This window comes from Bos indicus x Bos taurus, chromosome 3 (genome assembly GCF_003369695.1).
Source record: "Bos indicus x Bos taurus breed Angus x Brahman F1 hybrid chromosome 3, Bos_hybrid_MaternalHap_v2.0, whole genome shotgun sequence".
In the NCBI taxonomy this organism is placed as follows: Eukaryota; Metazoa; Chordata; class Mammalia; order Artiodactyla; family Bovidae; genus Bos; species Bos indicus x Bos taurus.
This window is the reverse complement of record NC_040078.1, coordinates 16,880,919-17,025,097: the sequence shown is the minus strand read 5'-3', so window position 1 is coordinate 17,025,097 and position 144,179 is coordinate 16,880,919. Positions and strand designations below refer to the sequence as shown.

Below are 144,179 nucleotides of genomic sequence, written 5' to 3'. Positions count from 1 at the left end.
GTTGCTTCATTTGCTATTATTTTCTCCCATTCTGAAGGCTGCCTTTTCACCTTGCTAATAGTTTCCTTTGTTGTGCAGAAGCTTTTAAGCTTAATTAAGTCCCATTTGTTTATTTTTGCTTTTATTTCCAATATTCTGGGAGGTGGGTCATAGAGGATCCTGCTGTGATGTATGTCAGAGAGTGTTCTGCCTATGTTCTCCTCTAGGAGTTTTATAGTTTCTGGTCTTACGTTGACATCTTTAATCCATTTTGAGTTTATTTTTGTGTATGGTGTTAGAAAGTGTTCTAGTTTCATTCTTTTACAAGTGGTTGACCAGTTTTCCCAGCACCACTTGTTAAAGAGATTGTCTTTAATCCATTTTATATTTTTGCCTCCTTTGTCAAAGATAAGGTGTCCATATGTGCGTGAATTTATCTCTGGGCTTTCTATTTTGTTCCATTGATCAATAAGAGACACTGCTTCTTAAGCAATGTATAGCAGTGCTGCTCTAGCTAGTATCTAGCAGTGAACAAAGGGGTCAAATCTTGCTTTCAAAACAATTGCAGGGAATACTGATAGATAAACAAACAAACATGTATTTTAAAATGACTGAATTCCTTGTAAGGACTATGAAGAAAAACGAAGCATAGGTAAAAGGAGAAAAATTGATGAGAATTACTAATTAGATATAAGAGTTATGGTAGCCCCATAAATAACTTTTATGATGCAGTATGCATAAATGTAAAAGTGAATCAAAATGCACGGGTCATTGAGAGGGGAGGATGGAGGGATTGTGGTTACTGTCTACGCTGCCTGGAGAAGAAATCATCTTCCGATAAATCTCTCTTAAATCCATCGATGCTTCTCCAGTCTAACGCCCCATCATCTCTCACTTGAAGCCCGTTTTAACCTTGGCCCCTCCTCCCTTTTAAGGCACACCCATGATTCTCACAAAGTGTTGTCCTTTAACTTTGTTCCTCAACTTATCAGTTCCCTCTGCCTGAACTACTTTATCCATCTGTCTTGCTCCTTACATTTCAAAGATTAACAACTAGTTTCTTTTCAAACCTCAGATATCTGAGCATTCCATTCTTTGCAAAGTCGTCCTTAACACTGAAATGATTCCAACTGACACATTTAGATTTTGTGTGTCCAATTCCTTTTCCCATTCCTTCCTTGTGCTTGAATAACTGTTTCCCATTTGTGAACTGTATCTCCCTTACCCTCTTGATTTGGGTAGATTTTTAATAAAGTGTTTCCTCTCCACCAAAAGAAGAAGGAGACAACAGAAGATGAGACGGTTGGATGGCATCACCGACTCAATGGATATGAATTTGAGCAAACTCCAGGAGACAGTGAAGGACAGGGAAGCCTGGAGTGCCACAATCCGTGAGTTTGCAAAGAGCTGGACACGACTTAGCCACTAAACAACAAGGGTAAGCATATTTACCAGGCTAAAGAGTTCCTTACACCTCTGAAGTCAGTGAATTTTCCAAGAAAAGGCATAAGGTCTATGAACACGTAGTCAAAATAGTTTGTGATATACTAACAAAATGATGAGGGAAATCTTCTAAAAAGGAGCCAATAATAGGAAATAGAATGAAAAGATGGAGAGCAAGTGACAGAGTGCTGATAACAGTGATCAGTCTGTGGACCCAGCTTCTCTTGAAGCCAGTCAGCCCTCAGAATCTCTGATTTTATATGAGCAAAAGACAGAAACTAAGACACAGATGTGTAACAGGTTTTAAAACTTATTTTAAAATTAAACTTGCTAACTAATGCTGCTCTCCCCATATCTTCACCAACAAAACACATAAGACATTCATTTGTAACTCTGCCTACTTATTCCTCCCTAGACTGCTGGGCTACAGTCTGTGGGGTTGCAAAGAGTCAGACACAACTGAGTGACTGAGCACACACACTGATAAGGAGGGAGAAGGAGGATGTTGCTAGTTTGCTGTGACAGTCCCAGAGTTCACTATTCTATCTATTGCACTCTATCATTTGGAAAATAATTATCAGAATCTGAGCCAAAATATAACAATCTTTATCATATTTTCCATGTCACTTTATATCATAACCCTGAGCTGGACACCTTTGAGTCTGTGTTAAGGTTTTTTTTACTTTTTTTTTCTCCTTTTTATTTCAGTGGAATTGTTTCTTCCCCTTCTGTTGATTCCTATAATCACACATTACAGGGCTGCATGTTATTCTCTCTTAACTATAATAATAGTTAGGAAAGTCTCAATAATCGGTGGGGATTTCCAATCAATTTATGACCTGTATCATAAGAGAAAATTTCTGATTATTTAGACCACGACAAACAAAATAACCCTCAGGAATCTAGTGGCTTTCACTCATCCATGGTTACTGCTATTGTTCAGTCACTCAGTCATGTCCGGCTCTTTGCTACCCCATGGACTGCACCACACCAGGCTCCCCTGTCCTTCACTATCTCCCAGAGTTTGCTCAATCTCATATCCATTGAGTTGATGATGCCATTCAACCATCTCATCCTCTGTTGCCCGCTTCTGCTCCTACCCTCAATCTTTCCCAGCATCAGGGTCTTTTCCAATGAGTCGGCTCTCACATCAAGTGCCCAAAGTATTGGTGCTTCAACTTCAGCATCAGCCTTTCCAATGAATATTCAGGGTTGATTTATTTTTGGATAGACTTGTTTGAGCTCCATGAAGTCCAAGAGACTCTCAAGAGTCTTCTCTTCCACCACAATTTGAAAGCATCAGTTCTTCGGCACACAGCCTTCTTTATGGTCCAACTCTCACCTCCATACACTGCTGCCGGAAAAACCATCACTTTGACTAGATGGACCTTTGTCAACAAAGTGATGCGATGCTTTTGTAAGCAACAATCATCTATATTACACGTATACTTGCTTCAAGTACCCAAAGTAGGCAGTGGTTTCTTCTCACAGATATGAATGAAATGGGCTAGATCATCAAAGTGTTTCCAAAAGAAAGACCATCAGAAATGGCAACTGGGATATTTTTTCATCCATTTTGAGTTAATTTTTGTGTACAATGTAAGATAGAGACCTAGTTTCATCTTTGTATGTGACTACCTATTTTTCCCAATATATTTTTTGATGTGGCCATTCTATTCATATCACATTCTAAATTAATTGATCATTGATGTGTGCTTTTATTACTATTCTCTATTCTGTTCCATTGATTTATGTCTATTTTTATATCAATACCATACTGCTTTGACTACTATAGCTTTGAAATGTAATTTTAAGTCAAAGAGCATGAAGCATCAAGTGTCGTTTGGTTTTCTAGAAGATATGTTTGCTATTTGGGCATTTTATGCTTCTGTATACATAAGAGGGTTGTTTCACTTCTGTGAATAATGCCACTGATATTTTGATAGGGATTTCATTGAATCTGTGGATTGCTTTGGGTACTATGGTCATTTTAACAATAACAATTCTTTCAGTCCATGAGCACAAAATATCAATTCGCTTCTTTTGCCTTTCTCAGTTTCTTTTATCAGTGAATTACAGTTTGCATTGTAAAGAACTCTCACTTTTCTTTACTAAATTTACTCCTATGTATTTTATCCTCTTTTGATGCAATTATAATTTTAATATCTAAAGCTCAGGCACATTTTCTGCTGATCTTATCTTTTTTATTGAATAGCTGTTAGAGAGACCACCGCTGATTAAGAAAGTTTGATCAGATATTGGTCATGTGATTATATGCAGCTTTCTTCAAAATATACACTTTAATAAGTGCCTCCTTTATTAAGGTATAGCTTCAAATCTCCATGTGATATATATATAATGTATATTTAGCAAGTTAGGTAGGTAATTAAAAAATCAAACACTAGTGTTTGATTTTCTTCACTTTGGTAAGATAAATGCAAAATTTCTATTAATTCAATCAAGTTATTTGCTTAATTTCTACTTAGGAAAGTTCTAATTCTACTTAGGAAAGTCATAAATAAAGGGGTTTTTGGTTTTGCTTGCTTTTTTCGTGGTTTTACTTTTTTTAATGCCCTAAGATGACCATAATGTATTCTCATTCCTTCCTACAATTGAATTCTTCTAAAACTATTTGACTGGCCAAAAAGCTCCCTCTGGCTTTTCCATAGCATCTCATGGGAAAATCCAAGTGAGCGTTTCGGCGAACCCAATACTACAGTTGACCACAACGACAAAAGAGAATAAAGTATTATCCTTGAGCGAATTATTTTACATAGATTGTCAGCTTCTCATGAAGATTCTCTGATTTTACATCTCATGAAATGGGTAGAGGATAAACACAGACTGCCAGAGATAGAACATACTGCGTGCTACTCAAGAAGGAAAGTGTTAGTCATTCAGTTGTGTCCAACTCTTTGAGACCCCATGGACTGTAGTTTACCAGGCTCCTCTGTCCATGGAATTCTCCAGACAAGAAAACTGGAATGAGTTGCCATTCCCTTCTCCAGGGGATTGCCCCAACACAGGGATAAAGCCCAGGTGTCTCCAACTGCAGGCAGATTCTTTACCATCTAAGCCACCAAAGTAGGACCAAAGAAAGAAAAGTCAAGTTATAATTTCATAATTCAAGATTATGTACACCATACTACAGATATCATAAAGAGCTTGACAACTTTAACCATCCATATTACATGTGAAGACCACATGTTTGAAACAAAACAATCAAGGAAATAATTCTCTAAACACAATATCAAACTATACAGCAAGAAAGATTTTTGGCAGATTATTCAGTACCATTACTAGCACTGTAGAGTTGCTACTACTGTCACAGTGATTACAACTACTAGCTAGCTCCACGACATTGAGCCTCTAATACAAACTGCAAGGATAATTAGCATTCATACAGTTTACCATGTAATATTCAAAATACTTTTGAAAGTATATGACATGGTTAATTCAATTTTACATATAAAATAATCATGCATTAAAAAATTAAATAGTTTATACAGTGTCACACTGTTTAAATGCACTGGGAAAAGGTCAGCTTTCATTCCAATTCCAAAGAAGGGCTGTACCAAAAAATGTTCAAACTACCATACTGTACTGTAAATGTGCTCATTGTGCATGCTAGTAAGGTTCTGTTCAAAAACCTTTAAGCGGGGCTTCAGCAGTACTTGAGCCAAGAACTTCCAGATGTACAAGTTGGGTTTAGAAAAGGCAGAAGAACCAGAGATCAAATTGCCAAAATTCCTTGGATCATAGAGAAAGCAAAGGAATTCCAGAAAAACATCTATTTATGCTTCATTGACTACACTAAAACCTTTGACTGTGTGGATCACAACAAACTGTGGGAAATTCCTAAAGAAATGGGAATACCAGACCATCTTATCTGTCTCCTAAGAAACCTGAATGCAGATCAAGAAGCAACAGTTAGAACCTTACATGGAACAACAGATTGGTACCAAATTGGGAAAGGAGTACATCAAGGCTGTATATTGTCACTCTGTTTATTTAATGTATATGCAAAGTACATCATGTGAAATGCTGGACTGGATGAATCACAAGCTGGATTCAAGATTGCCAGGAGAAATATCAACAACCTCAGATATGCAGATGATACCACGAAGAGGAACTAAAGAGCCTCTTGGGGGTGAAAGAGGAGAGTGAAAAGTCTGGCTTAAAACTCAACATTCTAAAAACTAAGATCATGGCATCCAGTCCCATCACTTCATGGCAAACAGATTGGGGAAAAGTGGAAACAGTTGCAGATTTTATTTTCTTGGGCTCCAAAATGACTGGGATGGTGACTGCAGTTAAAAGTAATGAAATTTTACCCACCTCCTGGAGTAATGGGACGGAGAAGGCAATGGCACCCCACTCCAGTACTCTTGCCTGGAAAATCCCATGGATGGAGGAGCCTGGTAGGCTACAGTCCATGGGGTAGCGAAGAGTCGGACACAACTGAGCGACTTCACTTTCACTTTTCACTTTCATGCATTGGAGAAGGAAATGGCAACCCACTCCAGTGTTCTTGCCTGGAGAATCCCAGGGACGGGGGAGCCTGGCAGGCTGCCGTCTATGAGGTCGCAGAGTCGGACACGACTGAAGCGACTTAGCAGCAGCAGAGTAATGGGGGAAAAAATTAAAATAAACAAGTGGGACCTAGTTAAGCTTAAAAGCTTTTGCACAGCAAAGGAAGCTACAAACAAGGTGAAAAGACAACCCTCAGAATGGGAGAAAATAATAACAAAGAAAACAACGGCTAAAGAATTAATTTCCAAAATATACAAGCAGCTCATACAACTCAATACCAGAAAAGCAAACAACCCATCAAAAAGTAGGTGAGAGAGAAATAGGCAGGAATGCCAGGGGTCTCCAAACGGAGGAAATAGCCTGCAAGCGTCAGACATTTTTATCTCTCTTAAGCGGCAGGAGGAAACAAACTAGCGATATTTTTTTCCTTCCCTATACAAATTTAAAAAAAGGTTTCTCTTAAAATACTGTGTTGCCATAATGACACCTGGTTTCACCCGAAGTTAACTATTCTCAAACCTTGAGTTAACCAATGCATTTTTCTTATGGAAATGTTTGTCTTAAACTATGTTAATGTACTCTGCATTTACCCCAGACTCTGTTTTCAAGTCGGTTCTGCCTAATAGCTCAGAACTTACTTGACAAACCATTATGTTATACTCAGATATTGTTCCCCTAATCTGTGTAAATGAAACTATTTGTATGGTAATCTGCCCTTCTACAAGATTCAAGTCAATTGTTTTATGGCCCCAGATGACTCATCTGGTGCCAAGATTATCCCAAAATACATAAGATGTATTTTGGCCTGGTGCCATTCTGAGTTTTAAGACATTCCTTTCTTTCATTAACAGACTGCTAGTGACTATATAGCATCCAGCTGAAGACTAGCAGGGGGGTACTCTTTCTGCCCCCTTCTGATGCCTATGTCAGAAGCTTTCTCTATCTCCTTTATACTTTAATAAAACTTTATTACACAAAAGCTCTGAGTAATCAAGCCTCGTTTCTGGCCCCGGATTGAATTCTTCTCCTCCAGAGGCCAAGAATCCTGGCATCTTTTCATGGTTCAGCAACAACCTTTCACAGGAAAGGGACCTGAAGAGACATTTCTCCAAAGAAGACATACAGATGGTTAACAAGCACTTGAAAAGAGGTTCAACATCACTAGTTATTAGAGAAATGCAAATCAAAACTACAACAAGATACCACCTCACACCAGTCAGAATGGCCGTCATCAAAAAGTCTACAAACCATAAATGCTGGAGAGGGTGTGGAGAAAAGGGAAGACTCTTGCATTGCTGGTGGGAATGTAAACTGATACAGCCATTATGGAAGACAGTATGGAGACTCCTTAAAAAGCTAGGAATAAATAAAAAACACCATATGACCCACCAATCCCACTCCTAGGCATATACCCTGAGGAAATCAAAACTTAAAAAGACACATGTACCCCAATGTTCACTGCAGCACTATTTACAAGAGCTAGAACATGGAAGCAATCTAGATGTCCATCAACATGAATGGATAAAGAAGCTGTGGTACATGTATGCAGTGGAATATGACTCGGCCATAAAAAGGAACACATGTGAATCTGTTCTGATGAGGTGGATGAAACTAGAGCCTATTATACAGAGTGAAGTAAGTCAGAAGGAGAAACATAAATATCGTATACTGACGCATATGTATGGAATCTAGAAAGATGGTACTGATGAATTAATTTTCAGGGCAGCAATGGAGAAGGAGACATAGAGAACAGACCTATGGACACGGTGGGAGGAGAGGAGGGAGAAGGGGAGATGTGTGGAGAGAGTAACATAGAACTTTACAATACCATATGTAAAACAAATAGCCAATGGGAATTTGCTGTGTGACTCGGGGAACTCAAACAGAGGCTCTGCGACAGGCTGAAGGGTACGATGGGGAGGGAGATGGGAGGGAGGCCCTGGAGGGAGGGGACATGGATGTACCTATGGCTGATTCTTGTTGATGTATGACAGAAAACCACAAAATTCTGTAAAGCAATTATCCTTCAGTTAAAAATTTAAAAAATAAAAGTAATGAAATTTTACATAAATTAAAAGACACTTGCTCCTTGGAAGGAAAGCTATGACAAACCCAGACAGCATATCAAAGAGCAGAGACATCACTTTGCTGACAGAGGTCCCTACAGTCAAAGCTATGGCTTTTCCACTGGTCACATGTGGCAAGTTGGACCGTAAGAGTGAGTGTAAGTGTTGGACAGTAAAGAAGGCTGAGACCAAACAATTGATGCTTTCGAATTGTGATGCTGAAGAAGATTTGAGAGTCCGTCAGACTGCAAGGGGATCAAGCCAGTCAGTCCTAAAGGAAATCAGCAGTGAATACTCGTGGGAATGACTGAAGCTGAAGCTGAAGTTCCAATATTTTAGCCTCCTGATATGGAGATCAGACTCACTGAAAAAGTCCCTGATGCTGGGAAAGATGCTGCAAAAGGAGAAGAGGGAAGCAAAGGATGAGGTGGTTAGATAGCAGCACCAACTCAATGGACATGAATTTGAACAAACTCTAGGAGAAAGTGAAGGAAAGGGAGGCCTCAGTTCAGTTCAGTTAAGTCTCTCAGTCGTGTCTGACTCTTTGCAACCCCATGAATCGCAGCACGCCAGGCCTCCCTGTCCATCACCAACTCCCAGAGTTCACCCAGACTCACGTCCATCGAGTCAGTGATGCCATCCAATCATCTCATCCTCTGTTGTCCCTTCTCCTCCTGCCCCCAATCCCTCCCAGCATCAGAGTCTTTTCCAATAAGTCAACTCTTCGCATGAGGTGACCAAAGTACTGGAGTTTCAGCTTCAGCATCATTCCTTCCAAAGAAATCCCAGGGCTGATCTCCTTTAGGACGGACTGGTTGGATCTCCTTGCAGTCCAAGGGACTCTCAAGAGTCTTCCCCAACACCACAGTTCAAAAGCATCAATTCTTCGGTGCTCAGCTTTCTTCACAGTCCAACTCTCACATCCATACATGACCACTGGAAAAACCATAGCCTTGACTAGACGGACCTTTGTTGGTAAAGTAATGTCTCTGCTTTTCAATATGCTATCTAGATTGGTCATAACTTTCCTTCCAAGGAGTAAGTGTCTTTTAATTTCATGGCTGCAGTCACCATCTGCAGTGATTTTGGAGCCCAGAAAAATAAAGTCTGACACTGTTTCCACTGTTTCCCCATCTATTTCCCATGAAGTGATGGGACCAGATGCCATGATCTTAGCTTTCTGAATGTTGAGCTTTAAGCCAACTTTTTCACTCTCCTCTTTCACTTTCATCAAGAGGCTTTTTAGTTCCTCCTCATTTTCTGCCATAAGGGTGGTGTCATTGACATATCTGAGGTTATTGATATTTCTCCCGGCAATCTTGATTTCAGCTTGTGCTTCTTCCAGCCCAGTGTTTCTCATGACGTACTCTGCATATAAGTTAAATAAGCAGGGTGACAATATACAGCCTTGATGTACTCCTTTTCCTATTTGGAACCAGTCTGTTGTTCCATGTCCAGTTCTAACTGTTGCTTCCTGACCTGCATATAGATTTCTCAAGAGGGAGGTCGGGTGGTCTGGTATTCCCATCTCTTTCAGAATTTTCCACAGTTTCTTGTGATCCACACAGTCAAAGGCTTTGGCATAGTCAATAAAGCAGAAATAGATGTTTTTCTGGAACTCTCTTGCTTTTTCCATGATCCAGCGGATGTTGGCAATTTGATCTCTGGTTCCTCTGCCTTTTCTAAAACCAGCTTGAAGGGACGCCTAGAGAGCTCCAATCCATGAGGTCGCAAAGAGTTGGACATGACTTAGTGACTGAACAAAACCACAGTGTCACACAGTAACTAATTTGTTTTAGATTTAAAAGTAAGACCAAGACTTTTTCAAACTCTCACATTCAGCAAATTGTAATATGCAGGAAATATTTTCAATGAGAAATAAGTGATGCCAGGTACTCACTAATGGATTTAATTATGATCCTAATACCATAATCAGTGAAGGACTAGGAAGCCTGGGAGTGCTGCAGTCAATGGAGTCACAAAGAGTCAGACATGACTTAGTGATTAAACAACAACAAACTGTATTTTAATAAGCTTTCTTCAACTTTACCCTGACTAATATGCTTGGAAATAGGAGTAAGCATGTATCTGTATGTGTTCAGGAGTCTGGTGTCTCAGTGGGATCCCAAGCTGATAGAGGATGTCTGGCATGACTCAATTTTATGCCTAATCCCTCACACTGTTCCCATCACAAGAATAGTCATTAAAATATATGCTCTAATTATCATAGAGCAAAACACCCAGAACCCGTGATTTATTGTCATTGTTGTATTAGTTCCTCATTAAAATGTAGAATTGTAAAGTGTATAGTAATGAAAAGGTATTGTGGAGAATGCTGAGGGATTATTTTTACTACTTCATTAATTCAGAGGTTCCTCGTGTTAAACCGCAGTGTAAAATGATCAGCAGTACCTGTCCATCAGATCAACAGATTTTCTTTTGTTTATTTTTGCCTTTCAATCAAGTACTAATAAGGAAGAACTAGGACTTTACCAAAAGGGCCTAAACAGTCCCCACAGTTTGTCTAAACTACAGACAATTTTAAAACTAATTTGTATTGGAGTATAGTGGCTTTACAATGTTGTGTTGGTGTCTGCTGTACGGCAAAGTCAATCAGCTATATATATATATATATATATATATATATATATATACACACACTCATTTTTAGACTCTTTTCCAATATAGGGCATTACAGAGAGAGGAGCCTGGCAGACTACAGTCATCAGGTCACAAAGAGTTGGACACAACTGAGTGACTAAGCACAGCACAGAGAATACTGAGTAGAGCCCTGTGTTATATAGCAGACCCTTATCAGGAGGGATTGGGGGCAGGAGGAGAAGGGGACGACAGAGGATGAGATGGCTGGATGGCATCAGCGACTCGATGGACATGCATTTGAGTGAACTCCAGGAGTTGGTGATGGACAGGGAGGCCTGGCGTGCTGCGATTCATGGGGTCGCAAAGAGTGGGACACGACTGAGTGACTGAACTGAACTGAACTGAACTGATCAGTTATCTACTTTGTATATAATAATGTGTGTCAATCCCAATCTCCCAATTTATCCCAGACATTTTTTCTTGATCTCCTAATTCTCTGAGCATCTACTTTAGAAAGTGTACCAGTTGCTTCTCTACCATGATGATATGTGGACCTATTTCTAAGTTGGACCTATGTCATTGTTCTTACCTAATGTATCCTGTTTAATTATCATAAATATTCACCAACTTTTATAAACAGTTGTTGAATCAACTTACGAAAATTTTCAAAAAACCCAGTATGTTGCTTGGTCAAGAAATACAAATCTACTAGGCATATTGAAGCTGTATTAAAACTCAGTTAATTCTCCACCATTGAAATCATTCATGGGACATAACAAATTTAATCACAAGTTCTTTTAATGTTCTTTAACTAGAATTAATTGAACATGCCCCTCTTTTCTCAGCAAACAACAAGTTCATTATCTGATGAATAGACACATCATAAATGAAATCTGTTAAAATGACTTAATCATTGATATACCATCATCACTTCTAAAACATTCTAAGTTTTTTAAGACATAAATTACCACTTGTGCTTTATAAAATACTCAGTTTAATTTATGATTGTATCAGGATATTTCTACTTTATATCATTTATGGGATAAAATTTATATCATTATCCTAAAAACTAATTAGTCCATTTTGACATATTTTTGGAAATATTCAAAATTGTTTAGTAGAAAAGTTTGTCTTGAAACACCTGTAGACATTTTCCTATTTAGTAAAATATTTTTAAGGAGTATTTAGCCCTTAAGAGGAATATTAGTCATAATATCCTTCCCCCTTTTCCTTCTCACCGACAAAATAACAAAAATATTTAAATTACTGATATTTTTGAAAATAAAATAAATGTCTTTGTGATATAAGTAAAAGTAACTGCAATAAAAAGACGGTGATGGGGACTTCCTCTGTGGCCCAGTGGCTAAGAATCTGCCTGTCAATGCGGGGTACGTGGGTTGGATCCCTGGTCTGGGAAGATCCCACATGCCGCTGAGCATCTAAGCCTGTGCACCACGACCACTGACCCAGAGCTCTAGAGCCTGTGAGTTGCAACTACTGGAGCCTGTGCACCTAGAGCCTGTGCTCCACAACAAGAAATAGCCCCTGCTCAACAAAAATAGACAGAAGCCAAGCACAGCAATGAAGACCCAGCACAGACAAAAATAATTTTAAAAATTTTAAACAATTGTTTAAAGATACAGAGAAATTGAAAATATACTTACAACACATGACAAAAACATGAATTTTTTGAGGAGAAGAATTTATAGGACTCCAAATAAAGAATACAAGTCGATGTATTAGACATGAGAAACTTAACTTTGTTTATAAGAAGATTAAATTTTATACTTTGTTTCATCTAGGGAAGTCCGGTGACTCAGAAACAGTAGAAATGGGTGGAGATTGTAATGTGGTGGGGCGGGCAGACAGCCAATATTGCAAGGCCTTTGGCAAGACCCTCACCCCAGGGCTTCCCTGGTGGCTCAGCTGGTAAAGAATCTGCCTGCAGTGCGGGAGACCTGGGTTCAGGACTCCCAACTTTAGTAGTCTGGCCTGTAGAATTCCATGGACTGTATAGTCCATGGAGTCACAAAGAGTCGAACACAACTGAGCTTCAGTAGCCCAGGGGTTAGAGGTCATGCTCCACCAATGGGCAACCTGGGAGCAGTCCTGGCAAGAATGCAGTGACAGTCAGACAGAGGCCTTCTCCATGCACTATCCAGGCCCTCAGGCCTCAGGGCAGGTGGGTGAGATGGAGGCCCAGGACAGTTTGAGGACTGTGTCCCACAGAGCTCCGGGGCCCTCAGCCCAGGTGCCTACCAGCCAGGTCCAGGCCTCAGAGCAGCCACAAACCTCTCCTCCGTCTCTGCCTCCATGACACATAGGCACCAGCAATCCACTTGGGCAGTGGTCCCCAGATACCTCGGAAGCTGGAGGATATGACATTGACCAATAAAAAAGAGCTTCACCAGCTTCTGTCTTTCCATTCACATTTCCATAGTTGGTCCAGTGTTGATCAGTTGTCCACCCCTAGGAGGTGACAGGGAGGTTAGGGTTGGTGTACAAGAATCTTACACATCATTACTTGAGGCTTGCCTCAATAGTTGGGGCCTCTCTCAAAGAGGGTAATTGTGAACTGGGGATTAATCTGATCGGTATTTGCTACAAGTTATTCTCTCCAGTTTAAATGAAGAGTCTGAGGGCTTGTCCCTTTTCAACAAGAGTCCTCTCTGTTTTCTTTTGGGGCCATTGACATAAAGAGTTTCAGTTTTCTGAGGACAAAAATCACACAACATAAGATTCAGGGCACAGAGCACAAGATGCTGTCAGCCTCACACTCTTCTTCTCTCTAATGACAAATGCATGGAACAGCCTATGAATACCATCAATATGCAGGGATAATTCCTCTGCTGAGGAACAATCTAATTGATGAAGGTGGGGCTCTCTTGCCAGCTCTGGTTGGAGAGGTGCCCTGATCGAGTCCCTACAGGAAATGAGGGCTGGGAGTAGAGAGCTAGAGATTGATTTCCCAGGAAGTAGAGATGGCCCCACATTCTATTGCCTCCATAAACAACTGCATCATTTAGATGGTTGGGATTGTGTGAATGAGGGTGTTTGGAGGTGGATATGTGTTGAACTCACATAGTGTGACTGTGAATCTGCCTGTCTGTGTATTTTCTCAGGAGATATTTCCTCTTAAACAATAAACCTGTCAATTTTCTTTTTGCAAAAAGTCTCATCACCACTGCACACTGTCTTTGCATTCCCGCTTATGCATTCAACATAGCCCAGGTTCAGTTCATGCACCCTTTAGTCAGCTGAGAGGGTGCAAGGATCTGTGTTCTCAGCTGTTGACCTCCTAAGTAAAAGGCAAACTGAGAACCTAGGGGTCCCAATGTGGCTGCTCTGGACCCCTGACCTGCACTTATCACTCAGTCATGAGAATCTTAGTCATGGAGCAAGGGGATCCCTGCATCTTTGTCTGTGCCTGGAGGTATTAGCAGCTCCAGAGGTCCAGATCCTTCCCATCCTTATACAGTGGTGTAGCTAGACCCCAAATTGTTGAGGCAGCATATACTCCTTACCCTCATATAGAGGGTCTCTGATCCAAGGGCCCCGAGTAGCAGTTGGAAGAAGTGATGGCACTCCTAAGAGTTTCAACAACCATTTGTAACTTAAAAGCCTTCATGTAGCTAAAAACAAATCCAGCTACACTGTTACAGATGCAGGGAGCAAACAGTAAAGACAGAACAATTATAGTTATTAAAATTAAGATAATTTTCCATTAGTTAATGTGGAAATTAGTCAATGTCTCCCAATGTGGCCTTAGGAGTATCCATAGCCTGAATCATCTTGTTCCTGAGTTTAGTAAAGTGGGTAACATTCGTGCTCATATCAGGTATACATGTACAACATTGGGTTTGAATAATGGCACAAGTCCCTCCTTGTGCAGCTGGTTAGAATATCAAAGGCCAATCTTTGTATTTTGTGTTTTGTAAAAAAAAAAAAAAAAAGGTGTTTTGTAAAACCACCTTTCTAATTTGTATTTGTTCAGCATTAAGGGCTGAAATAGCTTTTTGAGAATCTTGTAAAGCCTGTTGAGTAGAGTTAATCAGAGCATCAACTTGTAGCATAAGGTCTAGAGTTCCCAGAGAGGGAACAAATATTGCAGCCAAATAATCATACCAGTGAAATACAGACCTTGTCCAGTGAGCTCTAAGGTGTGGCAAATTAGGCTTCTCTGGTTCTGAAGGTTCTCTGGAGGTTCTGAAAATATGAAGCCATGAGTACAAGCTTGACCTAGGAGCTTGTGGTGGTTTAGTTGCTGAGTCATGTCTGATTCTTGCAACCCCATGGACTGTAGCCTGCGAGGCTCCTCTGTCCATGGGATTTTCTAGGCAAGAGTACTGGATTGGTTTGCCATTTCCTTCCCCAGAGGATCTTCCCGACCCAGGGATGGAACCCAGGTCTCCTGCACTGCAGGCAGATTCTTTACCAACTGAGCTACCAGGGAGACCTAGGGTGCATCTCCCTATCCATCTGGAGGGAAGCCACATCCATAGATAAGAGCCACATATCCAGTAGGTGCCATTTGGAGCAAGCCAGTGTAACTTAGGGATCTAGTCCCAGTCAGTGTCTGGCCAGTCAAAAGGAGGACCTCAACTGGGATTATAAGACACAGGAATGAATACATTGCTTCTTGAGGCAAAAATCCCAGTTGTTTCCAGCCATTATAACTAAGTTGCTGGCTAACTTCTGGGGATGGCTCCATTTGTTCCCAGCATAAGGGGGCAGTAGACATTGGGTGTCCCTTTTCAGGAGTTAGCCATATAACCTCATCCCATTTTTGATAAACATCTAGTAAAAAAACCACCGGACCTAGACCCATTTGTCTTCTTCTGTGCAGCAAAACAAGCATTAAACCAAGACAAAGTATAATCAAGGTTAAAAATCACATTATGTCCATAGTTCAGGTACCAAGTGTTACACCAGTCCATCTTAGGATTGTTAGATGTCTTCAGATTGAGAAGAGGCATCACATACGATTGCTGTTGATGAAAGTAGATGCAGACTCGGAGAAAGTCCTTTCCCTGAAGCGGAGAAGCCCACTGTGGGAAGCCTGCCGCTGGTGAGGAGGGGGAGCACTCCACAGACCCAGCAATTAGATCAATTGTGGAATGCAGCTTATCTGTGAGCCCAGGACAGGAAGCCATTGTCTTGAAAAAGTCAAACAGCAGACTCAGGATTTTTGGAGTCAGCAGAAGTAGGAGCACATAGGTTATCGGGCCCACTGAAAAGTGAAAACTAAAAGCATAGAGAATAAAGACATAAAAATGGCATCGCTTAGTCTGGGATCAGGATGCACCCACAAATCAATTCCTGGCACCTTGACAGCTGTGGGAGAGGAAAGAATAACCTGATAAGGGCCTTTCCAAAAGGGGCTCAAGAGATTGCCCCCCACCCCAGATATCCTGTTGCCACACTCAAGTTTTGTGAATGTGACCAGGAATGAGGCTGGGTCAACCTGCTCCTCTTCCAGGCTGTCACTGTCTCCATGCATCTCTGCTTACAACCTTGCCTTCCTCCTTTTCCTGCTGCTTCCTCTCTACTTCCTTCTTCATTCCTCTCCTCTAATCACTGTTCCTTTCTTTCCTCCTTGAACCTCCACCTACCCTAGAGTTCTCCAATGTGGGCTCATTGGAGGAAAGATCATGGGTTTGTGGCCACCGTCTCCAATCACAGCTCTCAAATCAGGCAGAATTAGAGCTAGAGAGGACCTGGGGATGGGTCCAGCCCACCCATTTACAGTCAAAGGGGAAGGATCCAACCTGGGCACACTGGAGGAAGGATCATGGTGTATGGCCGCCAATCAGTCCATTGTTTAACTAACCAACCCATCCCTCCCAGGGAAGACCTGGTATGGGGCTGAAGGTGTGTTGAGCCCTGGGGGAGGGAAGGATGAAAATTCCACATAACAGTGTCATGTTGCCTGTGGTGACCTGAGTTACCTGGCAGATACTTAATGCTCATAGCAACATCTTAAGTTTCCCAGACTCTTAGAGAGGACAAAAGCAAACACATCCATTTCATTTAGCCATTATGATGTGACAATGATCGTCCAAAATAAATACATGGTAGCTGCCGGGTTTGCACCGAGACTTGGAAAACTGGGAGGGATGGGACCTAGGAAGATGTAAGGAAAGGACAGAGGATGGGGCAGGACAGGAGTCAGGAGAGAAAGGGACAGGCTGCCTGGATGGAGCAGTGGGTTCTGAGAGGAGCAGTGGCCCCAGAACCTGCTGCCCTGAGCCTGGTCAATTCCAGGAGACCAGGTCAACAGGGCTGTGAAAGCAAGTGTGTGAAGAAGCCCAGCGGCCCCTTCACAGTCTCTAGACTCCTGCGGCAATGGAGGGTCTCTAGGAATGCCTCGACATGGACCTCTCACATGGAAGCACCTTCAGCACATCAGCCTCGGGGAGCTGTGGAAGCTGAGATGAGCTCCGGGAGACAGCCCAGGCAGGGACCCCAGAACACATGTGCTGTGATTCATCCACCCTGGGAGCATCCTGTGCACAAATAAACAGTGAGGGCAAACGTGAGCAGAAGCCTCAAGTCCTGAAAGATCAGAAGGAGAGAGTTCATGTCTCACCCACCACCTCACGTGCCCTACAAGGACGTTGTCTCCAGTGTCAAGTGGCAATGAGAGCTTTATGCCCACCAGGATATGGTCATCATAGTTCAACATGCAATAGAAAACATAGTCTGCAGTGTGCAGTACCCCAGATGTGCTGACCAGAGTCCAGGCTTCCATATTAGTCTGTGACAAAAGCAACAAAGAGCAGCTCCTATGGGAAAAATAAGTTTTGAAGAGCAAAGCAAGAAAAGGTGGTTATAAACAGAGCACAGTGCAAGTCCAAGGACTCAATCTCTCTATCATATCATTAAAATATGAAAGGAACAAACCAAAGCTCTGCCCATATTTCCTTTTTCCTGATTCCATGTTCATCTTCCTCAGTCTCCAAGCAGGCGGTTTAACTCTAAAAGTTCCAGGAATTCTCTCCCATCAGATCCGTCTGAATGTTGTTTCCTACCTCTGTCCCCTTCTTCATCACTGCAGCAAATGCTGTCCACAAGGCACTCTATAGAAACATAACCATAAGCAACAGGTGATTAGAATGAGTGATCCACCCACTTCTCCTGCTCCAGTTGAGGCCCTGCTGGCTCTCAAGCAAGACCTTGATCTTTCTCCCAGGGTCCTGGAGAGACACCCCACTATGGATAGTAGATGGCAGTCATCTGTGCTCTGTGCAGTCAGAGCCCTTCAATAAGACACTGATCTCAGTTGCAAACCTAAAGATAGAGATGCTGAAAAAGTCAGTTTTCAACTTCTCACTTCTACAAGCCGATCAGAGCTCTCACCTTCTTTCTAATCAACCTGAAATTATAACAGTCACATCTGGCTAGTGGCTACCACACTGCAATGTACAACAACCACTATATATACACTACACACACACACATATTTCTATATGCGTGTGTGCTTAGTCACTGAGTTGTATTCGACTCTTTGCCACCCCGTGGACTGTAGCACGCCAGGCCCTACTATCATGGAATTCTCCAGGCAAGAATATTGGAGTGGATAGCCATTTCTTCCTGCAGGGGATCTTCCTGATACAGGCTAGAACCCAGGGCTCCTGCATTGCAGTTGAATTCTTTATCATCTCAGCCACCCGGGAAGATTGATTGGATCTTAAGATCAGCACCAAATATTCTACCATTTCTGATAGATTATAGCAGAACAGATTTTGGAGTACCAGGGGACTTTGGTACAAGGGAGGGTGTAGGGCTTCCCAGGTGGCTCAGTGGTAAAGAATTTGCCTGCCAATGCAGGAGGTATGGGTTTGATCCCTGGGTTGGGAATATCTCCTGGAGAAAGAAATGGCAACCCACTCCAGTATTCTTGCCTGGAGAATCCCCATGGGCAGAGGAGTCTGGCAGGCTGCAGTCCATGGGGTCGCAAGAGTCAGACATGATTGAGTGACTAAACCACCACCACTATCCCTCACATGATTATTCCCTCTGCATTATCTGGGCATGTCAAGACAGCTGTTTATTGATAGATTAACCTCTGACCCATGAAAACATTTAGCCTGAGGGACTAAGAGGGATATGGCCCTCTACTGGTTTCCATGGTAACCAATGGTGACCAATGAGCCAATCTGCTGTTTATTCCCCCTTTAACTGGTAGACTCCCTATCCCCCCAGAGTGAAGAAGATTGGTGCTGCTGTGATCTGCCTGTTACCTGCTATCCACAGTGGGTGTCTCTCCCGGACCCTTTTTCTTCAGACATGTAAGACATCCCATCTATTAAACCATTGATATCTCTGTCCTTGACCCTGGGATCTTTCTTTGGTCTCAAGTCCAGCCACGTACAGGGCTTGCAGGCCTGTGAAGTGTAGCTCAACAGCTTCTGCAGAACGTCTGGATGGACTGATTTGATGATTTATTTGTAGGTATTTCCTGGGCTCATGCACACATCCCAGGTACTCAGGAGCCTTTGGGGACACTGAATCAGTTATGTCAACACCCAGATCTTAGAGGAATTCCCAGCAGGTGTTCCACATGAGGAGACAGGTAATGGACATATGGCCCAGTGCACCTGTGATAAACATAATCAGAGAGCAGATGCAGAAGGGAGGGCGGGACACTTCATCTCTTCGTGAGCCCATCCTTCCCACCACTGTCTCTGAAAAATCCATGGAGGGCAAGGACAAAGTGTGTTTAGAAAGGAAATGACCCCTACACTAAAAACTACAAACCGTACTGAAAGAATGAAACAAGGCACAAGTAATTGGAATGCTCATAGACTGGAGACTTAGTATTGTTGACATTTCTACACTACCTAAAGCTAAGTATAACTTCACTGCAATACCAATCAAAATACTAATATCATTTTCATAGAAATGGAAAAGACAAATCCAAAACATATATGGAACCACTCTGTGTGCTAGTCTCTCAGTTGTGTCCAACTCTTTGTGACGCCATGGACTGTATCTCATCGGGCTCCTCTGTCCATGAAATTTTCCAGGCAAGAATACTGGAGTGGGTTGCTATTCTCTTCTCCAGGGGATCTTCCTGATTCAGGTATCGAACCCAGGTCTCACACATTGCAGGCAGATTCTTTACCATCTGAGCCACCAGAGAGTCTGTGGCTCAGATGGTAACCACTAAGGTTTCCAAATACACAAAGTAATCTCGAGAACAAAGATCAGAGTTTCTCACTTCCTGATTTCAAAGCACATTACAAGAGGAATCAAAGCTGTATGCTATTGACGTAGAAACAGATACATAACCCTAACGACCAGAATAAAGAGCCTTCAAGTAAATTCATGGAAACCCGTTCAAATGAAATTCACCGAAGTTCTAAGACAACAAATTAGGGAATGGGTAGTCTCTTCAAAAGTCAGTAGGACGAAAATATAATGTACAGAAAAATTGCAGACCATATATCAGATAAGGAGGTCATACTCAAATAATAACCACAGCTCAAATGTAAAACAAATGAAAATTTTTAAAGAGTAAATAAATGAGTTGAGGAATGTGCAAAGACTTAGACATTTCAGAAACAAGACATACAAATGGCTAACAGACACAGGAAAAGGTTCCCAACCTCACTAATCATCAGGGTAATGCAAACCAGCACCTCATGCCTGTTAGGTTGTATATGATAAAGACAAAAAAATTAAGAAGTTAAGGCCATGATGTGAGGAGCTGGAACCTTGGGACTCTACTAGTGGGAATGTAAATTTTGCAGCTATTTTGTGGAAAACAGTACAAAGGTCCCTTATAAAAGTATAAGCAGAATACCATATGATTCATCAAACAAAGTTCTGGATATATATACAAAGGACCTTACATCAGTATCACAAAGAGATATCTGCAGTCCTAAGTTCACTGCATCATTTTCCTCAACTGCCTAGATACATAACCAACTTCACATAACAAATAAGTGTCCTGTGCCTGAGATAAAGGTAGCTAACTGGGAGATACTTAATTCTCAAAACAACTGCATAAGTCTCTTAGTCCGTTAGAGTGGAAGAAAACAATGTTAGAATTAAAGTAACATGTCCACATTCTCTTAGTCTGAAATGATGCAACAAAGGTTCTATAGATCGAGAAGCCTCATACAAGCACAGCACCTCATACGTACACAGCACAGCCTCATACATACACACCTCATATATATACACAGCACTTACCTCAACCTTGGAAGGACTGGGAGGAATGAGACCTGAGAATGTTTGAAGAAAAGTCAGAGGGTGGGCAACTGGGGTGTGGGGAGCAGGGGCAGGGCTGTCTGGATGGAGCACTGGGTTCTAAGAGGAGCAGTGACCCTGGGTCCTGCTGCTCTGAATCTCTGACCTGGGTCTGGTCAGTCCGAGGAGACCAGGTCAGCAAGGCTGTGAGAGCAAGTGTGTAAAGAAAGCCAGCGTCCCCTTCACAGTCTCTAGAGTCTGCAGCCATGCTGGTCTCTAGGGGCAGCTTGACATGGACCGCTCTCATGTGGAGGCACCTTCAGCATACCAGCCTTGGGGAGGTGTGGAAGTTGAGGTGAGCTCCAGGAGACTGAGCCCAGGCAGGCACCCCAGAGCAGTGCCTTTTACTCATCCAACCCTGAGAGCACCCTTTACACAAATAAACTGTAACGACAAACATGAAAGGAAGCCACAAGTCCTGAAGCTGCAAAGAGAGAGAGTTCACATCTCACCCGTCACCTAACTCTCACTCCAAGAACTTGGTCTCCAGTGTTAAGTGATTATGAGACTTTGGTGCCCACTAGGATATGGCTCTCAGAGGATAATTTAAAGATGAAGCCAAAGTCTCTTGTGCATAATACCCTGCAGGTACTAGCCAGAAGTTAAGTGTTCGTATTTGGCAATGAAAAGATAAGCAAACAGTAGTCTTGTGAGAAAGGACATTTCTAAATTTCAAAGCAAGAAGAGATGAGTACAAGCACAGTACAATAAAGCACATGGACACACAGCTCCACTATATTAAAACGTGAAAAGAACAAATCAAAATTCTATGCATAGTTGCTTCTTCTTTCTCAATTTATATTCACCTTCCTTCATCTCCAAAGAAGCAGCTATAACCTGAGTGGTCCTCTAAATCCCACCTGAGAGTTCTCTTCCACACCACTGCTGCAATGCTCTCCACAACCCATTCTGTAGAAACACAACAAAGAGCAACAATATAGTTATTACACATGTTGACCCACTCATCTCAAGGAGAAAGGTTCCCAGACCACCCTTGTGCTTTGTGGAGTCAGAGACTTTCAACAAGACGTTGATCACAGTTGTAAAATTTCTCATTAGAGAGAGATGCTGCGAGAATCACCTTTCAATCTTACACTTCTACAGGCCCAATATAGCTCCTACCTTCAAGCTTACCAACCTGAAATTCCAACACTTATGGACACACTTGAAATATGGCTAGTGTGACTAGGCCATTGCAAAGGTTTTTTTTTTTTTTTAATTTATTTATTTTAATTGGAGGCTAATTACTTTACAATATTGTATTGGTTTTGCCATACATCAACATGAATCCACCACGGGTGTACACGTGTTCCCCATCCTGAACCCCCCTCCCCACACCATCCCTCTGGGTCATCCCAGTGCGCCAGCCCCAAGGTTTTGTGTGTTTTTAAAAATATAACAAGTTTATTATTGTTTGAATTCTGTTATTTACAGATAAGCAGATCTGACTAGTGGCCACTATACTGGAAAGTTCAACTCTATAAGCTGGAAAGATAAGGAAAACATGACTAACTGCCTGTCCCTTGGTGGTTCTTTATTGCAGAATGTTTAATGGTCTGATGTGATCATTCATATATAGGTATATCTGGGGCTCTTGGACTCAGGCCAGGCATTGGGAGAGTCCTTGTGGACATTCAGTAGTAAGGTGGACACTCAGACCAATAGAAAATTCCCAGTCAGAGGCTCACTTATAGGCAGACGTGAAGGGCATGGCCCAGGGCACCTGTACTATATGTAACCAGAGAGTAGGTACAGCAGGGAGGGAGGGGCTTTCAGTCTCTTCATGAGCCTGTCCTTCTTATCCCTGACTCTAGAGGACCCAGGCAAGGCAGGGGAAAAGGCTCCTTAGGAAGTGAAAGATTTGTGCACTGAAAACCACAGGACATTGTTGAAAGAAAGAAGAGATAAGTAATCAGAGTGACATACCACATTCATAGACTGGAATATTTCGTGTTGTTGACCTTCCTCTACTGCTAAAAGTGATGTACATTTACATTGTAACCACTCCCAAAGTCCCATGCCATTCTTATAGAAATGGAAAAAAAATTCAAAAATATTAATACTTATGGAACCCAAAAGAAACCCAAAGAGAAAAAACAATCTTGAGAGCAAAGAACAACAATGGTGACTCAGGCTTCGTGAATTCAAAACACAGAAGAAAGCCACAGCAGTCAACACCGTGCTGTAGCAGCAACACAACAGGCAGAGACTAGTGAACCGTAAGAAGGGACTCAAACAAATTCACATGTGTGTGGCCAAATGATCTTTGCCAAGGTTCTAAAATTACCAAGTGAAAAAAGGATAATCTCCCGAACAATCAACATAATAAAAAGGGAACCTGTAGAACGAGAGGGTGTATCTGCAAACTTTGTACCTGAATAAGGGGCCAATACCCAGAATACCAAAGCAGCTAACAACTCAACTTCAAAACAACAGCAGGCAAATCACTGAGTTTATAAAATGTGTAGAAAGTTTCGATAGACGTTTCTTCATAGAAGACAGAGAAGTGATCAATATGTATAGGAAAAGTGCTCAGCATCACTAAGTATCAGAGAAATGGAAACCAAGTAAACAGGAGATATCACCTTTCAGGATGTGTTTAAAAAAAAAAAAAAGAATAACAGTTGTTGGCAAGGATGCAGACAAGTGGAACTTTTGTACCATGTTGGTAGGAATATAAAATGGCATAGCCATTATGGAAAGCAGTTTGGGGGTCCCTGAAAAAATTATTAAGAGAACGACCATAAGATCCAGCAATGACTCATTAGAGTTTATGTCCAAAGGAAATAAAACTATAATGTCCAGGAGGTATCTACAATCTCATGTCTATAGCCACACTGTACATAACAAATAGAAAAACTGACCAGTGTCCAGAAGCAGATGAATCAATAAAGAAAATGTGGAGTACAGGTACAGTGGAATGTAATTCAGTCTTTAAAATAGAAGGAAATCCTGTCACTGGCAACAATATGGATGAAGCTGGATGACATTAGTAAGAGTGAAATAAGCCAGTCTCAGGATGAAAAAAATACTGCATGATTTCCTTTAACTGAGGTATCTAAAGCAAAACTCAGAGATCAGAGAGTAGAAGGGTGGTTCCAACAGCTGGGAGGAGGTTGACGTGGAGAGTGCATGTTCAATGGTTATAAAATTTTAGTTGCAACATGGAAAAGTTCTAGAGACGTGCTCTACAACACAGTGCGTGGAGTTAGCAGGACTGAATGGACACATCAAAGCTTAAGAGGCAAAGCTGGAGTGAACTTTCTCCATCTACACCTGGAGGCTCCTCCTTTCTCAGATTCCTCTAGAACTGGGTATGGCATGTAGGCACCACCAGGGGCTCCCTGCAGAAGGAAGGAGGCCCCCAGAACTAGGTGTCTCAGGTGAGGGGGAAGGATTCATTCTGAAGTTCTAATAGGAAAGTTTGAATGAGGCAAGTGGCAGAGTGATGAATCATGACCAATCAAAATGCCGTAAGACCTACTAAGAGGTGAGATTTACTATCAAATGAAGCTGTGACTGACCCAATAAGGGGCATTCTGAAATGGAGTTTCTTGTTCATTAAGAATTTTGTAGGACTTCCTGGTGGCTCAGTGATTAAGAATCTGCCTGCCAGTGCAGGAGATTTGGGCTTCATCCCTGATCCGGGAAGATTTCACATGCCACAGACCAACTAAGCCTATGCCCCACAACTACTGAGCTCTAGAGCCCAGGACCAGCACCTACTGAGTCCACATGCCAAAACTACTGAAGCCCAAGAGCCCTAGAACCCGTGCTCTGCAAGGAGGAAGCCACCACAGTGAGAAGCCTACTCACCACAACTAGAGGGGAGGCCTCGCTCTCCACAAGCGGAGAAAAGCCTGTGCAGCAAAAAAGACCCAGCTAATACATAAAAATTAAAAATAATCCTGTAAACATTTCCCTGGGGAGTGATGGGATTTGTCTTCCAGGTTAAGAATGTTCACTTGGTATAAAATCAATCTATACAGTGAATGTATCTACTTTAATTTTTATATACGTACTCATTCATGGTGCAAAGGTGATGGGCATTTTTGGGGGGAAGTTGATACCATTAACAGTGATGTTTAAGGGTGACATAAATCAAGGAAATCACAATACAAAAAATTCATACACACACAAAGAATCATACTGTTCATTACACATAGAGACACACCCAGTCCCATAGACACAAAACTACACTGCTAACCATAATACAGTTTCTTCCTGGAACTACAGAAGGCCGTATTACTTTACTACTTGTATTACTTTCTATCAACAGGGCCCCTATACGCATTTCCAGCAGGAATTACGAATCAGTTTTACCTCTACATTAAAACCGCCTGAAAGCCCCAACTTTCTCATCTATAAAGCATTTCCTCCCCAGGCAAATGGTTCTAGAATGCATACGCTGAAAGGGCCACCTGCAAGTACAGAAGACAAGAACGATGAGGATTAAATCACAGTGATGTGCAGTCTTTGCTTCATTTGGTGTCAGTACGAAACCTGATGAGGGAACAGTGGTGGAGTCCAGGGGACCCAGCAAGATCAGAGCACACAGACTCAGGATGAAAGACAAGGCCTTGTCCCGGAGGATGGGATTTCCCAGTCCATTTAGGTTGGAAACTACATAGTTCTTTTCCTAGAGGAAAAGTTGCTCCAGGAGACAAAACTCTGTACTCTCCAGAGTATGAGGAATGCTAACAGTTTTAATCCTTAAGGACAGGCATCATGAGTTGGTAGTAAGTCTCTTACTCCACACATTTCCAATCAAGGGAATCATCTATATCTGGAACGAACACCCACGAATACACATAATTAATTCTATTAAAAAAGAAATGAACCAATATTTCTATCTCAGACCAGGAAAAAACAAACAAACAGCTTCCCAGCAGCTTGCCTTGGAGACGCGTGGAATCTTCTCTGTCCTGTCACAAGGCGGGTGACTGGCAGGTCCTCAGTGGAAGCTAGAGGGACACAGAGAAGCTGTTAGAACACCGGTGAGGCTGCTCAGGAGCCATGCAGGGGGCTTTCTCTGTGTGTGGGCATGGCCTGGTGTGCATGGATGTGGGAGGTTAATAAGCATGGGCTGAACTTGTCTTCATCCATCCTCTTCAGAGGAGGAAGGAACATGAAGGAGAGGAGGAAAGAAATGAAAACAGAGCTTTGATTTTCTAGCTAAGAGGAACCTAATCAAAAGGAATTATTCAATCTAAAAAAGGAAAACTCTAAAAGGCATTCTCCTTTTCCATGACAGAGACCAAAAACTCCTCCTGCCTGTTTTGAGCTCCTGCTAAATTGTCACTGTCTCTTGATTTTTCCCAGATCACTCTTCCTCCAGGATCCACAGTTGCTGCTACTCTACTCATCATGTTTTCTATGAGACTTTGTACTTGATTAAAAGCAAACTCTATTAGAGGAGTGAATTCAGTCCTGGGCAAAGTATGCTTGTCTTCAAGAAAATCAAATATACAAGGTTGATAATACTGAATTCTTACCATTTAAATATAGCCACTATCAATAAAACCATATTTCTCTATCAATATGTATTTTCTATACAGTGTATGCATGTCCACTGGGTCAGTGTCTGCCCATAATCATAGGGGTCATGAGTTTAGTGGGACAGTTGATTATACAAAGCACAGAGTAAGCACTGATGGTCTCTAAATCATCTAGGTAGGAGATGATCAGCAAGAGTCATGGTCACCAGGCTAACAATCAAGTTTACTTTGAGTTCTTAGTTGCCACTATCCCTTGTGTGTGTGCTGCAAGAAATATTTCCTGAGGAAATATGCAGGCAGGAAGATTCACAATCACGCTATGTGAATTCAACACATGTCCACCTCCAAACACCCTCATTCACACAATCCCAACCTTCTAACTGATGCAGTTGCATCTGGAGACACTAGAACATGGCCAGCGCATTTTCCTGGGAGATCAATCTCCTGCTCTGTATCCCCAGCCCTCACTGCCTGTAGGGACCCAGGGTCAGGGTGCCTGTCCAACCAGAGCTGGCAAGAGAGCCCCACCTTCATCAACTGGATTTTTCCTCAGCAGAGGGATGACCCTTTAGTACTGATGATATTCATAGGCTGTTCTGTGCACCTGTGAATAGAAAGAAGAAAAGAGTGTGAGGGCGTCAACCTCTTGTGTTCTCTGCACTAAGTCTTCTCTTATCCTACTTTTGCCCTCTGAAAACTCTATATGTCAATGGCCTCAAAAGAAAACAGAAAACTTTCCTACCCCTGTTGAAAAGACTGGACTATTTCATGTAAGATCTCACTGTTTCAATTTGACCAACAATTACAAAAGTCTTTTTCAAGGAGGAAAAATTTCTGCAGAGATTAAGTACCTTCTGTTACACAAAAGTAACTGATGCTGTCTTTTTTACTGTCTCTTGCAGGGGCAGTCTTTTCTTAAAATTGATTATTTAATTTTATTTGGAGGATAATTACTTAACAATATTGTGGTGGGTTTTGCCATACATTGACGTGAATCAGCCACAGGTACACATGTGTCCCCCAGACCTGACCCCCCTCCCACTCCCCTCGCCACCTGTCTCTCTCAGTCATCCCAAAGCACCAGCCTGCAGTGCCCCTGCTTCACCCATCAAACTTCCCCTGGTCATCTGTTTTACATAAGGTAATACACATGTTTCAGTGCTATTCTCTCAAATCATCCCACCCTAACTAAAACCTAACTAAACCTATACCTAGTCTAAAATGCATTCTCATAACAACCTATATAAATGGTGTAAATTAGCATTTAGCTGCAGAAAATATCTATCAGCCATAATCATACACTATTTTTTATCAGAAAATACTGTAATTTTATACTATAATAGTGTCTCTTCAATATAGAAATAGTTGTTAGTAGTCCAGTGGCATGTTTGGTAGAAATCTCATTAGTAACTTGGACATTACAATCCAAGCTTTATTAAATTTTGCCCATAACACATTATTTTACTTTTAGACACTTAGTACCTACTAACTATCTCTTCTCACTCTCCCTTGTCCTACATACTAGGAACCACTAATCTATTTTTGTCTCTGCACTCTGGGCTGTGCTCAGGCACGTCTGACTCTTTTCGAACCTTTGAACTGTAGTCCACCAGGCTCTTCCATCCATGGGATTTTCCAAACAAGAACACTGGAGTGAGTTGCCATTTCCTACTCCAGGGGATCTTTTCAACCCAGGAATCAAACTTACATCTCCTGTGTCTCCTGCATTGCAAGTGGATTCTTTACCATTGAGCTATCACATCAGGGAAGCCCTGTCTCTGCAGGGCTTTTGGATAATCCCTGTTGATATTCTTCAAGTGTGTTCATCTTTACTGCGGTATCTAACCTGTTTTTAGTATCATCAAATACTAAAAACAGTGTTTCACAGTGTCTTCCTTATAGCTATGTTTTCATCTTTCTATTTTTCCTTTAATTACTTGAATCCTATAACACACAAATATGCAAAGTACTTTTTGGTACTTTTATCCTTTCAGTTCAGTTCAGTTGCTCAGTCGTGTCCGACTCTTTGTGACCCCATGAACCATAGCACACCAGGCTTCCCTGTCCATCACCAACTCCTAGCTGCTGCTGCTGCTGCTGCTGCTAAGTCGATTCAGTCGTGTCCGACTCTGTGTGACCCCATAGACAGCAGCCACCAGGCTCCCCCATCCCTGGGATTCTCCAGGCAAGAACACTGGAGTGGGTTGCCATTTCCTCCTCCAATGCATGAAAGTGAAAAGTGAAAGTGAAGTCGCTCAGTCGTGTCCGACTCTTATCGACCCCATGGACTGCAGCCTACCAGGCTCCTCCGTCCATGGGATTTTCCAGGCAAGAGTACTGTACTGGGGTGCCATTGCCTTCTCCCACCAACTCCTAGACTCCTAGAGTCCTCCCAAACCCATGTCCGTTGAGTTGGTGATGCCATCCAACCATCTCATCCTCCGTAGTCCCCTTCTCTTCCTGCCCTCAATCTTCCCCAGCATCAGGGTCTTTTCCAATAAGTCAGCTCTTCGCATCAGGTGGCCAAAGTATTGGAGTTTCAGCTTCAACATCAGTCATACCAATGAACACCCAGGACTGATCTCCTTTAGGATGGACTGGTTGGATCTCCTTGCAGTCCAGGGGACTCTCAAGAGTCTTCTCCAACACCACAGTTCAAAAGCATCAATTCTTCAGTGCTCAGCTTTCTTTATAGTCCAACTCTCACATCCATACATAACCAGTGGAAAAACCATGGCCTTGACTAGACGGACCTTTGTTGACAAAGTATTGTCTCTGCTTTTTAATATGCTGTCCAGGTTGGTCATAACTTTCCTTCCAAGGAGCAAGCGTCTTTTAATTTCATGGCTGCAGTCAACATCTGCAGTTATTTTGGAGCCCAGAAAAATAGTCTGACACTGATTCCACTGTTTCCCCATCTATTTCCCATGAAGTAATGGGACCAGGTGCCATGATCTTAGTTTTCTGAATGTTGAGCTTTAAGCAAACTTTTTCACTCTCCTCTTTCACTTTCATCAAGGGGATACCTCTTTACTTTCTGCCATAAGGGTGGTATCATCTGCATATCTGACGTTATTGATATTTCTCCCCACAATCTTGATTCCAGCTTGTACTTCTTCCAGCCCAGCGTTTCTCATGATGTACTCTGCATATAAGTTAAATAAGCAGGGTGACAAGGTACAGCCTTGACATACTCCTTTTCCTATTTGGAACCAGTCTGTTGCTCCATGTCCAGTTCAAACTGTTGCTTCCTGACCTGCATATAGGTTTCTCAAGAGGCAGGTCAAGTGGTCTGGTATTCCCATCTCTTTCAGAATTTTCCACAGTTTATTGTGATCCACACAGTCAAAGGCTTTGGCATAGTCAATAAAGCAGAAATAGATGTTTTTCATGAACTCTCTTGCTTTTTCCGTGATCCAGCGGATGTTGGCAATTTGATCTCTGGTTCCTCTGCCTTTTCTAAAACCAGCTTGAACATAGGGAAGTTCATGGCTTGGAGAATTTTGAGCATTACTTTACTAGCGTGTGAGATGAATGCAGTTGTGTGGTAGTTTGAGCATTCTTTGGCATTGCCTTTCTTTGGGATTGGAATTAAAACTGCCCTTTTCCAGTCCTGTGGCCACTGCTGAGTGTTCCAAATTTGCTGGCATATTGATGCAGCACTTTCATAGCATCATCTTTCAGGATTTGAAATAGCTCAACTGGAATTCCATCACCTCCACTAGCTTTGTTCATAGTGATGCTTCCTAAGGCCCACTTGACTTCACATTCCAGGATATCTGGCTCTAGGTGAGTGATCACACCATCATGATTATCTGGGTCATGAAGATCTTTTTTGTACAGTTCATAGTTCTCCTACTGACCATTATTCAGCTAATGAGTCACATTTTCCTGATTCTTGGCATGTCTAGAAATTTTCTTAATTGGATGTTGTGCTGGTGTAGTCACTAAGTCATGTCCGACTCCTACGACCCCACGGAGCAGGTTACTATGCTCTCCTCCAGGGGATCTTCCTGATTCAGGGATCAAACCTGCCTCTCCTGCATTGCAGGCAGATTCTATGGAACTCTGCATTCAGACAGGTATATCTTTTCTTTTCTCCTTTGCTTTTCGTTTCTCTTCTTTCTCAGCTAGTTGTAAGGTGTCCTCAGACAACGATTTTGCCTTTTTGCATTTCTTTTTCTTGGGGATGGTTTTGATCACTGCCTCCTGTAAAGTGTTGTAAACTTCTGTCCATAGTTCTTCAGGCACTCTGTCTATCAGATCTAGTCCCTTGAATCTATTTGTCACATCCATTGTATAATCGTAAGGGATTTGATTTAGGTCATACCTGAATGGCCTAGTGGTTTTCCCTACTTTCTGTAATTTAGGTCTGAATTTTGCAATAAGGAGTTCATGATCTGAGCCACAGTCAGCTCCTGGTCTTGTTTTTGCTGACTGTATAGAGCTTCTCCATCTTTGGTTGCAAAGAATACAATCAATCTGATTTCAATATTGATCATCTGATTATGTCCATGTGTAGAGTTGTCTCCTGTGTTGTTGGAAGAGGCTGTTTGGTATGACCGGGGCATTCTCTTGGCAAAAATCTGTTACCCTTTGCCCTGCTTCATTGTGTATTTCAAGGTCAAACTTTCCTGTTACTCCAGGCATCTCTTGACTTCCTGTTTTGCATTCCAGTCCCCTAAGACAAAACGGACACCTTTTTTTTTTTTTTTTTTTTTGGTTTTAGATCTAGAAGGTCTTGTAGGTCTTTATAGAACTGTTCAACTTCAGCTTCTTTGGCATTAGTGGTTGGGGCATAGACTTGTATTACTGTGATACTGAATGTTTTTCCTTGGAAACAAACTGAGATCAGTCTGTCATCTTTGACATTTCACCCAAGTACTGCATCTTGGACTCTTTTGTTGACTATAAGGCCTACCCCATTTCTTCTAAGAGATTCTTGCCCGGCGTAGTAGGTATAGTGTCATCTGAATTGAACTCACCCATTCCGGTCCATTTAAATCACTGATTCCTAAAATGTTGATGTTCACTCTTGCCATCTCTTATTTGCCCACTTCCAATTTACCTTGATTCATGGACCTAACATTCCAGGTTCCTATGCAATACTGCTCTATACAGCATCAGATTTTACTTCCACCACCAGACACATTCACAACTGTGTGTTGTTTCTGATTTGGCTCAGCCTCTTCTTTCCTTCTGGAGCTATTTCTTTGCTCTTCTCTAGTAGCTATTGGGAACCTACTGACCTGGGGAATTCTTCTTTCAGTGTTATATCTTTTTCCTTTTCATACTGTTCATGGGGTTCTCAAGGCAAGAACGCTGAAGTGGTTTGCCATTCCCTTCTCCAGCAGACCACGTTTTGTCAGAACTCTCCACCATGACCTGTCCTTCTTGGCTGGCCCTACATGGCTTTGTTCATAGTTTCATTGAGTTAGACAAGGCTGTGATCCATGTGAGCAGTTTGGTTACTTTTCTGTGAATGCAGTTTTCATTCTGTCTGGCCTCTGATAGATGAGAATAAAAGGCTTGTGGAAGCTTCCTGAAGGGAGGGACTGGCTCTGGGGAAAACTGGGTCTTACTCTGGTGAGCTTCCCTGGTGGCTCAGAGGTTAAAGTATCTGCCTTCAATGTGGGAGACCTGGGTTCGATCCCTGGGTCGGGAAGATGGAGAAGGAAATGGTAACCCACTCCAGTATTCTTGGCCTGGAAAATCCCATGGATGGAGCAGCCTAGTAGGCTACAGTCCATGGGGTCGCAAAGAGTCGGACATGACTAAGTGACTTCACTTTCACTTTCACTTTCACTCTGATGAGCAAGGCTATACTCAGTAGATCTTTAATCCAATTTTCTGCTGATGGGTTTTAGAAGGCAATTAAATTATTCTCACATCAGGTTGATTTTTCTCTAGGCTTGAAAGAAAATGAAAGTGAAGTCGCTCAGTCTTGTCTGACTCTTTGTGACCCCATGGACTGTAGCTTATCAGGCTCCTCCGTCCACAGGATTTTCCAGGCAAGAGTGCTGGAGTGGATTGCCATTTCCTTCTCCAGGGAACCTTCCAGACCCAGGAATCGAACCCGGGTCTCCTGCATTGCAGGCAGACGCTTTACCGTCTGAGCCTCCAGGGAAGCTCAATTAATTTAATTAAGTAATTTTTTTATTAAAGGATAATCACTTTGCAGAATTTTGCTGTTCTCTGTCAAACCTCAACATTAATCAGCCATAGGTATACATATATCCCCTCCATTTTGATATATATCCTCCCTGTTTTACTTTCCTGTGCCATAGAGCTAATTCCTGTTGACTATCTATTTTACATATGGTAATGTAAGTTTCCATGTTACTCTTTCCATACATCTCTCCTCCCCTCTCCCCATGTCCATAAGTCTATTCTCTATGTCTGTTTCTCCATCGTTGCCCTGTAATTCTTCAGTACCATTTTTCTAGATTCCATATACATGTGTTAGAATACAGTATTTATCTTTCTCTTTCTGACTCACTTTACTCTGTATAACAGGTTCTAGGTTCATCCACCTCATTAGAACTGACTCAAGTGCATTCTTTTTTGTGGCTAAGTAATATTCCATTGTGTATATATACCACAACTTCTTTATCCATTCATCTGTCGAAGGACATTTAGGTTGCTTCCATGTTCTAGCTATTGTAAATAGTGCTGCAATGAACAATGGGATACGTGTGTCTCCTTCAATTTTGGTTTCCTCGGTATATGCCTAGGAGTGGGATTGCTGGGTCATATGGTGGTTTTATTCCTAGTTTTTTAAGGAATCTCCATACCATCTTCCATACTGGCTGTATCAATTTACATTCCCACCAACAGTGCAAGCGTGTTCCCTTTTCTCCACACCCTTTCCAGCATTTATTATTTGTAGACTTTTTGATGAGGGCCATTCTGACCAGTGTGAGGTGATATCTCATTGTAGTTTTGATTTGCATTTCTCTAATAATGAGTGATGTAGACCATTTTTTCATGTGTTTGTTAGCCATCTGTATGTCTGATGCTGGGAGGGATTGGGGGCAAGAGGAGAAGGGGACGACAGAAGATGAGATGGCTGGATGGCATCACTGACTCGATGGACGTGAGTCTCAGTGAACTCCGGAAGTTGGTGATGGACAGGGAGGCCTGGCGTGCTGCGATTCATGGGGTCGCAAAGAGTTGGACATGACTGAGCAACTGATCTGATCTGATGTCTTCTTTGGAGAAAATGTCTGTTTGGGTCTTTTGCCTTTTTTCATTGGGTTTTTGCTTTTATGTTATTGATTTATATGAGCTGCTTATGTATTTTGGAAACTAATCCTTTGTCAGTTGTTTCATTTGCTATTGTTTTCTCCCATTCTGAGAGTTGTCTTTTCACCTTGCTTTTAGTTTCCTTTGCTGTGCAAAAGCTTTTAAGTTTAATCAGGTCCCACTTACATTTGTTTTTATTTCCATTACTCTAGGAGGTGGATCATAGAGGATCTTGCTTTGATTTATGTCATTGAGTGTTCTGCCTGTTTTCCTCTAAGAGTTTTATAGTTTCTGGTCTTATATTTAGGCCTTTAATCCATTTTGAGTTTATCTTTGTGTATGGTGTTAGGAAGTGTTCTAATTTCATTCTTTTTACATGTAGTGGTCCAGTTTTCCCAGCACCATTTATTGAAGAGACTGTCTTTGCCCCATTGTATATTCTTGCTTCCTTTGTCAAAAATAAAGTACCTATAGGCTGCATGGGTTTATTTCTAGGCTTTCTATCTTGTTCCATTTAGGCTTATTTTTAAGCTTTGCTATTTTGAGTGTAAAATAGATTTTTCTATTTTTCTATGGAGAAAATTTAGGCTTATTATGACCAGTAATCTTACTTCTAGGCTAGACAAATTAGGCTTACTACTGTCTTTGATTTACTACTAAAATATTAATCTCCTGGGAACCTTACTCAATGTCCAAGGTTATTGAGAGCTGACCCTCTAGTGGTTGTTTGGATCTTGAATATCTCTGCACCTTATGTAATCTCTGAGAATTATCCTGCTTATACCATCATGCTATCATTTTTTCCTTGTCTCATAAACTTTCATTGTACACATATGCAATTTAGTATTCTGCAAAGACTCAGTGCAATTGCTATGCTGAGTTTTGGTGCTCTTTTTCTATATAGGTTCCTCTTATGTTGAATTATGCCTTGCAACTTATAGCTATCTCCACACACCTAAACTTTAATCTCTGTATGCTTTGTGCCCATGCTCAGTCACTTCAGCCATGTCTAACTCTTTGTGACCCTATGGACCGGAGCCTGCCAGACTCCAGAATCCGTGGGATTCTCCAGGCAAGAATACAGGTGTGGGTTGTCATGCCCTCCTCCAGGGAATCTTCCCAACCCAGGGATCGAGTCCACATCTCCTGCATCTCCTGCAGTGTAGGCGGATTCTTTACCTACATGCTTAACTCAGTGATATTACTGTGCTCTACCTGGGATTTCTGTCTCTGCACTGTGATCCGTAATATGTCTCTAGGCAATTTTATTTCTCACATTACATTTTCCCACTTTGGGGGACCACAGTCCTATGCTGTCAATTATTGTATGTCTATTTTTGTTTGTGTTTTTTCTTCTGTTCTCTAATTGTTCATGGTTGAGGTTACATCTGGACATTTCACTTGATTATTGCAGAAGCACAAGTCTAGTTCATAAATTTTGATTAGTGTATTAATACAAAAATCAGCTCCCTCATTCTTTCTCTCTTGCAGTTATAATTAAAAATAGTTCCTTGAACTTTACATTTTATTGATAATCATGTGGTTTGATGATAAGTTTTGGATCCATGTGTTTTATTTGTTTTATATATTGCTTGAAAGTAGTTATTATGTACACATAGAAGAGAGCTAATAAAATGCAAAGCAAAATGAATCCTATGAAGTGTTCCATATTTAATGTCCTTTCTGAACTTGATTTATATTGTTAAAATCAATTAATTTTTACTTTTAATAAAAAGTAAGTCCATCAATTGACAGAAAAAAATTTACTTTGTTTTATTTATATTGTATACAATTTTAATGAAGAAAGCAAAAATGCTCTGTGAGATATAAAATAAATGTAAAAACATGAACTCTGAAATTAGGCCGCTTGAGTACAAATCTTTACTTTACCATTTACTTGGTCTGTAACCAAAGAATGGTTAGTTCCTCATGGAGAAAAGAGGTGCCTGCATCTACATCCATGCCTGGAGTTATTAGCAGCTCCAGAGGTCCAGATCCTTCCCATCATTATAAGGTAGCCTCAGTGGTCACAGAACCCAGGGCACCTCTGGGTGGATTAACAGTCAACTTTGGCACAGTTATTCGTGTGAAAGGGACATTGGGACTCGCATCCTCCTGGTCTGCTTACACATTCTGAGAGTTATGTGGCCTCATGTAGATAATATAGGTCATATCTGTGACTAGGGAGATATTTCATTGTATTGGGTGGCATGACCATAAGCTTTACATTGATTAAACTCTGTAGCACACTCTCAAGGAAAGGTGTCAAATAGATCTCACAGTGGAACTTGTTAGTTGAAAAGTATATATGGCACAGTCATTGAAAACTATAAATATTCAGAGCTCATCCCTCTGCTGAGGAACAATCTAGCTAATGAAGGTGGGGCTCTTTTGCCAGCTCTGGTTGGAGAGGTGTCCTGATCCTGGATCCCTACAAGGGGTGATGACTGGAGTACAGAGCAAGAGATTGATTTTCCAGGAAAAAGCACTGGCCATGTTCTAGTGTCTCCAGAAGCAACTGCATCATTTAGACGGTTGGGATTGTGTGAATGAGGGTGTTTGGAGGTGGTCGCATGTTGAATCCACAGAGTGTGATTGTGAACCTTCCCATGTGTGTATTTCTTCAGGAGGTGTTTCCTCCTAGACAATAAACCCGTCAGTTATCTTTGCAAAATTTATTACCACCACTGTACACTGTGTGCACATTCCCTCTTAAGCCTTCAGTATAGCTCTTCCCCAGGTGCGGTTTATGTTCCCTTTCATCAGCCGGAGATGGTGAAGAGATCTAAGTTATCAGCTCTTGATCTCCTAAGAGGAAATGCCAGACTGACAACCCAGTTCTGGATTCAAGTGTGAATGCTCTGCACCCCTGAGCTGCCTGTATTACTCGGTCAAGGGATCCTCAGTCATGGAACAAGGAGTCCCTGATCTGTATCCATGCCCTGAAGTACTAGCAGCTCCAGAGTTCCAGACCTCACCCATAATTATAAGGTGGCCCCTGTGGTCACAGAATGCAGGGCTGCTGCAGGGGGATTAACAGCCAACTTTGGCACAGTCATTAGTGTGAAAGTCACCTCAGGATCCTTATCCTCTGTCAGCTCCCAGAAAGTTGTGTAGCTTCCTGTAGACAATACAGGTCACATCTCTCAGTGCAGGTGTCATTGCTTAAACAAGGGCACAAACAGATAAGAATCAAGAAGATGTTTTATTGGGTTGGGTAAGATTCCCATAAGCCTTTCAAGTGATCATTTCCTGCAGCACACACCCAAGTGATAGTGGCAACTAAGAACTCAAAGTAAAACTTGATTGTCAGCCTGGCGACCATGACTCTTACTGATAATCTCCTCCCTGGCTGGGTTAGGGATGGACAATGCCTACTGTGTGCTTTCTATAATCAACTGTCCCACTAAATGTATGGCCCCTGTGAGTATGGACAGACACTGACTCGGTGGACCTGCACACACTATATAGAAAATGCATGTTGATAGAAAAATATGATATTATTGATACCGGCTATATATAAAGAGTAGGAATTCAGTATTATCAAACATCATATATGTGATTTTCTTTAAGACAAGTGATTAGTGAATAAATATGATAGCAAATTTGCCCAGGATTGAATTCACTCCTCTAACAGAGTTTGCTTTTAATCAAGTTCAATGTCTCACGGAAAACAAGATGAGTAGAGTAGCAGCAACTGTGGATTCTGGAGGAGGAGTGATCTGGGGAAAATCAAGAGACAGTGACAATTTAGCAGGAGCTCAAAACAGGCAGGAGGAGTTTTTGGTCTCTGTCATTGAAAAGGACCTCTAAAAGCCTTTTAGAGCTTTCCTTTGTTTTTAGATTGAATATTTCCTTTTTTTTTTTTTTTTTTTTTGAATATTTCCTTTTGATTAGGTTCCTCTTAGCTAGAAAATCAAAGCTCTGTTTTCATTTCCTTCTTCCTCTCCTTCGCTTTCCTTCCTCCTCTGAAGAGGATGGATGAACACAAGTTCAGCCCATGCTTATTAACCTCCCACATCCATACACACCACCTCATGTCCACACAAAGAGAAAACCCCCTGCATGGCTCCTGAGCAACCTCACCAGTGTTCCAACAGCTACTCTGTGTCCCTCTAGCTTTCACTAAGGACCTGCCAGTCATCTGCCTTATGACAGGATGGAAGAGACTCCATGTGTCTCCAAGGCAAGCTGCTGGGAAGCTATTTGGTGTTTCTTTTCTTTCTGGTTTGAAATAGAAATATTGGTTCATTTCTCTTTCAGTAAAATTAAGTTATGAGTATTTGAGGGTGTTCATTCCAAATATAGACAATTCCCTTGATTGGGAGAGTATAGAATGAGAGTCTTATTACCAACTCATGATGCCTCAGTCCGTAAGACATTAAAATTGTTAGCATCCATTACACCCTGTAGAGTACAGAATTCTCTTTCCTGCAGCAACTTTTCCTCTAGGAAAAGAATTCTGTAATATCCAACCAAATGGACTTGGATGTTCCATCCTCTAGGCACAGGTCTTGCCTTTCATCCTGAGTATGTGTGCTCCGATCTTTCTGGGTTCCCTGGATTCCACCACTGCTCATCAGGTTTTCTATGATCACCAAATGAACCAAAGACTGTGCATCACCATGATCTTGTCCTCATAATGTCTTCTCTTCTGTTCTTGCAGGTGGCCCTTTCAGCATGTGAAAGTGGTATGCATTCTAGAATCGTTCGCTTGGGGAGGAAATGCTCTGAAGATGAGAAAGTTGGGGCTTTCTTGCTGGTTTTAGTGTAGAGGCCAAACTGATTCCAAATTCCTCCTGGGAATGAGTATAGCAGCCTCAGTGATAGAAATTACAAGTAAAGTAATATGACCAATTACTGTAGTCCCAGGAAGAAGCTGTATATGGTTAATAGTGTAGGTTTGTGTCCAGGGGATTGGGTGTGTCTCTATGTGCAATGAATAGTATGATTCTGTGTGTGTGTGTGAATTTTTTGTGCTGTGATTTCCTTGATTATATCAACCTAAACATCACTCTTACTGTTGTCAACTTCCCCAGAAAAATGCCCATCACCTTTGCACCATGAATGAGTATGTATATAAAAATTAAACAAAGTATACACATTCTCTGTATGCATTGATTTTATACCAAGTGAACAGCCTTTAACCTGGAAGACAAATCCCATCACTACCAGGAAAATGTCTACAGGATTATTTTTAATTTTTATTTATTTTTTTATTAGCTGTTCTGGGTCTTTTTTGCTGCACAGGCTTTTCTCTACTTGTGGAGAGTGAGGCCTACTCTCTAGTTATGGTGTGTAGGCTTCTCACTGTGGCGGCCTCTTTGTTGCAGAGCATGGATTCTATGGTTCCTGGGCTTCTGTAGTTTTTGGCACGTGGACTCAGGAGATGCTGCTCCTGGGTTCTAGAGCACTGGCTCAGTACTTATGGCACATGGGCTTTGTTGCCCTGCAGCGTGTGAAATCTTCCTGGATTAGGGATCAAGACTAAATCTCCTGCTTTGGCAGGTGGATTCTTAATGACGGAGCCACCAGGAAGTCCTACAGGATTCTTAACGAATAAAACTCCCTTCATTTGATAGTAAATCCCACCTCTTAGTAGTCCTTATGGCATTTTGATTGGTCATGATTCATCACTCTGCCACTTACCTCATTCAAAGTCTTTCCTAGTAGAGCCTCAGAATGAATCCTTCCCCCTCAACTGAGACACGTGGTACCGGGGGCCTCCTTCCTTCTGCTGGGAGCCCCTGGTAGTTCCTATACGTAATGCCCAGTTCTGAGAAAGGAGGAGCTTCCAGGTGTAGATGGAGGAAGTTCACCATCTTTGCCTCCAGCTTTGCCTCTTAGGCTTTGATGTGCCCATTCAGTCCTGTTAACTCCATGCACCGTGTTGTACAGCACGTCTCTAGAACTTTTTCTTTTGGCAACTAAAACTTTATAACCACTGAACAGACACTCCCTGTGTCAACCTCCTCCCAGCTCTTAGAACCAGCCTTCTACTCTCTGCTTCTCTGAGTTTTCCTTTAGATACCTCAGTTAAATGAAATCATGCAGTATTTGTCCTTCTGTAACTGGCTTATTTCACTCTAACTAATGTCATCCAGCTTCATTCATATTGCTGCCAATGACAGGATTTCATTCTTTTTTAAAGATTGTATCACACTCCACTCTACGTATACACCACATTTTCTTTATTGATTCATCTGCTTCTGAACACTGGGCAGTTTCTCTGTCTTGGTTGTTGGGTACAATGTGGCCATGGACATGAGGTTGTAGATACCTCCTGGACATTATAGTTTTACTCCCTTTGGACATAAACTCTAATGAGTCATTCCTGGATCTTATGATAGTTTTCCCAATAACTTTTTCAGGGACTCTCAAATTGTTTAACTTAATGGCTATGCCATTTTACATTCCTATCAACAGAGTGCAAAAGTTCCACTTCTCATTCTTGCCAACAACTGTTATTCTTTTTTTTCATAATACACATCCAGAAAGGTGATATCTCCTTTTAACTTGGTTTCCATTTCACCGATAGTGATGTTGAGCACTTTTCCTATATATCGATCACTTCTATGTCTTCTGTAATGAAATGTCTGTTGAGCTTCTTACACATTTTTTAAACTCAGTTATTTCCCTGCTGTTGTTTTGAAGTTGACTTATAGTAGTTTCTTCTATATTCTGGATATTGGCCTCTTATTCAGACACAAAATTTGTAAATAAGTCCTCTCATTCTATAGGTTGTCTTTTTATTTTACTAGTTGTTAAGGAGACTATCCTTTTTTCACTTGGTAATTTTAGAGCCCTGGCAAAAATTATTTGGCCACACATGTGTGAATTTATTTGAGATTCCCTTCTTATGGTTCCCTGGTCTCTCTGCCTATTTTGTTGCCAGTAGAACACTGTTTCGACTGCTATGGCATTATTATGTGCTTTGAATCCAGGAAACCTGAAGTCACCATTGTTGTTCTTTACTCTCAAGATTGATTTTTATCTTTGGATTTCTTTTGAGTTCCAGAAGTATTATATTTTCTAATTTTTTTTTCCATTTCTATAAAAATGACATGGGACTTTGTGAGTGGTTACTATATATACACACACACACACACACACACACATACATACACACACATCACTTTTAGTAGTATAGGAAGGTCAACAACACTAAATATTCCAGTCTATGAATATGGGAAAAGTGAAAGTTAGTCACACAGTCATGTCTGACTCTTTGCGATCCTAAGGACTGTAGCCTGCCCAGCTCCTCTGTCCAAGAGACCCGAAGCCCCTACGATAGCTCTCAGGTCCACTCTGAAACAGCCTAAAATAAATGCCCAGAGGGACCCAGGTGAGAAGGGACAGACTTGCTATCAGTGTGGAAAGGGGGGACACCTCAAGCAGGATTACTCTCAGGCCTCTAATCCACCCCCAGCTCCATGTGCAGTCTGCAAAGGACCACAATGGAGGAGAGACTGCCCTCAGAGTCCTAGGCCCCCAGGGCCCAGACTCACCAGACAATCAGGATTGAAGGTGCTCAGGGAATCCCACACAAGCTCCCATCCTAATTACACCTGAGGAGCTCCGGGTTTTAATAATTGGGGGGCCAATCAGTAAGTTACCTTTTGGACACTGGGTCAACTTACTCTGCCTACTGAAGCCCCTGGTCCACTGTCTCCCAGATCAGCTTCCACGCTGGGACTCTCTGGGCAAGCCAAACACTATAATTTCAGTCATCCTTTAAGCTGCAACTGGGACTCTGTGCTGTTTTCTCACAAGTTTTTGATCATGCTGGAGTCTCCCTCACAGCTGCAGTCACCATCTGCAGCCATGAAATTAAAAGACGCTTACTCCTTGGAAGGAAAGTTATGACCAACCTAGATAGCATATTCAAAAGCAGAGACATTACTTTGTCAACAAAGGTCTGTCTAGTCAAGGCTATGGTTTTTCCTGTGGTCATGTATGGATGTGAGAGTTGGACTGTGAAGAAGGCTGAGCACCAAAGAATTGATGCTTTTGAACTGTGGTGTTGGAGAAGACTCTTGAGAGTCTTTTGGACTGCAAGGAGATCCAACCAGTCCATTCTAAAGGGGATCAGCCCTGGGATTTATTTGGAAGGAATGATGCTAAAGCTGAAACTCCAGTACTTTGGCCACCTCATGCGAAGAGTTGACTCACTGGAAAAGACTCTGATGCTGGGAGGGATTGGGGGCAGGAGGAGAAGGGGACAACAGAGGATGAGATGGCTGGATGGCATCACTGACTCGATGGACGTGAGTCTGGGTGAACTCCAGGAGTTGGTGATGGACAGGGAGGCCTGGCGTGCTGCGATTCAGGGGTCACAAAGAGTCGGACATGACTGAGCGACTGAACTGAAATGAACTGGAGTCTCCTTCACCCTTCTCAGGAGGGGTATACTGAGGTTCAGGCCTCTGTTCTCATGAAAATGGAGCCTACACTTTCTCTCCTGTTAATTGAACAAAATATAAATCCTGGAGTGTAGGCTGATGGAAAAACTGTGGATCAAGCACAAAATGCTATCCCTGTCATTATCAAGCTCAAAGACCCTCACCTATTTCCACATCAAAAGCAGTATCCTCTAAAACCTGAGGTTAAGAAAAGGTTAACAGCTATCACTGAGAACTTAAAGGAGCAGGGGCTATTAATTCCCTGTAACAGTCCATGCAACACTCCTATTTTGCGTGTAAAAAAGTCAAATGATAAACAGAGACTAGTTCAAGATTTACAAATAACAAATGAGACTGTGGTTCCTTTACATCCTGTGGGCCTAATCCTTAAATGCTACTGCCTGAAATTCCTAAATGAGCCAAAAATTTTCAGGCATTGACTTAAAGGATGCTTTCTTTTCTACAAGGGACAGGGCCATAGGCCCCGAGAGAATTAAGCCTATACTAAATCATCCCTTACCTATGACTTTAAGACAATTGAGAGGATTTGATGGCATCACAGGCTACTGCCACATTGGGATTCTGTATTATGGGAACTTGCCCAGCCTTTATATAAACTTTTAACTGAAACTCAAAAAACTCAAACCAACAACCTGGTTTCGTGTCCAGATACTCAAAAGGACTTTAAGGCTTTTCAAACTGCTCTCCTGCAAGCCCCCACTTTGAGCTTACCCACAGGATCGGAGTTTAATCTGTTTGTTACTGAAAGGAAAGGTATGGCCTTGATAGTGACGACACAACTCCAAGGGCCTCACCAACCACCTGTAGCTTATCTAACTAAAGAATATAAGAGTAATTGCTGCTCTTCCTTTATGAGTTCTTAAAGCTCATAAGTTCACTAGTGGGAGAAACTTACTATACTGATTCCTCATGATGTGAGTGGAATCTTAAACTCCAAAGTTAATACTTGGTTGACAGACAGTTGGCATCTTAAATGCCAGTCAATGCTGTTGGAAGGACCAATAACTAAGCTTAAAGTTTGTGGAAACTTAAATCTTGCCACTTTCCTTCTTAAGAAGGAAGATGAAACATCCAGTCAGGATTGTTCCCAATTTTTAACTCTAAACTATGCAGCTCGGGAAATTTTAAAGGATAACCCATTAGACAATTCAAACATGGAGATATTTACAGATGGCGGTTATTTTGTTCAGGATGGGAAGTAGAAAGCAGATTACAACATGGAGATGGCTGAACAGGTTTTAGAAGCAAATTTTCTCCCCCCCAGGAATGAGTGCTGGCACAAAAGAGATGGGAGTAAAGTAGCCCAGGATAATGAGCTGGCTTACTGCCCAGTCAGAAAAGTGACACTTTACAAACCCTCTTCATTACAGACATCTTTCCTTTGATCTGGACAGGTTCTGTTGAACAGGAAAAACCACAATATGCTGAGGAAGAATTAGAAAGATATGAGAAAAGAGGAGCAAAGATGACTGACAAAGGATGGTTACACTCCAAGGGTGGACAATTAATAATTCCTGAAAATGCTTAATTTTCCTAAAACCTTGGAGTTAACTGACTATGTGACTCAACTTTCACCTTTCCAGCAAACATTAGAGGAACTCTGGGAGGTGACTCCTGACCCAGCGTGTGAGTCAAACAAGCTGCTGTTTGAGCCAGGAACCGAGGTCTTGACAAAGACACTGGGATCTGGGGGGCAATCTCTTGAGCCCCTTTGGAAAGGTCCTTATCAATTCTTTCTTCTCCCACAGCTGTCAAGGTGCCAAAAATTGATTCCTGACCCCAGACTAAGTGATGTCACCTTTATGGCTTTATTCTCTATGCTTTCAATTTCTACTTTCCAGATGGACCTGATAATCTATGTGGGCCTGCTTCTGCTGGCTGCAAAAATACTGAGTCTGCCATTTGACTCTCAACACAATGCCTTCCAGTCCTAGGCTCATTCCTATGCCACATTCCACAATCGGTCTAATTGCTGGATCTGTGGAATGCTCCCCCTCCTCACCAGTGGCAGGCTTCCCATGGTGGGCTTCTCCACTTCTGGGAGAAAGGGAAAGGACTTTCTCCAAGTCTGTGACTACCTTTGCCAACAACAATCATTTGTGATGCCTCTTCTTAATGGACTGGTGTAACACTTGGTACCTTAACTATGGGCATAATAGACTTTTAACCTTGATTATACTTTTGGTTTAATGATGGTTTTGCTCCACATAAGAAGACAAATGGGTCTAGGTTCAGTGGTTTTTTTACTGGATGTTTATCAAATATGGGATGAGGTCATATGGCTAACTCCTGAAAAAGGGACACCTAATATCTAGTGCCCCCATATGCTGGGAACAAATGGAGCCATCCCCAGAAGTTAGCCAGCAACTTAGTTATAACGACTGGAAACAACTGGGATTTTTGCTTCAAGAAACAATGTAATCATTCCTGTGTTTTCTAATCCCAATTCAGGTCCTCCTTTTGCCTGGCCAGACACTGATTGGGACTGGATCACTCATTTATGCTGGCTTGCTCCAAATGGGACCTACTGGATATGCAACTCCTACCTATGGGCATGGCTCTCCCTGGCTGGATAGGGAGATGCATCCTAGGTCTCCCTGGTAGCTCAGTTGGTAAAGTATCTGCCTGCAGTGCAGGAGACCTGGGTTCCATCCCTGGTCAGGAAGATTCTGGAGAAGGAAATGGCAAACCAATCCAGTATTCTTGCCTAGAAAATCCCATGGACAGAGGAGCCTGGCGGGCTACAGTCCATGGGGTTGCAAGAGTCAGACATGATTTAGCAACTAAACCACCACAAGCTCCCTAGGTCTAGCTTTTACTTGTGGCTTCATATTTTCAGAGCTTCCAGAGAAGTTCTGTGCACTAAATCTTATGTTTTGTGATTTTTGTCTTCAGAAAACTGAAACTCTTTAAGCCAATGGCCCCAAAAGAAAACAGAGAGGACCCCTGTTGAAAAGGGACCAGCCCTCAGGCTTTTCATTTAAACTGGAGAGAATAACTTGTAGCAAATACCAATCGGAGTAATTCCCAGTTCACAACAATTACCCTTTTTGAGAGAGGCCCCAACTATAGAGGCAAGCCTCAAGTAATGATGTGTAAGATTCTTGTACACCAACCCTAACCTCCCCCCACCTCCTGGGGGTGGACAACTGATCAACACTGGACCAAGTGTGGAAATGTGAATGGAGAGACAGAAGCTGGTGAAGCTCTTTTTTAATGGCCAATGAAATTTCCTCCAGCTTCCAAGGTATCTGGGGACCACTGCCCAAGTAGATTGCTCCTGCCTACAGGTCATGGAGGTGGAGATGGGGGAGAGGCTTGAGGCTGCTTTGAGGCCTGGACCTGGCTGGTGGGTGCCTATGCCATGGGCTCTGGAGCTCTATGGGACACAGTCCTCAAATTGTCCTGGGCCCCCATCTCACCTGCCAGCCCTGAGGCTTGAGGGCCTGGATAGTGCATAGAGAAGGCCTCTGTCTGACTGTCACCGCACTCTCACAAGGACAGCTCCCAGGTTGCCCGTTGTCGGAGCTTGACCTCTAAGCCCTGGGCTAAAGCTCTCGCTAAAGGTCTTGCAATATTGACTGTGTACCCTCCCAACCCTATTACAATCTCCACCCATTTCTACTATTCCTGAGTCTCCACACTTCCCTAGATAAAACCAAGTGTAAGATTTAATTTTCTTATAGACAAAGTTAAGTTTTTCATGTCTAATGTATCCACTTGCATTCTTTATTTGGAGTGCTATAAATTCTCCTCACAAAAATTAATGTTTCAGTCATGTGTTGCAAGTATATTTTCAATGTATCACTATCTTTTTTAAAAACTTTTTTTTAATTTGTATTTATTTTTGTCTGTGCTGGGTCCTCATTGCCATGCTCAGTGTCTCTCTAGTTGTGGTGACTGAGGGCTACTCTCTTGTTGTGGAGCACAGGCTCTAGGCACATAGGCTTCAGTACTTGCAACTCACACAGACTCTAGTGCCCTGGGTCAGTACTTGTGGTGCACAGGCTTAGATGCTCAGTGGCATATGGGATCTTCCCAGACCAAGGATCAAACCATGTCCCCAGCATTGGCAGGCAAATTCTTCACCCCTGGGCCACAGAGGAAGTCCCCATCCCTATCTTCCTATTGCAGTTACTTTTACTTTATCACTGCTGCTGCTGCTGCTAAGTCGCTTCAGTCGTGTCCGACTCTGTGCGACCCCATAGACGGCAGCCCACCAGCCTCCCCCGTCCCTGGGATTCTCTAGGCAAGAATACTGGAGTGGGTTGCCATTTCCTTCTCCAATGCATGAAAGTGAAAAGTGAAAGTGAAGTCGCTCAGTCGTGTCTGACTCCTAGTGACCCCATGGACTGCAGCCTACCAGGCTCCTCCATCCATGGGATTTTCCAGGCAAGAGTACTGGAGTGGGGTGCCATTGCCTTCTCCCACTTATATCACAAAGATATTTTATTTCCAAAAATATCAGTAATTTAAATATTTTTGTTATTTGGGCTGTGAGAAAAGAAGAGGGGAAGGATATTATGACTAATATTTTTCTTAAGGGCTAAATATTCCTTTTGAAAATATTTTACTAAATAGGAAAATATAGGTGTTTCAAGACAAACTTTTATATTAAAACAATTTTGAATATTTCTAAAGATGTATGTCCAAATGGATGGATTAATTTTTAGGATAATGATACAAATTTTCCCCCAGAAATAACATAGAGTAGAAGCATCCTGGTACAATCATAAATTGAACTGAGTATTTTGTAAAGTACAAGTGGTAATTTACGTCTCAAAAAGCTTAGAACGTTTTGGAAATGATAATGATGGTACATCAATGATTAACTCATTTTAAGAGATTTTATTTACATTGTGTCTATTCATCAGATAATGAACTTGTAGTTGTTTGCTGAGAAAAAAGGGGCATGTTCAATTAATGTTAAAGAACATTGAAAGAACTTGTGATTAAATATGTTATGTCCTGTTAATGATTTCAGTGGTGGAGAACTAACTGAGTTTCAGTGCAGCTCCAATTTGCCAAGTAGATTTGTATTTCTTTGACCACGCAACATACTGTTATTTTTTTTAATTTTCCTATAGTTGATTCAACAACTGTTTATAAAAGTTGGTGAATATTTATAACAAGTAAACAATAAATTATGTAAGAACAATGAAATAGGCCTTGGGCCTTAGAGAATATCACTCTGTGAAGTACACAGTACCTTGAACATTCTCAGTTCTGCTGACTGTAAATAGTGTGAGCTATTATTGTTATGGGCTGCATCTTTGCGTCCCTGCATAAATCCACATGTTGAAACCAGAAACTCCAGTGGGTTGGTCCCAGGAGGTGGGGACTTTGGGAGGTAATCAGGTCATGAGGGTGGAGTCCCTATGACATCACCGTCCTCATCAAAAAAGGAGCAGAGCCAGTCCTTTTTCTCTTTCTGCCACGTGAAGATAAATGAGGTGACAAAACATAACAAAGTATGAAGGCGTACACCAGAACCTGACCTTGCTGCCTCCTCACCTTCAACTCTCAACCCTTAGAACCATGAGAAACAAATAATTACTGTTTAAGCAACCTCATCCAAGGTACTCTGTTACTGCACCCTGAACTGACTAAAGCAACTATCTTTATGGATTTTGAAATTAAGATTTTTCTTTAGTTATTTAGTTAATAGAAAAGTGCCACAGATCATCCCAAAAACATTGCATTGGATGGGATTAAATAGGCAAGGAAAATTGATTCAAGACACTGTGAAAATTGGTCAGGGCTATTGGAAGGAGAAAGATGGAACTCAGCTCCCCTGAAACAAGTGACTGCGGGGATTCGTAAACACTGAGTGAGCTGATGAGAAGATAACACACATTCTCAGCCTCAAGCTTGGCCACGTGTGCTTAGTCATAGGCACTACTGGAAATGCGGCTTCTGCCTTTTCACGCAGACTGGGATAGAGCGATCCCATTTTTCTTCATTATTACGTTTAGGAAGGGGGCTCCCAGGTTCTCAAAAAAAATATTCCTGGGTTGTAAAACGTTCACATATCATCATGGTGGAGAAGAACTTGACACACATTTTAAAGTACATGCTCAAAGAATAAGGAAGTCGAGAAAAAATGTCTGGAATAAACTGGGAGATTGGGATTGATATTTACACATAAGAAAGCCTTCTTCAGCAATCAATGCAAAGAAATAGAGGAAAACAACAGAATGGGAAAGACTAGGGATCTCTTTAAGAAAATTAGAGATACCAAAGGAACATTTCATGCAAAGATGAGCTCGATAAAGGACAGAAATGGTATGGACCTAACAGAAGCAGAAGATATTAGGAAGAGATGGCAAGAATACACAGAACTGTACAAAAAAGATCTTCATGACCCAGATAATCATGATGGTGTGATCACTGACCTAGAGCCAGACATCCTGGAATGTGAAGTCAAGTGGGCCTTAGAAAGCATCACTACAAACAAAGCTAGTGGAGGTGATGGCATTCCAGTTGAGCTATTCCAAATCCTGAAAGATGATGCTATGAAAGGGCTGCACTCAATATGGCAGCACATTTGGAAAACTCAGCAGTGGCCACAGGACTGGAAAAGGTCAGTTTTCATTCCAATCCCAAAGAAAGGCAATGCCAAAGAAGGCTCAAACTACCGCACAAATGCACTCATCTCACACGCTAGTAAAGTAATGCTCAAAATTCCCCAAGCCAGGCTTCAGCAATATGTGAACCGTGAACTTCCTGATGTTCAAGCTGGTTTTAGAAAAGGCAGAAGAACCAGAGATCAAATTGCCAACATCCGCTGGATCATAGAAAAAGCAAGAGAGTTCCAGAAAAACATCTATTTCTGCTTTATTGACTATGCCAAAGCCTTTGACTGTGTGGATCACAAGAAACTGTGGAAAATTCTGAAAGAGATGGGAATACCAGACCACCTGATCTGCCTCTTGAAAAATTTGTATGCAGGTCAGGAAGCAACAGTTAGAACTGGACATGGAACAACAGACTGGTTCCAAATAGGAAAAGGAGTATGTCAAGGCTGCATATTGTCACCCTGTTTATTTAACTTCTATGCAGAGTACATCATGAGAAATGCTGGACTGGAAGAAACACAAGCAGGAATTAAGATTGCTGGGAGAAATATCAATAACCTCAGATATGCAGATGACACCACCCTTATGGCAGAAAGTGAAGAGGAACTCAAAAGCCTCTTGATGAAAGTGAAAGTGGAGAGTGAAAAAGTTGGCTTAAAGCTCAACATTCAGAAAACGAAGATCATGGCATCCGGTCCCATCACTTCATGGGAAATAGATGGGGAAACAGTAGAAACTGTGTCAGACTTTATTTTTCTGGGCTCCAAAATCACTACAGATGGTGACTGCAGCCATGAAATTAAAAGACGCTTACTCCTTGGAAGGAAAGTTATGACCAACCTAGATAGCATATTCAAAAGCAGAGACATTACTTTGCTAACAAAGGTTCGTCTAGTCAAGGCTTGGTTTTTCCTGTGGTCATGTATGGATGTGAGAGTTGGACTGTGAAGAAGGCTGAGCACCAAAGAATTGATGCTTTTGAACTGTGGTGTTGGAGAAGACTCTTGAGAGTCCCTTGGACTGCAAGGAGATCCAACCAGTCCATTCTGAAGGAGATCAGCCCTGGGATTTCTTTGAAAGGAATGATGCTAAAGCTGAAACTCCAGTACTTTGGCCACCTGATGTGAAGAGTTGACTCATTGGAAAAGACTCTGATGCTGGGAGGGATTGGGGGCAGGAGGAGAAGGGGACAACAGAGGATGAGATGGCTGGATGGCATCACTGACTTGATGGATGTGAGTCTCAGTGAACTCCGGGAGTTGGTGATGGACAGGGAGGGCTGGCATGCTGCAATTCATGGGATCGCAAAGAGTTGGACATGACTGAGCGACTGATCTGATCTGATCTGATCTGATATACAAAGTAGAAATCTAAAGGATCTACTATATAACGCAGGGAACTCTATCAATACTCTAAGTGCTGTGCTTAGTCACTCAGTCATGTCCAACTCTTTGCAACCCCATTGACTGTAGTCCACCAGGTTCCTTGGTCAATACTATAATAACCTATATGGGAGAAGAGTCTAAAAAGGAGTGTGTGTGTGTATATATATATATATATATATATATATATATATATATATATAACCGATTCACTTTGCTGTGCAGCAGACATGAACACAACATTGTAAAGTAACTATACTCCAATACAAATTAGTTTTTTAAAATGTTTGAAGATTAGACAAGCTGTGGGACTGTTAAGGCCCTTTCAGTAAAGTCTTGTTTCTGGCTTATTAATACTTGATAAAAAGGCAAAAATAAACAAAAGAAAATCTGTTGATCTGATGGACATGCACTGCTGATCATTTTACACTGTGGTTTAACACGAGGAACCTCTGAATCAATGAAGTAGTAAAAATAAGCCCTCAGCATTCTCCATAATACCTTTTCATTACTACATACTTTACAATTATACATTTTAATGAGGAACAAATACAACAGTGACAACAAATCACAGCTTCTGGATGTTTTGCTCTATGATAGAGTATATATTGTCACGACTATTCTTGTGATGGTAACAGTGTGAGGGATTAGATATAACATTGGGTCATGCCAAACTTCCTCTATTAGCTTTGGAGCCCACTAAGACACCCAGACCCTGAACACATACACATATATGCTTATTCCTATTTGCAAGCATATTAGGGTAAAGTTGAAGGCAGCTTATTAAAATAATGTTTGTTGTTGTTGTTCAGTCACTAAGTCATGTCCGACTCTTTGTGACTCTGTGGACTGCAGCATGCCAGGCTTCCTAGTCCTTCACTGATTATGGTATTAGGATCATAATTAAATCTATTAGTGAGTGCCTGGCATCACTTATTTCTCACTGAAAATAGTCTCTATATAATACAATTTGCTGGGTGTAAGACCAACCTAAACAGCATATTAAAAAGCAGAGACATTACTTTGCCAACAAAGGTCTGTCTAGTCAAGGCTATGGTTTTTCCAGTAGCCATATATGGATGTGAGAGTTGGACTGTAAAGAAAGCTGAGCACCAAAGAATTGATGCTTTTGAACTGTGGTGTTGGAGAAGACTCTTGAGAGTCCCTTGGACTGCAAGGAGATCCAACCAGTCCATCCTAAAGGAGATCAGCCCTGGGTGTTCATTGGAATGACTGATGTTGAAGCTGAAACTCCAATACTTTGGCCACCTGATGCAAAAAACTGACTCATTTGAAAAGACCCTGATGCTGGGAAAGACTGAGGGCAGGAGGAGAAGGGGATGACAGAGGATGAGATGGTTGGATGGCATCACCGACTCGATGAACATGATTTTGGGTAAACTCCTGGAGTTGGTGATGGACAGGGAGGCCTGGCATGCTGCAGTCCTTGGGGTTGCAAAGAGTCAGATACAACTGAGCAACTGATCTGAACTAAACTGAAGAGTGTAATATTGAAAAATACTTGGTCTTACCTTTAAATCTAAAACAAATTAGTTACTGTGTGGCACTATGGTTGTTTTTTAGTCACTAAGTCATGTCCAACTCTGCAACCCATGAACTGCAGCACACCAGGCTTCCCTGTCCTTCACTATCTCCTGGAGTTTGCTCAAATTCATGTACTTTGAGTCAGTGATGCTATCTAATCACCTCATCCTTTGCTTCCCTCTTCGCCTCTTGCCTTCAAACTTTCCCAGCATAAGGGACTTTTCCAGTGAGTCTGATCTCCACATCAGAAGGCTAAAATACTGGAACTTCAACTTCTGTTGTTTCAATGAGTATTCACTGTTGTTTTCCTTTAGGATTGACTGGTTTGATCTCCTTGCAGTCCAACAGACTCTCAAGTCTTCTTCAGCATCGCAATTCGAAAGCATCACTTCTTTGGCTCTCAGTCTACTTTACAGTCCAACTCTTACATTCAAACAACTATTGGAAAAACCATAGCTTTGACTGTAGAGACCTCTGTCAGCAAAGTGATGTCTCTGCTTTTTAATATGCTGTCTAGATTTGTCAAAACTTTCCTTCCAAGAAGCAAGCATCTTTTAATTTCATGACTACAGTCATCATCTCCAGTCATTTTGGAGCCCAAGAATATAAAATCTGCAACTATTTCCACTTTTTCCCCTTCTATTTGCCATGAAGTGATGGGACTGGATGCCATAATCTTCATTTTTTGAATGTTGAGTTTTAAGCCAGGTTTTATACCCTCCTCCTTCACCCTCATCAAGAGGTTCTTTAGTTCCTCTTCATTTTCTGCCATTAGGTGATATCAACTGCATATGTGAGGCTGTTGATATTTCTCCTGGCAATCTTGATTCAAGCTTGTGATTCATTCAGTCCAGCATTTCACATGATGTACTTTGCATATACATTAAATATAGTGACAATATACAGCCTTGATGTATTCCTTTCCCAATTTGGAACCAGTCCATTGTTCCATGTAAGGTTCTAACTGTTGCTTCTTGATCTGCATACATGTTTCTTAGGAGACAGGTGAGATGGTCTGGTATTCCCATCTCTTCAAGAATTCCCCACAGGTTGTTGTGATCCACACAGTCAAAGATTTTAGCATAGTCAATGAAACAGAAGTAGATGTTTCTGTGGAATCCCCTTGCTTTCTCTATGATCCAGTGAATGTTGGCAATTTAAAATCTGGTTCCTCTGCCTTTTTTAAATCAAACTTGTACATCCAGAAGTTCTTGGTTCATGTACTGCTGAAGCCCAACTTGAAGGATTTTGAACAGAACCTTACTAGCATGCCCAAGATGCACTTTTTCCATATGGTACAGTAGGTTGAACATTTTTTGGCATAGCTCTTCCTTGGGATTGGAATGAAAGCTGACCTTTTCCCAGTGTGTTTAAACAGTGCGACATCGTATAAACTATTTAATGTTTTATGCATGATTATTTCATTCATAAGATTGAATTAACCATGTCACTTACTTTCATAAATGTTTTGACTATTACATGATAAACTGTATTAATGCTAATTATACTTGCAGTTTGTATTAGAGGCTCAATGTAGTGGAGCTCGCTAGTAGCTGTAATCACTGTGACAGTTCAGTTCAGTTCAGCCATTCAGTCGTGTCCAACTCTTTGTGACCCTTGGACCACAGCACGCCAGGCCTCCCTGTCCATCACCAACTCCAGGAGTTTATTCAAACATGTCCACTGAGTCAGTGATGCCATCCAACCATCTCATCTTCTGTCATCCCCTTCTCCTCCTGCCCTCAGTCTTTCCCAACATCAGGGTCTTTTCCAGTGAGTCAGCTCTTCGCATCAGGTGGCCAGAGGAGCTTCAGCTTCAACATCAGTCCTTCCAATGAACACCCAGGACTGATCTCCTTTAGGATGGACTGGTTGGATCTCCTTGCAGTCCAAGGGACTCTCAAGAGTCTTCTCCAACACCACAGTTCAAAAGTATTAATTCTTCTGTGCTCAGCTTTCTTTATAGTCCAACTCTCAGATCCATACATGACCACTGGAAAAACCATAGCCTTGACTAGATGGACCTTTGTTGGCAAAGTAATGTCTCTGCTTTTTAATATGCTGTCTAGGTTGGTCATAACTTTCCTTCCAAGGAGTAAGTGTCTTTTAATTTCATGGCTGCATTCACTATCTGCAGTGATTTTGGAGCCCAAAAAAATAAAGTCTGACACTGTTTCCACTGTTTCCCCATCTATTTCCCATGAAGTGATGGGACCAGATGCCATGATCTTAGTTTTCTGAATGTTGAGATTTAAGCCAACTTTTTCACTCTCCTCTTTCACTTTCATCAAGACAGTAGTAGCAACTATAGTGGTAGTAACAGTACTGAATAATTTGTCAAAAATATTTCTTGCTCTATAGCTTGATATTATGTTTAGAGAGTTATTTCCTTGATTGCTTTGTTTAAAATATGTGATCTTCATATGTAATATGGTTGCTTAGGAAAAGACTCTGATGCTGGGAGGGATTGGGGGCAGGAGGAGAAGGGGTCGACAGAGGATGAGATGGCTGGATGGCATCACTGACTCTATGGACGTGAGTCTGAGTGAACTCCGGGAGTTGATGATGGGCAGGGAGGCCTGGTGTGCTGCAATTCATGGGGTCGCAAAGAGTCCGACACAACTGAGTGACTGATCTGATCTGATCTGAGAGTTGTCAAACTGTTTATGACACCTGTAGAATTCTATAGGTAATCTTGAATTATGAAATTAGAACTTGATTTTTCCTTCTTTGGGCCTACCTTGGTGGCTCAGATGGTAAAGAATCTGCCTACAGTTGGAGAGATCTGGGTTTGATCTTTGGGTCGGGCAGATCACCTAGAGAAGGGATTGGCAACCCACTCCAGTATTCTTGTCTGGAGAATTCCATGAACAGAGGATCCTGGTAAACTACAGTCCATGGGGTCTCAAAGAGTTGGACACAACTGAGTGACTAACACTTTCCTTCTTGAGTAGCAAACAGTATGTTCTTTCTCTGGCAGTCTGTGTTTATCCTCTACCCTTTTCATAAGATGTAAAATCAGAATCTTTATGAGAATCTGACAATCTACATAAAATAATTTACTCAAGGATAATACTTCATTCTCTTTTGTCGTCATGGTCAACTATAGTATTGGGTTAGCCAAAACATTCACTTGGATTTTCCCATGAAATGTTATGGAAAAACCAGCATGAACTTTTTGGCAGCCCAACAGTTTTTGAAGGATTCGGTATGGTAAGATGGAATGAGAATACATGATGATCATTGTAGGGCATTAAAAAAAAAAAAAAAACACGAAAAGAAGCAAGCAACCCTTTATTTATGACTTTCCTAAGTAGAAGTAGAACTTTCCTAAGTAGAAATTCACCAAATAACCTGAATAAATTAATATAAAATTTTCATTTATCTTACCAAAGTGAGATACCTACCTAACTTGCTAAATATACTTTATATATCACAGGGAAATTTGAAGCTATACCTTAATAAAGGAGGCATTTATTAAAGTGTATATATTGAAGAAAATGGCATTTAATCACATGATCAATACCTGATTAGCCTTTCTTAATAAATGGTGGCCTCTCTAACAGCTATCAGAAAAGGCAATGGCACCCCACTCCAGTACTTTTGCCTGGAAAATCCCATGGATGGAGGAGCCTGGTGGGCTATTCAATCAAAAAAAAGAGAGATAAGACCAGCAGAAAGTGTACCTGAGCTTTAGATATTAAATTATAATTGTGTCAAAAAAGAACAAAAACCTAGGAGTAAATTTAGTAAAGAAAAGAGAGTTCTTTACAATGCAAACTGTAAGACATTGATAAAAGAAATTGAGAAAGGCAAAAGAAGTAAATCAATATCGTGTGCTCATGGACTGAAAGAATTATTATTGTTAAAATGACCATATTACCCAAATCAATCCACAGATTCAATGAAATCCCTATCAGAATATCAGTGGCATTATTCACAGAAGTGAAACAATCCTGTTATGTGTACAGAAACAGAAAAGTCCCAAATAGCAAACATAACCTTGAGAAAAATAAAGCCAAAGGCTTCATGCTCTTTGATTTAAAATTACATTGCAAAGCTACAGTAGTCAAAACAATATGGTTGAAATAAAAATAGACATAAATCAGTGGGACAGAATAGAGAATCCAGTAATAAAACCACATGTCAATGATCAATTAATTTAGAATTGAATAGAATAGTCACTTCAATAAATATATTGGAGAAAATGGACAGTCACATGCAAAAATGAAACCAGTACTCTATCTTACATCATACACAAAAATTAACTCAAAATGGACCAAAAAATAGCCCAGTTGCCATTTTTGATGGTCTTTTTCTTGGAAACCCTTTGATGATCTAGTCTATTTCATTCATAGTTGTGTGAAGAAACCACTGCCTACTTTGGGTACTTCACACAAATATACATATAATATAGATAATTGGTACTTACAAAAGCATCATATCACTTTGCTGACAAAGGTCTGTCTATTCAAAGCTACGATTTTTCCAGTAGTAATGTACAGATGTGAGAGCAGGACCATAAAGAAGGCTGTGTGCCAAAGAATTGATGCTTTCAAACTGTGATGAAGGAGAAGACTCTTGAGAGCCTCTTGGACTGAAAGGAGCTCAAACAAGTCTATCCAAAAGGAAATCAACCCTGAATATTCATTGCAAGGACTGATGCTGAAGTTCCAATACTTTGGTCACTAATGTGAAGAGCCGACTCATTGGAAAAGACCCTGATGCTGGGAAAGATTGAGGGCAGGAGCAGAAGCAGGCAACAGAGGATGAAACGGTTGAATGACATCATCAACTCAATGGACATGAGATTGAGCAAACTCTGGAATGTAGAGAAGGATGGGGAAGCCTGGTGTGGTGTAGTCCATGGGGTAGCAAGGAGTCGGACACTACTGAGTGACTGAGCAACAACAGTAATCATGGATGAGTGAAAGCCCCTAGATTCCTGAATGTTACTTTACTTGTCATGGTCTAAACAACCATAAATTTTCTCTTATGACACAGGTGATAAATTGATTGGAAATTCCCACAGATTATTGAGACTTTCTTAACTTATTACAGTTAAGAGAGAATAACCTATAACCCTGTAATGTGTGGTTATAGGGATAAACAGAAGGGCAAGAAAGAATTCCACTGAAATAAAAAGGAGGGGGGAAAAGTAAAAAACCTCAGCATAGACTGCACCACTCCAAGCTTCCCTGTCCTTCACTATCTCCTGGAGTTTGCTCAAATTCATGTCCACTGAGTCAGGGATACCATCCAACCATCTCATTCTCTGCTGTCTCCTTCTCCTTTTCATGGAAGGGGATCACTTTATTAAAAATCTACCAGAATCAAGAGAGTAAGGGAGGTACAGTTCACAAATGGGAAACAGATATTTCAGCACAAGGAAGGAATGGGAAAAGGAATTGGGCACACAAAATCTAAATGTGTCAGTTGGAATCATTTCAGTGTTAAGGACAACTTTGCAAAGAATGAAATGCTCAGATATTTGAGGTTTGAAGAGATGCTAGTCATTAATCTTTGAAATGTAAGGGGCAAGGCAGATGGATAAAGTAGCTCAGGCAGAGGGAACTGATAAGTTGAGGAACAAAGTTAAAAGACAACACTTTGTGAAAATCGTGGGTGTGCCTTATGAAGGGAAGAGGCGCCAAGATTAAAATGCGCTTCAAGTGAGAAATGATGGGGCGTTAGACTACCAATCTGGAGAAGCATCGATGGTTTTAAGAGAGATTTATCAGAAGATGATTTCTTCTCTAGGCAGCCTAGACAGTAGCCACGATCACTCCATCCTCCCCTCACCATGACCTGTGCATTTTGATTTGCTTTTACATTTATGCATACTGCATCAGAAAAGGTATTTATGGGGTTACCATAACCCTTATATCTAATTAATAATTCTCATCAATTTTTCTCCTTTTACCCATGCTTCATTTTTCTTCATAGTCCTTACAAGGAATTCAGTCACTTTATAATGCATGTTTGTTTGCTTATCTGTTTGTCAGTATTCCCTGCAATTGTTTTGAAAGCAAGATGTGACTCCTTACCTCACTGCTAGATCCCAGCTTGAGCAGCACTGCTACACCTTGCTTAAGAAACAGCGTCTCTAACGGTGCAACCACAGGCTGCATCTCAAAAGACAGGTAAGAAGAGGCACTGGGGGATGATAACTCATCCCAACCAGAGGCTGGTAAGATGCAGCTGCACCACGGCCAAGGCCTCACTGTGTCCTGCCTGGAAGAGCTCTTCACCGTCGTCAGCGCTGGTGGATGCTGACTCTGACTTTCTGACCACTTGCGCTGTGCCTTTACCTCTTGTCAGGATGGCATCATTTTGGTTCACTGGAAACTCTGGTGACAAAAGTACTCAAAAGCCATTCACCGAAATTGCATTTAGTTCCTAGTATTCCATAGTTAGCACATGAGTATGGAAGGAAGCCAGAGGTGATTTGTGAGTGGGTCCTCTCTGCTCAGAGCACCAGGTCTTCCCTGGACAGGAGGCAGATGCAGGGACACCACAGCAGCCCTTCCCTGCAGCCCAGAGACTGCAATCACGCTACCTTGCTAACTGAAGAAAAAGTTCCAGTTTCCTTAGAAATTCATACAAAAAGTTCATTTTTCTGCTTAGAGTTGTTAACCATAGAAATGCATCATGTTCTTGCAGACAAACCTTTGGTAACAAATTTGTGTGAGAGTGTGTGTGTGTGTGTGTGAATCACTCAGTCATGTCTGACTCTTTGTGACCCCAGGGATTGTATCCTGCCAGGCTCCTCTGTCCATGGAATTCTCCAGGCAAGAATACTGGAGTGGGTTGCCATTCGCTTCTCCAGGGGAACTTCTGGACCCAGGGATAGAATCTGGGTCTCCTAAATTACAAGTGGATTCTTTACAATCTGAGCCACCAGGGAAGCCCAAGAAGAGTATACCTTTATTCAAACATCAAGCCTTTGAAAAGACAACACAGACAATAATCAAACCGAAATAAATTACATTTTGAAAATTAATTTGTGGAACAGGATCTCTTAAGTATCAATAAACTCAAGGAAAATATAATTCCTCTTTGCCTTTTGGAATAAGTTACTATTTAGTAGAATCTTAGTTTTGTTTAGGTATAAGTGACATAACAATTCAAATTACTAAATATTTGATAAATGAAACTATGTAGAAGTCAAATATTGAAAAATTGATAAGCTATAAAGGAATATTACATATAAAAACCTTAGCTATATTTAAGATTTGGTAAATCATTTTGATAGTAATTTCAAATATATGTTCATATTTTAATGTTCAAAGTTGAGAAAGATGGATATTTTACTTGTTTAATATCTAACCGTTTCCTATTTCTCATTACTTGGCAATATCCATGATTTGAACCGAAAATATGATTTGTGATCATTAGGAGTCAGGAGAGAGCAAGAGCAAACTATGTGAGCCGAGTGCTCCCTGCTTTCCCTCATCATATTCCTTCAGGACAGAAGTTAAGGCTGAGTCATGAGGACATGAGGGTCAATATTAAAGACATTTGGGATTGTAGGGGTCACAGGGCAGAGTGAGTATAACCAACCATGAGACGGGGACAAAAAAGAACAGCAGGAGGCATTTCTGTCGTTGATGAGAGCAAGCGCCAGGCCAAGCAGACTACTCCTACCTGATGCCCAATGAGAAGTGGAAAAATGCCCACGAAATGCCAAACACCAGTGATGAAGATGCACATCAACAGAGATATGACTACCAACTTTTTCAAAGTACAACCTCAGCAAAATGGCCTTAGATCACAGTCTGCACAAGCCAACAAAGCCCTTCAAAGAAAGTTTCTGCCTGAATTAGCACAACCCAGGGTGAGATATTGCTTCTTTACATTCATGCGCATGTATCCTGCCCAAAACAACTCATTGTGACCTTACAGTGATGAGGTAGTCATTGCGGTCAGAACCAAAACCAGCAGGAATTCAGATTTCATTGCAATTTTAATGAATAATTGAGAGTAAAACTTTGAAGACTGTAATAAACACAATCCAAGAGTTATTCAAATTCTTCAACAAGAAAAATTTTTGTATTTGTATTTCTTCTTTGAAAATATATTGTCCATATAAGTTTGGGCAATGGCTCAGAAGATAAAGAATCTGCCCACAATGCAGGAGACCTGGGTTCAATCCCTGGGTTGGGAAGATCCCCTGGAGAAAGGAATGGTAACCCACTCCAGTATCCTTGCCTGGACAATTCCATGGACAGAGGAGCCTGGTGGGCTACCGTCCCTGGGGTCATAAAGAGTCCAACATGACTGAGCGACTAAAACTTTTTTTCATTTTCGTATCAGCTTAGGTAACAAGGTGACAATCCAATTAGTTCCAATGAAGTTTGTAAATGACTTTGTAAACTGAGCATGATATTATTAAATAATATCAACCATGCAAGTTAAGTGGGGCTTCCCAGGTGGCTCAGTGGTAAAGAATCTGCCTGTAGTGCAAGGAGATGAGGATTCAATCCCTGGGTTGGGAAGATCCCCTGGAGAAGGAAACGGCAACCCACTCCAGTATTCTTGCCTGGGAAATCCCATGGACAGAGGAGTCGGGTGGGCTACAGTCGTAGGCTGGCAAAGAGTCGGATGGGACTGAGAGCACACGTGCGTGCCCACACACATACACACACACGCAGGGTAGTGCTAACATTTTTTATACCAAGAAAATCAAAGACTGAAAACAAATTTTAAGTTTATTATATTGGAATTAAATCTTTTCCTGGGAAAAATTAACTTTCCACCATAGCTACAGAATTATATTCTCTATCTTGGACAAATAAATGATACTTTTTCTGCTTTGAAGAGAAGTCTGCCCTTTCATGCATTCCCACAGTTTCTGTGTCTCTTTTCTCCATAGTTCTGCATTCCAGCCTGTATCCTATCAATTCATTAACATAGAAACAAACATGCTTTGTAATCAAAATTATATTTAATGAACTTGATTTTCCAGTTCTTTATGTATCCCATTCAGTGACACTTTTAATAATTAATGGTTATAGAAAATATCAACTTTATATTTAAAGGAATTGTAAAGAATCTTCAAAATATGAGGAAAAGGAATTTCATGAACTCGTGTCTAGTTACTGAAAATTATGTTTAAGGATCAGGAAAAAAAGATGTGTTCTAAGAATTTCTCTGCCTTTTAAGAACCAATATCTAGTAGAGAAAAGAAATGTTCATTGGTATATACAGCATGAGACAAAGTGTACAAAATGTTTTATTAGGTGATATCTTTAGTAATATACCTTAAGTATGGGATCTTCTAAAAACAGTGAAAATTAGAAATACCATAGGATCCAGGTCAATTCTAGGTATTTTTCCTAAGAAAATAAGAACAGTAATTTAAAAAGACATAGATACCTCTATGTTCCCTGCAGCATTATTTAAAAAGCCAAGCCAAGATATACAAGAGCCCTAAATGTCCATCAACAGATGAATAGATAAAGAAGATGTAGTACATACACTCAATGGAAGGCTGCTGCTGCTGCTGCTAAGTCGCTTCAGTCGTGTCCGACTCTGTGCGACCCCATAGACGGCAGCCCACCAGGCCCCACCGTCCCTGGGATTCTCCAGGCAAGAACACTGGAGTGGGTTGCCATTTCCTTCTCCAACAAAAGGAACGAAATCTTGCCATTTGCAACATGAAAGGAAATAGAGTATATTAAGCTAAGTGAAATAAGTCAGAGTGAGAAGGACAAATACAGTACAATTTCACTTGTATGTGGAATAGTAAAAATAAATCAACATACATAAGAAAACAGAAAAAGAGTCATAGACACAGAGAACAAACGTGATTGCCAGGAAGGAGAGGTGATAAAATAAATTGGAAAGGAAGATTAAGACTTATAAGGTTGCAAATTATAAAAAATGAGTAAGGAGCTGAAATACACATCTTGGAGACTACAGTCAGTAATATAATAAGTTTGTTTGCTTGCAGATATAACTAGAATTATTATGGGGATCATTTGTAATCTATAGAAATATTAAATCAGTATGTTGTGCATCTAGAATTACCATTGTTGTAAGTCAGTTATACCTGGAATTATCACTGTTGCAAGAGAATTATGCTTCAATTAAAGAAAATTACAAAGAACTAGAAAATAAGCAAGCCCTACGCAAATCTCTAGCAAATTCTCCATGGGTGAAATGTTTCTCTTTTCAAGAATAATGACATGTTTAACAATAAAGACTGATATTTTGAAGAAAGATTCAAAATAGGAAAGTGCATCATAGATCAGGATTTAACAACTCAGAAGCAAATGCACATTGCTCTAAAGATTAATAAAATATTGAAAATATCATAGTAGATAAAATTTAAATTAGGAGAAATATGATGAAAAAGTGTATTGTAAGAAAGTAGAGGGAAAGAAGGTAACTCTTAAACCCTATTGAATAAATATTTCTGGAAAATAGATGGAGCAAAAAAATTGCAACCTATCTGATGAATGTGTTAAAAGTGGAAGATAGATCTCATATATGAACGATTGGAATATCTGGGGAAAACATCAAAGCCAAGATGGAAAGCAAATCCTAAAGATTATTATGCAAATTATTCTGAAAGTAAAGAAAGGTTTGAAACTAATTAAAGAAAACTATGAGAATTAAATTGCAGTATACAGGTCAGGAAGCAAGATGAAATTAAAAGATGCTTACTCCTTGGAAGGACAGTCATGACCAACCTAGATAGCATATTAAAAAGTAGAGATATTACTTGGCCAACAAAGGTCTTTTCTTCCAAGGAGTAAGTGTCTTTTAATTTCATGGCTGCAGTCATCATCTGCAGTGATTTTTGGAGCCCCCAGAAATAAAGTCAGCCACTGTTTCCACTGCTTCCCCACCTATTTGCTATGAAGTGATGGGACCAGATGCCATGATCTTAGTTTTCTGAATGTTAAGCTTTAAGCCAACCTTTTCACTCTCCTCTTTCACTTTCATCAAGAGTTTCTTTAGTTCTTCTTCACTTTCTGCCATAAGGGTGGTATCATCTGCATATCTAAGGTTATTGATATTTCTCTTGGCAATCTTGATTCCAACTTGTGCTTCATTCAGCCCAGCGTTTCTCATGATGTACTCTCCATATAAGTTAAATAAGCAGGGTCACAATATATAGCCCTATTTGGAACCAGTCTGTTGTTCCATATCCAGTTCGAACTGTTGCTTCCTGACCTGCAAACACATTTCTCAAGAGGCAGATCAGGTGGTCTGGTATTTCCATCTCTTTCAGAATTTTCCACAGTTTAATGTGATCTACACAGTCAAAGGCTTTGCATTGTCAACAAAACAGAAATAGATGTTTTTCTGGAACTCTCTTGCCTTTTAGATGATCCAAAGGATGTTGACAATTTGATCTCTGGTTCCTCTGCTTTTTCTAAAACCAGCTTGAATGTCTGGAAGTTCATGGTTCACATATTGCTGAAGCCTGGCTTCAAGAATTTTGAGCATTACTTTACTAGCATGTGAGATAAGTTCAATTGTACAGTAGTTTGAGCATTCTTTGGCATTGCCTTTCTTTGGGATTGAAATGAAAACTGACTTTTTCCAGTCCTGTGGCCACTGCTGAGTTTTCCAAATCTGCTGACATATTGAGTATAGCAATTTCACAGCATCATCTTTTAGGATTTGAAATAGCTCAACTGGAATTCCATCACCTCCACTAGCTTTGTTTGTAGTGATGCTTTCTAAGGCCCACTTGACTTCAGATTCCAGGATGTCTGGCTCTAAGTGAGTGATCACATCATTGTGTTTATCTGGGTCATGAAGATCTTTTCTGTAGAGTTCTTCTGTGTATTCTTGCCACCTCTTCTTAATATCTTCTGCTTCTGTTAGGTCAGTACCATTTCTGTCCTTTATTGTGCCCATCTTTGCATGAAATGTTCCCTTGGTATCTCTAATTTTCTTGAAGAGATCTCTAGAATTTCCCATTCTATTGTTTTCCTCTATTTCTTTTCATTGATCACTGAGGAAGACTTTCTTATCTCTCCTTGCTATTCTTTGGAAGTCTGCTATTCTTTGGAAGTATATCTTTCCTTTTTTCCTTTGCCTTTTCCTTCTCTTCTTTTCTCATCTATTTGTAAGGCCTTCTCAGACAACTGTTTTGCCTTTTTGCATTTCTTTTTCTTGGGAATGGTCTTGATCCCTGTCTCCTGTACAATGTCATGAACCTCCATCCATAGTTCTTCAGCCACTCTATCAGATCTAATCCCTTGAATCTATTTCTCACTTCCACTGTATAATCATAAGAGATTTGATTTAGGTCATACCTGAATGGTCTACTGGTTTTCCCTATTTTCTTCAACTGAAGTCTTAAGTTGGCAGTAAGGAGTTCATGATCTGAGCCACAGTCAGCTCCTGGTCTTGTTTTTGCTGACTGTATAGAGCTTCTCCATCTTTGGCTGCAAAGAATATAATCAATCTGATTTTGATATTGACATCTGGTGATGTCCTTGTGTAGAGTCTTCTCTTGTGTTGTGGAAGAGGCTGTTTGCTATGACCATTGTGTTCTCTTGGCAAAACTCTTAGCCTTTGACCTGCTTCGTTTAGTACTCCAAGGCCAAATTTGCCTGTTACCAGGTGTTTCTTGACATCCTACTTTGGAATCCAGTCCCCTATAATGAAAAGGACATCTTTTTTGAATGTTAGTTCTATAAGGCCTTGTAGGTCTTCATAGTACTTTTCAACTTCAGCTTCTTTGGCATTACTGGTTGGGGCATAGACTTGGATTACTGTGATATTGAATGGTTTGCCTTGGAAACGAACAGAGATCATTCTGTCATTTTTGAGAATGCATCCAAGTACTGCATTTTGGACTCTTATTTACTATGATGGCTACTCCATTTCTTCTAAAGGAATGTTGCCCACAGTAGTAGATGTAATGGTTATCTGAGTTAAATTCACCCATTCCAGTCCATTTTAGTTCACTGATTCCTAGAATGTCAATGTTCACTCTTGCCATCTCTTGTTTGACCACTTCCAATTTGCCTTGATTCATGGACCTGACATTCCAGGTTCCTATGCAATATTGCTGTTTACAGCATCGGACCTTGCTTCTATCACCAGTCACATCCACAACTGGGTATTGTTTTTGCTTTGGCTCCATCCCTTCATTCTTTCTGGAGTTATTTCTCCACTGATCTCCAGTAGCATATTGGGCACCTACTGACCTGGGGAGTTCCTCTTTCAGTATCCTATCATTTTGCCTTTTCATACTGTTCATGGGGTTCTCAAGGCAAGAATACTGAAGTGGTTTGCCATTGCCTTCTCCAGTGGACCACATTCTGTTAGATCTCTCCACCATGACCCGCCTGTCTTGGGTGGCCCCACGGGCATGGCTTAGTCTCATTGAGTCAGACAAGGCTGTGGTCCTAGTGTGATTAGATTGACTAGTTTTCTGTGAGTATGGTTTCAGTATGTCTGCCCTCTGATGCCCTCTTGCAACACCTACTGTCTTACTTGGGTTTCTCTTACCTTGGACATGGGGTATCTCTTCACGGCTGCTCTAGCAAAGCGCAGCCCCTACTCCTTACCTTGGATGAGGGGTATCTCCTCACCACCACCCCTTCTGACCTTGAACATGGAATAGCTTCTCTAGGCCCTCCTGCGCCCTCGCAGCCACCGCTCCTTGGAGAAGGGGTTGCTCCTCCCAGCCACCACCCCTGGCCTCAGACTTGGGGTAGCTCCTCTCGGCCATTCCTGCACCCTCACAGCCTGGCACTCTTGGCCGCTGCCCTGATCTCGGACGTGGGGTAGCTCCTCTTGGCCACCTCCCCTCAGGCAAGGGGTCCTTCTGGCTTCTGCCCCTGACCTTGGAGTGGGGTAGCTCCTCTGGGCCGTGCTAAATGCACCGGTCACAGCTGCCCACGCTAAATGCGCTGGTCGCAGCCGCCCACCCTCCTTCTAAAGGTCCCGTGCACACACTGCCACACTCAGTGCCCCTGACCCTGCAGCAGGCCACTGTCAACCCACGCCTCTGCCAGAGACTCCTGGACACTCACAGGCAAATCTGTGTCAATCTCTTGTGGGGTCACCGCTCCTTTCTCCTGGGGCCTAGTGTGTAAACAGTTCTGTTTGTGCCCTCCAAGAGTCTGTTTCCTCAGTCCTGTGTAAGTTCTGGTGGTTCTATGGTGAGGTTAATGGTGACCCCCTCCGAGAGGGCTTATGCCATACCTAGGTCTGCTGCACCCAGACTTTCACACTAATGACTGCCAGAGTCAGCTGTTAATCTGCCCATAGTTGCCCTGGGTTCTGTTACCACATAGGTCATCTTATATTTACGGGCGCAGTGTGGACCTCTGGTGCTGTTAGTACTCCCAGGCATGGACATGGAGCAGGGAACCCCTTGCTCCATGACAAGGGTCCCTTGGCTGACATGGGCAGGTCAGGAGATCCACACTTGGACCCACCCCTGGGTTTTCATTTTGGCTTTTCCACTTAGAAGATCAAGTGCTGAGAACATAGATCCCTGCACCCTCTCAGCTGAATACATGAACCAAACCTGGGGAAGAGCTGTGTTGAATGCATAAGAGGGAATACACAGATTGCTCCAAAAAGGGCCCTGAGACTGCGTTGGGTCTTCCAGTCTGCTGGAGCTGGAGATTCACCCATGCTCTTTGCGTTTGGAACCAATTAGGGCACCCATCTAGGTGACCGTGTGCAAGGACAGACCAGAACTCGCATTTGAGACCTCGCAGGGGCCAGGTGGGCACTTGCTTCCTAGTCTGCTTTCATGAGGGCAATGAGCAGACTTGTCACCTTTCTCTCAAGTATGGTTTTCTAAAGCCACATACCCTGCTGGGCCAAGTGGGGACAAAGGTAAATGAGTCAGTCCCTGCTGTAGTGTGAGGAGTCCTTTCAATACAAATGAAACTGGTAAGAAGTCTAGCTGGCTCCAGTCAATGTTTTGGATGGTCATTTTGGAACAGTGCTAACCATGCACCAGATGCAAGGGTTGGCTGGGAGCAGACAGTTCCCTATGTTCATTTCCAAGCCAGGTACTGTGCTAAGAAATGGAGATACAGAAATAAAAATGTTGTAATGGCTGCCCCCTGTCCCGTAAAGTGCCCATTTTCTATGTCCTTTCCACTGGGGTTGCTAATTCTTTCCAGTTGGAAGCCCTTCAAACCCTTCAGACCAAGGGTCAGAGTTAGCATTGGTGCCCATCTCCAGCACCTTTTTCAGAGCATTTCTCCACTGTTCCCCACACTTTGACAACCTTCCCCACCACTGAGGCTTTCATCAGGCTGCCATGAGATTTATCCTCCTTTCTTGTTCTTTTTGCACACATTTCTGATGCATAGAGGGGTTAGACATGGGCCTTACATTCACCCTTTCTGTCTTACCAGGACAGTATATCTGGAGTAAGTCCACCGTCTTAGGCCAGATTTCCCAGAAAGAGAGATAAGATGGGGATTCTTGTGTAAGTGGTTTATTGGGGGAGTACTCTCAGGGGAAGCATGACAGGAAATGAGGGAACTGCACAGGATGGAGGAAGAGGCAAAACAAAGATGAGAGCTCAGCTTCTGTTTCGATTCAGTCTGATTCTATGAGGGGCTCCAGAGGATGAAGGAAATCAGAGATTGTCCGATTCTGAGGCAGCAAAGCCCACCTTTTGTTCGCCTTTGTCAGGTCATCCCTAACAAACAGCAAACTGTCCCCAGAGGAGGCAATCCTGGCTTTCCTGGGCCTGGAAGCTCCTTTGCAGCACATCGTTCAGTCTACTTTCTTGAATGCAAACAGAATAATAATAGCAAACATGTACAGCAGATACTTGGGCTTCCCAGATGGTGCAGTGGTAAAGAATCCACCTGCCAGTGCAGGAAATGTGGGTTTGATCCCTGAGCCAGGAAAGTCCCCTGAAGAAGGAAATGCCAACCTATTCCAGTATTCTTGCTTGGGAAATCCCACGGACAGAGAAGCCTAGTGAGGTACAGCCCGTGTGGTCACAAACAGTCGGACACAGCTGAGCATGCACGCACAGCAGACACCACCTGTCCATCTCTCTCTAAAGCGCTTTATCTAAGTTAACTCCTTTACCCTCCAAAACAATCGAGGAGGCACATACTGCCACCCCCCTTTACTGGTGAGACACTGAGGCACAGAGAAGGTAAGTCCTGCCAACCTGGGGCCAGAATTTATGCTATTAACCAGGATTCATTGGAAGCGCTTTGAAGGCAGCTGCTGGCCCCATTTCCAACCCTCCCCCGATCACCTCTGCTTTTTTATAATTTTCTTTTTTTCTGTTTATTGTGCTTTTTATTTCTCCCTGATGTTCCAAGATTCATTATTTTTTTTATTCTCTTTTTATTTTAAGAACTTCCTTCAGCTGCTCTTTTTAGGTAGTTCTGCTGGGGAGGAATTCTTAGTTTTTTCTTCAACTGAGAATGTGTTGATTTCCCTCTCATTCTTTTTTTTTTTTAACTTATTTTTAATTGCAAGATATTTGCCTTACAATGTTGTTTTTGTTGCTGCCATACATCAACATGAATCAGTCATAGGTACACATATGTTTCTTCCCTTTTGAGCCTCTATCCACCCCCTAACCCATTCCACCCCTCTAGGTTGTCACAGAGCACCAGGTTGAGCTCCCTGAGTCATAGAGCAAATTCCCACTGGCTATCTATTTTACAAATCTGGATCAGTTTCTTGTGGGGTCATTGCTCCTTTCTCCTCGGTCCTGATGCACAGAAGGTTTTGTTTGTGCCCTCCAAGAGTCTGTTTCCCCAGTCCTGTGTAAGTTCTGGTAGCTCCATGGTGGGGTTAATGGTGACCTCCTACAAAAGGGCTTATGCCATACCCAGCTTGGCTGTACCCAGAGCCCCTGCCTCTGTAGCAGGCCACTGCTGACCCATACCTCCACAGGAGGCACTCAAATACTCAAAGGCAGGTCTGGCCCAGTCTCTGTGGGTCTCCTGGTGTGCACAAGGATTTGTTCAAGCCCTCTGAGCATCTCTGGTGGGTATGGGGTTTGATTCTAAATGCGATTTTGCACCTCCTACCATCTTGCTGGGGCTTCTCCTTTGCCCTTGGATGTGGGACATCTTTTCTTGGTGAGATTCAACATTCTCCTGTCAACGGTTGTTCATCAGCAAGTTGTAATTTTGGAGTTCTCGCAGGAGAAGATAAGTGCACATCTTTCTACTCTGCCGTTTTAGACAGGGCAATCCCTGCCTGAGATACAGTCAGATTGATCAAATCCTTTGCAGCCAAAGATGGAGAATCTCTATACAGTCAGCAAAAACAAGACCGGGAGTTGACTGTGGCTCAGATCATGAACTTCTTATTGCCAAATTCAGGCTTAAATTGAAGAAAGTAGGGAAAACCACTAGACCATTCAGGTATTAAAATCAAATCCCTTACGATTATACAGTGGAAGTGAGAAATAGATTCAAGGGATTAGATCTGATAGAGTGGCTGAAGAACTATGGATGGAGGTTCATGACATTGTAAGGAGATAGGGATCAAGACCATCCCCAAGAAAAAGAAATGCAAAAAGGCAAAACGGTTGTCTGAAAAGGCCTTACAAATAGATGAGAAAAGAAGAGAAGGAAAAGGCAAAGGAGAAAAGGAAAGATATACCCATTTGAATGCAGACTTCCAAAGAATAGCAAGGAGAGATAAGAAAGCCTTCTTCAATGATAAATGCAAAGAAATAGAAAAAAGCAATAGAAGGGGAAAGACTAGAGATCTCTTCAAGAAAATAAGAGATACCAAGGGAACATTTCACACAAAGATGGGCTTGATAAAGGACAGAAATGGTATGGACCTAACAGAAGAAGATATTAAGAAGAGGTGGCAAGAATACACAGAAGAACTCTACAGAAAAGATCTTCATGACCCAGATAATCACAATGATGTGATTACTCACCTAGAGCCAGACATCTTGGAATGCAAAGTCAAGTGGGCCTTAGGAAGCATCACTACTAACAAAGCTAGTGGAGGTGATGGAATTCCAGTTGAGCTATTTCAAATCCTAAAAAATAATGCTGTGAAAGTGCTACACTCAGTACGCTGGCAAATTTGGAAAACTCAGCAGTGGCCACAGGACTGGAAAAAGTCAGTTTTCATTCCAATCCCAAAGAAAGGCAATGCCAAAGAATGTTCAGACTACCCCACAATTGCACTCATCTCACAAGACAGCATGGAGAAGGCAATGGAACCCCACTCCAGTACTGGTGCCCGGAAAATCCCATGGACGGAGGAGCTAGGTGGGCTGCAGTCCATGGGGTCACTAAGAGTCGGACACGACTGAGCGACTTCCCTTTCACTTTTCACTTTCATGCACTGGAGAAGGAAATGGCAACCCACTCCAGTGTTCTTGCCTGGAGAATCCCAGGGACGGAGGAGCCTGGTGGGCTGCTGTCTATGGGATCACACAGAGTCGGACACGACTGAAGCGACTCAGCAGCACAAGATAGCAAAGTAATGCTCAAAATTCTCCAAACCAGGCTTCAACAGTACATGAACTGTGAACTTCCAGATATTCACGCTGGATTTAGAAAAGGCAGAGGAACCAGAGATCAAATTGCTAACATCCTTTGGATCATTGAAAAAGCAAAAGAATTTCAGAAAAACATCTACTTCTGCTTTATTGACTACAAGAAAGCCTTTGACTGTGTGGATCACAACAAATTGTGGAAAATTCTTCAAGTGATGGACATACCAGACCACCTTACCTGCCTCCTGAGAAATCTGGGGCAGGTCAAGAAGAAAGAGTCAGAACTGGACATGGAAAACAGATTGGTTCCAAATCAGGAAAGGAGTGCGTCAAGGCTGTATATTGTCACCCTGCTTATTTAACTTATGTGCAGAGTACATCATGCGAAATGCCAGGCTGGATGAAGCACAAGCTGGAATCGAGACTGCCAGACTGCCATATCAATAATCTCAGATATTCACATGACACCTCCGTTATGGCAGAAAGTGAAGAGGAACTTAATGAAAGTGAAAGAGGAGGGTGAAAGAGCTGGGTTAAAACTCAGTATTCAGAAAACTAAGATCATGGCATCTGGCAAACAGATGGGGAAACAATGGAAATGGTGACAGACTTTATGTTTTGGGGCTCCAAAATCACTGCAGATGGTGACTGCAGCCATGAAATTAAAAGATGCTCCTTGGAAGAAAAGCTATGACCAACCTAGACAGCATGTTAAAAAGCAGAGACATTACTTTGCCAGCAAAGGTCTGTCTAGTCAAAGCTATGGTTTTTCCAGTAGTCATGTATGGAAGTGAGAGTTGAACTATGAAGAAGGCTGTGCTTTATAAGCATCAGTTCAAAAGAATTGAAAAGATTGAAAGCATCAATTCTGTGGTGTTGGAGAAGAGTCCCTTGAGAGTCCCTTGGACTGCAGGGAGATATAACCAGTCCCTTCTAAAGGAAATCAGTCCTGAATATTCATTGGAAGGACTGATGCTGAAGCTGAAACTCCAATACTTTGGCCACCTGATGGGAAAAACTGGCTCATTGGAAAAGATCCTGATGCTGGGAAAGATTGAAGGTAGGAGGAGAAGGGGACAACAGAGGATGAGATGGTTGGATGGCATCACTGACTTGATGGACATGAGTTTGAATAAACTCCAGGAGTTGGTGAAGGACAGGGAAGCCTGGCATGCTGCAATCCGCCAGCTGAAGGTTGCAAAGAGTCGGACACGCCTGAGTGAGAGAACTGACTGACTGATCTATCTTATGTATGGTAATGTATGGGTTTCAATGCTACTCTCTCAATTTGTCCACCCTCTCCTTCCTCTGCTGTGTCCACAAGTCTGTTCTACCATTTTCTATCTCTGGGTACTGGAAGCAATTTGGTTTGCAGAAGGTGTCTGGTGGTAAAATCATTTGAAAACCTGGTACAGGAGGGCCTGCCTGGAGGAGGCTGGCGGGCAGGCCATGTAGAGGTAAAGTGCAGATTTAGTCAGTGGACGCATATATATGGGTCCATGCTGTGTGTGTGTGTGTGTGTGTGTGTGTGTGTGTGTGTGTGTGTGTGTGTGTGCATGTTGAGGGAAAGCTGGGGGAAAAGCAGAACCAAAACGCCTGCCTTAGGGAGGCCTCTGGTGCTCTTCGGGGCTTCCCTGGTGCCTCAGTGGTAAAGAACCTGCCTGCCAATGCAGGAGACTCAGAAGATTCCGGTTCGATCCCTGGGTCAGGAAGATCCCCTGGAAGAGAGCATGGCAACCCACTCCAATATTCTTGAAATGGGATTCCAGAGTCCCATGGACAGAAGAGCCTGGTGGATTATAGTCCATGGGGTTGCAAAGTAGGACATGACTTAGTGACTGAGCATGCATGCGTGCTGGTGCTCCTGGTAGACCCTGACAGCTGGGAGGAGCAGCTTCAGGGAAACAGGGTGGGCTTCAGGGATGGGCCCTTCTGCAGAGAGGTGTGAGAAGCAGCCCCGAGGAGCATGAGGGTGCCGGGGTGGGTGCTCACTGAATATCCCAGGCTCCCCTCACTCCACGGACAGTGATTCGTAGTGCAGAGCAAGCAGAGTGAACCCAGTGAGTCAGCAGGCTGCTGTTCTAGCCCCCACAGGTCCCTTTGGTGACTGGAGGTAACAACATCCTCCATGCAGGATTCAGACCCCCAGGGCTCTGAGTCCGAGCAGCAGGGATGCTCAGCAGAAGTCAGGACCACTGGGTCTGACCCCAAGTCTGCCCCTTCCCAGCTCTGTGACTTCGGCCAAGCCAACCTGCCTCTTGGACCACGGTCCCTTCAGCTGTAAAATGGGATAAATACCCTCGTTGCCTTTCTGGGCCGTTGGCTAGGCAAAACGTTTCCAGTAAAAGTGGTTTTCCTCAGAAGGCACAAGTGCATCCTTTGTAGCAGACCCTTTGGGAGTGGCCAGTGATCAGCAGGAGCGGAAGAACCAGGGCTCCGGATCACAGAAGCCCCTCCCCACTGCCTGGGCCGTGCAGTCGGTTCCCAGGGCCTTGATGAGTCAGGGCCCTGGTGGTTTTGCTGTCGCTCTCCCAGCCACCTGTCTGTGCACACACCTGCCCTGGATGGTGGGCTCCGGTGGAGCAGAGCCAGGGCAGAGACCCTCCTCGCTCATCCCAGAGACAGACAGAGACTCAGGATTTCTGCTGTCCTAGGAGCTGGCCTTCAGAGTCTGCAAGTCTTGGGTTTCACCCTGGCTTTGGCATTTACCAGGAAGCACTCCTGGGAGGTTTACTGAGCCCTCAGCCTCACATCTGTAAACTGGGATACTGAGACCCGTGACACAGGGTTTTTCTGAGGAGTAAGTGAGGCGATGCATTTAAAGCTCTTAGCACGCCGTCCGGCATGGAGTAAACTGTCACTGAGGGCAGCAGCTCTTACGTGATTGACAGTTAATGAAAGTTGGTCTAGTGACGCACTGGATACATAATCAGACACTCTGGTTCCACCTGCAAAGCCCCAAATGTTCTATTTCCTGAGGCACAGCATCCCTCTCATCTTCCCTCTGTCACCAGCTGCCAGGCCAGCCCCACAGGGCTCTGAGCGGGGTCTGGGACGGGCTGAGTCCTGAGTATGAGTCCCCAGTGTGAGTCCCCACCCAGAGCAGTGTCACCTGGGCAACTGATGGAACAAGTACAAATCTGAGGACTGTGAAGGGATCACCCTTCACCTCGGAGCAGAGCTCTCACTCCTCCATGCCGCTTTGCTTCTTACAGGTTGAAGGCACGAGGCCCCAGCTTTGCTCCCTGCTCAGCCCAGGGCACTCCCTCTGGGCCAAGAGTCTTGGGGGAGTCAGAAAGAGTCATTCCTCTTCTCCCTCTAGGCCTCAATGTGCTCTTCTGGGCACTGAGGGGCTGGACTAGATAGATAACCTCCTACGTCCTTTTGGTGGCTCTGTGACATCCAGAGAGATTCACAAACTTCTAGGGAAAATGTCTTTGTAGGTAATCAAGCGCTTAGTGCTGAGTCACTCAGTCGTGTCTGACTCTTTGTGACCCCATGGACTGTAGCCCCCCAGGCTCCTCTGTCCATGGGGATTCTCCTGGCAAAAATACTGGAGTGGGTTGCCATTCCCTCCTCCAGGGGATCTTCTCAACCCAGGTCTTCAGCATTGTAGGCAGATTCTTTACCATCTGAGCCACCAGGGAAGCCCATGAATACTGGAGTGGGTAGCCTATCCCTGCTCCAAGGGATCTTCCTGACCTAGTAATCGAACCGGGGTCTCCTGCATTGCAGGCAGATTCTTTATCATCTGAACTACCAAGGAAGCCCAGGTAACTGAGGATAGACCCAAATCTAGGATTTCCAGAGCCTTCTCTACCCTCTGCTGCCTTTTTTCTGCTTACTCTGCAGTTTGTGGCATCCCCTAGCTTTTTGGGCTCCGGTGTTTTCAAGGTGCTCAGAGAGGAACTGGAGGGCTCACAGCCCATACCTCCATGTTTGCAACATCCCCCTTGTCCCAGTCCTGGGACCGCTATTCACCATTATTCTGGCCTCAGCCTGTCTTGATCTGGACTTAGGATGGACTAGCCTACAAATCCCAAGAGCAAATGCCCCATTACCCTCTGGTCTCCACTTGCATCCCATGACCTTGGTGAAAATTAGCCTCACCTCCAGCAGAGCCCGGAGGGGCTCCTCCGGTTGGGCCATAGAACCTGGCTCCCCACGTGGCAAGTGGTAAAGAACCTGCCAGGGCAGGAGATGCAAGAGCTGTGGGCTCATTCCCTGGGTGGGGAAGAACCCCTGCAGGAGGAAATGGCAACCCACGCCAGTATTCTTGCCTGGAAAACTCCACGGACAGAGGAGCCTGGTGGGACCACAGTCCATAGGGTTGCAAAAGAGCTGGACGCGACTGAGTGTCCGAGAACGTACACACACACACAGGGGAATAGTGGTGAGCGAGGGTAGTTTGAAGACTGCGATCCCAGGGGTGTCAGACTAGGGAGAATGACTGTTGAGCATCCCGGAGCACAGGCAGGCCCTCCCTAGAACTTCCTGGTGTCCAGTGTGTGCTGTCATTACAGCCGAAGAGCCGCCCCTGGAAAGCCAAGGGCCAGGGCTCCCACCCCATCCCTGCAGCCCACACTCACCCTACTTATTCTCCCTTTGTCTCTGCCGTCCTCCCGCCTCGCTCCAGGCCAGGGCTGTAATCAAGTTTTCCTTTGTTTGATATCTTCTCCCCACAGTAAAGAAAGAGCCAGATTTCTTGCTTTTTTTTTTTAATTAAACTTTTTATTTTGTATTGGGATATATCCTATTAACAGGGTTTCCCAGGTGGCACTAGTGGTACAAAACCCACCTATCAATGCAGGAGCCATAAGAGACATGGGTGGATCCTTGGGTTGGGAAGATCCCCTGGAGGAGGGTATGGCAACCCACTCCAGTACTCTTGCTGCAGAATCCCAAGGACAGAGGAGCCTAGTGGGCTACAGTCCATAGCCTCGCAGAGTCGAACATGACTAAAGCGACTCAGCATGCGTGCGTAGCCTAATAGCAATGTTGTCTAGTTTCAGGTGGATGGAAGGGACTTAGCCACACGTGTATATGTATCCATTCTCTGCCAAACTTCTCTCCTATCCAGGCTGCCCCTTAACATTGGGCAGTGTTCCCTCTGCTATGTAGTAGGTGGTCCTTGTTCGTTATGCATTCTAAATATGCAAGTGTGTATCTGTTCATCTCAAGCTCTCTAACTATCCCTTCATTCCATCCCTCCCAACTGGCAATCATAAGTTGGTTCTCTAAGTCTGTGAGTTTGTTAGAGCCAGGTTTCTTAGAAGAGTTCTTTAAGAAACAAGACAAGACCAAGATGAGAAGATCAGTTTTCCCGAGTTTCTCTAGTGTGAGGCTGCAGTTGCCATAGATTTACACAGCCAGTCCCATGGCTAGAAGCCCTGTATTGAGGGTCAGAGATTAGCCAGGCCCAGCTCAGCCCAGAGGTCTCAATGAAGACCTCTCAGGAGTCAATAAACTGTTGCCTGCCTTGTTCTGCTTACTAGTGTTATTTTTTTAAGCACTTTTATTACTGTTATTTTCTTATTTTTTTTAATTATCTATTTTAATTGGAGGCTAGTTACTTTACAATATTGTAGTGGTTTTTGCCATATATTGACATGAATCAGCCTATTTTCTTATTTTTCATTGGTTATGAATGTTGGCAAAATAGTCTGCAAGGGATGTTCCTCAAGAGAGAGGAGGTGATGTTCTGGAAATTGAAGTGCTCAAGGAATGGTGTCAAGGAAGCTGAGCAGTCACCCACGCGGACAATAACTTGTCCTACATGTCACCTGCTGGCGGGAGAGCAGAAGGATGTGGAGACGGTTGCCTGATTCATCCAGGAAGAAGGTTTGCCTGAATAAGAGGTTAGTGGGAGGCTGAGTGGGCGGAGGTGGCGGGGTGGGGAGTGATAGGGCCAGAAGAGGTGCCCTCAAGGAGGGCACACTGGCTGAATCTGCAGGGGACATGATCTGTAAGTGGCACTGGGGAGGGGGTAAGCACTGACTCTGCCTCGTGGCGCCCTGGAGATACTCTGAGGAGTGCCAGTGATCTGTTTGGGAAGCCCCGGTGTTGTACTTGCTTCTAAATCCTCAGCCCCTAGAACCTTGCCTGGCTTCAAAGGGCCAGTGGGTAATGACATGCCCCTACCCATGGCAGATAGAGGAGACGGGCATGTACACGCTCGGCACAGGGCCCCTTCTCCTCCCTGAGAGGCTTCTCCACTGGGCTCCTTCTGCAGTCCTGTCTCCTCACTTGACTCCCATGGGATGTCTGGACCCCTGGACTAGCTAGACCTCCTCTGCCTGGAGCATCCATCACCATGTGCTATCCCCAAACACACAGCTCCTGGCTTGTAGCAAACAGCTGCTGAGAATCAGCTCAGCAAACAGGGTGACTCTCACTTCCACGGGGACACTCACATAGGCGAAAACACACCAAGGCTTGCACGGGGACCAGGACACAGCCCAGGGACCCCAGGCCACAGGACAGGAGATTCAACCATTTGGTACTGCTGAGCCTCCTGTTCACAGCGACAAATGGCCCTGTGTCCTCAAACTCCCCCGCGCACCCGCCCAGCAAGAAAACCCTTTTAAATCGGTGCCAGTCTCCACAGCCCCTCGGGAAAATATTGGGGCATGAGGCCCAGTGTGGAGACACTGGCTTCTGCTTACTGCAGTTTCTTGGTCACCAGATGCTGAGCCCTGCCTTCACAAGGAAAAGCATGTCTGGGGCCTGCTGGAATGCTTTGTCCTGGCCTCCATCTCTGGGACCCCGAATGTTGGCTACATTTGTTATGGAGCAGGGACAGAGGTGGACAAGAGGCCCTGCCGAGAAGAATGCTCGCTGATGCTGGAGGCCATGAGAGGGCGCACTGCTAGCACCTTCTTGGTCCATCCACCTGGTGGAAATTCCAGAAAATGTTCACAAGGAGTAGCAGTTTTGACAACATAGGCGCCCCCATAAAGAAAGGAAATAAGCCAGAATCTGGGAGGACAACACTTTATTGTTTCCTGGGTTGTCCGGAGGCCTCTGGGCTCACTGATTTCCCCCAGAACAGAGCTGTGCTCCGTGGCTGTGGTTGTGGTAATCTGTGGCTATGTCCGCCAGCAAGGACAGGAACTCAGAAAAGTCAATCTTCTTGTCCTTATTCTTGTCCTTTTTCTCAAAGATATCGGACAAGTATTGTCTGCCCCTTTTCTCCTGTGGGCAAAAGACATCAAAACAGGCAAATTCAGCTCCACAAAAGCGATGAGTTGGGAGAAGAGGAAGAAGTAGAGACAGAGAAATGAGGACCCAACGCAGCACAGAGGTGTCTGGTATGGCATTGAGGAGGGGAGGTGTGGGATGAGGTGGGGACACTGACGTTGCCCAGCAGTTCAGTGGAGAGTCCTTCCCCAAATGTGAACTTGGATGAAAGCCTGACATGGTGAGCAGGCTCTGCCCAGAGCTGTCCTGATCAGTGTGCTGGTGGGGGGAGTCTCCAGCCCAGACCACCCCCCACTTCCCCCAAGTCCCTGCAGGTGACCACCTACCTAAGTTCTGCTCAGGGACTCAAAATAAGCCCTACCCTTGTCTGCCTCATGCCAACCCCTTCTTCTTTTGACCTATGAGGTCTTACTTGCTCTGAGTTCCCTCTTCTTGCTTTCCCCAGTAACCTCTTCTTTTTGTAGTCAGTTCAGTACATCGAATTGTCCAGTTAAATCAGGTCAGTGGATGAGTTCTTTGTTGTATAAAATGGTCTTAAGTTCTGTCAGTGATGGAATTTCTGTCACCTTCCCTCTGATCTCAAGAACCCTGAGGGGAGCCTCTAGAGCCTCTCAAGATCTGAGCAGAAGAGTTTGAGTCTCATACAGAAGCTGGGACAGGCGAGAGGGGACCCGTCACTGCCCTCCAGCTGTAGCGCTTTTTGATAACTTATCATCAACTACTTATATGCACACATTGTTCTACTTTGCCACATACATCATCTCTTTACACCCTGTTATAGGTCAGGATAGGAAGTTCCATGATGCCCTTTTGCAGATGAGAAAGTGAGGATCAGAGAATAGAGGGACTTGTCCAAAGTCACCCAGGAAAGGGTCCTCAGTCATGCCAGGACCCAGTCACCATGGGGGACCTGAACCCCACTCACACAGGCACCGAGGAAGTTGGGGAAGTTCTCCTTCATCAGCCGCAGCAGGTCCTCCTTCTCGATGGTGTCATCGGATCCCGAGTATTTGTGAAACAGGTTGATCAAGTCTGTAATGGCCTGCTCAAGCTGAAAGCCGCTCATCTTGGCTTCAAAAGAGCTGCCAGAGAGGAGTCAGTGACCTTTTGTGTCCTTCCCCCAGGGGAGGGTCCCCAAGTTAGGACACCTGGATGGGGACTGAGCAGCCAGCAAAAGCGTGGCTCATTTGGAGCACAAGAAACTGCTTCTCTACGTGGTGGAAGGAGTAGCTGAGCAGCAGGAGGGCGTGACCAAGCTTGGGGCTGGGTCCCCACAGCTCAGGGTGTGAGTAGGTGAAGGAGATTGGCAGACTCCACTCTGGGGAGGACCACAGCGTGTGGAAGCAGAGACGGGGGGTCAGCCCCAGTGAGAAGACTGAGCCTGAGGTGGGACCTGGCAACCAGAGCCTTTGGATGACCCCACACCCCAAACAGCAGCAAATCCATCTTCTCTAGGTTCAGCATCAGGGTCAGAGTCACGGGGGAAGGACAGTGTCACCTCTGATCTGGTCTGAGCCTCCTGGGCTGCTTCAGGAAGACTCCCTAGAAACCCACCTGGACCATAAAGCAAGCTCTACAATAAGTGGACAGAAATGCAGTCCTGTCCTGAGCCCTGGTGGGGGCCTTCCTGGACCACCCCTGAGAGAGAAAGAGGGACTGGGGATCAGAATCAGCCTGGGGTTGGGAGTGAACAGAAATAGCTGCCCCAGCTCCAGGCTGTTGGGTGGAAGGTTGGAGATCGGGGTCCTTCCGATTTTCTGTTACTGGGCACTATGTGCATCTCCAAGGCTTGACCTCATTAAAATAAAGAGAACATCTGACTTTCCTAAGCAGGTTCTTCCCCCAGCAGTCAGAGGTCTAGGCTGCCCTGGACCCCAGTCAGAGAACCTGGACAGAGCAGCCCCCCCATGCCACTTTCCTAAGCAGCCAGGACATGACCCTGCATCACGCATGTCAACATCTAAGACAAACCCCCCTGCCTTCTGATGTAGGAGAAAGAGCCCACTGTTCTGTCAGTAAGAGGACCCACCCAAGGCTTCTGTCAACGTGGCCAAGACCAGAGCCGAGCCCTGCGTGCAGATGGTCCCTGAGCATTTTCCTGCTGGGAGGAGGTGGGGAGTTCTGGTTGATCAGTCTCTTACCCAGGTCAGGGCAGGACGTCTCACCAGAGTAATGGTGAGTGGGGGTCCCAAGCCTGGGGTGAAGGCTTTGGCTGGGACTCCCACTCTCCTCAAGGGTGAGGTCGGTGGGTTTTTTGACCTGATAATCAGGTGAGTCCAGAGAAGGAAGAAAGCAAGAAGAGGGGGAGGGTCCTCAGCTCCCACTGGGCACGTGTCCACAAGAGCATCACCGAGGAGCCAGTGGAGGAGCAGGGAGTATTGGTCATCTTGCCACACAGATGGGACCTCAGCATGTTGGCAGCAGAGTCGGGACTGGACCACAGGCTCCTGCATCCCCTCCCAGAGCTGCTTCCCGGCTCCTCCTAGAAAAGGTAGATAGGCCGGAGCAGACTTACCTGATCAGAGGAGACGTCACCAAGGAGAAGGATGAGTGAGATGCTCACTGGACAGAGACTGGTCCCTTTATAAGGCTTAGCCGGGAGCTTCCCGGGGCTGGGAGCCCTGCGGCTCTGTTCGCTCTCTGCTTCCTGGAGCATTGCCCCACTCAGGTGGGTGGGCCACACCCAGGAGGGTGTGCTCAGCCTTTCCCGGCAGAACCCCAGGACACACTGCACCTCCCAGGATCTTTCCCTAGAGGCTTCTCTGTCCCCTGCTTGATCTGGGGCTGGGCAACCGGTGGGATGTATTGCAACAGGACTGGGAACAGAGTAGAGAAAACTGGGTTTCTGGACCTAAAGTGGATGGAATTTTGGACTCTGAAGGCTGCATGGTCTCCATTTTTATTTATTCAGTCCTTCTACAAACTCGGTCTCAGAACAATAACCCCACGGCCACTTACTGAGAACTGAAGGTACTCCAGGGCTCAGCATACCTACCCACTCTTGCTCTCTCTTTAGTCCTTCACCAACTAGGCTCTAGATCTGTTGTCTCCATGTAAGAGTGGAAAATACGTGCATCAGGGCTTTAAGTAAACTAAGACTACACCGCTAGTAGACAGCAGTCAGGATCAGGTCCCAGAAAATCTGGTCCAATTCTTAGTCTTAATGCTTTAAGTAGACTTGTTGTGTCACCTCAGGCCCTGCCTTCTGGTACTCACAGTCACACCACCTCACTGCCATCTTCACACCTAGTCCTCGGTGGATCCTGGGAGGGAGACAGGTGTCAGGACCCACAGTGACGGACGAAGGAACACAGAGAGGGCAGTGGGCTCAGCCTGCTCACTTGCTGCTGAGGGAACACTCAGGGCCAGAACCTGAGTCCTGAGTTCACCTCCTCACTCTTGAATTCCCCTCGCAGCTCCTGGGGCGCCTGGACCACTCAGACCTCACTGTCTGGGTCCAGTGGTGGTGACAGCCGTGGAATGATCCTGGGGGCTACGACTTGGGCAAAGTTTCTTGTCAAAGTCTCTGATGCTGAATTCCTACACGTCTTCCATGACCTTTGACCTTCCTCCATGCTAAACAATATCTTCGGAGTTGGCAGGCAAGCCCCGGGCTCTGGTGTGTTGAACCTGCTGTTGAAATGCTAGGTGTGGGAACAAGATGGGGTAGTCAGCAGAGCCCCTCTAGGCTTGGTGAGGAAAGGGGCTGATGAATCACTGATACTGATCAATTTCCTGCTCCCTCTTCCTGAATTTCCTCATATGACACAAGAGTGCCCTGGTTCATCTGGTGGGTAGTCCTCAGGCTCCCTGGGCCTCTGCTGAGCTGGTCTGATGTCACGCTAGGATGGGACCTAATTTTTGGACCAATCTCATTCACCCAAGTAGCTTTCCACCAACTAGGACAGGTCATAGCAGGGAATGGAGACCCCAAACGGGTGGTCAATGTCTGGCATCTCTTGAGGGTTTCTCCACAGAGGCAGCACAGTCCAGGCTTCCTAAAAGATCCCACTTTGGTGGCAGAAGAAAACAAAAAACCACTTGTTATTTTTCTTGTTTGTCTATCTGTTTATTTATACTTATGTATTGCTTATATTTTGATTGTAGACTCTGTTCTGGATGTGTGTGTAGGGGGAGCAGAGAGAGAAAGATATTGCGGGTGTGGATGGTACTTGAGTGTTGCTCCATCTCCTGGGGGCACACAAGTAACCCAGTCTACCCTGTGTTGGGGATATACAGTGCGATGGTGGTGGGAGCAGGGAGAGGGTGGGAGGCCCTGGCCCCAGACCTCAGAGACCCCAGACCTCCTGCAGCTCAGTGATACTTCCCACGGGAAGCCTCCAGGCAGAGTCATGGTCCCCACGTCCTTGTGCATGTGGGTTGGTTTCTCACTGTCCCCTGGCCACACTCACTGAGGTCTGGTCCATGTCTCACTCTCACTGGCCCCAATGCCCAGAGCTAGGTGAGAACTCCACGGACACTGGTTGAACCAGCAAGTGAGGTATCATCAGAAAGGTTCAGGGGAAGACTGTTGGAATTCTGAGGTGGGAGAAATCACTTGTCAGGTGGGGGAACCAGGGACACCTTGGCTGGGGGCATCCTTTGAATAGCCTTGGAGCATTGCCAGCAGCCGACACACCTTGGGGAGGTGGCAATGAGATGGTGATCAGAGATAGGCACTCGCTCTGTCTATGATCATTAGGGCTGTGCTGAGCATTGACCTGGGCTTCCAGAAGGAGTTAGGGGAGGGGCAAGAAAGGAGGGAGTGTGGGTGGGGCACTCGCTGGAGGGTATCAGGACACAACACTGCTTCTCAGTTGCCACCCTGGAAACTCTAATGCAGCCCAGAGCCTGTGCTCGCCTCCTGAAAAGCTTTCCAGATCTTGACTGGAACGGGTGTGTAGGGGGGATTTATTGTTATTAATTCTGTGACCCTGAGAACCAAAGGAATTTGCTTTCTCTTAGGTCATCTATGCAGACAGTGTTGAGGGGTGACCCTAGGGTTACTTCTGCTCAAATATGGGACATGGTGGAGAATCCACTCAAATTTGCAAAGATCATTCCTGATCTGCTTCCTAGTCTCTTAAAGGTAAGCCTGGCACATCTAGGCTGAAGCTGGAGAGTGGGAGGAAGTGGTGGGGTCCATTCCCAGAAGGCTCCCTGAGATTCTCATCTACAGACAGCACTGTTCCTATTCTGCTGGTGCCAATCATAGACCCAGTGGGAGATTCCTGCCCTGAGCGGAGATATTTGATTTTCTCTTTCTTTAGCTTCTGCTTGGTGGTGCTACTGAGTGTCACACACAGTTGTCACATGAGGTTTCTCCAGGGTTGCTGGGATGTCTTTGCTGGTTTCCATGTGAGCACCAATCAGCAAATTTTAATTTTTGCAGCTGTGTCTTCTGGTAGTGAAAGCTTCTGAATTTATCTATACTCTAATTTATATTCTTCTTATTTATTTATACTCTAATCTCTTCATGGAGTTAACAGAAGCAGAAGATATTAAGAAAAGGTGGCAAGAATACACAGAAGAACTGTGCAAAAAAGATCTTCACCACCCAGATAAGCACGATGGTGTGATCACTCACTTAAAGCCAGACATCCTGGAATGTGAAATCAAGTGGGCCTTAGGAAGCATCACTACGAACAAAGCTAGTGGGTGTGATGGAATTCCAGTTGAGCTATTTCAAATCCTAAAGGAGGATGCTGTGAAAGTGCTGCACTCAATATGCCAGCAAATTTGGAAAACTCAGCAGTGGCCACAGGACTGGCAAAGGGCAGTTTTCATTCCAATCCCAAAGAAAGGCAACGCCAAACAGTGCTCAAACTACCGCACAATTGCACTCATCTCACACGCTAGTAAAGTAATGCTCAAAATTCTCCAAGCCAGGCTTCAACAATACGTGAACCATGAACTTCCAGATGTTCAACCTGGTTTTAGAAAACACAGAGGAACCAAAGATCAAATTGGCAACATCCGCTGGAACGTGGAAAAAACAAGAGAGTTCCAGAAAAACATCTATTTCTGCTTTACTGACTATGCCAAAGCCTTTGACTGTGTGGATCACAATAAACTGTGGAAAATTCTGAAAGAGATGGGAATACCAGACCACCCGACCTGACTCTTGAGAAACCTGTATGCAGGTCAGGAGGCAACAGTTAGAACTGGACATGGAACAACAGACTGGTTCCAAATAGGAAAAGGAATACATCAAGGCTGTATATTGTCACCCTACTTATTTAACTTCTATGCAGAGTACATCATGAGAAATGCTGGGCTGGATGAAGCACAAGCAGGAATCAAGATTGCTGAGAGAAATATCAATAACCTCAGATATGCAGATGATACCACCCTTATGGCAGAAAGTGAAGAAGAACTAAAGAGCCTCTTGATGAAAGTGAAAGAGGAGAGTGAAAAAGTTGGCTTAAAGCTCAACATTCAGAAAGCTAAGATCATGGCATCTGGTCCCATCACTTCATAGCAAATAGATGGGGAAACAGTGGAAACAGTGTCAGGCTTTATTTTTCTGGACTCCAAAATCACTGCAGATGGTGACTTCAGCCATGAAATTAAAAGATGCTTACTCCTTGGAAGAAAAGTTATGACCAACCTAGACAGCATATTAAAAAGCAGAGACATTATTACTTCGCCAACAAAGGTCCGTCTAGTCAAGGCTATGGTTTTTCCAGTAGTCATATATGGATGTGAGAGTTGGACTATAAAGAAAGCTGAGTGCAGAAGAATTGATGCTTTTGAACTGTGGTGTTGGAGAAGACTCTTGAGAGTCCCTTGGACTGCAAGGAGATCCAACCAGTCCATCCTAAAAGAGATCAGTCCTGGATGTTCATTGGAAGGACTGATGTTGAGGCTGAAACTCCAATACTTTGGCCACCTGATGGGAAGAGCTGACTCTTTGGAAAAAGACTCATTGGAAAAGACCCTGATGCTGGGAAAGATTGAAGGCAGGAGGAGTAGCGGATGACAGAGGATGGGATGGTTGGATGACATCACTGACTCAATGGACCTGGCTTTGGGTGGACTCTGGGAGTTGGTGATAGACAGGGAAGCCTGGCCTGCTGCAGTTCATGGGGTCGCAAAGAGTCGGACACGACTGAGTGACTAAACTGAACTGAATCTTTTCCCAATGCTTACCACCAAGCTTTGCATAAAATCATGTTTTGGGGATAGAAGCAGAAGAATGAAGCTTCCATGCCCTCTTTGGCTGTGCCCCTCTCCTATACCTCCTGGAAGCCCTCCAAATCCTTTATTTTTGGGATTTTATGGAGTCTTCATCACTTGGGATGATGGATCTTTAACTCCATTTTCAGTACTTCTCTCTTCTTAAGAGAATGAGGGAAGAACTGAAAATTTCAAGCTTCTAATCATGGCTTAGTCATTTCGGTGACCAACCCTCAATGAGCAGCCCACCCAGAGTCACTTCTTTAAAGTGACACTCCCATCACCCAGGAGAGTACAAGGGTTTCAATGCCCTGTTGCCGGGAGCCAGCGTGAGGAACTCCGCCCGTGGCAAAGGTAATGAGGAAGGAGGCTTGGCATACGCAAAGGCAGGATCGAGCCTCAGGAGTCCCCCTGGAAATTCTCGAGCATCTACCCCCAAAACCAGAGTCTGCCCACTTCACTGCTTTGTGCTCAAACCTACACCTCTGACTTTACAGGGGGCTGTCCCCCACTACCTTTCTCTGAAAAAGAGTTAACTTACAGCTCCAGTTAATAAAGTTCCTGGGCATGACAAGAGTGTTTCAACCTACAAACTCCTTTGGAAGTCCTCAAGCCTGCCTGAATAGGTTCTTCCGGCCACATGTGATTGTTCAGAGCCTCCCAACTGTGAGAGGCATGAGATGTTCTAAACTGTCTAAATACAGATTCCTTTGAGCAGTTAAAAGATTGATTATAAATTGTATTGGTGAAGGGTTTTTCACTTGTTGGGCCAATGTTTGCTGCTAAGTTTCCATATCCCTTACCTACTGTGTCCCTGGGAGTGTATTGATTAATATAATTGATGTATAGGAATGTAAGTAGTAGCTTTAATGTTTGTAACCTGGGACCCTTGAGTTAATTCTTTTCTTGTTATAGCCCACCACACCTTTGCCCTATAGGAATGCAACTTTATCTAATGCTTTTGGAGGGTGGCACCTGACTTTAGAATGATCACCTTTAGAGAAAAATAAGTTTTCTGAAGAAAGGATCATAAAGTGTTAACAGGCCTCTTGGCCAGAAGATGATGTAATTCACTTAAACTTTTGCATATGGTAAGTTTGCAGGAAGAAAGCCTGGCTTCGATTAGGATCAAGGACTGCTGTCCTTGCATGACTCTACCCCTTCCCCCATTATCCTCTATGCACAACTTAAGGTATAAAAACTACTTTGGGAAATAAAGTGCGGGCCTTGTTCACCGGAACTTGGTCTCCCCATGTCGTTCTTTCTCTCACCTTCTGGCTGAATTCCCATCTGGAGCGTGGAGGCTCATCAAGCCTACTAATTATACCTGGGCTTCTAAGATCTGACCGAGGAGGCCTTAATGTCTCCTCTCCTTCAGGAGAACGGGAGGACGCCTGCGGCCTACATAGGTGACGTAAATTCCTTGCCTTGGAATTTTATTAGCTTTCCATGTAAACCAAGTTATTCAGCCTCTTTTCTCCACTGAATTTCTTTGCTGAGCTATCCTTATTTCACCACTTTTTATATCCTTAATTAATGTTTAATTAAGCAATTGTTTCCTGATCCTCACTGGCGCTGTCCCCGCTTTGAATTCCCTGGATCCACCGGGGCTGGACCCCGGCACCCTGAGTCAGGGTCAAAGACCAAGAATTAGAACAAAAGATGTTTCTAATGCAAGGGTTTGAGGAGCTCTGTGCCAGAAACAGGGGGCAGAGACCAATGTATACTTTCTATTATCTCTCAGCTCTAAGGAACACAGACTTCTGAATCATTCACTCCGGGGGATAGGGCTGGGGTGGCATGGGATAGAGTAAAAGCTGATTGGTTCTGTCTAATTGGTTGCATTTCTTAACACCAATAATGAAATGTCAGAAAACAAATATTAAAAAAAAAACCTTTAAAAATTGAAACACCCAAAATAAAATACTTAAGACTAAACCTCACCAAGGAAGTGAAAGACTTAAATGCTGAGAACTATAAAACATTAATAAAGAAAATTGAAGGTGACTCAAAGAAATGGAATTATATTGCATGCTCTTGGATTGGAAGAATTAATATTGTTAAAATGGCCTTAAAAGCTTTTGCACAGCAAGGGAAGCCATAAACAAATGAAAGCAACCCTCAGGATGGGGGAAAATATTTACAAATGAAGCAACTGATGAGGGATTAATCTCCAAAATATACAAACAGCTCATGTATATCAATATCAAAAAAACAAACAAGCCAATGAAAAAAATGGGTGGAAGATCTAAATAGACATTTCTCCAAAGAAGACATAAAGATAGCCAACAAACACATGAAAATATGCTCAGCATTACTAATTCAGTTCAGTTCAGTCACTCAGTCGTGTCCAACTCTTTGCGACCCCATGAACCGCAGCGCTCCAGGCCTCCCTGTCCATCACCAACTCCCGGAGTTCACTCAGACTCACGTCCATCGAGTCAGTGATGCCATCCAGCCATCTCATCCTCTGTCGTCCCCTTCTCCTCCTGCCCCCAATACCTACCTGCCTTCAATCTTTCCCAACATCAGGGTCTTATCCAATGAGTCAGCTCTTCGCATCAGATGGCCAAAGTATTGGAGTTTCACCAGGACTGATCTCCTTTAGAATGGACTTGTTGGATCTCCTTGCAGTCCAAGGGACACTCAAGAGTCTTCTCCAACACCATAGTTCAAAAGCATCAATTCTTCGGTGCTCAGCAACATTACTAATAGTGAGATGCAAATCAAAACTACAAAGAGGTATTACCTTACACTGGTGAGAATGGCTGCTGTAAAAAAATCTACAAACAACAAATCCTGGAGAGGACGTGGAGAAAAGGGAACCCTTCTGTACTGTTGGTGGGAATGTAAATTGGTACAGCCACTATGGAGAACAGCATGGAGATGCCTCAAAAAACTAAAAATAGAATTATCATATGACTCAGCAATCCCACTCCTGGGCATATACCTGGAGAAAGTAATTCAAAAGGACACATGCACCACAATGTTCATTGCAGCACAATTTACAACAGCTAGGACTGGAAGCAACCTAAATGTCCATCAACAGAGGAGTGGGTAAAGAAGATTTGGTGTATATAATAGAATATTATTCACCCATTTAAAGGAATGAAACAGTGCCATTTGCAGAGACGTGGATAGACCTAGAGCCTGTTATACAGAGTGAAGTAAGTCAGAAACAGAAAAACAAATATCATATAATAATATCACTTATATACAGAATCTAGAAAAATGGCACAGATGAACTATTCACAAAGCAGAAATAGAGAGACAGATGTAGAGAAAACTTATGGACATCGAAGTGGTAAGGAGGGGAGGTGAAATAATATATATTTTTTCCCAATATATACTTCCCAATTATATTGGGAAATTGGGATTGACATATATACACTACTATGTATAAAATATTGAGTTTGAAGCCAGCTTTTCACTCTCCTATTGCACCCTCATCAAGAGGTTCTTTAGTTCCTCTTCACTTTCTGCCATTAGAGTGGTATCACCTGCGTTTCTGAGGTTGTTGGTACTTTTCTTGGTAATCTTGATTCCAGCCTGTGATTCATCCCGCTTGGCATTTTGCATAATGTACTCTGTGCTATGCTTAGGCGCTCAGTCATGTCTGACTCTTTGTGACACCATGGACTGTAGCCTGCCAGGTTCCTCTGTCCATGGGGATTCTCCAGGCAACAATACTGGAGTAGTTTGCCATGCCTTCCTTCAGAGGATCTTCCAGCCCCGAGATCGAACCTAGGTTTCCCACATTGCAGGCATATTCTTTACCCTCTGAGCTACCGGGGAAGCCCAAGAATACTGGAGTGGGTAGCCTATCTCTTCTCCAGGGTATCTTCCAGACCAGGAATTGAATTGGGGTTTCCTGCATTGCAGGTGGATTCTTTACGAGCTGAGCTACCAGGGAAGCCCATAATGTATTCTGCATAGAAGTTAATTAGCCAAGTGACAATAAACAGCCTTGACGTACTCCTTTGCCAGTTTTGAACCTGTCAGTTGTTCCATGTCTGATTCTAACTGTTGCTTCTTTACCGGCATACAGGTTTCTCAGGAGACAGGTAAGGTGATCTGGTATTCCCATCTCTTTAAGAATTTCCCACAGTTTGTTGTGATCCACACAGTCATAGACTTCAGCACAGTCAATGAAGCAGATGTTTTTATGGAATTCCCTTGCTTTCATTATGATCCAATGAATGCTGGCCATTTGATGTTTGGTTCCTCTACCTTGGGCTTCCCTGGTGGCTCAGAGGTTAAAGCGTCTGCCTGGAATGCGGGAGACCCAGGTTCGATCCCTGGGTTGGGAAGATCCCCTGGAGAAGGAAATGGCAACCCACTCCAGTACTCTTGCCTGGAGAATCCCATGGATGGAGGAGCCTGGTAGGCTACAGTCCATGGGGTCGCAAAGAGTCGGACAGGACTGAGCGACTTTACTTTCACTTTCCTCTACCTTATCTAAACCCAGCTTGTACATCTGAAAGTTCTCAGTTTATGTGCTACTGAAGCCTAGCTTGAAGGATTTTCAGCATAACCTTGCTATCATGTGAAATGGGTGAAATTATACAGTAATTTGACCATTTTTTGGCATTGCCTTTCTCTGGGCTGGAATGAAAACTGATCTTTTCCAGTTCTGAGGCCACTGCTGAGTTTTCTAAATTTCCTGACAGATTGAGTGCAGCAGTATCACAGCATCATCTTTTAGGATTTGAAACAGCTCAGCTAGAATTTCATCACTTCCACTAGCTTTGTTAGTAATAATTCTTCTTAAGACTCACTTTACTTCACATTCCAGGATATTTGGCTCTAGGTGAGTGACCACACCATTGTGGTTATCAGGGTCATTAAGACCTTTTTTTGTGTGTGTATAGTTATTCTGTGTTTTTTTTTTTTCTACCTCTTCTTAATCTCTTCTGCTTCTGTTAGGTCCTTACCATTTGTTCTTTATCATGCCCATCCTTACATGAAATGTTTCCTTCATATTTTTCCTCCGATTTTCTAGAAGAGATCTCTAGTCTTTCTCATCCTTTTGTCTGCCTCTATTTTTTTGCATTGTTCATTGAAGAAGACCTTCTTATCTCTCCTTGCTGTTCTCTAGAACTCTGCATTCAGTTGGGTACACCTTTCCCTTTTTCCTTTGCTTTTCACTTCTCTTCTTTCCTCAGCTATTTGTAAAGCCTCCTCAGACAATCACTTTGCCTTCTTGCGTTTCTTTTTTTCAGGATGGTTTTGGTCACTGCCTCCTGTACAATGTTACTAACTTCTGTCCATAGTTCTTCAGGCACTCTGTCTACCAGATCTAATCCCTTGAATCTATTTGTTACCTTCACTGTATAATCATAAAGGATTTGATTTAGGTCATACCTGAATGGTCTAGTGATTTTTCCTACTTTCTTCAATTTAAGCCTGGGTTTTGCAATAAGGAGCCAATGATCTGAGACATAGTCAGCTCCAGGTCTTGCTTTTGATGACTGTATGGAGCTTCTCCATCTTTGGCTGCAAAGAACATAACCAGTATAATTTCGGTGTTGACTATCTGGTGATGTTCATGTGCAGTCATTTCTTGTGTTGTTGGAAGAGGGTGTTTGCTATGACCAGCATATTGTCATGACAAAACTTTGTTAGCCTTTGGCCTGATTCATTTTTTACTCCAAGGTCAAACCTGCCTGTTATTCTGGGTATCTCTTAACTTCCTGCTTTTGCATTCCAATTCCCTATGATGAAAAAGACATATCCTTTTTTTTTTTTTTTTTTTTTTTTAATGTTAGTTCTTGAAGGTGTTGTAGGTCTTCAAAGAACTGGTCAACTTCAGCTTCTTAGGCATCAGTGGTTGGGGCATAGACTTGGATTACTGTGATGTTGAATGGTTTGCCTGGAAATGAACTGAGATCACTTTGTTGTTTCTGAGGTTGCACCCAATACTGCTTTTGAACTCTTGCTGACTATGAGGGCTACTCCATTTCTTCTAAGGGATTCTTGCCCACAGTAGTAGATATAATAGTCATCTGAATTAAATTTGTCCATTTCCATCCATTTTAGTTCACTGATTCCTAAAATGTCAATGTTCAATCTTGCCATCTCCTGCTTGACCATGCCCAATTTACCTTGATTCATGGACCTAAACTTCCAAGTTCCTATGCAATATTGTTCTTTATAGCATTGGATTTTACTTTCACCACCAGACACATCCACAACTGAGTGTTTCTGCTCTGACCCAGCCCTTTCATTCTTTCTGGAGCTATTAGTAATTTCCCCTTGCTCTTCACCAGTAGCATACTGGACACTTTCTGACCTGAGGGGCTCATCTTCCAATATCATTTCTTTTTACCTTTTCATACTATTCATGCGGTTCTTGTGGCAAAAATACTGGAGTGAGTTGCCATTTCCTCCTCCAGTGGACCACTGGAGCTTATGTCAGAACTCTTCACTATGACCCATCCATTTTGGGTGGCCCTGCCTGGTAGGCCTCATAGCTTCATTGAGTCATGCAAGCCCCCTTGCTATGACAAGGCTGTGAACCATGAAGGGGCAGAAAGTGAAGAGAAATGAAAAAGCCTCTTGATGAGGGAGAAAGAAAAGAGTGATCTTAGAAAAACTAAAAGCATGGCATCTGGTCCAATCACTTCAGGGGAAAAAATGGGAGCAGTGACAGATTTTATTTTCTTGGGCTGCAAAATCACCATGGATGGTGACTGCAGCCATGAAATTAAAAGACGCTTGGTCCTTGTAAGGAAAGCTATGACAAACCTAGACAGCATATTAAAAAGCAGAGACATCACTGTGATGACAAAGGTCTGTGTAGTCACAGCTATGGTTTTTCCATTAGTCATGTATGGATGTGAAGGTTGAACCATAAAGAAGGCTGACTGCCAAAGAATTGATGTTTTTGAACTGTGGTGCTCTTGAGAGTCCTTTGGACTGCAAGATCAAACCAATCAATCCTAAAGGAAATCAACCCTGAATATTCATTGAAAGGACTGTTGCTGAAGCTGAAGCTCCAATACTTTGGCTACCTGATGTGAAGATCTGACTCATTAGAAAAGATCCTGATGCTGGGAAAGATTGAAGACAAAAGGAGAAGCTGGCAGCAGAGGATGAGATGGTTAGATAGAATTACTGACTCAGTGGAAATGAATTTCAACAAAATCTGGAGGATAGAGGAGGACAGAGGAGTCTGTTTGATTATTGTTTGGTTGTCTTTTCAAAGGCTTGATGTTTGAATAAAGGTATACTCTTGTTGGGCTTCCCTGGTGGCTCAGATTATAAAGAATCCACTTGTAATTTAGGAAACCCAGATTCTATCCCTGGGTCCAGAAGTTCCCCTGGAGAAGCGAATGGCAACCCACTCCAGTATTCTTGCCTGGAGAATTCCATGGACAGAGGAGCCTGGCAGGATACAATCCCTGGGGTCACAAAGAGTCAGACATGACTGAATGATTCACACACACACTCACACAAATTTGTTACCAAAGGTTTGTCTGCAAGAACATGATGCATTTCTATGGTTAACAACTCTAAGCAGAAAAATGAACTTTTTGTATGAATTTCTAAGGAAACTGAAACTTTTTCTTCAGTTAGCAAGGTAGCGTGATTGCAGTCTCTGGGCTGCAGGGAAGGGCTGCTGTGGTGTCCCTGCATCTGCCTCCTGTCTAGGGAAGACCTGGTGCTCTGAGCAGAGAGGACCCACTCACAAATCACCTCTGGCTTCCTTCCATACTCATGTGCTAACTATGGAATACTAGGAACTAAAAGCAATTTCGGTGAATGGCTTTTGAGTACTTTTGTCACCAGAGTTTCCAGTGAACCAAAATGATGCCATCCTGACAAGAGGTAAAGGCACAGCGCAAGTGGTCAGAAAGTCAGAGTCAGCGTCCACCAGCGCTGACGATGGTGAAGAGCTCTTCCAGGCAGGCACAGTGAGGCCTTGGCGGTGGTGCAGCTGCATCTTACCAGCCTCTGGTTGGGATGAGTTATCATCCCCCAGTGCCTCTTCTTACCTGTCTTTTGAGATGCAGCCTGTGGTTGCACCGTTTGAGGTGCTGTTTCCTAAGCAAGGTGTAGCAGTGCTGCTCAAGCTGGGATCTAGCAGTGAGCCAAGGAGTCACATCTTGCTTTCAAAACAATTGCAGGGAACACTGACAAACAGATAAGCAAACAAACATGCATTATAAAGTGACTGAATTCCTTGTGAGGACTATGAAGAAAAATGAAGCATGGGTAAAAGGAGAAAAATTGATGAGAATTATTAATTAGATATAAGGGTTATGGTAACCCCATAAATACCTTTTCTGATGCAGTATGCCTAAATGTAAAAGTGATTCAAAATGCATAGGTCACGGTGAGGGGAGGATGGAGTGATTGTGGTTACTGGCTAGGCTGCCTAGAGAAGAAATCATCTTCCGATAAATCTCTCTTAAATCCATCGATGCTTCTCCAGATTGGTAGTCTAATGCCCCATCGTCTCTCACTTGAAGCGCATTTTAATCTTGGCCCCTCTTCCCTTCATAAGGCACACCCACGATTTTCCTTGCAGGGACAGTCCCATGGACAGAGGAGCCTGGCAGGCTACAGTCTATGGGGTCATAAAGAGTCTGACATGACTGTGTAACACTTTTTTCACTTTCATGTCCTCTTGGCTAATAAGGTGACAGTGCAGTTAGTTTCAATGAAGTTTGCAAATAATTTTGTAAACTGAACCAGCAAAATAACATCAACCATGAAAGTTAAGCGGGGCTTCCCAGTTGGCTCAGTGGTAAAGAATCTGCCTGCAGCACAAGGAGACTAGAGTTCAAACCTTGGGTTGGAAAGATCACCTGGAGGATGAAAATGGTAACCCAGTCCAGATTCTTGCCCGGGAATTCCCATGGACAGAGGAGCCCGGTGGGCTGCAGTCCAGAGGGTGGCAAAGAGTCGGATGGGACTGAGCACACACACACATGCAAGTTAGCACTAACATTTTTTCTACCAAAAAGGAAAACTGTCAAAAACTGAAAACAAATTTTAAGTTTACTATATTGGAGTTAAATCTTTTCCTGGGGAAAATTCACTTTCCACCATTGATACAGAATTATATTTTCTATTTTTGCAGAGAAGTGTGCCCTTTCATGCATTCCCACACTTTCTGTGTCTCCTTTTTCCATAATTCTGCATCCCAGCCTATATCTTATCAAACAATCCATTAACATAGGAACAAATGTGCTTTGTAATCAAAATTATTTTTATTAAATTTTCTTTTCCAGTTCTTTATGTATCCCATTCAGTGGCCCTCAATAATTCATGATTATAGAAAATACCAACTTTATTTATAGGAATTGTGAAGCATCTTCAAAACATGAGGAAAAAGACAAACATAATTCTAATTACTGAAAATTATGTATAAGGATCAGGGGGAAAAAAGATGTGTTCTAAGAATTTCTCTGCCTTTAAGAACCAATATATAGTAAAGAAAACAGGAATTTTTGTTGTATGTACAGCATGAGTCAAAGTGTACAAAGACGCATTATTATGAGCTATCTTAAGTATGGGATTTCCTCAAAAAAGTGAAAATTAGAAATGCCATAGTATCCAGCTATTCCAATTCTAGGTATTTTTCTTCAGCAAATAAGAACAGTAATTTCAAAAGACATAGATACCTCTATGTTCCCTGCAACATTATTTAAAAAGCCAAGCCAAGATATACAAGAGCCCTAAATGTCCACCAGCAGATAAATGGATAAAGAAGATGTAGTACATACATTCAATGGAATGCTGATGCTGCTAAGTCGCTTCAGTCGTGTCCGACTCTGTGTGACCCCATAGACGGCAGCCTACCAGTCTACCCCGTCCCTGGGATTCTCCAGGCAAGAACACTGGAATGGATTGCCATTTCCTTCTCCAATGCACGAAAGTGAAAACTGAAAGTGAAGTCGCTCAGTCATGTCCGACTCCCAGCGACCTCATGGACTGCAGCCCACCAGGTTCCTCCACCCATGGGATTTTCCAGGCAAGAGTACTGGAGTGCGGTGCCATCGCCTTCTCCACAATGGAATGCTACTCAGCCATAAAAATGGAATGAAATCTTGCCATTTGTGACATGAAAGAACATAGAGTGTATTACACTAAGTGAAATAAGAGTGAGAAGGACAAATATAGTACAGTTTCACTTGTATGTGGAATCATTAAAACAAAATTCACAGTACACATAAGAAAACAGAAAAAGAGTCATAGATACAGAGAACAAATGTGATTGCCAGAGAGGAGAGATAATAAAAGAAATTGGAAAGGGAAATTGAGACTTACAAGCTTTCAGTTACAAATAAATGAGTAAGGAGTTGAAATATACAGCATGGAGACTATAGTCAATAATATAAGTTTGCTTGCAGATGTAACTAGAATTATTGTGGGGATCATTTGTAATCTACAGAAATATTAAATCATTATGATGGGCGCCTGGAACTATCATTGTTGTAAGTGAATTACACTTCAATTTTTAAAAAGTACAAAGAACTAAGAAATAAGCAAGCCCTACACAAATCTCTAGCAAATTCTCCATGGGTGCAATGATTCTTTTTCATGAATAATGACATGTTTAATAATAAAGATTGAAATTTTGAAGAAAAGATTCAAAATAGGAAAGTATATCGTAGATCAGGATTAAACAACTCAAAAATGAATGCACATTGCTCCAAAGATTAATAAAACATTGAAAATATCATTGTAGATAAATTTCAAATTAAGAGAAATATAATAAAAATGTATTATAAGAATGTAGAGGGTATGAAGGAAATTCTTAAACCCTATTGAATAAAAATTTCTGGAAAATAAATATAGCAAAAAAATTGAAAGCTATTTGATGAATGTGTCAAAAGTGGAAGATAGATCTGATATATGAATGATTGGAATAAACGGGAAAAAAATCAAAGCCAAGATGGAAAGCAAATACTAAACATTATCATACAAATTGTTCTGAAAGTAAAAAAAAGTTTGAAACTGTTTATTAAACAGAACTATGAGAATTAACTTGCAATGACTAATAGCCAAGGATGTTCTGGAAATATTATTGGGCTTTAAAGAAAAACAAAAGGCCTCTGGATATCTAGAATAAAAGAACAAGTGACATATAAGGAAACAAAAATTAGAATTTTATCAACCTTTATGGAGAGAAATACCCTGTGTCAGAAGTAAACAGGGCAACACAGTTAAGATACTCAAGGAGAGACACGATGATGTGTGAATTCCTTTCCAGACAAAATGATTGGGTATCAAAAGTCCACACATCCAAGTCATCATGAAAGACCTAAGGTAATAACATTGCCTTGACTAATGGGAAAAACAGACTTCAGAAAACAGAATCCTTTGAAAGACAGACACAAGGATAGATGATGGATACTAAATTTACAGTTCCTTACTCAAACGAGATGAATGAGCATTACATGAGAGAGGGAGCGGATGCTAGGGTGACTGCCTTATAATTATCCACTGAGTTCTACCTCCTTTCAGAGTGCTGTCTTATGTGTGTTTGATTTTACGGAAAATCAATTTAAAGGCAACTAGATGGATAAATAAATTTTAATATAAAAAACTTTAACTATAGAACAAACATACATAACTGAACATATCGAATATAAATACACATAATAGAAAAAAAAACTGTAGATAATACTAAAACTAAATCTATACGACCAAACAACTGAGCTTGTACTAAATACGGGCCTCAGGAGATGAGCAGTGAGCCCTCTCTCAATGTTTGTCCAGATAAGGCTCCTGATGGCCTGTAGGCTCCATCCTCTCAGAGGCCCAGCCTGGAGTCCAGGATTGAGACCAGACCTGCAACACAAACACAGGTGATGGAGTCCTTAGGGAGGTGCAGAGTCAGACAGAAGGGGGTTTTCTGGACAGGGTGTGCACGACGCAAGCACAGCCTCAGGATCTGGACATGACCTTGGGTCCTGATGTCCCCGGGGGTCAGTCCACAAGACACTGGGTCTGTTTGCTGCTCTTTGCTGAGGGAGTTGTCTGTTAGTAGGGAGTGTCTCTCCAGTATTCTTGCCTGGAGAATCCCAGGGACAGAGGAGCCTAGTGGGTTGCCGTCTATGGGGTCGCACAGAGTCAGACATGACTGAAGCGACTTAGCAGCAGCAGCAGGGAGTGTCTAGAAAGGTCCCACAGGAGTAATTCCACCTGGGTATCTGGCCAGCAGCCTTCAACTGACAGGTCCCCTGGACAGTGAGACTCAGACAGAGAAATGGGGGGCTCTGGGATCTTGGACTAAAAGGCCAAGTCCCCCCTCCCCTGGGGCCCTGGGAGGAGCAAGAAGTCAGATGCCACAGGAGTGGGGGAACCTGCCCACCCATCCTACACTCAATATAACTGCTCTTGAGATCTGTATATCAGAAATGGACAGACACCAGTAGTCTCTAATTCCCGTAATAATCCTTTCTAACCCCCAGCCAAACTCTCCTGACGTTTATGGTTTTAAAGTATTAATTGCTATTTTAATAAAAATATATATTGTATATGTTTAGTGTATTGCAACATTAAAGTTTACAGAAGACTGTTTTTTAAACTGTAATAAAACAAGTTATATGTTATTAATGACAGAATTGGAATAAAAAATAGAAGAATTGTGGGTTTGGGGGGTGAGTGTATGATGTTCAGGTGGACCTTGAAGTTACCCACAGGAGAACAAGGCGCAGACTGAGAAGACGATGGAGACAGAAGTCTAAGGCTTCATCCCTTCCACTGTTTCCCTCATGCACAGGTCAGTGCCACCATGAGGAGCATCATGTCATGGCCACAGCTCGAGCAGCCCAATGGCATCATCCTGGAATATGAGATCCGGTACTGTGAGAAGGAACACAGTAAGTTCAACTCCTCCACAGCCAGGAGCCAGACCAACACTGTACGGATCAATGGCCTGCGGCCTGGCATGGTATTCGATGGCAGCTGGGGTGGTGTTCATGTTGGCCATGTCCATTGCCTGCAGCAGGAAATGTGCTTACAGCAAAGAAGCTGTGTACTGCGAAGAGGTCATCAGAGCAGGAGAGTTTGTAGAGGTGCACAAGGGGCGTTGGAAACTTCCGGGCAAGAGGGAAATCTATGTGGCCATCAAGATGCTGAAGGCTGGGTACTCAGATAAGCAGTGACAGGACTTCCTGAGCGAGGCGAGCATCATGGGGCAGTTTGACCATCCCAACATCATTCATCTGAAGGATGTGGTCACCAAGAGCCGGCCAGTCTTGATCATCACAGAGTTCACAGAGACTGGTGCTTTGGATTCTTTCCTCAGGCAAATTACAGACAGTTCATGGTGATCCAGCTGGTAGGGATGCATCGCCGTGAGTATGAAGTACCTGGTGGAGATGAACTACATGCATCCGGACCTGGCTGCAAGGAACATTCTGATCAACAGTCACTTGGTGTGCAAGGTGTCCAACTTTGGCCTTTCCCACTACCTCCAGGATGACGCCTCAGATCCCACCCACACCAGGTCCTTGAGAGGCAACATCCCTGTGAAATGGATGGCTCTGGAGGCCATCGCCTACTGGAAGTTCACATCTGCCAGTCCTCTGGCGCTATGGGATTGTCATGTGGGAAGTCATGTCGTTTGGAAAGAGACCCTTCTGGGACAGGTCCAACCAAGATATCATCAATGCCATTGAGCAGGACTACGGGCTGCCCCCGCCCATGGACTGCCCGGCTGCTCTACACCAGCTCATGCTGGACTATTGGCAGAAGGACCGTAACAGCCAGCCCTGCTTTGCAGAGATTGTCAATACCCTGGACAAGATGATCCGGAACCTGGCCATCCTCAAGACTGTGGCTACTATCACCACCGTGCCTTCCCAGCCCCTGCTCCACTGCTCCATCCCAGACTTCACGGCCGTCACCACCGTGGATGACTGGCTCAGTGCCATCAAGATGGTCCAGTACAGGGACAGCTTCCTCACTGCCAGCTTCACATCCCTCCAGCTGGTCACCCAGATGACATCAGAAGACCTCCTGAGAAAAAGGGTCACCTCGGCAGGTCATCAGAAGATGGTTCTGAACAGCATTCTATCTATGAGGGTCCAGATAAGTCAGTCACCAATGGCAATGACATGACAACTCTTGTTTTCTGTGGGGAGGAGAGGAGGGAAAAGGACCGGGCTCAAGGGGGAACCAGAAGTTGACCACTGTGGAATATTCTGGAGAGACTGACTTCTCACCTAAGAAATGCATTCTCATAACAAAGAATAAGCTGGACCTTTCCTAATAGGCAGCCTTCATTTCTCAGTGACTGATACACAATTAAGATGCCTTGGGAACCAAATATGTAATGATAAAAATACACAAAGGTGATGTTCAGTGGAAGTGAACACAAAACAGTATGCATCGAAGACCCCAAGAGTGAACTCAGCTCACACCCCAGGTGGGCTGGAGTCATCCTTCGGCAAGAAAATAGGGAAGGAGGTTGGGGGGAGAAACAGAAGCAGTTTCTCATTTTCTTCCTCACCAATGATGTTCTTTTCTTTTCTCCTTTCGTCCTCCTCCCCACGAGCCCTCTCCCTCCCCACACATCTATCTCCCTTTGCTCATGACTTGTGTAGGGAAGTTTCTTCAAACAAACCCCAGCTCCTGAGACTCAAGATGTTCTGTCAGTTGCCAAAAGACCTTGCTGACCACTGCATGGGGGATCCAATCAATTCAATTAATGTCTTCATATTGAAGAAGAGATGTACCTTCAGTAGAAAACCTTGTTTTTCTTTTGTTTGCATTTTCTGCAAAAAGGAAAAAGAAACCAAAAATTGGGGGCCGTGGGGAATGCAAGAGCACACCTATGTACGTCTGTGTTATCAAGTAACCACTTGTTCGTAACAGATGCAAACAAGAAAGACCTGGGAAGTCTTTGCCCCTGGAAAATCCACAGGGGCTGGAGCGTGTTGTTGGTGTGGTTTTCTGATTGGCCTCATTGGCCTGTTGGCTCAATGGGGAGAGAGAGTAGGGAGAAAAATAAAATGAAAAGGGGAAAAATCTCCGGAGAGCTTGCAAATAAATTTGGACAGGAAACAGGTGAGTGGTTTGAATTGGATGTACTGTGGGCCATTTGGAATGATACTTACTGATTCTTTATTCTTGGTGACATCTGAAGAGAAGGAGAAGGAAGTTGTTTCTGGAGAATGTTCTTCCACATCCCCCGAATCTACAATTAAAGATGGTGAGGAAGAGAGTTCTTCTTCCCCTAGTCTGGAGACTGGTTTCATTTCAGTTCAGTCGCTCAGTCGTGTGCAACTGTCTGCGACCCCATGAACCACAGCATGCCAGGCCTCCCTGTCCATCACCAACTCGCGGCGTCCAGCCAAACCCATGTCCATTGAGTCGGTGATGCCATCCAACCATCTCATCCTCTGTCGTCCCCTTCCCCTCCTGCTCTCAATCTTTCCCAGCATCAGGGTCTTTTCAAATGAGTCAGCTCTTCGCATCAAGTGGCCAAAGTATCGGAGTTTCAGCTTCAACATCAATCCTTCCAATGAACACTCAGGACTGATCTCCTTTAGGATGGACTGGTTGGATCTCCTTGCAGTCCAAGGGACTCTCAAGAGTCTTCTCCAACACCACAGTTCAAAAGCATCAATTCTTCGGTGCTCAGCTTTCTTTATAGTCCAACTCTCACATCCATACATGACCACTGGAAAAACCATAGCCTTGACTAGATGGACCTTTGTTGGCAAAGTAATGTCTCTGCTTTTTAATATGCTATCTAGGTTGGTCATAACTTTCCTTCCAAGGAGTAAGCGTCTTTTAATTTCATGGCTGCAATCACCATCTGCAGTGATTTTGGAGCCCAGAAAAATAAAGTCTGACACTGTTTCCCCATCTATTTGCCATGGAGACTGGTTTAACTCATATGAAATCCAAGGAATGTTTCAGATGTGTCTGTGTTGTATTCCTTCTTGTACCTCATTGTTCGATTAATTTTTTTTTAATTCTACTGAACATTTAAATATTTTTCATTTCTTCTTTTACCTTAATCTCCTTGCTAATTTTATCTAATTAAAATAAGCAGATACAGCCTCCTGACTCAGGCATACGTATTTATGGGGTGGGATATCGCTCTCTCTCTTTTTATTTTTTTATTTTTTTTTTGCCATAGAAGAGTGAGAAGAATGCTGAACATCAGGTCCTTCTGAATTATCTATCTCAGTTATACTTTTCTGTGTATACATAGAAAAAACTTAGGAGACAATTACTGTGGATTACCTCCTAGAGTTACAGATGTCTGTGTATCTGTGCAAGGAAGTAAGGATGGAAGGAGAGAAAAGAATATTCCTTGTGGATTATCTAATACAGATTCACATTTCTTGTCTGTGAGGGTAAAGGACTCATAGACCCCACATGGGGGCTCACTGTTAAGATGGCTCGTTATGTTGACCTCCCAACAAAGAATAAAATCACAGTGACCCTTGAGACTGACCAAAAATTGCCCAAACGACATTCTGTTTTCTCACTGGTTACTACCTTCTCAAAGCTAAAAGACCACCAGATTCCAGACCTCAGGCTACATGACCACAGGACTCAACAATAGGCTAAAAATTAACCATCCGTTCAGAGAACTTTTCATTGGTGGGGTATAAGAAAGACCCCGTCAGAAAGGGAGGACGCTGGTTCTCCTCAAGGGCCAGTCACCCTCTTGTTTCCTTCTAATTAATTTCCCTTTTCTTGCCTGACTGCCTGGCTCATTCTCTTTTTCTCTGCACTCTCCTTACAATTCTGTTTTATGAGTGAGGAGTATTCCAGCATCTGGCTGTCTCACTTCATCTTCATTTTTCAGTCTTTGGCCTTGTTGGTTGATTCTCTATCTTGGCTCTAGTAAATAGTGCTGCTCTGGATATAGGGGTGCAAGAAAAAAAAATAAGCAGAAGCATGTCTGGGTTTACAAAGAAAAAACAGAAAGAATTGGAATAAAAATAAAAGGAACGTGGGTAGCTTGAATTCTGTCATGCATCCCAAGTACACACTGCACTGAGTTGCTTTCTGCTGTTTCTTTAGTTGGAGTTGGACACACACACAGAAGAATCTGTGGAACCTCCAACTCCAGTTGAGAAATGGTGCCCTGAGGTGACCCAGGACCCCCAGGGCTCCAGAGGCTGAGGGACCCCAGGCTCGGTTCCTTCTCAGGCTAGCTGGGACCGTCAGGACCAAGGAGCACCCACAGGGATGCAGAGCTGCAAGGTGACTGCCTACCTGAATGAGCTCTGGGCACCTGTGTCTCCTCCACTCTATTCCCAGGAGCCTAGGACTAGGGAGGGTGGGTCCACCCCAACTTCTCACTACAGCTGATTTTGAACTAGGGATGCTTCCTGATGCCTTTAGGGGGTTGGGAGGGCAAAGCTGGGTCCTGCAGAAGGAGATGAGGAACCCGCCAGTGAGGATCTTCAAAGAGAACATGCTGGAACAGCAGCTCCTGGACTCATACACACAGTGACCCCACAGTGCCCCCCAGCCTCCCTACTAACATAGAGCTGCCAGAGGACCCAGCCCAACAATCTCAGGGGCATCTGTGGATGGGGACCTGTGCTCTGGGGAGATGTGCTCAGGGCATCCTCAAATCTGTATAGATTATTACCACCCTCTTGTCTCCCACTTTTGTAGTCACATTCAACAGCTGCCCCCAGTGTTTTTGCCAATGTTTCCGAAACACCAGAAAGAGAGTTGGGGACGTGATGGACACACATGCCCTCGTCTGCCTCATCTTTTCATCCCAGGCTGCACGTTCACACTTGCTCTTTCTGATCCTTTTCTTTATCATCACCATTGACATCCTCAAAAACTTTCCTCAAGGACATGAGCAGAGAATGTTTTGACATCTGGAAGGAAAAGATCAGGCAGGCAGGTCCAAGGCCTCCCAGGGCAGGAAAGCATCCATATAGCATAGACCAGGGCAGTGCAAACTTCATGGGGGCCCTTCAGCTGCATGGGTCCAGACCTACTGACTTCAGCCTCAACTCCTGCTCAAGTCACTCATGGTGACAAAGCCAGGTTCAATGGTGCAGACCTGAGGTCAGGAGCCAAGGCAATGCTAAGAAAGTGGGGGAAGAGGGCTGCAGACAGATTTCATAGATTTTATATAAGCTCCCAGGATCCGAAGTGCCTATAAGAGAACAGGTCCTCCGGAAGGATAATCATAAAAGGATGGAAAGAGGAGATGGGAAAGGTTTATAAGAAAGAGTCTATGAACCAGAAAAACAAAAAAATTTTTTTAAATATGGAAGAGGAAATAAATGACCTGCATGTTCTTGCTCTCGTTCTCTGAATCTTCATTATCTGCCATCCAGTTTTCTGGTGTCTGAGGGTGGTGGCCATGTGAAGTGGCTATGGGAAAGCAAAGAGGAGATTTAGGGTCAGGATGCAACCTGGAGACTGTAGGTTACGGCTGCGAGACATGTGCTGTGCAGAGATTCGTGACCTCTGGAGGAGAGGATTTTGTTCCAGGGTCAGAGACCAGGCTTGATCACTAGGAGCTTTCTGTGTAATGGAGTTTTACTAAACTATAAAAGAGACAGAGAAAGCTTCTGACATAGACATCAGAACGGGGTAGAAAGAATGCCCACTTGCTAGTTTTTAGCAAGGTGTTACATACGTTTTCAATGCAAAGCAATGCATTATATACTTTTCCAGTGCAAAGCAAGGCAGAATATACTTGATCAGTGCAAAGAAATAGGGGAAAACAATAGAATTGGAAAGACTACAGATCTCCTCAAGAAAATTAGACATACTAAAGGAAGAGTTCATGCAAAGATGGACACAATAAAGAAAGAAATGGTATGGACCTAACAGAAGCAGAAAATATTAATAAGAGCTGGCAAGAATACACAGAAGACTATATAAAAAAGATCTTCATGACCCAGATGACCACAATGGTGTGATCATTCACCTAGAGCCAGACATCCTAGAGTGCAAAGTCAAGTAGGCCTTAGGAAGCATCACTACAAACAAAGCTAGTGGAGGTGATGGAATTCCAGTTGAGCTATTTCAAATCCTGAAAGATGATGCTGTGAAAGTGCTGCACTCAATATGCCAGCAAATTTGGAAAAGTCAGCAGTGGCCACCAGACTGGAAAAGGTCAGTTTTCATTCCAATCCGAAAGAAAGACAATGCCAAAGAATGCTCAAAATACCTCACAATTGCACATATCTCACATGCTAGTAAAGTAATGCTCAAAATTCTCCAAGCCAGGCTTCAACAGTATGTGAACTGAGAACTTCCAGATGCTCAAACTGGATTTGGAAAAGGCAGAGGAACCAGAAAGCAAGTTGCCAACATTTGTTGGATCATAGAAAAATCAAGAGAATTCCAGAAAAATGACTACTTCTGCTTCATTGACTATGATAAAGCCTTTGACTGAGTGGATCACAACAAACGGGAAAATTCTTAGAGAGATGGGAATTCCAGACCACCTTACCTGCCTTCTGAGAAACCTATATGCAGGTCAAGAAGCAACAGTTAGAACCAGACATGGAACAACAGACTGGTTCCAAACTGGGAAAGGAGTACATCAAGGCTGTATATTGTCACCCTGCTGATTTAACTTATAGGCCGAGTACATCATGCGAAATGCTGGGCTGAATGAACCACAGCTGGAATCAAGATTGCCAGGTGAAATATCAATAACCTTGAATATACAAATGACACCACCCTTATGGTAGAAAGTGAAGAAGAACTAAAGAGCCTCTTGATGAAAGTGAAAGAGAGTGGAAAAGTTGGCTTAAAACTCAACATTCAAAAAATTAGTCATGGCATCCAGTCCCATCATGGTCAATAGATGGGAAATCAATGGAAACAGACTTTATTTTCTTGGGCACCAAGATCACTGCAGATGATGACTGCAGCCATGAAATTAAAAGACACTTGCTTCTTGGAAGAAGTTCAGTTCAATTCAGTTCAGTCGCTCAGTCATGTCTGACTCTTTGTGACCCCATAGACTGCAGCATGCCAGGTATCCCTGTCCATCACCAATTCCCAGAGCTTGCTCAGACTCATGTGCATCGAGTCAGTGATGCCATTCAACCATCTCATCCTCTGCCGTCCCCTTCTCCTCCTGCCTTCACTTTTATCCCAGCATCAGGGTCTTTTCCAATTAATCTGTTCTTCACATCAGGTGGCCAAAGTATTGGAGTTTCAGCTTCAGCATCAGTCCTCCCAATGAATATCCTGATTTCCTTTAGGACTGACTGTTTGGATCTCCTTGCAGTCCAAGGGGAGAAGGCATTGGCACCCCACTCCAGTACTCTTGCCTGGAAAATCCTATGGATGGAGGAGCCTGGTGAGCTACAGTCCATGGGATTGCTAAGAGTCGGACACGACTGGGTGACTTCACTGTCACTTTTCACTTTCCTGCATTGGAGAAGGAAATGGCAAGCCACTCCATTGTTCTTGCCTGGAGAATCCCAGGGATGGGGGAGCCTGGTGGGCTGCTGTCTATGGGGTCACACAGAGTCGGACACGACTGAAGCGACTTAGCAGTAGCAGCAGCAGTCCAAGGGACTCTCAAGAGTCTTCTCCAACAACAAAGTTCAAAAGCATCAATTTTTCAGCCCTCAGCTTTCTTTATAGTCCAACTCTCACATCCATACGTGACTACTGTGATTGTGGTTTTCATTCTGACTGCCCTCTAACAGATAAGGATAGGAGGCTAATGGAGAAAAGTTATGACAAACCTAGACAGCATATTAAAAAGCAGAGATGTTACTTTACTGACTAAGGTCTATCTAGTCAAAGCTATGCTTTTTCCAGTAGTCATGTATGGATGTGAGGGTTGGACCATAAAGGAAGCTGAGCACTGAAGAATTGATGGTTTTGAACTGCAGTGCTGAAGACTCTTGAGAATCCCTTAGACAGCAAGATCAAACCAGTCATCATCTTTCAAGATTTGAAATAGCTCAACTGGAATTCCATCACCACTAGTTTTGTTCAGTGATACTTCCTAAGGCCCACTTTACTTCACACTCCAGGATGTCTGGCTCTAGGTGAATGATCACACCATCATGGTTATCTGCGTCATGAAGATCTTTTTTGTATAGCTCTTCTGTGTATCGTTGCCACCTCTTAATATTTTCTGCTTCTGTTAAGTCCATACCATTTCTGTCCTTTATTGTGCCCATCTTTGCATGAAATGTTCCCTTGATATCTCTAATTTTCTTGAAGAGACCTCTAGTCTTTCCCATTCTATTGTTTTCCCCTATTTCTTTGCACTGATCAAGTATATTCCGTCTTGCTTTGCATTGGAAAAGTATATAATGCCTTGCTTTTCATTGAAAACGTATGCAACACCTTGCTAAAAACTAGCAAGCGGGCATTCTTTCTACCCTGTTCTTTTGTTTTCTGATTCTATTGTTTTCCTCTATTTCTTTGCATTGATCACTGAGGAAGGCTTGCTTAACTCTCCTTGCTATTCTTTGGAACTCTGCATTTTGATGAGTATATTTTTCCTTTTCTCCTTTGCCTTTCACTTCTCTTCTTGTCTCAGCTATTTGTAAGGCCTCTTCAACAACCATTTTGCCTTTTTGCATTTCTTTTCCTTGGGATGGTTTTGATCACTGCCTTCTGTACAATGTTACAGATCTCCGTCCATAGTTCTTCAGGCACACCGTCTATCAGATGAAGTCCCTTTAATCTATTTGTCACTTTTGCTGTATAATTGTAAGGGATTTGATTTATGTCGTACCTGAATGGTCTAGTGGTTTTCCATACTTTCTTCAATTTAAGTCTGAATTTGGCAATAAGGAGTTCATGATCTGAGCCACAGTCAGCTCCTGGTTTTGTTTTTGCTAACTGTATAGAGCTTCTTCATCTTTGGCTGCAAAGAATGTAATCAGATTTCAGAACTGATTATCTGATGGGGTCCACATGTAGAGTTGTCTCTTGTGTTGTTGGAAGAGGGTGTTTGCTATGACCAGTGCGTTCTCTTGGCAAAACTCTGTTAGCCTTTGCCCTGCTTCATTTTGTACTCCAAGGCCCAATTTGCCTGTTACGAGTCGGACACGGCTGAATCAACTTAGCAGCAGCAGCAGCAGCCTGGTGTTTCTTGACTTCCTACTTTTGAATTCCAGTCCCCTATGATGAAAAGGACTACTTTTTTGAGTGTTAGTTCTAAACAGTCTTGTAGGTCTTCATAGACACATTCAACTTCAGCTTCTTCAGAGTTACTGGTTAGAGCATAGACTTGGATTACTGTGATATTGAATGGTTTGCCTTGGAAACGAACAGAGATCATTCTGTCATTTTTGAGACTGCACCCAAGTACTGCATTTCAGACTCTTTTGTTGACTATGAGGGCTACTCCATTTCTTCTCATGGATTCTTGCCCACAGTAGTAGATATAATGGTCATCTGAGTTAAATTTGCCCGTTCCAGTCCATTTTAGTTCACTGATTCCTAAAATGTCAACATTCACTCTTGCCATCTCCTGTTTGACCACTTCCAATTTACCTTGATCCGTAGACCTAACATTCCAGGTTCCTACGCAATGTCATTCTTTAGCGCATCACACTTTACTTCCATCACCAGTCAAATCCACAGCTGGGCATTGTTTTCACTTTGGCTCAGCCTCTTCATTCTTTCTGGAGCAATTTCTCTGCTCTTCTGCAGTAGTATATTGGACACCTACTGAGCTGGGGAGTTCATCTTTCAGTGTCATATCTTTTTGCATTTTCATGCTGTTCATGGGGTTCTCAAGGCAAGAATACTGAACTGGTTTGCCATTCCCATCTCCAGTGGACCATGTGATGTTTCAGAATACTCTTGAGAATCCCTTGGACAGCAAGATCAAACCAGTCAAATCTAAAGGAAATCAGTCCTGAATATTTATTTGAAGGACTGACGCTGAAGCTGGAAACTCCAATACTTTGGCCACCTGATGCGAGGAACTGACTCATCGGGAAAGACCCTGATGCTGGAAAAGATTGAAGGCAGGAGGAGAAGGGAAAGACAGAGATTAAGGTGGTTGGATGGCATCACCGACTCAATGGACATGGGTTTGGATGGACTCCGGGAGTTGGTGATGGACAGGGAGGCCTGGCATGCTGCAGTCCATGGGATCACAGTCAGACACGACTGAGCAACTGAACTGATTGAGCAAGATATGTTGTTTTGTCATGTAATCTTTAGCTCTGGGCTTAAAAAAAAAAAAAAAAAGTTTTATGTGACTAAACAAAGGAATGTAGGGAAAAAGTTTGTCCTTTTCTCCTTCTCGAGGGACCCAGACCCCATTCTCCCCCTTGAGGGCTCCAGACCCCTTCCTCCTTTTCTGGGGCCCTGGACTCCTTATCAACCTACCCAAGACTTAACTCTCTCATTCCCCACTTTTCTTTCAGGAGAATATGGCTGCTGATAGAAAAGGGGTACTTCTCTCATTCTGGAGCTACTTGGATGATTAAATGTATGACTTCTGTGAGTGTGGACAGCCACTAACTCAGTGGACATGCACACATTATTTGGAAAATGACTGGGAAAAAATAAAACTTGATTGATAAAATCTATTTGGAAAGGCAGGATTGAATACAGTCCCCTAAAAGAGTTTGCTTTTAATCAAAAACAAAGTCTCATAGGCGACTTAGTAAGCACAATAACTGCAGCTGTGGATCCTGGGGAGGCAGCGATCTGGGAAGACATGGATGATTTAGCAGAAGCTCAAAACAGGCAGGAGGGTCAAGGGTCCCTATCATGGAAAGCCAGCATGCATTTTAGTGTTTGTTTTTTCCCCATTGGTTAGCTTCTCATTAGTTAAAATGCAGAAGCTCCGTTTCATATCTTTCCTGTTCCTCTCCTTTGCTCTCCTTCATCCAACAAAGAGGATGAGTCAACGGCAGCTCAGTCCATAGTTACTAACCTCCTTTAAGCATACACTCCACCCCATGTTTCCATCAGGAGAAAAAAAAACGCTGAGGGATTCCTGAACAGCCTCATCAGTGTCTTGACCCTTTGCCCCTCCAGCTCCCATGGAGACCTGGTGGAGGAGCTGCCACATGCCTTAGCTGCGGAACAGGCTCTGGGTAGCCTAAAGGTAAGTGCACCTGTCTTTATCTGGGATAAGAGTGTTCCTTCATTTCTTTATTTTTAATTCAGTTGAACACAGTTATAGAAATCTGACAACATACATTATCACTTATGTATACAATGCCTTGGCGGGGGATATATTGAGGGTAAAACTATTATTAACACAGACCTGATTCAAAAGGACATTTAAAAAGACTGCATCGATTACTACATATAACAGTAGGTATTTTCCTCAGCAGAAATGTTTCCCCTTTGAATAAGAATTTTGTAACTGTTGGTCAAGTTGAAACTCAGAGATCCTACATGAAATAGTCCAGCCCTTCTAACAGGGGTACACTCTGTTTTCTTCTGGGACCATTGGCTTAAAGAGTTTTCATTTTCTGAGGACAAAAATTGCATGCCAGAAGACTTAGTGCACAGAACACAGGATGGTAACAGCCTCACACTTTTCTTCTCTCTAATCACAGGTGCATGGAATAGCCGATATAAACTGTCAATATCCAAGGATAATTCCTCTGCTGAGGAACAACCTAATTGATGAAGGTGGGGAATCTCTTGCCCGCTCTGGCCAGAGAGACACCCTGACCCTGGGTCCCTACACGCGGTGAGGGCTGGGGGTACAGAGCAAGAGACTGATCTCCCAGGGAAATGCGCTGGCCACATTCCAGTGTCTTCAGAAGCAACTGCATCATTTAGATGGTTGGGATTGTGTGAATGAGGGTGTTTGGAGGTGGGCATGTGTTGAAACCACACAGAGTGATTGTGAATCTGCCTGTCTGTGTATTTCCTCAGGAGATGTTTCCTCTTAGACAATAAACTTGTTAATTTTCTTTGCAAAAACTCTCATCACCGCTGTACACTGGGAAGGAGATTTGCTGGGAAGAATTTGCTCATATACTGGGGAATCTTCAAAGCAGGTAACTGACCATTGTGTATTCTCTCTGAGCTACATGCAGCAACAAAAAGGAGGAAGTAACACAAGTTTCTGGTGAGAAAAGACACTTTATTGTTTCTTGGGTTGTCTGGAGGCCTCTGGGCTCACTGATTTCCCCCAGAACAGAGCTGTGCTCCGTGGCTGTGGTTGTGATAGTCTGTGGCTATGTCCGCCAGCAAGGACAGGAACTCAGAAAAGTCAATCTTCCGGTCTTTATTCTTGTCTTGTTTCTCAAAGATATTGGACAAGTAATCTCTGCCCCTTTTCTCCTGTGGGAAAAAACACAAAACAAGGCAAATTCATCCCCACAAGAGCGATGAGCTGGGAGAAGAGGAAGAGGCAGAGATAGAAAAATGAGGACCCAGCACAGCCCAAAGGTGTCTGGTGTGGCATTGAGGAGGGGAGGTGTGGGATGAGGTAGGGATATTGACATTTCCCTGCAGTTCAACAGACAGTCCTTCCCCAAATGTGAACTTGGATGAGAGACTCACATGGTGAGCAGACTCTGCCCTGAGTTGCCCTGATCAGTGTGCTGGTGGGTGGTCTCCAGCCCCAAAACACCCCCTCAACCCCCTACAAGGCTGAACCTACCTAAGTTCTGTTCCGGGACTCAAATAAACGCTGTGCTGTGCTCAGTCTGCCTGACTGTTAACGACTCCATGAACTGTAGCCCACCAGGCTCATCTGTCCATGGAGATTCTCCAGGCAAGAATACTGGAGTGGGTTATCTATCCCTTCTCCAGAGGAACTTCCTGACCCAGGAATCAAACCAGGGTCTCCTGTATTACAGGTGGGTTCTTTACCAGTTGAGCTACCAGGGAAGCCCCAAATTAGCCCTGCTGCTGCTGCTGCTGCTGCTAAGTCGCTTCAGTTGTGTCCAACTCTGTGCGACCCCATAGACGGCAGCCCACCAGGCTCCCCCATCCCTGGGATTCTCCAGGCAAGAACACTGGAGTGGGTTGCCATTTCCTTCTCCAATGCAGAAAAGTGAAAAGTGAAAGGGAAGTCACTCAGTTGTGTCCGACTCTTAGCGACCCCATGGACTACAGCCTACCAGGCTCCTCCATTCATGGGATTTTCCAGGCAAGAGTAACTACTCATATGTAAATATAACCGAATCACTGTGTTGCATACCTGAAACTAACACTATATTATAACTATATATTATAACTCTATTATTGACTATACTTCAATTAAATCAATAAATAATAAATAAACTCCATCCTTGTCATCGTCAACCTAACCCTCCTCTCCTATTTTCTCTTTTTGGCCTCCAGGATCCTACATGCTTTGAGTTTCCTTTTCTTACTTACCTAACCTCTTTGTTACCTAGTAACCTCTTTTTTTTGGAGAAGGAAATGGCAACCCACTCCAGTGTTCTTGGCTGGAGAATCCCAGGGACGGGGGAGCCTGGTGGGCTGCCATCTATGGGATCGCACAGAGTTGGACACAACTGAAGCGACTTAGCAGCAGCAGCAGCAACCTCATTTTTTTTTTTTTTTTGTTGTAATTCATTCAGAATATTCTAATTGTCAGGTTAAAGCAGGTCAGCAAATTCGTTGTAAAAGGAGGGGTTAAATTCTGTCAGGAGTGCATTTATACAGAAAGCAACCTAGTTGTTCCAGAGGTGAGAGGGATAGGTGGAGGGGCAAGATAGGGGAAGGGGATTAACAGGTACAAACTACTAGGTATAAAAAGAGAGAGATAAAAAGATGCAAAGTACAGCATAGAAAATATTACCAATGTGTTCCAACAACTTTGATGGAGTATAATCTATAAAAATATCAAATCACTATGTTGTACGCTTGAACTAACACAACATTGTAAACCAAATATATTTCTAGATAAATAAATAAAATTTTGTTCCTATTAAAAAAATTCTGCCAATGATGGAATTTCTGTCACCTTCCCTCTGATCTCAAGAACCCTGAGGGGAGCCTCTAGAGCCTCTCAAGATCTGAGCAGAAGAGTTTGAGTCTCATACAGAAGCTGGGACAGGCGAGAGGGGACCCGTCACTGCCCTCCAGCTGTAGCGCTTTTTGATAACTTATCATCAACTACTTATATGCACACATTTTCCTACTTTGCCACATACATCATCTCTTTACGCCCTGATATAGGTCAGGATAGGAAGTTCTATGATGCCCTTTTGCAGATGAGAAAGTGAGGATCAGAGAATGAGAGGGACTTGTCCAAAGTCACCCAGGAAAGGGTCCTCAGTCATGCCAGGACCCAGTCACCATGGGGGACCTGAACCCCACTCACACAGGCACCGAGGAAGTTGGGGAAGTTCTCCTTCATCAGCCGCAGCAGGTCCTCCTTCTCGATGGTGTCATCGGATCCCGAGTATTTGTGAAACAGGTTGATCAAGTCTGTAATGGCCTGCTCAAGCTGAGAGCCGCTCATCTTGGCTTCCAAAGAGCTGCCAGAGAGGAATCAGTGACTTTTGTGTCCTTCCCCCAGGGGAGGGTCCCCAAGTTAGGACACCTGGATGGGGACTGAGCAGCCAGCAAAAGCGTGGCTCATTTGGAGCACAAGAAACTGCTTCTCTGCATGGTGGAAGGAGTAGCTGAGCAGCAGGAGGGCCCGACCAAGCTTGGGGCTGGGTCCCCACAGCTCAGGGTGTGAGTAGGTGAAGGAGATCGGCAGACTCCACTGTGGGGAGGACCACAGCATGTGGAAGCAGAGACGGGGGGGTCAGCCCCAGTAAGAGGACTGAGCCTGAGGTGGGACCCAGCAACCAGAGCTTTTGAATGACCCCACACCCCAAACAGCAGCAAATCCATCTCCTCCAGGTTCAGCATCAGGGTCAGAGTCACAGGGGCAGCACAGTGTCACCTCTGATCTGGTCTGAGCCTCCTGGGCTGCTTCAGGAAGACTCCCTAGAAACCCACCTGGACCATAAAGCAAGCTCTACAATAAGTGGACAGAAATGCAGTCCTGTCCTGAGCCCTGGTGGGGGCCTTCCTGGACCACCCCTGAGAGAGAAAGAGGGACTGGGGATCAGAATCAGCCTGGGGTTGGGAGTGAACAGAAATAGCTGCCCCAGCTCCAGGCTGTTGAGTGGAATGTGGGAGATGGGGGTCCTTCCGATTTTCTGTTACTGGGCACTATGTGCATCTCCAAGGCTTGACCTCATTAAAATAAAGAGAACATCTGACTTCCCTAAGCAGGTTCTTCCCCCAGCAGTCAGAGGTCTGGGCTGTCCTGGACCCCAGTCAGAGAAACTGGACAGAGCAGCCCTCCCATGCCAGATTTTCCTATGCAGCCAGGACATGACCCTGAGTCACGCGTGTCAGCATCTAAGACAAACCCCACTGCCTTCTGATGTAGGAGAAAGAGCCCACTGTTCTGTCAGTAAGAGGACCCACCCAAGGCTTCTGTCAACGTGGCCAAGACCAGAGCCGAGCCCTGCGTGCAGATGGTCCCTGAGCATTTTCCTGCTGGGAGGAGGTGGGGAGCTCTGGTTGATCAGTCTTTTACCCAGGTCAGGGCAGGACGTCTCACCAGAGTAATGGTGAGTGAGGGTCCCAAGCCTGGGGTTAAGGCTTTGGCTGGGGCTCCCACTCTCCTCAAGGGTGAGGTCGGTGGGTTTTTTGACCTGATAATCAGGTGAGTCCAGAGAAAGCAAGAAGAGGGGGAGGGTCCTCAGCTCCCACTGGGCACGTGTCCACAAGAGCATCACTGAGGAGCCAGTGGAGGAGCAGGGAGTACTGGCCATCTTGCCACACAGATGGAACCTCAGCATGTTGGCGGCAGAGTCAGGACTGGACCACAGGCTCCTGCATCCCCTCCCAGAGCTGCTTCCCGGCTCCTCCTAGAAAAGGTAGATAGGCCGGAGCAGACTTACCTGATCAGAAGAGATGTCACCAAGGAGATGGACGAGTGAGATGCTCACTGGACAGAGACCGGTCCCTTTATAAGGCTTAGCCGGGAGCTTCCCGGGGCTGGGAGCCCTGCGGCTCTGTTCGCTCTCTGCTTCTTGGAGCATTGCCCCACTCAGGTGGGTGGGCCACACCCAGGAGGGTGTGCCCAGCCTTTCCCATCAGAACCCCAGGACACACTGCACCTCCCAGGATCTTTCCCTAGAGGCTTCTCTGTCCCCTGCTTGATCTGGGGCCAGTGGAGTGTGTGGCAACACGACAGGGATTAGAGTAGAGAAAACTGGATTTCTGGACCTAAGAAAGGTGGAATTTTGGACTCTGAAGGCAGCAAGTTCTCCATTTTCACTCACTCAGTCCTTCTACAAACTTGTTCTGAGTGTAATAACCACCACTTACTAAGAGCAAAGGCTGTGCCAGGCATCAAGATACTGCTGCCATTGCTGCCTGCTTCGTCCTCACCAGCTATGACCTAGATCTGTTGTCTCCAGGTCCGAGTGGAAAATCAGGTTTATAAAGATTTTAAGATACAGCTAGTAGACAGTAGATTCCGGATATGATCCCAGAAAAGCCTATTTCAAAACCTTCTATTAATCCTTCAACTAAATCTCAGAACCTTCCTTCTGGGACTCACAGTCCAGGGGAGTGAAGTAGGTCACCTCACTGCCATCTTCACACCAGATCCTCAGTGGATCCTGGGAGGGAGACAGGTGTCGTGACCCGCAGTGACAGATGAGGGGACACAGGGAAGGCAGTGGGCCTGGCCTTTCTCCTGCTGCTGAGGGGACACTCAGGGTCAGAACCCTGAGTCCTGACTTCACCTCCTCACTCTTGAGTTCCCTTCTCAGCCCCTGGGTTGCCTGGGCCACCCGGGCCCCACCGTCTATGTCCAGTGGTGGTGATGACCATGGGATGAGCCTGGAGGCAGAGACTTGGGCAAAGTCTCCTCTTGGACCCTGAGGCTGGCTTCCCCCAAGTCTTCCATAACCTTCCTCCTTCCTCCATGCTAAACAGTCTCTCGGAAGTTGGCAGCCAGGCCCTGGGCTCTGCTGTGTCCCCAGCTGCTGCAGAAAGGCTGGTTCCAGAGCACAAAACAGGAACCTGGAGTCAAGCTGAGGTCTGGGGGCTTCTGGGGACCTGCCCTGCTGACTCACTAGGAGCTCTTGCTCCCCTTGGGACTTCCTCCCATGGAGTGAGGGAGCTGGTTCAGGCATTGGCGTCCCTGGGCTCCTTCCCACTGCTGAGCCCCAGTCAGGGCCTCCCAGCACACAGGCATCCCTATTCACACTACACTCACTTTCTCAGGACCACTCCTCCCTAATTTATTCATTTAACCCATTCTCATCCCCGTTGAGAAACCTCCCAAGAAGAATACACAAGACACTTTGGGCAGGGGAACTGAGACTTAATTCCCTCTTAAAGTCCAACTGTAGCTTTTACATTTTGAACCCTTCCAAAATACTTAAAATTAGTTTTTTAGTATTTAGAGTTAATTCTCCTTTTGTTCCATTCTCAGCTTCAGTTTCAGAGGCTGAGCTATTTATAATCTTAAGCTCCTGGAACACAAATACCTCCGATCTCTTGCAAGGTCCTGCTCTTGTTTATTTTCCTCTAATGGACAGGGAGGCCTGGCGTGCTGCGATTCATGGGGTCGAAAAGAGTCGGACACGACTGAGCGACTGATCTGATCTGATCTGATCTGAATCTCTGTTCCCGTTCCATTCTTCACAAAAAGCATCAATTTCTTCTGCTTATATGAATACATTCTTGTAAATGTGAGTAGTTATTTTGGTCCATGTGCTGTGGATGTTTTTTTATATAGCTCAAACTTACAGAAATATACAGCAAAAATGTATGTACAGCCCAGTAACTTATTTCTACCACCTATAACCTTCCTTAGATCAAAAAATAAAACATGTCTTCCAGCCACCACCCCCTCTTCTCTCTTCTCATGAAAACCACCAGCCAGACTTACATGATTGAAGCTCTCTATTTTCTTTAGAGTTTACCATTTAAGCATTTATCAGTGTACACTGTAATTTGCCTAATTTCTGAATTTTACATGAATGGAAATATTTTTCTGTGTTCTGTCCGCCTTCTTTAGATCAATAGTAAATTTTTAAGTTTTATCATGTTAGGTCGTGTGCTGTGGTTTTTCACTGTTGTGCAGTATTCCTTTGCAAGAAGGTGACTGAGTGCCGAAGAATTGATGCTTTTAAACTGTGGTGTTGGAGAAGACTCTTGAGAGTCCCTTGGACTGCAAGGACATCCAACCAGTCCATTCTGAAGGAGATCAGCCCTGGGATTTCTTTGGAAGGAATGATGCTAAAGCTGAAACTCCAGTACTTTGGCCACCTCATGCGAAGAGTTGACTCATTGGAAAAGACTCTGATGCTGGGAAGGATTGGGGGCAGGAGGAGAAGGGGACGACAGAGGATGAGAGGGCTGGATGGCATCACTGACTCGATGGACGTGAGTCTGGGTGAACTCCGGGAGTTGGTGATGGACAGGGAGGCCTGGCGTGCTGTGATTCATGGGGTCACAAAGAGTCGGACATGACTGAGCGACTGATCTGATCTGATCTGATCTGACCATGATTGTCAAAAATTCTGCTTCAGATACTACATACTGTTCACTTTCTTATCTTCCTTTCAGAGTGGTATCCTGCTCAGGTGATCAGAGATTTTGACCTGTGACCTCACGTTCCCCTGGTGTAGCAGCCTCCCTGTCTGATGACTTGTATGCCGGGGGCCCAGGGTGGGCCCTAGTTGTATCTGTGCTGTGCTTAAGGAATGAGAAAGGGGGACTTCCCTGGTGGTCCAGTGGCTAAGACTCCAGGCTCCCAACGCAGGGGGCCTGGGTTCAATCTCTGGTCAGAGAACTAGACCCCACATCTGTATCCCGGTGCAGTCAAATAAACAAATATTTTTTAAAGAAGAGATGAGTCTCAGGACACAGAGCCCAGGTCCTGGGAACCAACTTTGGATCAGTCCTGTTTACTGTCAAAGACAGCAATGTTTTCAACCATTCTCAGCACCCTGGCATCTCCAGTATCACTCACCACCACCAGAAAGGCTATAGGGAATCTTCCAGTGCCTTAACCAAAAATGCCTTTTGGTTAAGCCCAAGGGCTGCTCATCCAAGTCAAATCTAGCTTGAGTCATCTGTAAGGTTTTGGGTCTCCAGAAAGGAAGATTGTTCTGTTCACCCATCCAGGCATTGAGGAATACTAGCTTCTAATAAAAGAACCACTATTTGCGATCAAGCACTGAGCTAGTGGTTTAGTTTCCTAAAGTAGAAGCTTAGATTATTGTTCCCCTGTGTCAATGGGCAGCCTAGTAGGCTGGAGCACTGAGCATTGGAAGCCAAGGTGCAAACTCAAATCACTAGCCTGCTACAGAGCCACAGAGGAGGAGGAAGACCCATGGAAAGTATGGATCTGAGAAAAAGAACAGGATCTTCTGTGAGGCTCAGAGCTGGGCTGGTGCCTCCAGCAAGGAACCCTGGCTGTGTTCTACCCACCAAGCTCCCAGAGCATAGCGGCTCTGCCCAGAATTTCCCATCAGAACCCCAGGACCTACCTGTGCACACTGCACCCAGGCTAACTCATCCTGAACTTTTGCTCCATCACAAGCTCCATGGGGCTAGAGTAAAAGGGATGGGAGACAGTGGGTTAGAACAGAGATAAAGGGTTTGCTGAACTCCAGAAACTGTGGCTTTGGGTGTCTGGAAAGGAAGATTGTTTTTATGCACTCATCCAGACATTTGCAGAAATAATAGCCAATAGTACAAGAGCTCCCATTTATGAACAATCTGTACCAAGTACTACGCTAATGATTGAATTTCCTAAAATGCAAACTTAGATTATTAATTTTAGATGCTCCTTCTCTGATATACATATTCAAACATAAAAATTACCCTCTAAGCACTGCTTTTGCTTCATTCCAAAATGAAAAGCTTTTATAAATTGTCTTTTCATTTTCATTTAGTTCAAAATATTTTTTATATTCTCTTGATATAGCTTCTTTGACCCACATATTATTTAGAAGTGTGTTACTTGATCTGTGAAAATGTTGGGATTTTCCAGCCATCTTTCTATTATTGATTTCTACTTTATTTCCAGTGTGGTCTGAAAGCATACCCATGTTTGATTTCTACTCTTTTAAAATTGGTTAAGACGTGTTTTATGACCCAGAATTTAGTCTATCTTGATGAATGCACTGAATGAGCTTAAGAGGAATGTGTTTTCTGCTGTTGTTGGCTAAAGGAGCCTGGAAAAGTCAGTTAGATCCAATTGATTGATGATCTATCCAATTCAACTCTGTCCTTATTGATTTTCCGCCCATTGTATCTGTCCGTTTCTGACAGAGAGGTGTTGAAGTCTCCAACTTAAATAGTGTTCGTCGCTCAGTCATGTCCCACTCTTTGCAACCCCATGGACCACAGCCCACCAGGCTCCTCTGTCCATGGGATTCTCCAGGCAAAAATACTGGAGTGAGTTGCCATTTCCTTCTCCAAACTTTAATCGTGAATTCATCTATTTCTCCGTGCAGTTCAATCAGGTTTTGCCTCCCGCATTTTGATGCACTATAACCAAGAGCATACACAGTTGAGCGTTGTTGTCATCCTGAAGAACGGACCCCTTTCCATTACATAATGCCCCTCATTGTCTCTGATCACTTTTCTTGCTCTGAAGTCTTGTTTTATCTGTCTGAAATTAATAATTCATTAGTTAATTAATTAAAATCTCTAATTTTGTGTGTGTGTTAGTGTGGTATACTTTTCCCCATCTCTTTACTTGTTATCTATTTGTGTTTAATGTTTAAAAGATGATTTCTTTAAACAGGTGGTTGCATGGGTAGCGAGTAGGAGAAGGAAAGGGGGGAAAAATGATAACTATTTGGGGTAATGAATGTTGATCAGCTTAACTGAGGTGATCATTTAACAATGTATATTTATATAAAACCATCATATTGTATATCTTAAATAGACACAGTTTTGTCAATTATACCACAATAAAACTAAAAAAGATGTTTTTTAAATGAAATAAAAGCAAGTTTTTGCAGAAAGCCTACAGATGAGCCCTATTTTTTAACTCACTCTGACAATCTCTTTTAATTGGTATATTTAGACCATTCACACTAAAAGTGACTATTAATATAGTCAGGTTAATATCAACCATATTCATAGCTGTTTTCTACTCATAGCTCTTTTTGTGAGTTTTTTCACCTTTCACTCTTTTTTCTGTCTTTTCTGGTTTTAACTGAGCATTTTACATGGTTCTGTTTTCCCTCTTAACATATCAATTATACTGTTTTGTTAGTGTCTTCGGTGGTTGCCCTAGAATTTGTAATATACATTTGCAAGTAATCTAAGTCCACATTCAGATAATACTGTATTACTTAACAGGTCTTGCAGGTACCTTATAACAGAGTACTCCCAATTTCCTCTTCTGCCTATTACATTGCTATTATTTATTTCTCTTATAGGTAATCACCTAATACATTACCACAATAATTATTTTGAACAAACTGTAATCAGTTAGATCAATTCAGAATAAGAAAAACATGTTGTGTGTCAATTACACCTTGATAAAAAAAAGTAAATTCATAACAAATGAAAAAATTTTCAAGAAAAAAGATTTTATTTTATCTTCATTTATTCCTTCTCTAACATTCTTATTCTTTATGTAGGTCTAAGTTTCTGACCTACATCATTTTCCTTCTTCCTGAAGAACTTCTTGGGACATTTCTTCCAAGACAGGTCTAACTAGCAACAAATTCCCTCAGTTTTTGTCTTTATTTCTTTTTCACTTTTGAAGAATAATTTCACTGAATACAGAATTCTAGTTTGGTGGGTTTTGTCTTTACACTTTAGACCAGATCAGATCAGATCAGTCGCTCAGTCGTGTCCGACTCTTTGCGACCCCGTGAATCACAGAACGCCAGGCCTCCCTGTCCATCACCAACTCCCAGAGTTCACTCAAACTCATGTCCATCGAGTCAGTGATGCCATCCAGCCCTCTCATCCTCTGTTGTCCCCTTCTCCTCCTGCCCCCAATCCCTCCCAGAATCAGGGTCTTTTCCAACGAGTCAACTCTTCGCATGAGGTGGCCAAAGTACTGGAGTTTCAGCTTTAGCATCATTCCTTCCAAAGAAATCCCAGGGCTGATCTCCTTCAGAATGGACTAGTTGAATCTCCTTGCAGTCCAAGGGACTCTCAAGAGTCTTCTCCAACACCACAGTTCAAAAGCATCAATTCTTCAGCTCTCAGCCTTCTTCACAGTCCAACTCACCCCGCTATTCTTGCTTGCATGGTCTCTGAAGAGAAATCCAATAAAATCCTTATTCTTGTGCCTCTATATGTAGGGTGAGGCAGTATTCTCCACCTCTGGCTTCTTTCAAGATTTTCTCTTTGTGTTTGCATTTCTGAAATTTGAATATAATCCATGCCTAGATGTGGTTCTTTGGGCATTTGTTCTGCTTGGTGTTCTCTGATATTTCTGGATCTGTGGTTTAGTATCTGTTGTTAATTTAGGAAAATTCTCAGCAATTATTTCTTTAAATATTTCTTCTGTTTCTTTCTTTCTTTTCCTCTGATATTCCTGTTATATGTACATTACACCTTTTGTAATTGTCTTGTATATTCTGTTCTTGTTTTTTTCTCTTTGCTTTTCTATTTAGAAAGTTTCTATTGACATATCTTTAAGCTCACTGATTGTTTTCAATTGTAGCCAGTCTACCAATGAGCCCATCAAAGACATTCATTGCTATTATAATGTTTTTTATTTCTGCTATGTCTATTTTCTACTATTTGCATAACTTTCTTAGAGTTTTCATCTTTCCAGTTACGGTATCCATCTAATCCTACATATTACCTACTTCCCACTTTTCCACTATAGCTCTTGGCATATTAATCGTAGTTATTTTAAATTTTCAGTTTGATCACTCCAAAAGGAATATGCCAGTGGACACCCACGGCCTCCAGTTCTGCTCCACAGTGGTTGTGTCCCTGGACGAACTGTTTCTCTTCTCTGAGTTTTGGATTCTTCCACTGAAAATGGAGTTAAATTACACTTTAGCTTGGTTTTTCTTTTACCAGACTGTCACAAATTTTTGCTCCCTTGCTTCTGAAAATATTTGAGTTTAAGCCTTGATCTTGAGTGTAACTTCTCCAGGAGCAGGACCCAGACTCCTTCATCAAATACTCAGTGTCCTGGAAACAGAGTACCATCTCTGAGCCAGAGAAAAACAGGTCTCTAAGAAGACCACCTCTCCTCACTGGCCTCTCCCCTCCTTTCTCGTTGGACCCCTTAGGGTTTCCTGAACCCTCCCTGTCAAGTCCTCCACCTGGCATTCCCTTCCACCTCCTTCTTTCCCAGGAAACACATCCCTCTTTCAGATGTAGGTTAATAGCTACCTCTGTTGTGGAGCTTTCCCTGACTTCTTCAAAGAGGTTTTGCAGGGACCCCAGGTTCCAGCGGCACTTCCTCATCTCTTGGTTTACCCCAGAGTGGCACTGTCTCTGCACTGATCAGGAAGGAACACAGGGTACTAGCCCAACCCGACAAGTCACCCTTCATGTGGCCTGGCCGGGATAGCACTTCCATCTCTGTGCCATAGTCTATTCGTCTATCAGTGGGGACACAAACACCACTTCACAGAACCCTGAGGACCACAGGAGGCAATGGGTGAGAAACACTTGGCAAGGTTGAGAAATGGGAAGAGGTAGCGTTCCTTTTGATAGAGATTCTGATGTGCTGAGTGACATCTGTGATTCAGTCTGAAAGCGGGCCTCTCCAGTGTACAGCCAATTTACAGACGTGGGTGGGGGTTATGCATGCTTACAGCTTCCCTGGGTGTAACAGTAGCCTGGTTGAAAGACTTCAATTAGATACAATGGGGAAGGAGGAGCAGTTATTCCTGAGGGCAGAGCTTCAGTTAGGGAAATGACACCCACACCCTCCCCACCTCTGCAAAGCGCTCCCAGAGCCTGACCCTCACATAAACCTCAGGTAAAACTTCCTGAATCACCCTCAGCAAAGGTAATATGCAGCACAGTCTCCTTCTCCACACTTCACAATTCATCCTCAGGGACCAGCAAAGGAACCAGAAGACAAAGGCCATCTCATCAAGAGGGCCTACTCTTCACAGGGAACAGGACTCTCAGGAAGAGCCTGAGTCAGGCTGCAGGCTCACCTCCCTCCTCCCCTCATCACACTGAGCCCCTCGGGCCCCAGACACACCAGCCCTTCCTGGACCACTTGCCTCTGTCCACACTGCCCCCAGTTCCCTTCCCCCAGTTCTCCGACTGCTCTGTGAACCTTCCTGCTTCACCCAACAGAGTTCTCATTCCTGCCATAATGCCCACACGTGCATCCCTATTTCTCAACTTCCTCCCCCCAATAATACTGAATGTCAGTGTTTACATCTTTCTCTCACCAACACAGCATCACAGGGAGCTCCCTGAAGGCCAGTCAGGTATCATTCCTCTTTGAATGGTCACAGCTAGACAGCTCCCAACAGAGAGAAGGCATGCCCCCATCCAAAAATAAATAAATACATAATAAATCACAGCATGAAATAATCTTAATAAAAGAATTGACCCAAGAGTCAAGAGTACTAGGTCCTCTGGTCCCAGCTCCACTAGCAAATCTCTGTGTGACCCAGGACAGCCAAGTCTCAGGTCCACGAACAGCAAGAAATGATGGAGATGAACGTATTCAATACACGTAAGAGGTGTTAACAGAATTATTGACAGATCTGTTACTGAAAGTGCAAACCTGACTTGTAGAAACTCACCAAGGAGGGAGCAAGTGTACTGAAAACTGGACCAGGTTCTATAACAAATTGTTCTTCTATGAAGCGGTACAATTTGTGCCCAGGAGAGGAACAACATCCTCAGAATCAGAAGCATCTCTTCAGATAGGTCGCCCTCTAAAATATGACCGTGACATTGGTGGGAGGCGAAAAGCCAGGAGACTGGACCAAGAGTTCTTGTACAGGCTTTAACTATGGAATTGGCTGGGGAAATAGAGATAGGAAGACACAGACTGAGGCAAAAGGGCCTCTGCAAAGCTTGATCATGGTAACTAACTGGTAGCAGACACAAGAGGTTAGAAATGCTTGCAGAGATCATTGCTGCCCTCCCTCGTCCCCGTGCACTGGAGAAGTGGGACTGGAAAGGGGGCAACTAAGCTGGTCAGTGTGGAGTCTCTGCCCCAGTCACAGGATATGTCAGAGGAGAAGAAGGGAAGAAGGATCCATGCCTTGAGCCTTCAGTGAAAGCTGGCCGGGGCAGTATGGGGGATTCAAAGCTCTCAAAACCAGAGTGAGGTAAGAGTCTTCTTCCAGTACATCTAGCTTGGGTTTTAATTTTTTTAAGTGGCTGTTTCACATGCTTGATAATACAGTTTCAACACATCTGTGCAAGTGTTAGAAATCTTAATGTAATGCATGCAAAACTTCCAGCATTTGCATTGAAACTTTGGCTGACTGTGACCCTGCCTTTGTGTAGCAATAAAACTCTTCTTAAATGTGTCAGAGATACAAGGGGAAGATATCAGTGTGATTGATTATGGAATCAGATCTGAGTAGAGCTACGTGCCACTCAAGACTTGTCAACGTGAGTATTACTCATCTTTGCTTTCAAAGAGCTGCTGGAAAGAAAAGAAATAACTGATGTGTTTTGTCACTGGGTGTGGATCTGTGGGGAAAGAATAAATTCGATGGACAATAAGATGGGTAGGAAAGGATTGGAGGAATGAGGATGTAAAGGGCGTGAGGACAGAGCTAAATTAGAGCAGAACTAAGTGTATTTTCAGTTTTGATCCAGATGAATGAGGGGGCGCAGAAGGGCCACTCTCCTCACCCATCTCCACCCAAGGTCTTTCACATTGTATTCTAGAAGTCACCCCACAGAGAATAAAATCTGAGTGGTTTTCTGGAGCATCATGTTGCTCTGGAAGGGCACAAGATCAGGACCCGATTCTGGGAATGGGACCACTCAGGCCCTGTGAGGCCTCTGAGATGATGCAGAAGAAAGGCTGTAGTGCTTGCGATCCACAGGGAAAGGAGAGAGTTGAGTTTCCATGTGGGAAGAGTCCAGGCCCTGGATGCCAGTTATTAGGACATCCTGTGGGGACCAAGAAAGGAGCAAGACTTTCTAGCCTCTCTACCTCAAGTCTCAGAGTTAGCAATAAAATTTTCCTCAGTTTGGAAAGTCAAGGCTGGAGTCTAATGTCCACAGCAGGACAACAGTAATGAACAACATGACTTCGGCTCATTCTGGACAGGCCCTCTCAGATTCCTGGAACTCTTGACACACACATGTGCACACACACACCAGACATTCATACAGACATGCACAAAAGCCTGTACACCAGCATAACACCTCACATTGTCCACAGAGCATACTCTGGGGCAGCCTCCATCTAACCAAACACACATTTAGTGGCCTGACCACCTCTGGTCACAAGCATGAGAACAAGCAGAAATAAATATCCCAGGAACACTCTCAAAGAGTCATAAAAGAAGACTGTTTCCAGAGTAAAAAATCAGAAGAAATGCCTGCCAGACTTCTTGACCAAATAGAGGGATCAGAAGAGGCCATTGGATCAACCACAGTTGTAAATTTCTGTCCCTCTTTTCCTAAGACCTAAGCTTTTTCTGTTTTGTTTTAATTGGAATATAGTTGATTAATGGGGCTTTCCCGGTGGCTCAGTGGTCCTGCAGTGTAGGAGACCTGGGTTTGATCCCTGGGTTGGGAAGATCCCCTGGGGGAGGACATAGCAACCCACTCCAGTATTCTTGCCTAGAGAATCCCATGGACAGAGGAGCTGGTGGGCTACAGTCCGTGGGGTCGTAAAGAGTCGGACAACTGAAGCGACTTAGTTAGCTGGACTAGGAGGACCAATTGTCCTTGTTTGCCTGGGATTGAGAGGATTCCTAGACATCGGACTTTTAGTGCTAAAACTGGTCAAGTCCTAGTCAAGCCAGGACAAGCCAGTCATCCTAGTCTGGACTCTGGAAAGCAAGTTGTTACAGAGATGCATGCACATGGTTACACCACATGCTGCTGGTTAGTTTTGGGGCCGGACTGGGTTTGGCGCCAAAGGAAAAGGACAGTGGTACATTTATCACTAAGAACTCCCTACTACATAGCACCCCCTTTTCCCCCTAGGCCCTAGGTATGTGCAGTTGAGAGCAGACTGAAAAATTATCCCCAAAGAGAAGGAAATCCACGTGTTAGTTGCTCAGCCAGGGAAACATCCAGGACACTACTGAGGATGTACTTTTTTTTTTTTTTTTTTTGATTAGTCAAGGAGAGTGCCCAGGGGATAATGGGACTTTCTTCTTACAGACCTATGGACTGACCTCTTCTTTTAGAGCAAGGCAGAAGGTGGCCAGGACAATGGAGCATGAGGACTAGTGGGAATATGGGAAAGATTGACTTGGCCCCCAGGCACTTCTCTGGGAATATTTATCAGCCCAGATTGCTAAAGAAGATCAAAGACAAAGGCAGGTTAGTGGCCAAGGGGCTAAAGTGGGCTCTGGTCATCCTAGATATGGCTTTGTCCTCAGCTCCCATTGGAGGCATTTTCCCAGTGGCTCCTCGTGACTGGAGACTCATAGCATCAATTTCTGACCTGGGATGGGTGTAGCCCCAACACCCTGATTTTACAGATAAACACACTGAGGCACAGGGAGTGCTGACTCATTCCAGGTCACGTAGCCCAGTTGGTGTCAGAGCTAGTTGGTGAGCTGACAATGATTGATAACCAGTCACAGGAAGTTCCCTTGCTCTTCAATATTGCACGTGGAATTTACACCTGAGGAATCCAAAAGGCTGATTGGACCTTGTAAGGAGTTGCTGTCTTAGTCTGTTCAGGCTGCTGTAACAAAAATGCCAAAAACTGAGTGGCTTAAACAACAAACATTTATTTCCCAGTTCCGTAGGCTAGGCAGTACAAAGTCAAGGTGCTGGCAGATTTGCTGTCTGGTACATAGTACATGGTCTTCCCAGGTGGCACTAGTGGTAAAGAACCTGCCTGCCAAAGCAGGAGACGATGTGGATTCAATCCCTGAGTCGGGAGGATCCCCTGGAGGAAGGCATGGCAACCCCTCTAGTATTCTTGCCTGGAAAATCCCCATGAACAGAGGTGCCTGGCGGGTTATGGTCCACGGGGTTGCAAAGAGTCAAACACAACTGAGCAAGTAAGCACATCACAGCACGGCATGTGGGCTTCCCAAGGTGGCACCAGTGGTAAAGAGCCCGCCTGCCAATTCAGGAGACATAAGAGATGGAGATTCAGTCTCTGAGTTGGAAAGATCCCCTGGAGGAAGACACGGCAACCCACTTTAATATTCTTGCCTGGAGAAACCCATGGACAGGGGAGCCTGGCAGGCTACGGTCCTTAGAGTCACAAAGAATCAGACACGACTGAAGCGACTTAATATGCACACACTTAGTACATGTTACATCATCTTCTCACTGTGTCTTCACATGCAAAACTTAGGGAGCTTTCTTGGGTCTCTTTAATAGGGCACTAATCCCACTCATGAGAGTTCCACCCTCATAATCTAATCACCTATCAAAGCCCCCCTCCTCCAACACCATCAACTGGGAGTTAGGATCTCAACATAGGAATTTTAGGGGGACATAAACATTCTGTCTATAGCAGTCACTGAAGAGAAAGACAAATTGGTAAGGAACAGGTGCTTCTCTGGGGCTCACAGCTGACCCAGTGCCAGTATTCCACCAGCTTTTGGATATGCCCAGAAATTTTCAACAGAGCCTTGGGGTTCACCAGAACCCTGGGGCTACCTGTGCCTCTGAGCCATCCAAGCCCCAGAGGTTGAAGCAGGGTTATAGAATCATAGATTAAATTGGAGAAGTGATGAGGAGTTTGCTGAACCCCAAGAAATATAGCTCATTGTGTCTGAGGAAAGAAACATGGCCTCTCCTGGTTTCCCCTTCCAGTCATTCAGGAAAAAATGGCTATAGATATTGAGAACTATTGTTTACTGAACACTGTGCCAAGCAAGTACAATATGTGCTTTACACACCAGTTTTTTGTTTATTTGGCCACGCCATGTGTCTTTCAGGGACTTAGTTCCCCAACCAGGGACTGACGCCAGGACCCATGCAGTGGACATGTGAAGTCTTAACCGCCGGACTGCCAGGGAATTCCCCTACAAGTCAGTTTATTTAATCTGCAAGAGAATTCTATTAGATGAATATTAGCATCTCCATTACACAGATAAATAAACTGAGATGTAAAGTGGTTCCATAAAAAATAAAAAAAATAAAGTGGTTCCATAATGTGAGCAAGTCATCTAGCAGGTAGTATAAAGCCAACAAACCCAGGTCAGCCTGACTCCAAAGCCGGACTCTTAATCCTTCTGCTGTTTTATGAAGTCCTTGGTATGTCACATCAGGATCCACCAGGCAGGAGCCCACAACACAGAAGACAGATGGCCATAAATGTTGTCAGCACAGCCCCACGGACTCTGATAGGGGAAGCCCAGAGAGCTGTGTGGCCATCAGGGCCCAGAGCAGCAGTGAGCGAGACTTCAGCAGGCTCTAGACCCTTGGATCTCATATTGCTAGTCCATAGGCCACTCTGAAAGGAATTAGCTCCCCTAAAGTTAAGTATCAATATGCAGCACCTATAACTGAGACTTGAATATTACCAGCAAGAACCTTGCTAAGGAACTGTGAAAAACAGGTAAGGTTTGTCTCCTGAGATCCACCTCCTGGGATAGGAGAATATGCTTTTGTCGTGTTATTTCCCTGGTGATTTACAAAAGATCCTGTGATGTTACAATTGGCCCCAGTTAAAGCTGACGCTCAGAGATTACCCTGTCCAACGCACTGGCCACTAGCTACATGTAGCTATCAAGGACTTGATGTATGGCTAGTGCAACTGAGAAGCTAAATTTTTTTTTTTATGTTTATATGAAGTATTATTATTGCACAGAAACCATTTGTTAAGGTAAGGAAAGAATCTGTTAAAACTATCTCAATTCAGGGTGTTGCATAGATGGGAGCCTGACAGCATAAATAGATCACCCATTACCATTTCCTTTTTTTTTTTAATCTATTGATTTTTAATTGAAGGATAATTGCTTTGCAATATTGTGTTGGTTTCTACCAAACATCAACATGAATAAGCCATTGGTTTACCCATGTCCCCTCCCACTTGAACATCTCTCCCACCTCCCTCCCCATCCCACCCCTCCCTCTACGTTGTTACCAAGGGTTGAGTTCCCTGCGTTGTACAGCAAATTCCCACTGGCTATCTATTTTACATATGGTAATATGTTTCCATGTTACTCTCCCCATACCTCCCACTCTCTCCTTCCTCACCTCCGGCAACTGTGTCCACAAGTCTGTTCTCAATGTCTGTGTCTCGACTGCGACTCTGCAAATACATTCATCAGTACCACCTTTCTAGCTTCCACATTTATGCATTAGTAGATGATTTTTTTCTTCAATTTAAAACTATTTTTTAAAGAAACTATTTAAGATTACATTTTATATAATGTCATTTGCACCAACCTGGATGAACCTAGAGATGATCATATTAAGACAGAGAAAGATAAATATAATATCACTTCCATATGGAATCTAAAAAAAAATTATACAAATGAATTTACTCACAAAATAGGCCCGCAGACATAGAAAACAAACTTATGGCTACCAAAGCGGAAAAGGGTAAAAGAAAAAGTGAGAGTGTTAGTCACTCAGTGTCCAACACTTTGCAACCCCATGGACTGTAGCCTTTTAGGCTCCTCTCTCCATGGGATTCTCCAGGCAAGAATACTGGAATGGATTGTTATTTCCTTCTCCAGATCTTCTCGACCTAGGGATCTAACCCAGGTCTCCTACATTGCAGGCAGATTCTTTACTGTCTGAGCCACCTGGGAAAGGGGCAGAGGAGAGGTAAATTAGGAGTTTGGGATTAACATATACACACTACTATATATAAAACAGATAACCAACAAGGACCTACTGTATAGCACAGGGAACTATATTCAATATCTTATAATAACTTATAACAGAAAAGAATCTGAAAATAACTTACTTGAAAGAAATTTTGTAATAGAAAAATTTTTTGATATTGTATATTTTATAACTTGAGATGCCCTGAAATTTTACAGGTCGTATATGAAAGAAACTTTATAAAGATTTTGAGCAATAATCCTAAGAATTTACAAGACATTACCAGGAACAAGTTGTAAAACAAAACAAAATCTTTTCTAAAGTATCAATAGCAAACTAATTACCACTATCAGAGGAAAGATTAAATTGTCTTTCTAGTCTCATGATTTTGCAAAATGATTGTCATATGAAGCAATCAAAGATCACAGAGCCAGGAAAACATAGAAAAAATAGTTAAGTAGACAGTTGAGTCATCCAGTTAATCAAAATATTGCCATTTTTATGACTTGTGTAATGTATGTGGTACTTACCAACTTTTTGAAATTCATGACTTGCGATAGCCTCTTCCTCTTTCTAAATAAAAATTTATGTATTCTTTTTCTGAATGGAGGATCCTCCTAAAATTTTAGCACGCACAAAATCTGTACTCAGTCCTGACATTTACCCATCTTGTCCATGACTTTGTCTCTGCCACAGCTTCTGCCTGGCTTCCCCCGCACCTCCCCTCTCCCTAGAAAAGTCTTCACACTCCTTCAGAGTCTGCTCAAAAGTCACCTCTTCTGTGAAGACTTTCCTAACTACCTCAAGATAATAGAGTTCCCCCTTCTGCTTCAGACACAGGGCAGTCTTACCTGTCTGTGGCACACCCTCATGGCACTGGGATTTGCCTCTCTACAGGCATCCCCTCAACAAGGGAGCAGGCTCCCAGGAACAGGCACTGAGGTCTTACCTACATTTCCATGTCCCCATCTCTCAGCGGGAGGTCACAGAGAACACGCATGTTTATGGGATGCAGTCGCGGCTGACCAGGAGATGGAGGGATGACTCCAGTACTAACATAATGACCCCCGAGGCCAAAAGAGAAGTGTCCTAACTCGGTGTGACACTAGGCAAAATCTGTACTTCCTTTGTTTTTGAGAAGTCTTTGTCTTATCTGTCAAATGGGAAATGAATATTCTGCTTTTCAGAGGTAATGGATGCGACAGCACCTGCGCGGTTGCGTGGTAAGTCGCTTCAGTCGTGGCCAATCCTGTGCGACCCTATGGACTGTATGGGTCCATAGGAGCTTATGCCAGGCTCCTCTCTGTCCATGGGATTCTCCAGGCAAGAATACTGGAGTGGGTTGCCATGCCCTCCTCTAGGGGATCTTCCTGACCCAGGGATCAGACCTGTGTCTTTTACATTTCCTGCGTTGGCAGGCAAGTTCTTTACCACTAGCACCACCTGGGAAACCCATGAAAGCACCCAGAAAGGTGGGAAGTGCGTAGAGTAGACGTAGTGAAAAGTAGAGAAAAAAGTGCGTAGAGAAAGTGCGTAGGCGTAGAGAAAGTGCGTAGACGTAGAGAGTGTGTGATTGTTGCCGGCGCGTTCAGGTGTACTTCGAGGAGACACTGTAAAACCCTGTGACTTAGAATCCCAAATCTCCCTTCACGGATACACTCCAGTTAATAGAAGTGGGCTGTGGCGCTGCAGTTTCAGCTTCCACAGGGCGTAGCAGCAGCTAGATCAAAAGATTACATCAACTACAGAAAGGGAAGGAGGCGCCCAGCCCCTCCACTTCTCCTGAGGCCAGAACCCAGCCCTCATGTGAATTCAGCTTCCTGGATCATTCTCATCAAAGAAGACTCGGGGTCCCTTCCACCCACCTTGTCCAGCCCAGTCCTCGTTCCGTGTAAGCTACAGAATCAGGCACTTACATAAATCAGCTGGAGGCAAACACACTGAAATTGAGCAACTGTGCTTCTTTCTTCACCAAATCCCACCCTTCAGATTCTGTGAGTGCCAACATCTGCCCAGTGAATTCTCACCCTTGCTTACAAATAATGCCCAAAAGTAGCCTTTTTTCTTTTTTTTTTTAAATGTTCTGGCCATTTTGCCAGCCCTGTGGAGAAGCAGGAGTAAGGATTGGGGTTTGATTTGTAGCAAGAGGACTGGGAGCACCTCTGCTCCCAGAGACTCAGGGGTGGCCAGCCAATGGGCCCAGCAGTTCCAGCTCCCTGTTCAGCCTGTCTCACCCGATTTCACAGATGGATGGACAAGCTCGCTCTCTGCTGCAAGGCACCACAAGACAGAGTCTCTGGCTGGTCTGTCTTGATTTTATTTTTTTCAAGTATAGTTCTGCAGCTGCTGCTAAGTCACTTCAGTCGTGTCCGACTCTGTGTGACCCCATAGACAGCAGCCCACCAGGCTCCCCCGTCCCTGGGATTCTCCAGGCAAGAACACTGGAGTGGGTTGCCATTTCCTTCTCCAATGCGTGAAAGTGAAGTCGCTCAGTCGTGTCCGACCCTCAGCGACCCCATGGACTGCAGCCCACCAGGCTCCTCCGTCCATGGGATTTTCCAGGCAAGAGTACTGGAGTGGGGTACCATATAGTTCAGTTTGGGGTTTTTTTGTTCTTGTCGTTTGTTGCTGCACCGAGTCTCTTAGTTGCAGCATGCAGGATCTTCTATCTTCATTGCAGGATCTTCAAACTTTCAGTTGTGGTGTGAGAACTAGTTCCCCAACCAGGGATCGAACCCGGGCCCCTTGCATTGGGAGCACAGTGTCTTAGCCACTAGGCCACCAAGGAAATCCCATCTAATTTCTCTTTGCCTTGGTTTCACTGTCTATAAAACAAGAGAATTAATAACATCTTTCTATAAAGTTGTGAGAATTAAAGGAGTTAATCTACAGTGCTTGGAGCAGCACTGAAGGTGTAGCCTGTGCCAGGTAACCACTAGCTACTTCCTCCAAAACATAGCACCAAGCCCACAGGATTGTTTTCTATTCTGTTAATTGCTGTGTCCCCAATCTCTAGACTGGTTCCTGTAACATAGTAAAGCTTTAAATAAATTATGTTTAATGAATGAATCTCCTCTCTAGGCAAATTATTCAGCCAGAGAAAATAAGGGACTCCAGTCTAACCGGAGAGCATCAGTGCAGCCACCTGTGAGAACACAATCATGTATTCATTTATTTAACAAATACTTACTGAGCGCTCATCTGTATATGCTGGACACTCACTGTTATGTGAATGATGCTTCAGCTGGCTTTTGTGAGCCGCTGCTCCCCCACCTCTCACAGTTCTCATGAACGCAGTTTTCCTCCAGCCCAGCCTCGGCCCCATCAGTGCCTGGCCCACCCCAGAGCCTCATGCTCAGGACCTCCTCCTCAGCCTCTGCCCCTAAAGCCTTCCCACCCCTTAGGTCTGAGGCTGTTCATCTCAGAATGACTCATAGGTTGAAGTATAGAACCTCCTCAGTTTACTTCTTCTTTCTCTGACCACTGCCTCCTGTCACTGAGCCAACTCCACCTCCAAGGCAAGAGACCACAGATGAGCTCTGCAGACTTCCAAACACAGCCCACGACCCAGGAAACCAAGGCCTCCCTCTACTCCTCTGGGTCCCAGACCACTCTATTGGCTCACTCCTCTGTACTCCATCCCCAACCCCCACCGACGTCCACACTGGCTTTTCCTAGCTCCCAGACCTCCAGCAAGGAGACCATACGCTACCCTCTGAAATATTTACTGTACCCTCTGTCTAGAACACTTCTCCTCATTTTCTCTCAGACCTGCTGATCCCTCCAGAATTTTTTTTAGTCAATGCTATATAAGTACAGTTGGCGACAGAGCTAATTTTGAAATCAAACAGTTCTACAAGGCTAATATCAGCACCCCCACCTCACCTCTCCTCACTTTCAAGTTCCCATCCTGAGGCAACCACTTCAATCTTTGGATCCATGTCTTCCTGTATTTACTTTTATATTTCTGAATAATAGCCCTCTGTTTCTAGTTGATGATTTTTGCACTTTTTTAAGACTAGCTAATGACTTCCTATATTGGAAAATGAGGATTTAGTATTTTTACAGCATATACACACACACATATTCTTCCGCTACTCACTCCCCCACAATTCATCCAGTATAGTTATATCCGTTTTTGGTTAGAATAGAATTCAGGTCATACAGTATTATGACTATGTAACTGCTATTCAGAGCTAAACAATGTCATCTACTTAGAATATATTTTCTTCCTTACGCAACTTTTTGTTTTCTCAAGTGTTAATAGCTGACCTATTTTTTTGATTTGTTGAGCGTTCTCTTTTTCTATCACTAACCCTACTAGAACTGTCCACAAAATCATAAGCCTCCTCTCACTTCAGTTAAATATGTTAGATGATCTACAGCTTTGTTTGTATTACTTGCACACACCTCTCACCAAAAAAGCAAGAGAGTTCCAGAAAAATATCTACTTCTGCTTTATTGACTATACCAAAGCCTTTGACTGTGTGGATCACAACAAACTGTGGACAATTCTTAAAGAGATGGAATGCCAGACCACCTTACTTGCCTCCTGAGAAATCTATATGCAGGTCAAGAAAGAACAGTTAGAACTAGACATGGAACAACAGACTGATTCCAAATCGGGAAAGGAGTAAGTCAAAGCTGTATATTGTCACCCTGTGTATTTAACTTATATGCAGAGTACATCATGAGAAACATTGGGCTAAATGAAGCACAAGCTGGAATCAAGATTGCTGGAAGAAATATCAATAACCTCAGATATGCAGATGACACCACCCTCACAGCAGAAAGCAAAGAACTAAAGAGCCTCTTGATGAAAGTAAAAATGGAGAGTGAAAAGGTTGGCATAAAACTCAACATTCAGAAAACTAAGATCATGGCATCCAGTCCCATCACTTCATGGCAAATAGATGGGGAAACAATGGAAACAGTAAGAGACATTATTTTGGGGGGCTCCAAAATCACTGTGGATGGTGACTGCAGCCATGAAATTAAAAGATGCTTGCTCCTTGGAAGAAAAGCTATGACCAACCTAGACAGCATATTAAAAAGCAGACACATTATTTTGCCAACAAAGGTCAATCTAGTCAAAGCTATGGTTTTTCCAATAGTCATGTATGGATGTGAGAGTTGGACTATAAAGAAAACTAAGCACCAAAGAATTGATGCTTTTTAACTGTGGTGTTGAAGAAGACTCTTAAGAGTCCCTTGGACAGCAAGGGGATCCAACCAATCCATCCTAAAGGAAATCAGTCCTGAATATTCACTGGAAGGACTGATGTTGAAGCTGAAACTCCAATACTTTGGCCACCTGATGCAAAGAACTGACACATTGGAAAAGACCCTGATGCTAGGGAAAGATTGAAGGCAGGAGGAGAAAGGGATGACAGAGGTTGAGATGGTTGATGACATCACTAACTCAATGGACATGAGTAAGCTCTAGGAGTTGGTGATGGACAGGGAGATCTGGCGTGCTGCATTCCATGGGATCACAGAGTCAGACACAACTGAGCCATTAAACTGAACACATCTCTCCTGGAGTCCTCCATTTTCATATTCCAATCTGGACTCAAATCTCTACAGACCTGCTGCAAGGCCATTTTCTTGCATCTTACCTACATCTGCACCCTAGGATTTCCCTTCATGTTTCTTTCATGTGGCATCACCTATTTACTGGATTTCATGCCTTGCTCTTTCTTGGCTTAATCCCTTGTTTTGCAAGAGCACATCCTCCAGTAACTTTTTGAGAAAGGGTTCTTAGGAGGTAACATTAAGACCTTGAATATATAGAAATATTTTTTTCTACCAATAGTTGATTGATAGTTTGTCTGGGTATAGGAGTCTAGACTGTAAATTATTTTCCTTCAGAATTTTGGAGACTATGATTTTCTTCTATTTTCCAGAATTGTATTCTGTTTCATTCCACTAAAAGGTTTAAGAATCTTTCCCTTGTCACATTGTTCTAAAATTTCATCATGACATTCCTTGCTAAGAATCCTTTTTTTAATTCATTGTGCTGGGCAATCAAATATAAAAACATATTTTTATATTTAAACATGCTTTTCAGATACAACAATTTTCTTTACCATGTCTTTGATCATTTCCTTCCCTCCATTGTCTTGGTCCACTCTCCACTCTTGAACTTCCAGAGTTGATCTTCCAATATTCATTTCTTTTCTGTCTTATTTTTTATTTTTTTAATTCTATTTTCTATTCTACTTTATCTTCTAACACGCTTGAATTTTAACTTTTGTCAGAAAAGGGGAAATGTAAAAGCAAGCCCATTTTGTAATTTCTAAGACCTTTTTCTCCCCTGGATGTTCTTTTTTAAATTTCTTCTTTTTCTTGTGTCACCGATTCAATGCTATATCTTCTTGTAACTCTCTGAAGATATTGTAAAGTTTCCTTCTATGACTTCGCTGACTTTTTCCCCAAGTTCCTTTTATCTGTTTTTCTATTTATCTTTGGGATTTTTCTTAATCTTTCATATATAAGACTTCCCTTAAATGTCTGGTGATCCTTGACTGTCTGCTCTTGTTTAAGAATGAGGCACTAAAAATTATTGAGAAGCTCTGACTAAAAGTCGGGGTTTCTTAATCGGTAATCTTCATTATAATGTGACCTGATTGAGTCATTTTAGGGAAGGCTGTTATATTGCAATTTATAATAAGACACATATATTTGGTCTTCCTTCCAGTTCCTGGCACAGAGCTCCCAAAACCCTTGGAATTTCCTGAGTGATAGAAGTATGCTGATATTCATAACAAACCCCTTTCAGCTACACCAAAGTTTATTTTAATGAGGAGACTTTTGGAAAGCACCTAATGATAGTGGCTGGTTGTCAGGAAACCAACCATGTAATTGGAGGGCTGGAACATTTGCTCCTACCCCCTGCTCTTTGGGAAGGAGAGAGGGGCTGGAGGTTGAATCTATCACCAGTAGCCAATGATTTAATCAATCATGCCTATGTAATAAAGCCTCCATAAAAAGCCAAAAGGACAGGTTCAGAGAGCTTCTGACATGTGGAGTTTCAGGGAGAATTCACTCCCAGAAAAAGCATGGAAGCTCTGCATCCTTCCCCACATGTCTCGCCCTATGCATCTCTTCCATCTAGCTGTTCCTGAGCCTTTTATAATCAAGTATGCGAAATGTTTCTCTGAGTTCCATGAACCACTCTTGCAAACTAATCAAACCCCAAGAGGGGAACATGGGAACCTCTGATCTATAACCAGCTGACCAGAGGCACGGGTAACAGCCTGGACTTGCCACTGCCATCTGAAGTCAGGTGAGGGGACAGTTTTGTGGGACTGAGCCTGTGGGATCTACCTGTGGGATCCGATGCTATCTCCAGGTAAATGGTGTCAGAATTGAGTTGAACTGTAGGACAGCCAGCTGGTGTTGGAGAATTACTTGGTGGTACAGAAAAAAGAAACACACACACATGAGAAGGGCCGTCTTGTGGTGATCAGTTTCCCCAGAAAAGAATCGCCAAGTCTCTAGCCTGAAGGGAATGAGCCAGCCATTAGTGTCTCACAGATGAGTGGAGGGAGAAGCTAAGACTGTCCCTCCAATCAATGTATAGCCTCTTACCTAATGCCCTGGTTTCCATGCAGCATCTCTGCCCTCAGCTCTGTTTGAGGTCCTCATTTAGAGACTGCTGGAGTAAGGAAGGAAGATTTACCTGTCTGCAGAGGTAGGAAAAGAGACTGGAGTCCACCTATTTTTAACACAGACTTTCAATTAGTCTTCTCTCCACTGGCACAGACACAATACTTGCCCTCATAGCAGTTTAGTGTGGTGTCAGGGACTAAAGTCCGACCTCCAGGTTCAGATCCCACACCACCACTCATGAGATGTCTGACCTTGGAGTATCCTGAAGTACCTAATTTCTCTAGGCCTTTTTCCTCACCTGCAAAAATAAAAATGAGAATGCTGTCTAGTTTATAACTTTTCCTGAAGATTCAATAGCATAATAAATGTAATATTTAGAACCATAATGATACATAGTAAACCTTCAATAAATATTAGGTGCTTTATTTGGAATCTACTCCTTGCCACAACCTCTTTACTGTTCTCTCTCTTGCCCTTGCTAATCCCATTAGTATTCTTTAGTCAGAATAACCTTTTTAAAATATGAGTCTAATCAGCCAAATTCATTCTGGTTTGCTTGGGACTGAGGGGTCTCCCAGACATGGGATTTTCACTGCTAAGACCTGAATGTCCCCAGCAAATCAGAACAAGTTGGTCACCCTAAGTCACCCCTCCCTGCAAAAAGGCTTCCCATTTCTCTTCATGTAAAGTACAAACTCCCCAGGAGATCTGCCCTCCAGGCTCATGGCTCTCTATTCCCCAGCATCCCCACATTCCATTCTCCTCTGGCTTCCTTCCAAATCCTCCATCCCAGTTCACTTCAGAGGCTTCTCCCACACTGTTCCACACACCCTTCCATCCTTTCACCCTTCATCCTTTTGTCTTAGGCATCTGTCAGGAAGACCTCCCCTGAAGCCACGGATAGTGTCACGTGCCCTGTAGGATAGAATCCTCAGGAGGACAGTGTCTCTAGGAAAAGAGTCTCCCTTGATTCATGGCTGTGTTACCAGCAACCAACACAGGACAGGAAGGTCAAAGTGGCTCTCTGCTGAATTCATAAAGTCAGGAAAGTGGAAACGCTCCTTGATCATCTGCTGACACTTGCTGTTGACTCATGGCCCTGGGAAAGACACCAGATTTGGAGAGGAAAGATGCGAGGGGTCCAAGAAGCCACTCTGCCTCCACCTCAGCTCCACCATAGGAAGGAGGACTCCAGAGAAACCACTGTCAGTTGTAAGCATTTTTTAAAACCCCTCCTCACCCTGGGAATCAGGAACCTCACCTTCCACACCCCTGCCCTCAACCCAGGATCTTGGCTACACCTGCCTTGCCATAGGCGCTGCCCTACTTGGGCAGGGCTCCTGTAAATGGTTAGCTCTTAGATGCTGGCAGCAGTGCAGGGCCTCTTCTCTGATCTTACTGCCTAAGCTTCTTGCTGTTGTTTGTCACTGAGTCTTGTCTGATTCTTTTGCAACTTCATAGACTATAGCCCTTCAGGGTCCTCTGTCCATGGGATTTCCCAGGCAAGAACACTGGAGCGGTAGCCATTTCCCTCTCCAGGAGATCTTCCCAACCCAGGGATCAAATCCCCCATCTCCCACACTGGTGGGCAGATGCTTTACCAGTGAGCCACCTGGGAAGCTTAAGTTCGCCTTGACACAATCTGCTACCACACAGCCCAGTTGCAGCCCCTTCCTCCCTCCACTTTCCATCTACCACCCAGGCCTGGCTTAAGCCACCATAAGTCTAAGTAATCCCTGTTGCTGCCCCTTCTCCCATTCCAAATTCTGTCCCCTCCAGGGGCTCTAGCCCTGATGTCCACCCCCACACCACCCCATCTCAGAGCCCTGCTGCCCAGAACATCACCCTAGATCTGCTGCCCAGATTGTTTCACCTCCTCCCTTCTCAGCAGAGTCTGGGTCTTCCTCCCTCAGACTCGATAACCTCCAAGGCTGAGAGCTTTCTGCCTTCACCCTGGGTGGTTCTCAGGAGCAAGGCTTATTCTCCCCACTTAGACTGGGAGCTCCCTAAGGTCCTCTCCTGCCTCTAATTCTCTCTCCACACCCTGAGCCAGACCTCTAGCCACAGAATGCAGAAGAAAGGAGACGGCCTGCCCTAATCCCAGCTCCTCAGAGATTAAAGCTTGCAGAGGGAAGGGGTGAGGGGATCCCATCATGCCTGCAAAGAAGGGAAATGAGCAAGACCAGCTTCAAAGTTCTGCCAAGCTAGAAATTTAGAGAAGTTCTCATGTGGCTTCTGGTGTGGGTTTGACTGAGTTTCAATTCCCAAGGCTCTAATGGGACTGACAGTGGTCATGACTGTGGTGAGATCTGTCGTGGGTCCAGGGTCATTGTGCCCCTTACAGCAAGCCCCACCCAAGGCCACACACCCAATTTGACCACAGTGGCTCTCAAGGTAGCATACAGGAGGGGAAGGGCATTATTCACTCAGGGCTTATTAAGTGCTGGCCTTGCAATACTCTTCCTCACATTACCCTGATATCTATGGGCAACTTGTGGATATTATGAGGTGGTTCTGGGAAGGACAAGACAACCCACCTCCCCATTACCCAGGCAAAGATATCAAACCCCATTCTGTAAGTGCAACTCCCTTCAAGGCTTTGTCTCTGACACCCACCCAAAAGCTGAAGTGGATGTGACCACTCAGTCAGCAGTTACTGGTAAACTACTCGGTACGAGGTCTAATCCCATTAATACTGGCTCTTCCTCCCCACCCTACTTCACCAACTTGGCTGGATTTGCACATAGCTCCAGTCAAAAGAGGCACAAACGTGACCACAGTGGCAGCTCTAGGCTTCCTTAAAAGGCTCAACATGTAGATTTAAGCACAGCAGCATACAGAAATCTTAACAGAAATGTTTACCAGAAACCATTTCCTCCCCACTAAACTGTGCTGTCTGAGCACCAAAATCTCTCCAGCTGTCTCATCCAGTTCCCTCACTGCCATCTCACTTCTGCCACCCCTTGTCCTTCACCACATTGCCATTCCGGTCCAAACTAGCCACTAGAACTTCTGTCCCTCCAGCCATTTACAGGTGCTCTGGAGAGCAGAGCAACCTAGAAATTCCGTGACCTGTCTCCCTCACTCTACGTATACAGGTACGGAGCACCCTAATAGGTGTCGGTCTGCAAAAGTCAGTTGTATTCCTAGCTACTGACAACAGTTAGGGGAAGTTTTTTAATAACTTTTCTTGGAGTAGAGTTGGTTTACAATGTTGTATTAGTTTCTGCTGTACAGCAAAGTGAATCAGTTACACACATACATATATCCACTCTGTATTAGAATCCTTTCCCATATAGGTCATCATAGAGTATTGAGTAAAGTTCACTGTGCTATACAGTAGGTCCTTATTAGTTATCTTTTTTATATAAATTACTGTGCTTATGTACATCCCAATCTCCCAATTTATCCCTCTCCAACTCAGCTGAGGGAAATTACTAATGCCATTTGTAATAGAACAAAAAAAAAATTGTAGATATCCAGGAATCAATCCTAATAAAATATATCAACTCTGAAATGTTGATGAAAGATCCCAGGTAATTTTGAAGAAGATGAACAAAGAAGTGGACTTCCCTACCAGATAGAAGACTCATTATAAAGCAGTGGTCATTCAAACATTGAAGTAATGGTGCAGAGACAGAGAAATAGAGCAAAATAGAGATCCCAGAAATAGGCCCACACATATAAATGGAAATGAGAATAAGGGGGTGCCATCGAGTGGGACAGTGCAAATCAGTAGAAAAGGACAGCCTAGTTCACAAGTGGCACTGAAATAATTATGCTTGCGGAGAAAAAAATAAAACTGGTTTCCATGCTACATTACATAGCATACAAAAATAAATTCCAGCTGGGTTAAAAACTTAAATATAAACTTGTAAAAAATAAAACTTTAAAACCTTTAGAAGAAAACTATAGAAAAAGATCTGTATGACATCAGGGCAGTAAAGATTTTCTTAAAGATAAAAAGAGTATAATCTGGAGCATCAGGGAGGGAAGACTTCCCTACACTTAAATTTAAAATTTATGTTCATCAAAAGGCACTATTGAAAAAAATCTGTCAGCCAGGGGAAAATATTTGTTTTGTATTGTTATATGTCTTCACATATAACTGACAAACATACAGTATCCAATACACTTTCTTAAAACTACAAATTAACATGAAAAAGACAAACGATGCAATAGAAAAACTGTTTAAAGAATAAGAACACGCAGTTCACAGAAGAGCAATGATGGAAATTCAAGCTTCAATTATATCATTGGGATATCAGATTAGGGAAAATATTTAATCTGACATTTAGGACTTTGCACAAATTCAAACACTGCTCAAAGGATTCGCATAACCTCTTTGGAGAAAACTTCAGCAATATCAAATGTCAGAAAAATGTACATTCCCTCTGACCCAGCAACTTCACATGGAGGTTTATTCCCTAGAGAATCCTGTATACAGAGAAATATGTGTAAGAAAATTTATGGGAATATTGTTTGTAACAGCAAAAAAAGGAACTAAGTCTATCTTCCAGGAGACATAAATAAATAGGAGAATTCTAGGAAAATGGGTATATAAATTATGCAGTATTCATGAAATGAAATATGATACACGATACAGTACTACATACAAGTGAAAATTAGTGAACTAGCACTAGTATCAACATGGGTGAATTTCACAAAGACAGTGCTAAAAAAAGACAAATCAAGTTTCAAAAGTATAAAGTTTAAGGCAAACAAAACAATACTAAATACACAAGGGAAATGATAAACACCAAATTCAAGATGACAGTCTCTTTGAGTGTAGGGGCATGAGAGAGTAGTGGGACCAAAGAGGATTCAACTTTATTTGCAGTGGTTTATACAGTTTTTGTAATTGTGGTAAAAACACACATAACATGATGTTTGCCAATTTTATGTGTACAGTTCAGTGCTATTAAGTGCATTTACATTATTGCATAACCATCACCAACATCCATCTTCAGAACACTTTTCATCTTGCAAAACTGAAACTCTGTACCCATTGAAACAACTCCCTGTTCTCTCCTCCCTTAGCCCCTGGCAATCATCATTTTACTTCCTTCTATGAGTCTAACTGCTAAGTACCTCATATAGGTGGAATCACAGAGTATTTATCTTTCTGTCACTAGCTTATTAGCATAATATCCTCAAGGCTCATCCATGTTATAACATGTGTCAGAATTTCCTTATTTTTTCAATTTTAAGGCTAAATAACATGCCGTTGGATGTAAATATCCCCATGTTGTTTACCCATCCATCTGTTGATGGACACTTGGGTTACTTTCTCCCATTTGACCTTTGTAAATAATGCTGCTGCTGCTGCTGCTAAGTCACTTCAGTCTCGTCCGACTCTGTGTGACCCCATAGACAGCAGCCACCAGGCTCCCCCTTCCCTGGGATTCTCCAGGCAAGAACACTGGAGTGGGTTGCCATTTCCTCCTCCAATGTGTGAAAGCAAAAAGTGAAAGTGAAGTCACTCAGTCGTGTCCAACTCTTAGCGACCCCATGGACTGCAGCCTACCAGACTCCTCCAACCATGGGATTTTCCAGGCAAAGTACAGGAGTGGGGTGTCATTGCCTTCTCTGAAATAATGCTGCTACGAACATCAAAGTGAAAGTGTTAGTTGCTCAGTCCGGCCCAACTGTAGCCTGCCAGACTCCTCTGTCTATGGAATTCTTCAGGCAAGAATGCTAGAGTGGGTTGCCAAGCCCTCCTTCAGAGGATCTTCCCGACCCAGGAACCAAACCCTGGTCTCCTACATTGCAGGCAGATTCTTTACATCTGAGCCAGGGTGTACACATATCTCTTCAAGACTCTGCTTTTAACTATCAGTATTTTTAATATATACTCAGACATCAAACTGCTGAATCATACAGTAATTCTACTTCTTCCCTGGCAGTTCAGCTTGTTAAGAATCCCCCTGCAATGCGAGAGACCTGGGTTTGATCCCTGGGGTGGGAAGATCTCCTGGAGGAGCGCATGGCAACCCACTCTAGTATTCTTGCCTGGAGAATCCCCATGGACAGAGGAGCCTGGTGGGCTGCAGTCCATGGGGTCTCAAAGAGTCAGACACGACTGAGCAACTAAGCATAGCACCTGGTAATTCTATGTTTAATTTGTTGAAGAACTACAACACATTTTGCCACAGTATTTGACACTCCCACCAACAGTGTACAATGGCTCCAATTTCTTCACATCTCCAACACTTGATTTTTTCTTTTTCTTTTTTTTGTATTAGCCATCCTATCGGGTGTGAGGTGGAAAGTCATTGTGGTTTTGATTTGCACTTCCCTAATGGTGAGTGCTGTGGTGCACTTTTTATGTGTTTATTGACCATTTGCATGTCTCTGGGGAAATACCTATTCAAGTCCTTTGCCTATTTTTCAATCAGATTTATTTCTTTGGTTGTTTAGTTCTGGGAGTTCTTTATACACTTTGGATATTAAGCTCTTATCAGATACAAGATTTGCAAATATTTTCTCCCATCTCATGGATTTCCCTTTTACTCACTTGATTGTATCCTATAATGCACAGAAGTTTTATTCTGATGTAATCCAGTCTATTTTTTACTTTTGTTGCTGAACTTTTGATGTTGTGTCCTAGAAATCATTGCCAAATCCAATGTCACAAAGTTTTCTCATATGTTTTCTTACAGAAGTTTTATAGTTTTAGTTATTGCATTTAGGTCTTTGATAATGGTTTATATCTTAAGCTGGTGGGTAATTGTGCATTCTTTATGTTATTTGTTTCGGCTTCCCTGGTGGCTCAGAGGTTAAAGCATCTGCCTGGAATGCAGGAGACCCGGGTTCGATCCCTGGGTCAGGAAGATCCCCTGGAGAAGGAACTGGCAACCCACTCTGGTACTCTTGCCTGGAAAATCCCATGGAGGGAGGAGCCTGGTAGGCTATAGTCCATGGGGTCGCAAAGAGTCAGACACAATTGAGGGACTTCATTCACTTCTTTATGTTATTTGTTACATTGTGTGATATGTGCATGTATAGGTCCTTCCTGCTTCACTTGTTTTTCTAGGACCATATGACATGTGGTCCAGTCAAGCTGTCCTTGCCATGGTCTCTGGTGCTGCTCCTTAGAAACCACCTTGTATCGGGCTTTCTGGGTAACTCAGCTGGTGAAGAATCCATCCGCAATGCAGGAGACCCCGGTTTGATCCCTGGGTCAGGAAGTTCCCCTGGAGAAGGGATAGGCTACCCACTCCAGTTTTCTTGCCTGGAGAATTCAATGGACAGAGGTGCCTGGTGGGCTATGGTCCATGGGGTCGCAAAGAGTCAGACACGACAGGGCAACTTTCACTCACTCACTCACTCAGTCCAGCTCTGGAGTCCACGTTCTTCATGACTCTGCAGTAGCAGTGGCAGTGGGTTTTGCAGTGGTTGTAGCAGTGGGTTTGGGGGTGGAGAGGAGGTGTCAATAGTGAGTGCATGCCATAATCAGAGTTCAAGAATACGAATGTAGACATTCAACCACTGGAGTGAAGTGGAAAAACTTGATGACTCTAAAATTGATCATTAGAATTTATTAAGGTTTTACTTGAATCCTGAAAGTAGAGCTGTCCTTTTCTTTCTGGGCCCAAAGGAGAAGAGGTACAGAGCCCTGTGATACAAGCACAGTTGGGCTGAGAGCACCGACAAAAGAAGGACCAACGTGTGCCACTCTTGGGTATATATTTGGACCAAACTCTAGTTCAAAAAGATACCTGCACCCCAATATTCATAGCAGTACAATTTACAATAGTCAAGACATGGAAGCAACCTAAATGTTCACCAACGGATCAATGCATAAAGAAGATATGGTACACATATAGAATGGAATGGCAAGGCACTCCAGTATTCTTGCCTGGAGCATCCCATGGACAGAGGAGCCTGGCAGGCTACAGTACCTGGGAACACAAAGAGTCGGACACGACTGAGTAACTAACACTTTCACTTTCAGATCAATGAATAAAGAAGACTGGGCTTCCCTGGTGGCTCAGACAGTAAAGAATCTGCCTGCAATAAAGGAGACCCAGGTTTGATCCCTGGGTTGGGAAGATGCCCTGGAGTAAGGGAATGGCAACCAACTCCAGTATTCTTGCCTGGAGAATCCCATGGACAGAGGAGCCTACAGTACATGGGGTTGAAAAGAGTTGGACATGACTGAGTGACTAACACTTTTGCTTTCAGATCAATGAATAAAGAAGATATGGTACATGTATACAGTGGAAAGTTCCTCAGCCGTAAAAAGAAGGAAATAATGCCATCCATGCAGCAACATGCACCTAAACATTATCACAGTAGGTAGAGTCAGACAAAGGCAAATACCATATGATGTCATTTGTATGTGAAATCTAAAAGTGGGTGAAACAGGACTTGCCCAGTGGTAAAGTGGTTAAGGCTCTGCTTTCCAATGCA

General features: G+C 43.5%; 2 protein-coding genes, 1 non-coding gene and 1 pseudogene across 4 annotated transcripts; 2 read left to right on the top strand and 2 right to left on the bottom strand.

Moving 5' to 3' along the window:
• Nucleotides 1-76,975: 76,975 nt before the first annotated feature.
• Nucleotides 76,976-79,815, bottom strand: LOC113890427 (protein S100-A7-like). Its single transcript, XM_027538319.1, has 3 exons — nucleotides 79,714-79,815; nucleotides 78,124-78,280; nucleotides 76,976-77,192 (listed from the first exon to the last, which is right to left on the bottom strand). Exons 2-3 carry the CDS (start codon nucleotides 78,262-78,264, stop codon nucleotides 77,028-77,030), a joined length of 306 nt encoding a protein of 101 aa, XP_027394120.1. The 5' UTR covers nucleotides 78,265-78,280; nucleotides 79,714-79,815; the 3' UTR covers nucleotides 76,976-77,027.
• A 2,409-nt stretch (nucleotides 79,816-82,224) lies between these two features.
• LOC113882892 lies at nucleotides 82,225-108,997 on the top strand (annotated as a pseudogene).
• On the top strand, nucleotides 88,616-88,687 carry TRNAS-GGA. Its single transcript has one exon. It is a non-coding gene; the product is annotated as a tRNA-Ser (tRNA).
• A 374-nt stretch (nucleotides 108,998-109,371) lies between the features above and the next one.
• On the bottom strand, nucleotides 109,372-129,208 carry LOC113886714 (protein S100-A7). Of its 2 annotated transcripts, XM_027533089.1 has the most exons (4): nucleotides 129,100-129,208; nucleotides 116,786-116,848; nucleotides 111,589-111,745; nucleotides 109,372-109,592 (listed from the first exon to the last, which is right to left on the bottom strand). In XM_027533089.1, exons 3-4 carry the CDS (start codon nucleotides 111,727-111,729, stop codon nucleotides 109,428-109,430), a joined length of 306 nt encoding a protein of 101 aa, XP_027388890.1. In that variant the 5' UTR covers nucleotides 111,730-111,745; nucleotides 116,786-116,848; nucleotides 129,100-129,208; the 3' UTR covers nucleotides 109,372-109,427. The 2 variants fall into 2 exon arrangements, with proteins under 2 accessions (XP_027388890.1, XP_027388880.1); XM_027533079.1 differs by lacking the exons at nucleotides 116,786-116,848; nucleotides 129,100-129,208 and adding an exon at nucleotides 113,174-113,279.
• Nucleotides 129,209-144,179: the final 14,971 nt, after the last annotated feature.

Bases quoted from the DNA above. Each gene is read 5' to 3' on its own strand.
- LOC113890427 (XM_027538319.1), bottom strand. From the start codon at position 78,264: ATGAGCGGCTTTCAGCTTGAGCAGGCCATTACAGACTTGATCAACCTG. The intron at 77,193-78,123 runs GTGAGTGGGGTT...TTTTGCCCACAG, and splicing joins CCAACTTCCTCGGTGCCTGT to GAGAAAAGGGGCAGACAATA.
- LOC113886714 (XM_027533089.1), bottom strand. From the start codon at position 111,729: ATGAGCGGCTCTCAGCTTGAGCAGGCCATTACAGACTTGATCAACCTG. The intron at 109,593-111,588 runs GTGAGTGGGGTT...TTTTTCCCACAG, and splicing joins CCAACTTCCTCGGTGCCTGT to GAGAAAAGGGGCAGAGATTA.